The 121,896-nt window shown below is 45.6% G+C and overlaps 2 protein-coding genes across 12 annotated transcripts; both read right to left on the bottom strand.

The window, feature by feature from the left end:
* Nucleotides 1–14,823: 14,823 nt before the first annotated feature.
* On the bottom strand, nt 14,824–99,890 carry ntng1a (netrin g1a). Of its 11 annotated transcripts, none has more exons than XM_040167246.2 (8): nt 99,416–99,890; nt 91,066–91,753; nt 59,921–60,564; nt 39,809–39,981; nt 30,208–30,234; nt 26,950–26,994; nt 25,799–25,858; nt 14,824–16,602 (listed from the first exon to the last, which is right to left on the bottom strand). In XM_040167246.2, the coding sequence occupies exons 2-8, from the start codon at nt 91,312–91,314 to the stop codon at nt 16,346–16,348; spliced, it is 1,455 nt and encodes a 484-aa protein (XP_040023180.2). In that variant the 5' UTR covers nt 91,315–91,753; nt 99,416–99,890; the 3' UTR covers nt 14,824–16,345. The 11 variants fall into 11 exon arrangements, with proteins under 11 accessions (XP_040023180.2, XP_040023175.2, XP_040023177.2 ...); XM_040167241.2 differs by lacking the exons at nt 25,799–25,858; nt 26,950–26,994 and adding exons at nt 22,209–22,343; nt 24,238–24,405; XM_040167243.2 differs by lacking the exons at nt 25,799–25,858; nt 26,950–26,994; nt 99,416–99,890 and adding exons at nt 22,209–22,343; nt 24,238–24,405; nt 98,056–98,242.
* A 6,692-nt stretch (nt 99,891–106,582) lies between these two features.
* Nucleotides 106,583–110,773, bottom strand: prmt6 (protein arginine methyltransferase 6). The gene has a single exon (XM_078095644.1). It carries the CDS (start codon nt 108,530–108,532, stop codon nt 107,477–107,479), a length of 1,056 nt encoding a protein of 351 aa, XP_077951770.1. The 5' UTR covers nt 108,533–110,773; the 3' UTR covers nt 106,583–107,476.
* Nucleotides 110,774–121,896: the final 11,123 nt, after the last annotated feature.

Raw genomic sequence — 121,896 nt, 5'->3', positions numbered from 1 at the left:
AGTATTCTAACTTTTAAATGACATATTGAAATGAATTAACCTTTATATCCGTAACCGTGATGAGACTAAACAGCCATATTCACAATTGAAAGCAGCCTCTAAATAGATCTTTTGTCAAATAGGACTCTGAAAATGAACAATCCAGAGATTGTGATTCTTTTTAATGTTGATGTGAACAACGATTCCAGCCAAAAGGAGCACACTGCTTGTAGTTGCCAACTCTTGACAGTAAATCAAAGAGTGTAACTCAGTCTGTGGCCTTTTTTGTGTTCTGATCCCTGTTTGCCCGGCATGCATAAGTGGCTTCCTGGCTAAAATTAGGAGTCCTTGAAGTATAAAAGTGCTCATTAAATGGTTGCTGCGGTGTGTTTCTGCTCTGTTTTGTGACCGTTCCCTCCGCGGGACTTAAACAACCCGCAGCCAAAAGGGGGCTGTTTCTCACTGGCTTATTGGCTAACGGGTGTGAATGAAGGTGGGGATGAACGGTGGGTCTTGATGCTTTTATCTGCTGCTATCTGCCGTCAAACATGCCTCTAAATATAGTTCAAGAGTTTAAATGGATGCAAAAAACGAAAAAAGAAGGCGAATGTACTGTGGGTGTGTGAAAACATGCAGTGAGTAATTGCACAAGTGTGTGCAAGAAGGATACCATATGTCTGTGCTCACTGCTGGTTCCTACTAAAAATGATTGTGCATGCATTTGTGTACGTGTGTGTGTGTGTGTGTTTGTGTGGGTGGTGGTCTCCTCGGCCATCTGGCGCCCTGCTACCTGCCGTTGCTGTGAATCAACTGAAGCTCGGAGACCAAAAGAATGCGCGGTTGGCGGGATGTATAGCTGCGGGGCGGGGGGGCGGCACTGAACAACCACCAGGCGGGCTTCTTGCCTCGGCCGGGCCTGTCTGCATCCACCAACAGTCCACTTCCAGCTGAGGCTGAGGCCGGGGTGACATATGGCGGGTGAGAGCTGGTGACGTCAGCCCTCTTTGAAGCGCTCAGAGAGTTTTAGGACCAACTTTTCCCGCCGCGCTCCGCTCTGATATAATGATGTGAGATGGATTTTTGAAGACGGGCGAGTTCTGTGTTGTTGAGACTTTTGTTAAAATAACAGAGCAGGAGCGGCTGATGGTTAAAGTAAAGTTGGTCCACAATCAGAGAGTCCCATTCAGCAGGGGAACTTTATCACTTTAGGATCAATAAGTTCATATTTTTTTCTAAAAAGGAATTTGATGGTAAAATGACATTTAAAATTAGAATAGTCAACTATGTTTTGTCTCAAAAATATATTTTAGATTTGAGATACATACCAGTATATTAATGTTAATCCTGACATACGTTCAAAAGTCCTGTTGTCAGAAGACCTAGAGTTGAACCTAAAACTCTCAGTTGGCTCAATGAGGAGATTGTTTCATCAGTATTTCACAGTGTCATGCAAAATGTAGACACCTTTTTGTGCAAGCGAGATGTTCTTTCTACCTTGTATTTATTACAAATGAGAGGATGCCTGGCAGCATGTATGTTACGTTCATGGACAATCCTGATGTGTAAATATCCCTGGAACCATGTTGATGCCATAACACCAGCGAGGGCCATGGAAACCGAACGAGTCTGACTGAACATCTCTCTTGTTTAACTGAAGTCATTTGTCTATTTTTCCCTCCATCTCCCTTTTCCAAATCCCTGCATCTCATCTAATCCGTCAGGTTCCTGCTTCTCCGACTGCACTCCGTCTACCCGGGTCTATTTCTTGCTCTGTGTCGCTCGTGCGTTTCTCTGGGTATATTGGAGCCTTTTGCGGCCGAGAGGGAGCCATTATCATTGGCAGACGCTATGGCTTCTGTGTGTAAATATCAAGCAGCACTCGTTCCTCTAGACCATCAGCGCTGCATAAACACCGACGGAAAACACTGAGGCGGCTCATGATCATAAAACACACACACACCTCATTTCAGACACACACACGCACACATTGTTCTGTACATGTTGCAGCAACATTATTCCATCCTTTAGTTTGTTCTTTTACATAGTTATGCAGTACTGAAGTGTCATCCTCTACAGACCTGCATGCAATTTGACATACCCTGGCATCTTTCAGCAGCAAGGTGTGTGTGTGTGTGTGTGTGTGTGTGTGTGTGCAGCGTGAGAGCATTCCTTCCAACTGGCACCGGCATTAAATGAAGGCGCACACTCACACACGCTTTAGTGCAGTTTTCAGCACTGCAGCTCGCTCTGTTGAAGCCTTGTTTTCGGTATGAATCTACATATAAACACGAGCGAGCTGTACAGAATGTACAAACACACAAATATGCACACACACACACGGGCAACAGATGGTGGCACAAACATTGGCTTCAATAATAATTAGCGTCATGAACATTTAAATATGTATCCTTTAATGTGCTGAAAGGATGAATGCGAGTTTCATTTAGCCACATTTTACTTGCGATAATCTTCCTGAGAGGATGCATAAAGACAGTGGTGCCCTTCTGAATTCACACCCAAGGTCAACAGGTACCAGCAGCAAACCTGCTGCACAGCTCAAGCTGAGTGAGCTCAGGGCCATGAAGTCTGACACAATGACACACACACACACACACACACACACACACACACACACACACTGGATAGAAGTGTCTCAACACGAGTCACATGTGCGTAGGTTTTTGCAGCAGTTATATTCAGTTGGTGCTGGAAATAAATACTTTGGTGTGACGACACCTTATAAAATCCACCCCAGCTTTTTTTTTCTCTGTGCATTAATCAAGATAAAGAAGAAGAGGGAAAACAGTGTGTATCGTACTGTGACTTAGTCGTACCGGGGTTGCAATCTGGTCACAGGTAATCGTACTTACGTACTGCCGTCGTACAATTCTTTCCAACAGCAACATCAGTATAAATCATTCAAATGGACTGACATATTAGTAACCATGGTTACAGGAAGGTATAATACTCTTTTATGATGAGAGGTCATTTGTGCATTAGGTGCTTACATATAATGAATTACATTATTCTGCTGTAGCCAATAAATGTGTATATTTATTAGTTACCCCTCTATATGGTATTGACATTGGAGGGAGGGTCTGATTAGAGGGCATTAATATGTGAGAAGAGGGTCGGTCCCAAATGGTCAACTCTCTCTTTGATTTGAAACAGTAGATGCCGTTTTTGGTAGTAGTTGCCAATTTTTTTAAATATTGTAAGAAATATCAACATTACCACCACCGGTCATTAATGGACAGTTTGCAGTTTATCTTAAAGTAGTTTAAGTACAACGGACTCTAGGGTAATTAGATACAACATACTATAAAAAGTCAGGAGAAACACTGGACTGTACCTTTTATTTTTGAAATGTTATGGTCAACTGTCTTTCAAACAAGCTACGGTAAAGGTTTAGATAACTATTGGTGATATTCATTTTAAATTGGGTAATCAACTTCGGCCCATATGATTTTATCCGAGTAAATTAAACACAACCAGGATACTTCCATGAGTACCAGAGATCCATCCCTCCTGCAGTCTGGAGTTCACGCTGATCCACTCCGACCTCGCGGTGGACTTGAGGGGAACCATCTTTCTGTGTGCAAGCTACCGTCTCTGTTACACCTAATTTTCCCCTCTTTTCCAAACGCATTAGCTCATCGGGCCTTGTAATTTGAGTGTAAGTGGGAAGGATTTACACCTTCCGTGTTACACAATCGTCTCCGCTGAAGCCAGTTCCACGGACAGCAGATGTGACACAGCATTGGCCCGACACATCCATTATCTACTCCACTGTCACTGCAGTAACTTGATGTGGTAACTGTCTAGATGTCTGCTGTTGGGTCTGCAATATCTATTCCATGTGACCTGTTTTGGTCGGTTGCACAGTGGGTGGCAGCTCAACACATTTCCCCGGTGCATCTTGTCTAATCGCTAGATACGTTTATTCCAGGGGCTGCTGGCAAACTTGACATCTACTATTTATCTGGGCGGCTGTGCAATGCGTATCAATTCTAGTTTACCGTACGTTTTTGTGCATCTCTGTTTAAATCTAGAGCAACTTGACAAAAAAAAAGAAGGGTGTGAACTTGAAACTATTGGTCAAGTATCCTGAGAGGATAGAGCAGTTACTGCTAAATCGTAATATATCTTAATGCTTTGCTTTTAATGTAATTGACTGTAGGTGGTACAGTCAATGCAACAACGAGGAGGATGCGAGCATCAACAAGTGCACAAATGAGTTTCTAATCATTTGTTCTTTGTTTTCACTTCCAAAATAATGACACAATAATTAGACCAGATGACTTGTTTGATTTAAAAAGTAGCACCTGTACAGGAGCCATAAAAGACAGTGTGGGCAGCCCCGGTACATACAGGGCTTTGTGTATTATGTATGCGGAGCCCTCGTTCCTCCCCGTATCAGAGACATGATGAAGATGTGCGATGCAGGGCTTCTATTTTGGGACCTCTGAGTCGGCCTCCCTCTTTGCCTCTTTCCCTCCTAACCTCAACTGGCAATAGTGCCATTCGCAATGGGCCTTTTCCCCAGTGTCCCCCGAAGCACCTCCAGATGTATTCAGCGCCCATTTGTCATTCCTGGGAATGTGGTGGCGTCAGCAGTTACGTCCCCACCTCCGCTGATGGCACCACACCGCCACTACGAGGAGTTTCAGCCCAGCCTGAGGTCAGCCTACTCCCTTATTACAGTTTTATACCTTCAACGTGATGGATAATGATGATGTTGTTGCCCTATTTAGCCCGCTGTGGCAACCACGCTCCCGTATCAACTGCTCATTCAGTTGCATTTCATTTATGTGCTGGCTCACTTACTGTTGGCTTCACTCGTACACTCAATGCCAGAGTTGGATTTGCTGCACAATTTTACTAACGCAATTACTTGTTATATTGATTGGTGCATGCAAACATTATGAGAGTTCATGGACTGGTACAGTTGAGAGCTACTTAATTCCCAATAGGGCCTTTTTCAAAAGTCATTTTAGGAAAATCTTAGAAATGTATGACGTTGAAACAGCCAGCACGCACAAACAGCTAAATGCAACGTGTGCAAATGTTTTCTGTAAACTTTTATTTTCACAGTATTTTCAGCAACATTTGTTTGATATGAATGCTGTTATTTTTAATATTCGATAAAGCAAATGCTTTCAAAAAAATTCCACTAGCAGTCTTGAAAAGCACGAAGGCTAACCAATGAAGAAAAACAACCTGATCTAATGGGAAGGCATAATAACAGCATGATACTTCTGTCTTTTTTCGCGTTCATGGTTGTGTTTGGGCAGAAAAACTGTGTTTTGTTTTCTCCTGACTCTATGTGAATTAAGTCAAATAGATATGGAAACAACATAATCAGGAATCAGGAATCAGGAAACATTTATTTGCCAAAATATGCCAAACATACAAGGAATTTGTCTTGGCGGTTAGTGCGCGACAGTAGACAGACAAGACAACAGTGCACAAGTAATAAAATAAAGTAGAATGAAATGCTAATGCAATGGGTTAGTAGTGGAGAAAAAAATGGGAGAAAAAAACGTAAAGTAAACGTAAAGTACATCTTATTGTGCACTAAATTATTTAAATCCAGCCAAAACAGTGGCATAAGTGTGCATAAGCAACATTAGCTTATGCTAATCAGCATTTTGTGGCAAAGATGCTGGCTAAAACAATCTTCTCATGACAGAAGGTGAGCAGGCCACAGTATTGAAAAAAAAATCCAATTCTACATTGTCTTCTGTGTTCAACTGATTAAATTCTGCTCACAAAACAGGATGTGATTCGTATGAGAGGCTTTCTACTAGACGAAGAATCCCATCGGCTGCAGAGAGACGATGATGAGGCCTCCAATAATTGGTTGAGCATCTATAACGGCTGGCCTCATTTGAAACAGCTTTGGCAGCCCTGTTCCCCCCACACTCACCCCACTCACCCCCCCACCCCAGCTACAACATCCACGACAGAAACACAAAGGCCCGGTGGCAGCATACGCTGATGACGATCTAATAAATTAAATGCAATTACCACGTGTGGCATAATTCTGGAGTCTAACAAAGGTCTTTGTGGTAGATGCGTGCATCACAACAATTATTCATTTTGATGAGCGGGGATTATAAATGAGGCAATTAACGCGCTGTCACATTGGAGGGGGGCAAAGTCTCGCTGCTCCATCTTTAAATCCTTTTCTCTTTCTTTTCGCACGTAAACCTCCGAATTAGGTGCAGCGGTGGCGGCTGGTGTCGGGCTGTCAGATGGCGGAGGGCCGAGGGTCAGCTGGGTGCTGCAGCGACCCTGGACCGTTGCCCCCATCAAAAACGCTGAGCGGCTGAGTCGCGGCGTCCTTCCATCCTTTCAGGTTAACCCGATTTAACTCAACAAAAAAAACCCCACCTGCACACGTAGGATGTTAAAGCCCTCCTTTCTACACATCACATGAGCACACACACACACACATATACGCTGGCGGCGAGTTAAGTCCCTAGGCGAGAGCTGGGGCTGCATAGAGGGGGAACACATTAGCCTAATAAGGGCCATCTGGTGGCCATTCATTAACTTGACCATCCTTGAAGTCCCTGACCCAAAATGTCATTTTTCACTTTGCAGAGGAATCAGTCAGGTGACAAGATGAACTTGGGCCAAAACGAACAAAGATGGAAACACGCGTGCGGAGTGAGTGAACAGAGGGAGAGGACGGGTGTGTGAGGAGGTCCTGGTGAGGAAAAGAGCAGGGAGAAAGAGACTGACAGGGAGTCGGAGCATGCATATACACTGGGGGGGGTAGACCTGCAGCATCAGTGACAGCGAAATGGAAAAACACCTCTTCACCCCATTAGCTGATGGGGTGAAGAGGTGATTAGCTGTCATCATAAACACATATTCAACAATGGGGTCTAAACATTTGTCAAATATATTACGTTTCCCATTTGAAAAAAACCCCACAGAAGGCATTGTGGGAATTTAGGATTAATGAGAAGACACTGTGACTGATACAGTGCATCTCAGACCTTGACTGACACTCATTTACCATGATAGGGGATTCTCAAATGAGTGCACCTTTGTGCATGTGAGCTGAAAGCCCCTCATGCAACGGGGGCCTGCACAGGTTTAATCAAGCTGTCTGATTAGAGCACCTTTCTGTCCTACACCCAAACACTCCACAAGGTCATATGCAAATGGACAAACAACTTCTCACCGGCTGCGGTTCTTTCAAGGGGCCAATGTGAGATATATATGTTGTTTTTTTTAAATCCTTGGTGCTACGCGGTCATTGTTGTTTTTTACTCTGCAGTTCCAAGAGGAAAGAAATGTGTCTTTAACTTGAACATCTATTGCTGTCTCTGGTCAAGGTTAGAGATAATTAATGGAACCATTCTGGTACACGATATAGTTTAATCATCAGGATGACAATGCACACTGTGATGGTGCGCCGATGTGTTACTTCCGTACATCTGGCTCAACATTCCTCACTCGACTTTCTGTTTTATTTGTTTTGATAAACAAAACGTCAACCCGATGAGAAAACGACTCCATCCTTTCATCACTTACTGCAGCCCTTGCTGTCGACTTCTTTGAGTAATATTCCATGGATTAAAAGGACCTGTACACACTAAACAACACAATGTTATTTTTTGTCAAGGTTTTAGAGAGTAGAAAATTCTTCTTAGGGTTTGATTGCTGGAAGTTTGGGGTCAGTCTTTGTCCAAATCTATTTAAATATCTTGAGATGCGAAGAGGAGGCATTACGCTAACGTGACTAAACCAGCCATTGTTTAATGGTTCATTATGTGGACAGAACACAAGCCAACACAATGGGTTCGCTCCTTCTATATGTTTAAAAAAAACAGGAAGCGATCACATCCAAAGCGGTAAAATATATTTATATCTTCATCACTGAGTCCCAGGAAGCTGTGCAGAAGACATTAAAGCAAACATGCCATGCATAATTATTTTGCTCACACACCTGTTTGTGTCCTAAGGGATACGCAGAAGCGAAAGAAGGTATTTTTCTGCTGCTGAGAGACGGCTCCTTAATGAAGGTCTTCCTGGGCAACTATCTAGGTTACCGACTGCATTTGCTCATCAGCACAAACCAGACAGGAGGGATTCTCAGCCGGTTGGACCACAGTTTCAGGAAACAGAAATGTCTTAGTTATCCTCTCATTATCCCTTTTCACTACGGGCTTCAAAAGATGAAACTGTCACTCCGGTGTCCACGCATCCAGCAGCGCTCCTGCAAGACGGGTTTCTCTTTTTAAAAATGTTCCAACATTTTTTTAAATCTTCATGTATGAAACCACAATACGAGTTCATCTCTCGCGGCGTTATCCCCACTGACGCAAACCGGACACGGTCTACCCAAAAGCGTACTTTCTTTCCGGCATATGAGAAGCGACGAGTGGCGCTTTTCGTTTACCTTCCCCGGTTTGTTGCCGCTGGCTGAGCTGCCAACCAAACACACTGTGCGACCCAAAACCTGGAGGTGGCCCAGTTGTCCAGATGCCAGAGCGAAAGGCCTTTTAGGCACACTGTCCCTAAACAATCCAACGAACGCCTTCTGTTTGGCTCTCTGGTCCTCGCCTTCGCTGAGACATTTCCCATCAGTACGGCTGATTAGAGACGCAGGGGATGCCGGCAGTGCAACAAACTGTACTTACAGCACCCAGAGACACAGTTCTCCCAATAAAGAAAGAGAAAGGTACAAGAATGTCGGCTGACGATGGCACGGACGACCATCTCGGCACTCATTTGTGGTTAACAGGCAGCAGGAGGCGTTGGTGTTCTCTGCCTCTGAGCGTCACCCTTTGGCTCCCATCTGCCAGTGAGTGGTGCATCGGCAGCAGCATCAAAGACAGCAGGAATTAGCCGGCCTCTCTGAAGGTGAACGAACGCCACATTGCACATCAGGTGTTTTGCCGTAGGCGTGTCGCCGAAGCGGTTCTATTCCCGACGACACAGCTGTCTCTGGGTCTTGATAACAGGGCAACGGCGGACATTAAAAAGACGACGTGCGAGTGAATACAAATTACTGCCAGAACCGATCCGCCCTCGGTGACAATGTCACAAAGATGACTGTGGGTGACATCTTTGATTAAGTTGATTAGCTGGTCTACAACCGCCCTGAAATCAGAGGTTTTTGTTGGCTTTAAAGTGATTAACGTCATAAAACACTAAGAAGTCCAAAAGTTGGTACAATAACAATAATAATGGTTCAAAAGTTGAAATAATATTTTAGTATTTGTGTTTTGCGACTTTTTATTTGACCCCTCGTTTGTTCAGTCCATCAGTCCATCAGAATGTTAACACTGTGTTTGCACTCAACGTTTGTCCACAGCACACATGACATCTGTGGAAAAGGGCCAGTGTGTACTCAGGTTGTTAGTACACACATCGCAGTGACGCACAAAGCAAACAATCTGTTCCTCCAAATCTCAGCTCTGCTATTTTCAGCCTTTTTGTATTATTTTGGACTTGTGCGACGTGATGCGGGCCTGTGGGACAAACATCCTGTCACATCCCAGCTATGAACATAACACCCTCCAGAGAGTTCTGCTCTGCTGTGACACACACGTAGGTCTGCCTGAAACACCTCCTGGGCTCCGCCCACTTTTACCAGATTGGACCGCTTCCCTGTTCCCACCGAGCTTGTTGGACGTCCTCCTCGCCGCTGTTGCTCACAGAGGTTAACTGCTGTTAACATGGATTAGCATAAGTAGTAAGATGGACTTGGTGCCAATAAGGGACGAACACGGCCGAGACCTTAATGTGATCGACATCTAGCTGAAGGATACCTCAGATAGAACATAACTCCATGGAAACACATGTTCTAAAAGTCTTTCAAGTCACACTGAACTTAAGATTTTAACATCACAGTAAATGAAATGAATGATGGCTAAAATGAAGAGATTTCGTATTTTAAAGTTATTCTATAGATACTTCTATTGTGCAATTTAGATTTTACAAATCCATCAAACCTTAAAACAACAAAAGAACGCCTTCTAAAATCAAGGAATATCATTTCAAACAACTGTACCATGGCACACGTCTGCTTAAACATTTGGCAGGTTTTTATTTCAGGATTACTCTTGAAAAATAAAAAAAAATTCATGTCTTGTACCATCATGTCATGTTTGTTCTTATCATGATATGAAGTTGTGTGCAATGTTGTGTTAGTCCTCGCTGGTCTGTGTGTCTGTCTGTAGCCAGCATGGTGGTATTAAACCTGCTTATTTATCATCCCTATTTCCAATCCCAACACCTAAATAACCAGTTAAATTGGGCTGTGGTTCTCAGTTGCACGTGAAAACCCCGGAAACGGTTTTCTTCCTTGCCGGATTGTCACATCAAACCTTCTCTCCCCCTGTGACGGGGGCTGGTTTCGCTTCTGACTCTCGCTGGCATGAGAGCTCTATTTGACATCCATCAACTGCGTTGAGCCACGGTGGAGTTGCACTCACTGCACATCTTAAACATTCCCCTCTCACAGCTGGAAAATCATCACGAGTGTCGAGTATTTTAGTGGTGAGGGAAAAGCACGATTAAGCGCCAGTCCCAATTGCGGCACTCAGTTCGACAGCACAATATTTTCACTTCGGCGAGATGTCTCAGTCTCGCTTCTCAATCACTTTGTCTTCCATGTGTTGTCTCCTTCTGCCGATGTGATGGGGCACATCGTGATGATATAATGTGAATCACGGGCTGATGAGGTACACAACCATGGCCCTGCATGCAAAAAAGACACGTGCATGAAACGCTTTCTAAAGTAAGGGTCACAATATCATTTGCACACTACGACACAATGCGACGTGCACTGCAGCAAATACTGTCTTTGTGTGGCCAGAAGAGTCGTTTCTGTGAGATCATTGGATTGGTTTACATTTCAAAGTCGCTATACCTTTTGGATACATAACAACTTATTTAACATGAAGTTAATTAACATCAACATCATGCTCTGAGTTTTTCTTCTCTGTGGGAATAGAAAGGGTTCTCCTTTAATAATTACCTGTGTCTCCAGACGCTACAGGGGCCGACTATCTGACATTTCCCCCATGACAAAACGATACAACACAAATATGTTCCAGCCAGGTGAGGATCCTGGACCCGAAACAATTAATCACCAGCAGGGAGACGTATTACCATGGCGACGTCCCCGTGGAAACTCTCGGGTGTCCTGGTCTCCAAAGGAATCTGCACTTTTGAAAAATGGAGCCTCGTAAGTATTCATTACTTAGCCACGCATTGAGATTACCCGGCTAACGCTACTGTGGTTCCAAAGGAAAAGAAAACGTATGGAAAATACTTTTCTAAAAACGATTTCTAAAGGAAAGTCTATCCATTTCAGTCAAGCTGTGTGAATGCTTCTCGCTGAGTAGCAGCTTTAGTATCCTTAATGGACATACTGTACGTCTAGTTTCAGTGTGGAGAAAGCACTCAGGCCCCACGGTAGGAAAAAGAAACGCCGCTCAATAAGTTCCGTGTGGCGTTCAATAAATGCATTGATCATCACACAAACAAACCCATCACAACCGTAGCAGGAATTAGAGTGCTGGGACGAGGTCAATAACTTTCAACCCCGACCAATTTTGAGTCAGCTCGGGCTCGTTTTCACTTGCCCTCTAAAATGGGGTCGTGTGCAGCTACTGAATACACACCGACGTAGAATGAATGTTTGACATGTGCGACATTTGTGCTGTCACTATTTCTCAAATTAGGATAATTACATTCCAAGAGCATGGCGGGTTGTCACCGAACTGCCAAGAAAAGGGAGGTTATAAAAAAGGCTGCATGAAGGATTGGTATGTATCCTTTAACGTCCACTCATTTCACAATGACATCAGGAATTACTCACACGATGGATGGACTTTTTATTCAAAGTTAGTATGAATTCAACGGTATTCCTGAGTGACGTCCAGGTGAATCAGATTCACTGTATTCTGGCTTCAACAGTGGACGTATCCGTCGGAAGGAACCTTTTGCTCCGTCCCTGCTCTTTATGTCAGTATATACTTGTCTATGAAAGGTGCGGCTCATAGTGATAACGTGGCAGATCATCATTACCCGACCCCAGAGGCCCCCTCTTCTTTACACATTTTTATATCAACTCTCGCTAAATGTGCCACTGCCCGAAGATGGTTAGCTTAGCTTAGCATTTTATGTGACATATGCAGTGTATTCAGGTTTTTATTCCAATCATTTTAACTATTTAAGAAGAAGTATTTCTGTGTTTTATACTGTCCTCTGTGATGTTTTTGGGATAATATCCCAACATGATAAATATCACTAAGATCGCCTTAAAAAAAGGCCAATCAAACTACCAAACAGGAAAAACATGTTGCATTATGTTCTTCAGAGGTGTGCGCTGTCTAAGTTAAGGGGAATCCACCTAAAAGCTTTTATTTGTGTTCCTGGATTTGACACTCATTGTCCCCCTGAGCTATGGTGGCTTGTGAGGGACACACACGGTTGTTACATTTCAGGAAAATTCAAGCTAATTACAGCATACAACCCCAAAGAAAAAAAACTTCATTGCCTCCGTAAATGAAACGCCTTTGTTGAGTCTTCGATTCCTCACAGACAGATACTGTTTTGGCCACAGGGCAGGACTAAAAAAAAAAAGTCATTTCCACAAAGCACATTACAGGGGTAGATAATCCAGTGGCGGCGCAGGGTTTCGCTCCGAGGTACTTGGGTGATGCTTCATGGTGGGGTCAGCCGCCAGCTGCTGGAGGTGAGCTATCTGGGATGAAGTCCTCTCCCCAAACGACATCAACTCTATTTTAATTCTCCACGCGGCGTGGTGCATTGACACCTGAACACATGGTTAAATTAGGGCCACTGCAGGGGACCTTGACAAACATGTGACTTTGACTGAATGTATCGCGGCGTCCCTGCAGTTGAAGGAAAGGAGTTTTCTTTTAGTTTGTGTCGTCAGTCACGCTTGTCACCTGTTTTAAAATATACTCACATTGGATACAATTGTGAGGAGTAAATCTGCTTGAGAAATTTATGTCATCCTTATGATCTCAAAGACATATTGTGTTAATTAATTAAATGGTTATCTTGATATTTTCTGCTTCCAAACAAGAGCACAAAAATATCTTTAACATTATTAAGAAAAAACACAACGAAAACAATTACTTTTGAAAATAATTCCCAGCCCTTTATAGCTTAGATTAAGAGGCGTCCTCCCCAGTAAAGGTGTTTTAACAAATTCAGGGAAGCTTAAGGTGCAATTGTTCAGACCGTCTGATGATAACAATATCTTTTGGGACGTACTTGATTGTTGCAAAGGGAAAAACCCGTCGTGTAGATTTTGTATCTAACTGGTGTCCATCTGTCTTCATACTTCTCAAACGCAACACATCAAATGTTCATTCATTTTTTGGTACACTTTGAGTTTAGTTTACAGAATGATTTGAAAAACACTTGAATTCAAACCCAGGACTCCCTGCAATGCCAACCACATGTAGTCTTTAATGCTCTTAAATGCATATTAGGCTGATGACTGAACATTTACTCATAAGTTATATAGTTAGTGTTGGGGGAGGTGGATAGATAGATAGATATATCTGATTTCTAAGGAATAGCGTGGTAGGCTGTGCTGACAAGAAAGCAAACTTATGTATGTGCATACGGTTCACATATATGCTCCTATTAAAAAACAGCTTTTAACACAATAAACAGTCCTAAGTTCATTTATAGTCAAAATTCAAGGAAAAAACAAAAGTGGAGTCTGTTTAGCCAAAGTTGCGGCTTGAATATTTCAGTTTATAGATAAACTGTCGAGTGTCTGACAAGACCTACTATATAAACTTTGAACACAGGCTCTCCAGAAGATGTCGATAGCTGTAAATATTTAATGCAGTGCCTCCGACAACGCAGGACACTGAAACAAATCTTTACCAGATTGAATTCAAGATAAATAGCACGGAAATATCACCAGCGCTGGTGCAGAGATTTCCGTGCAGTTGTTTTGTCAGCGTGGTCTCGTTGGGGGTTTGTGTTCCACGGATCGCATGTAAGGTTATCCGTGGTGTCAGCACTTCTTAAACAGCACCTCAAGTGTTTGTCACATATTATATGTGCAGATATGTGAATTAGATAAAGGCTCTTTTAGTGCCTGCAGTGCTTTTTTCACAAAGGTTTCTGAACTATAATGTGGTTTGGTACAAATAACGGACGAAAGAGCTGTGCAGGTATTTTGCTGACTACTACGGCGCACTGAACGAAATAAAACCATTCTCAACTCATTTTAGTGCATTTCAATGAAATGTTAATGTAGCCTCAACATGCTGTGCAGCTGTAAGATGAAGTAAAAAGTAAAAAAGAGAAATTGTAAAATATTACAAGCTGGTTTTAAATGTTTAAAAGTGTCCATGCTGCCTTAAAAATGACATTTAGAGCAAATCCAATTCATGATAAGATTAAAGTCATGTCATATGAAAATGTACGTTGATCAGTGAACTTAATTGACTTCAACAGCTGTCCGTCAGCCTAGTTATCCATTACAATGTTAAATTGACACAAACGAATAGGAAGCTTTGAAAACATGTATTTGATTAGTTAACAGCAAACAAATAAATAATAATTCAGATGAAGTCCGGTAGGATGTTTTCTAGTCTGAAGGAAATGGCTTATTCCACAAAACTGTAACTTTTTAAGATCAATGATATAAATAATAATTGGTTGGTACCAAATTAGGAGAAAAGGTCTTGGAAATGGTTGAGGAACAAGAGCATTGGATTTGATGCTCCTAAAGCATTCTTTAAAGAATTAAAAGATCAGAATCACAATCAAATGTAAATTCTGTGCCTACCTGCCATCAAAAAATGATCAACACAGTCCCATTTTTTAACTTTTATTCACTTCAGTTCTCAAGTGTTAAAGCAAGAACAAAAACATTTATAATGTCCTTTGGTGGGATTTTATTACACTTTATTAATACTGTATATGTAAACTGATATTCTTTGATGCCAGCACGTTGCCAATACAAAGGAAAATCAACTGCACAACTAAAAGTAATAATAACAAATAAAATAAGTGAAAGAAAGAAATATAACTCAATGGGAAACCATCTGCGTTTGGATGTTTTAAATAGATACAATAAAGGTTGCCTTTTTTTCAATCACAGTTCGGCAAAGATACAAAAGGACTACATGACTCTTTTTTTTGTTTGCTCTGTCGAGAAAAGAACTTGCAAATACACCGATATTTTTCTATGCACTTCTCGTCTGCTCAGGTGAAAACTATCCTCGGACCGTAGCCGCAGGGAGCGTGGTGGCTCTAAGATAGAAAAAGAATCAGACAGCTTTATTGGAGAATCTTTTTGCAAGAGAGGAGAGGAGGGAGGAGGAATGGAGGGGGGGGGGGGGGGGGCTTCTTACACATGTGCATCACTAACATCGGACAAAAGAATCTTTCAACCAACAAGGGTTTACAGAGTAACGTTCACGAAAGCACGGGTCTGTGGCAGCATGGCGAGGGAGGCGAGGGCTTTGGGACTGGAGGCGGGAGAGGGAGGGGGGGGGGGTGAACAGGAGGGAGGATGAGACAGAGCTCAGGGGAGGCAGGACAGAAAGCTAGAGAGGGATCAACGTGGGCAAAGGGGGGTTTTTTGTGTCACAAAGGGGCGGTCGGGACGGATTTCCTTCTATCCACAATGCACTGACAGCAAAGAATGCTCTGTGTGTGTTTCCTCCTCTTTTAGTTGAAGCGTCACGCTCGTGCTTCAGGGGCCAACCGGTCAGGCATTCAGCGCGGGCAGCTTCTCTGAGAGCTCCTCAGCGTCAGTCCAGCCAACATTAACTCGCCGAAAGCATCCCGCGGGGGATCGGAGGCCGCCGCCGCCGGCTCGTTGGAGAGCTGATTGGTCGCTGCTGCTGTTGCCGTGGCAATAAGAGGGACGTAGCGAACGAGTTCGTCATCTTCTCAAGGTGGAAGGAGCTCAAGTACCTGCTATGGCTTAGAAGGGGAGGGAGGCCTCATCGTTCTTTGCACATTGCACTCTATTTAGGCAAACGCTCTTTTTTTTTCTTAATAATATCTGGCATTTTTTTTAGAAGTATATGTTTTTATTTTTATTTTGATATATTCTTTGAAATTAAATAATAAACGTTTTTGCACTCATTCGTCTGGCACATTCCCTTCATCGTCAGCGCGAGTGTCCATTGAGTCTGGGCGGGCGGGGAAGCTCAGAACAGTGCAGTCCGTGCAGCTCACGGTCGTTCCTGTTTGATGGTTGTTGATTATTCGAAGAAGGGAAAGGGGGGGGGAGGGGAGGGGATCGTGTAGGGGGGAGGGCCGGGGAGGGTAAAGGGGAGTTGGCGGGGGACTCGACCGCTCCCGCCAGGTGAGGTGGGCCCCTTCAGAGCAGCGCGGGCCAGCAGGAGGCGTCTCTCAGCAGCGCCGGGCCCAGCAGCAGCAGCAGCAGCAGCCCGGGGAGGGACGGGCGTGTCAGGGGGGCCTGGCCCGAGTCGGGACCCCCGCAGCCACCCAGCTCCGACTCGCAGCGGTGGTTCTCACACAGCAGACCCGAGTAGTCTGAGGTGCAGCTGCAGCGGACGTTGTTGACGCACACCCCGCCATTTTGGCAGCGCAGGAGCTCGTTGTCACAAACGCGGGCTAATGCAAAGACAGGAGAGACGGGTGAGGGTCAAACATTCAGCGCAGGGCCGGGTGACAGTTTACTTGAAGTTTAACCGCATCAATTCAATTTTGTAGCATTAAATAATGTACTTCCATTAAAGAGGAAAATGAACCCTGGAAATGAGGAATTCAGATTCCAACAAATCCAGAACACGCAAATGGTTCGCTTCAAGTAAAGTGTTACCGTATTTTATTCCAGATTTGATTTAGCTCAACTTTGAAAGGAAGGGTTAAACATTTTGGGAAATGGGTTTATTCAGTTTTCTTTCTGCAAGGATCAATACAACTGGTATAAATGCACATATGGAGCTAGAGACAGCAGCCAGTTAGCTTAGCTGAAAACTCTGAAGAGTAAAAGCACCATTTTGTTTTTAGCGGTTTCTTTTGTGTGCACGATGGATGCTGGGGAACTTCTAGTCAAGAAAAAGTCACATATCATTATATAAACAACATAGTAGATGTTGAAGTGTGATAAGTATTTCAATCTTACTCCCTGCGAGAAAGCAAATAAGTTGATTTCCCAAAATGTAAACTATTGCTTCAACATTATGCTAAACAATATACTGGATTTGCAGACAAACAAATTCCCTCGTATGAAATATATTCATTCTTCAAGGCAAACTCTGTACTGCATGCATCCTAATTACATTAGTCAATATTTCACAAAGTCAGGTTAGTAATGTTAGTCTAAATGGTTAAAGACTCAAACGTTTAAAATTTTTCTCTTTCTTCATAAAAAACGTTTGCAATCAAAATGTTTTTAGTGTATAGAAAGTGGGTTTAAAGGATGTTTATTAGTCAATACCTTTCAAGAACTTTAAGTTTAAGACTGCTATAAAACACAAAAAAAACAACCTCCAAATAATTTAACATCCTTATAATAATATGAATATGCAATCAAACCTTCTGGCAACTTACAGCAAAGATGAATTCTCATCTTTTCTTATGTAAACGCCTCATTCTGTCAGTGAGTACATTCCCTTTTTGTTAACATTTCTTTAATAACGAAGCTGATTAAAGCGGTGCTGCTGCACAGACGTCCTCAAAGCCTCGCAGGCTTCCCCCCCAAACGGCACTGTCTTTAGACAAACTGAACGTCAGGTGGAAATTGGTGTATATTTAGAGCTGGGACACCGAGGCCACTCTATTCCCAGCGGAGGCAAGCTGTCAGGCAAGCTGGAGGCAAACAAAGCAGCGGCGCACAAACTAATAAACCAACAGAGACAAATAAACAGTGATAAACACAGGGGCCACTTCTGCCCATTTCACTCCTTTATGGGAGTGGAAAACAATGTGGTGAGCAATCTATGAACTCTATGGGACGTAAATATCACAATAACAAATATCTCGCCTTTGCGCTGATACTCAGGATTGGACGCATGCCGTCTCCCAGGAATCTCCAAATGGCGCTCGGATAGGAGGCTTGTTAAGAAGCATTCACTCTGTGAATCCTATTTGTGCCGTGTCTGTTTTGCGGAGAAAGGGGACCCGCTGTTTGGCTGAGTACAGGTTTTGCTGCAGGCCGCGGCTCCCTCAATTACCATACACAACTAGATCCAAATGAGACATCTGAACTCTTCTGTTGTCTTTTCTCCTCTCAGACTGGCATATCAATTTCATGACTGATTCAACGACGCAGCGGGATATAAAGTAAGGTGTCAATAAAACCACAATCACAGCTTCTTTCTTTGGAGGGCCTTTGTTCTGCTGGTTTTCTTCTTCTTACGGTGAAGCAGCTAAAGTTGGTAATAAAAAGTCTCCTTCAAGATGACAGGGAAGAACAAGGTATTAATTAGAGAATCGTGTTTTTCCCCACGAGGCTTTGATATGACCAGTTGACTGGCGAGACGCCTTTAATTAGACAATGACCTTCCATCATGTCCACGGCGTCTCTCCTGGCTTTCATGAGAAAAAGCACATATGTTGTGTATTTCTAAAGATGTTCACAGTTGTTTGAATCATTACGCACATTATAATTACAATATATCATAAAAAACCCGAAATGATTTGCGAGATAACATTGTTTATGCAAACCTTTGCAAAGTAAAAACCAGCCCAGTGCACCATGAGCAGGACCAGGAGAAAGTGATCCAGCTATGCTAAATTATAGCAGGTTTTGAAACCTGCAGCCTACCTCCTGCATTTCAAAATAAAATACAATTTGACAAAAATAGCTTTGTGACGTTTGCACAATATTTGATTCCCAGTACTCAGGAAGTACTTCTTTTCAGACTATGCTGCCACCTACTTTCAGCAGAAATCTCCACTACAGCTCGCTTAATTCACCCGTCGCTAGCTTGATGTGGTAAAGCTCCTGTGTAAAACATTATGAAGTGCCTAGTATAAGTGAGTATGAGCTCAGTTGAGTTGGTTCAGGAATAAACTTTATATATAAAATATTGTTTCCCAATGGCCGTCTGCAATATCTCACCGCTAACCACTATCTTCAGAAGCAGGGACGCCTTTCTCAGGACACATGTTTCAGCCTCAATTTAGAACTGGTTCACTGTCTTCCATGAAGTAGGCGGAGCCCAAATATGGCAAAACAAGGTATTTCACCAATTACTGTGAGACCAGGTTGGAAAATGTTACTTACTTTGACTTTGAGCAGTCAGTAGAGAAGCTACCTTGGTGAGTTGCATGTTTAAACATTGATATTGAGAGGGAATCTTAATTTTTAGATGAACAGCTACTTAAATATTAACTACGCATGATACTCGACACGGTGCAGTTGACTTCAAAGTGAACTTTGGGTAATGGGCAACCCCTGCTGGCAAAGTGCTTCATTTGCAGCCAATTAAGCAACGCTAAAGTCCAAAATGGAAACAAAGACATGGTTTAAAAAAAAAAAAAAGACCTGCAAGTTTGTCAAAGACGAAGACTATAATGAGGTCCATGATAGAAGGTTTCTCTAACACTGTGAAGGCGAGAAAACAACGTGAAGGCACACACAGTACCAGCATGGGGCATTATGTTTTTGAAAACTAAGGATGGGTATTCTGAAAGATGAGCGAGGAATTAAGTTGTAAGCCTGAAAACTCATTTGAGGGACGGATGAAATCTTCGGAGAGCTCTGCACCTTCATCTCTCTTCCATCTCTCACATTAACCATTTTCTCGGCATGTAAACAGAGCCGGCGACGACGGTAAATGACAAGATTTGTAGCGTTTGCTTGTGATATGAGTGACAATATTTAGAGAAGGAAGCGATGATCTAGGTGTGCCTGTCTAGGGCTGTGATGTGTTTGACGAGAGCTTGGGGTTTTAATTGCATTCTTCAGTGTGCATGCAGATCGGGTCTTGTCCATTCCACATAAATACTGCAGGAGTCGGGAAGCAACGGGAGGTCAAGATGGAAAAGTATTTAAACTATTTCTGCTGTGAAATAGCATTGCGCAGCTTTCTTGCTGGAGTCGAAAAATAAAATAAAACGACTGACGCGAGTTGTAAACTGTGAATAAACTTTTCTTGCTTGCTTGCGTTCTTCTTTCCTCTTTCTGATAATGCTTTTATAATCACTCATGTATAGCACGGGGAACACCTTCTTTCCATGAAAGGCACTCTGGGAAATGTTGAATGTGTTGAGTGAAATCAGATTATAGTTTAAGATTCTGATTCAACCACGAAAGAATACACATACTCGAGTGTCGTTTCCTAAACCTCTTTAGTCTCACAGAGGGAGCAAAAGTTTGATGCTTAGAAGTTTTGAGAACATTCAAATACTTACACACAATTCTGTTTGTTTGATTTTCTAATCACTGCCACTTGCTAATCTGAAAAAATAAAACTACAGACCCTTTCTGTGCTTTGTGCCTTTCCATCTGTTTGACGTGTTTTCTTTTCTCTTTCATTTTTACTTTCCTTTTCTTCCCGTTTCTTGTAAACATATAAATGCTGCTGCTGTACAGCTCAAATGAATGCACTTGTTTAAAGCACAAGTCACACGACATCATAGGCTAAATACCAACAGTAATCGTAAGAGTATGTTAGTATCAAGCTGCATATAGTGTGTGTTACAGTGAATTGTGTGTGTCTGTCGTGGCTGCCGTCGTGCAGCAGAAAGCTCTGTTCTCTGAGTCTCTTTCATGATGGATTTCTCCTTTATTGTTGAACATCACTTACAAATAGCAGTTCTTAGAAAGTCACTGCTGTTATTTTGGGGTACTAACATCAATAGCTATGAAATGTCATCCACAGCTCTATTTATTATATTGATATACATAATATGATATTGTATTTTTTTTACATAAATGGACTTTCTTTGTTTTCACTAATCAATGTACTAAAAAGATATTACAGTTTAACTTTTGTCCCATTGGTCAAATGCTTCCTTAATGCTTTTATACTTTATTTTCTTTGTGCTATACTTAAAGTTTAGATGTTCTTCTACAGCTTTGTGTTTGAATAATTCATTGTTTATCTCTGCTCACAGTTTACGTTGTGTTGGGCCTGAGCGGGGTGTTTTCATACAACTGGTCCCATTCGTGTTCCTCCAACTGGACCAGAGAGTATTTCCCGCTCAGTGATTTGCTGAATACTCATCAGGAAATCCGACCAATGCTGAGTTCCGTCATGTTGATATCACCCTGGCTAAATCCTCATATCCACGGGAAGAAATAGATGCCGTCACGACAAATGACTTCCTCAGAATCACGTCAATTTACATGGTTGAGGCACCTTATTTAGGACGCCGCTGTCAGCCAAGAGAGATTAATGTCCAGCTACAGGAGTGGAGCAAATACAGTAAATGTCACCACCGGGTGTCTATGAATCTGATGCAATCTAATCACAGCTACACAGTGGCACAGGAATGGGTAATGGGTGGTCAAATACTAAGTGGCAGCAATTATTATGCCACCAAACAAGCCAAATCATTCAGTCAATTTGTCAAAAGATGTGCATTGGGTTCCTTCTTTATCTGCTAGAGTACTTCCTGAAGGTTGGTCACCCAAAGTTTGACACGAAGAAAACAAAAAAAACATAAAATTGGTGACATTTAAAAGAAATGATCCCATGGTGCATGCTTTGCGGGCAGAAATGTAAACGGTCGACAATAATAAAATGAGCTGCATTCTCCTTTGCAACATGTTAGTGTTGGATGACATTGTCCTGGTGTGAGCTGGCGAGAGGAGGGGGGGGGGGGTTGATGGCTCAACTCAAACAGATCACAGGCAGCCTGTCAAGCAGTCAACATTGACTCAGCTGTTGTTCTGTCGGCGTGCGACATGGCTGGATAACTGCGTTCCCGAGCAGCATGCACCCTGCCATGCCGTGCCATCGCCTCCCTGCCGGCCCTGCAGGGCACCTGCCGAGGTCACATTGTTAACTCGGCCGCAGCAAGTGTGCGATGCAGGTTCACTCGGTGAATGAAATCGCTCGGCGTGTTCAGTGAGATCGCATTATGGGTTAGGTCTGTATTTGACAAGGCGGCTGGGCAGTCCTGCACATGTGCAGCACACATTCTTCCGGGCAAAGCTCAGGAATCATACAAAGAGAGAGAGAGAGAGAGGGGGGGAGGAAGAGGCAGAGGTGAAGGAGAAAAACAGCGGTGAGCTGCGTGGGGAGGTTTGTGATTCTACTTACATTTGCAGCCATCGTCCCACAAATAGCCGGGTAGACACTGCTGACACTTAGGCCCTGTAGTGCCCTCCTTACATATACAAAATCCTGTGCCATTACAGCGATCACTGACTGAGCCAAAGGGATTACAATTACACTCTGGAAAAACAAGACACACACACACATACACAAACAAGCTGGAAACAGGGTGGTGCTTTGACTCGCCGGCACACGTCCAGAGAACCTCATTCCTCAAGCTCAATTATAAGGCTCAACTATTACAACAAGAAGTTTACAATTTGTTAACTGGCAAAAAATGTGAATAGATTTAAAGACATACAGGAAAAATGCTACCATTTCAACCGTAATGGAGACAGAGTGAGAAGAGGATGACGGACGCTAGATGCATGAACACTGTGTTCATTACAGTATATTTGTGAATTCTATAGGAATAATTTTTGCTATTGGACAGCTATACAACGTGCAATGAGCTAATATGCAAAGCATTATCAGTAGCTTTAATTTAAGATGACCAAAGAAAGCTAATCTTCACATGCTTTTCCAAAATCGTATTCACTCATACATCGATGGAGAGAGAAAGATGAAAGGGAGGAAATGGGAGGAGCAGGTTTCAGATGAATAATGGCGAGAAAGAGTGATAGTTTATAGAAGAATGAGAGTACAGCACATTGAAATGGGCATTGTTGTATTATGTTCTTTAATTCTCCCGAATGTTCAAGTGGATTATTTAAAAAAAACGGCTACCTGCCAAGTCTCTGGTGTCCTACGCTCAACTGACCTTCCAGCTTTCCACAGCAACCGGAGCACTCAGCAGTCAGAGCGACACCTATTTTGACAGCCCCTGACCGCCACATTGCACCTTCCACGGCTGCGCTGGCTGCACCCGAGTGACATCTGAGGGGGGGTTGGGGGGGTCAGGGTGAGGGAGGCAGGGCGACGGCGAGTTTGGCACAAGGTAACGCCTCAGTGACTCTTAATGCCTTGTGACGGGTTTCAGCTGCTACTCTTGGGGCCATTTCATGTATATGACATATGCACTTGTGTGGCACCTCTGACTGGCGGTGTGACTTCCCTGCGACATTTTTCTCGGAATTCTTGTCGCTTGTCAGGCTCCCCCCCCCCCCACCCCTCAGGACTCACGAATGCACCTGGCACAGAGCACTGTGGAAATATGGACTACATGTAGGAAAAACAGATGATTCGGTGTATGCATGTATGCATTAGGCCTTGGACAAAATAACAGAAACACCGGATGAAAATGGCCTTTTACCTTTGACATCACAAAGGTGATCCGTCTCCACAGCTCACCGGAACGAGTGATGTTTCAAGCCAAATGGTAAAATTCGATGGATCTTGCTCACCGATTATGTGGTAGTAAGGATGCCATTTTATCATAATGATGTGAAAACAGAATGATATATAATCTGGTAATTTATAAACTTAGTTTAGTTTAGTTTAACTAAAGTTTAGCTAAACTGCTGCTGGCTTCATTTCTAATATTCAGATATGAGACGGTTTGAGGTGTTTCCATTAGTTTGTGCACTAAAATGAATGCTTGGCCCCAAACCTCGTTGTAAGAAACTTTATTCAAAAGTAAAAGCTAGCAGCTAGAAACCGATTGTAACTCACTACAATAATGTCGCCTAGCAGCTATGAATCAACTGCAACACACTTCGGTAATGTAAGCCAGCAGCTGTGCACCAATTGTAAACCACTTCAAATATAAATAAAAGCTAGCAGTCTGCTAACTGTAACACTGAATCAAAAATCAGTCTACTGTACCTAAAAGGACTGACTGAGTGTGTGTTCTTCTGACTAAAGCTGAATGTTCAAAACTCTACCACTGTGCAAAGAGTAGAAGAAACAAACAGGGAGACATGGAGACCACTAAAAGACACAGAGACAAGAGGATGTACGGGTGCTGAAGCCTTGGGCTGATGGAAAGATGACGAGTCAAAGACAGGTGAGGCGAGGAGAGTGCTGCTGTAGGAAGCAGGGTGGCAGTGAAGGGGGGCCATGGTGGGAGACTGACCTATGCAAACATTTTCATCGTCCAGTTCTGCAGAGGCATTGCGGTAGTAGCCCAGCTTGCACAGCTGGCAGTGCTGGCCCCTAGTGTTGTGCTTACAGCTCACGCAAATGACGGTGTTTAGCAGCTCGATGTAGCTGCACCGGTTGGAGTGGCCGAAGCATTCGCAGTCTTGCAGAGAGAGAGTGTGAAGGGGAGCGAGGGGAGAAAGAGAGAGAGAGAGAGAGAGAGAGAGAGAGAGAGAGACGCGGTAGGGAGCGTTGTCAGTGGCTTTTTCGCTGCGAGCGCTACGGCGGCGGGGTGAGCAGGAACATGGAGCGAGGCACCGCGTGGCATGCAAGGTCAACCAATGGAGACTGCGCTGTGAAGGTGATGAGAGCGAGGGGGCAACTCGGGATTAGTCTGACATGGGCACAGCCGGAATTAGAAGACATCACACGACAAAAGCACGGCGCCGGGTCGCACTCGGGAAGAGTCACATCACTTTACAGGCACACCACAACACGAGGCTCCGCGACGATGGAACAGAGACACGGCCACGGTGGGGACACCACACAGTGCAAGGAAGGTCAAAACCATGAATGGAATGGAACTGTGTTGGGGGAATTTGTGAAATTGTCATCTTTCATTTAAAATGCATTGAATACGGGATGTGAACGTACGCTGAGGTCCAGCGGCAGAGACTGTGTCACCGGCTGGAGTGTTATATCATGCTGAATTAGATTCATGGAGTTGTAGCCGGACTCTAAAACGGTCACTGATACTCACTGGGGGTCGGGGGAGGCGAGGAGGGGAGGGTTGGGGTGAGGGGGGGGTATCCCCGGCTCATCTCCATCTGAGTGAGGATCAGTCTGCCACCGCTGAGTGACCACTGACACCACGTGTCACAGCACAGACAGATGTGACCCGTAAGCCTCGCTGGCAGTCGCTTGGACAGAAAGCCCGCGGATCCAGAGGAGAGGGAGCAGGGGGGAAAGAGGGGAAGGCGGGGTTTCGTCCAAGGGATTGTGGTTATTAAGGATCTGTATTGAGGTCAGGTCTCTCTGTCTGACCGCCGACAACCTGACAGGACTTGGAAATGAAGGAGAAGAGAGACGGAGCACAACGTCTGCTTTTGGGTGCGAGGGGGGATCTCCTACGTTAGATATGCCTCCGTCTCGCAAACATACTCTCGCAAGACAAATAATCTCTCCTCTCCGGAAATAGGCTGAGGTCATAAATCATGCACGCGTGGGGAATAGAAATTCCTGAGTCTCTGAAACACGTCCCCCAAAAATAGTCGCGGTCCCAAGCATCCGCTATACATTTGCTGCAATAAGAAATGGTTCCAAGGGACTTTCGGCGTGTTTTGAAAACAATCCAAGAGACGAATGAATCCTCGATGCGCAACGTACAGTGAACTCCATCAGTCCAGTGGATAGATAGAGATGTGGTATCACAGTGCTCTGGCATCGGGTTAGTGCTGCAAGGGTTATGGGGCTTACGGTTAGTCAAAAACATCAGTTTATCTGTGGGGAGGTGGTGGGGGGAGGGGGGGGGGCAATGTATGAATTCCAGCTCCTACCTCGCTTGCTGTTTGCAACGTGGACAGAAGGGGCAGTGGACAATGCAACCTGAGGAGCTACTAGACAAATTCAAAGAAACAAACAAAACAAAACATGATATTGCAATTAAACATAAAACATGTAATGTCATAGAATTAAGAATACCGAGCATCATGCTTGATAATAAATGTAACTGTAACAAAAAGAAGAAAAGAGATATATGAATGATGGCATTGGGAAATAAAGAGTGTGGTTGCCAAGTGAAGTTGGCTCCATTTAGCGGCATCTGCTACAAATGCCTTGGCTGCCGAACAATTCAAATATTATGGTCCTTCTTTTATGCTTCATTTGATTAACAAGCGCTTTGTATAATTCAAAAGCCTCTGTGTACGTTTCCCCAGACAGAAACCATCCCCTGACAAACTACTCTCCATCTCTGTGGAGGCCGGCCAAGAATTTTCACCCTATAAATTTGTGCGCAGGAGCGTGGGCAGGGGAACTGGCTAGTGAACACATCAATCCCTCGATTCCTTTACGGCCATAAAACAAACAGTGTGGAAAAAAAAAGAAATAATAAGGCCAGCCTCTGCCATTGTACTTGGTGACATAAGCCCCTGACACATACAATGTGTGCGCTTGGCTGCGGTCATGGAAACGCAGAGCCGAGTGGTTGTGCGCTAGTTGTTTGCGAGGTGGCTGCACATCACATGACGGATTAAGTTGAGACGGGCCTAACGTCAATCTGCATAAAAAAAACACAGTGGAACCTCTGCATGCTTTTTTTTCCTGATACGCTGATACGGGACGGAGAATCGCTGAATGCTCTCTGCCTCTAATTCAAATCCAGTGTCTGTGTACGAGTGTGCAGTGCACGCATCCGGAGGATAATGTACGCCACCGCGGCATGTTGCAACACGGGTGCCCTGTGAATGCACAGGCCTCCTTTGAATGAGCCGAGGCGCTTTATCAACCCAAGCAGGCGGGGGGGATTTTTTTTTTTATGGTTAAGGGTTTCAGAAAAATAACCAAGATTGGAAACGGGGGAAGCTCCAACCCACAAAGACGCATCGCTACCGTAAGAGTCGTTTTTTTTTTTCTTCTTCTATGCAAACAGGCTGAGATAAAAGAATCTGTGGAGAGACATAATTGTTCCATGTTCTTCGATGCCTACCTTCTTTTCGGTTAGCGACACCTAGGGATGACACATTCTGCCGAACTGCGTGCAATTGAGAGAAACCAGGAGTTATTCATGTGCATTTGTGTGATGCACTTTACAGATATTCTAGTGTGGGGGGGTGGGGTTGGGGGGGGGGGGATGTGGGGACTACGTGGTGGTGGTGGTGGAACACACACAACTGGAGACAGGGACATGTCCAGCATGACTCAAATCAGTATATTAGGAAACAGCAAATACAATGGGGCAGGGCTGACATGGACGAGCAAAGAGAATGCATCCAAAGGTCCGCCGAGGACATTGGTGAGACGTTGTATGTAATCTGTGTGACTTCCATGGGCTTGCTGTTTATGTGTATGCTTATGGGAAATGGCAATGATGAGTGACCAACTGAAGAAAAGATGATAAAAACCTTGTTAAACTTGGTATTTAAGGCAATCAGGTCTAAACTATATTCAGCAAATTAGGAGGTTAGGGGTCATTTTATTTAATTCATCGCATTGACTATGCAATCAATATCTAATTACAGTGTATTTCTGGTGGAGTAATAACAATGAATAAATAATGGCAGGTGTTGGGTCTGGGAATGACGGACTGCTGTGGGTAGCATAACCTCATAATTACATACAAGTCTGTATTTCCGTGTCAGGGAAATACATGCGGTTGGAAATGGAGAGGTCTCAAGCAGAGGGAGGAATACGGATCCGTTTCCTCTTTGTGCCCCCGTCATTTCCCAATATGATCTTTCTGTCCTTTGGCTATTGACTCCACAAATCACACAATCTTGGGTAATTAACGTCAAGTCAAGAATATTATTGACCTGTGTAAACCCAACACTCCTATCCGGGATGAATCATTGTAGAAGTTCCTTTTTCATGGTGTAATTCTTTAAAACGTTTTTTTTTTTTTTTCAAATTCTCCATTGTAATTTAATAATACATTAGCCTTCAGCTCGGCGTGTCCACACGCTGTGACTATCACTTTTGAGCCCCCCTTTCATTAGCAGTCATTGATTTCGAAAGTGCATGAACAATAGAGGACCATGGAGTTTGACCTGTGTCACCGTTTACTTTCACCGCTTTATTTCCCTAAAACGTGTCTCTCAATGGTTTGCTCGGTTGAAGTTACTCGAGAAAATGAGAAGGCCACACCACGTCACCACTGAAACTCAGTCAGGTCCTGCATCTCATTTTTCATTCAGATTGACCGTCGTTGCTTTCATCTGTATTTAAATGCTCACTTTTTAGTGGTGAAGCTGTTTTCTCGAAAACAAAACTTGACTTACGAGGAAATGAGCAATTAATCCATGACAAAAAAAGGATTGCGTAATCTGAGAAGACACACATGAGCAAACCCTAATGTACCGATCTATAACGTCTAATTGTTAAAGTAGGTTTGTTTGAAATGATTCTATGTTGAAACTAATACATATCTGGGTCCCATTCATTATTTTCTTAATGGAGAATATTAAGGTAAGGCAAGCTAAATGAGTGGTGACTGAATCTTAATCAATGCCATACCCATAATGAAATGCAATCTTGTGGAGGCAGAATTGTTTTTTAAAATATTAATTTTACTTTAATGGCACGCATTAGGCAATTCTGCCTGGCTTAATCAACTCGAAACAGAAGTCAATAAGGACTCACTTGCCTTCAAACAACAGTGTAAAAAGTGCTGTGCTTTCTTTCTTTGTCCACAGCGAGCTTTGCTTCTAGTCCATTAACAACCCCAAAGACCTCCTAACCTTTTCCCCACTCGATTCTTACTTTATTGACAACGGAGACAGCCGATCGGTGTGCACTGAAAACAGCCCCCTCTGCAGCGTGTTCACTTTTCCTTAGCGTCATGCCGGTTCTTTGGGAGGCTGCTGTGACAAGACAGCCATTCGTGAGAACTCTAAATCCCTGTGGGCCGATCTGGATGGGAAATGAAGACTTTGTTTCATCAGTCCCCCCCCCATCCAATCCGCCCTCCCATCGCCCACACCAAACACACACTCGCACGCTCTCCCTGGAAGGATTTGAGATTTGAGGAAAAAAGCCTTTGGACACGGTCTGGCCTGGCGTTTGGATGGGACGGACAGGACTGAGGTGAATATGTACGCATGTGTATACGGCGTGTATGCGGAGCATGCACACGCACACTGAGCCCTCGTCGGGACATGCATGGGGTGGAGGAGGCGTAGTTTGCCAAAGTGAGAGGAGGTGCTGAGGGAGGTAAGCGGTGGAAGATTGGGAGAAGGGAGAGGGGCTCGGTTTGCTCTTCATGGCAACATGTCCATTTCTGACTCATGTCCTAGACTTTACAACCAGTGTTCACTTCCACTCTAAAGCCTGATTAAAAACCACCTGGGAATAATCTGCTTTCCTACGGTGTCTTACACAGTACATTTTTGGAAACTCGCCCAGCTATCAGCTTTAGCCCCTTAAATGATGAAAACAAGTGTGCATATGTCGTCTAAGTGTCCCTCAGTGTGTCACACTTGAGTATTAACTAGATCTTGATTGCAAGTAAGCTATACTTGTTATATATATATATATATATATATATATATTTACTTCATCAGACTGGTACATGTTTCTTTAACCCTCGGCTAGACGATATGGGTCTGGGATCAGGCCGGGAAGGCAATTTGCAAATTAATCTGTTACCACGGGAACAGAGGACCCTTGCTACAAACAGGGCGATGAGTAAAAAGAAAGAGAGAATTGAGCCGGGCTTTGAATGCACTTTGACTTGTTCAATACAATCCCATGGTCCCTGCATCACACAGCCTTCCAGGCAGCGGAAACTTGAAACATGGCACCTCTCTTCTTCCTCCTTAGGGGCGACTGGTTGACGAAGATAATACCAGCCGAGGTGCTTGCGGCTCATATTAAAATGACTTCCTGTGACATTATACTGCCAGAGAGGTCTTGGCACTTTAATAAAGTCTGGATGCCATTTATTTATAATGCATGGGAGAGAGGGGAAAAAAACAAATGACATTCTTCATGCAGAGCCAGGCAAGTGTTATCTGGTTGAGTCTAGATAAATTAAATGAATATGCCCATATCGCGGCAATGTGGCCCCCAGATATTGATTCTCTGTCCCCACCAAAACCAGTCAACAGGTGAACAGGTGACCCGTTTGTCAAAAGATTGGAATCAGAAATGAACACTTGGCACCAAGTTCAGGGATGTAACATGAAGGGTGGCACAATAAGCAAAGCAGAGCATCAAGCATTCATATAGATATTTTGTATTTTGTACTTACTAACTGGACCAATGTTACTAGGGATACCTGCAGGAGAGGGATAGTGAGAGAGAGAGAAACAGACCTGAATTAAGGCATATAATTGGCTTAAAGGCAACAACTTTAACATTTCTCCTTGAGACTAGCGCTGCCTGGTTAGTCCTGCTATCCCCCCTCACAGTTGATTGGTTTCCCATCCCACCGCATGTGAGACATCTTGATGAGCTGAACACACGTTGAAATGACACGTGGTGTGAGATGTGAGACAGTAGCACCTGAAACAACGCCAGTCTTCACCATCATTTGACAGTGTTGTCTGCTGCGCGTTTAGCTTCACAGGTCTTTGGTTTCCTCCATTCTTCCTACTTTAAATGTCCCCGATGTTGCCAGAAAAGGTCATTGTTCCCACAGAAAAATGAGCACACTCAAAACCAATTTTTAGCAAACCACTGCAGGCTCAGAGATGGACTTAAATTTGAGTTACTCTGAAGTTAGAGGTGCTTAATTTGATATTCTGAGCGTTAACGACTACCCGAGCAGAGAATGGAGTCTCTTTCTCTCTGTGTGTGTTGTTATCCGAGTTTCTACGTTCATTTTTGGATGATTTTGAGCGTTCCCCACTGCTCATGCCCCCGCCACAGAAGCCTAACCTCCACCCTGCCGGTTCACTGTTGGCTATGTTATCAATTTTTTTCCATTAATTACACAGTTAGCACTGTTAGCAAGCTTGGCCGTTGCCGTTGTTCGGAGCCTTGAGAGGGAATCATGATATTCCCAATCTTGAACACTTTTACAAAGTTGTATACTGCTTTAAGAAACTTTGTGGCACACAAGTCTTTTAAAACATGTGTTGCCAACGACGCAAGTCATAATTCTCATGCACACGGACACAGGATGACACCCAGATTGTTATAACATGAAATGACAAACCGCCTCAGATGCCAATAGGAGGACATGCCTTATCCTGCCGCCTGCCTGTCCGTCTCCCCATAAAGCAATCCCTTGTGCCAGACGGCCACTGAGCAGATAATACAGTCAGCCTCATCCCCATGGTGACCAGATCTTTCCCACACCAGGACGTTGGCTGGCTGCAGATCGAAAGGAGATTGAAACGTTACATTTGCTTCCTGCGTTGATCATTTCTCCATCCGACTTAACCGCTGAGGCCTTGGTTATGGAATTAATTGGGACGGTGGGGGTTTGGACACCATTAAGCGCAGGTGGCGATAGAAAGCTCTTTGCCATTTTTCACTCTTTGCATCTGTGCGCTTCAAAGGGGACGTGGACACAGTGGCTCCGGGTTTTTTGTTCAGCATTCATTTTTAGAGGAATTTGCTTTCAGGACATTGAGGCCAGCTCCACGATTTCTAATCATCTGTTTGAACGGAGGGCCTCCCTCCCGTTCGCTCTACCCCCTGCCCTCAATAAGGCTGCCTGCACAAAAAAACAAACAAGCCCCTCGCCATGGGGAGGGGAAGCATGCTGGGCAATAGGAGAAATGTGCCCACGTAAAACAGAGAGGAAGAAATTAAATGAAAAGGGTGCTTTTCTTCCTCTCCTGCTCCCACCTCTCCCGTCAGCTGCTTATAACCACAACTTAGGCTGAGGAGGAATCTGTGCAGGATTTTTTTGGGTGAGGCCTTTCATCTGATAGAGCTGTCAAAATATATCTCAGGGGAAACATGAACATTTCCTGAGTGTATGTTTGCGACTGTGAACTTTGATCAAACTCCCGCCATTCAGTCACTCGTCTTCTGATCTCTGCCTGCAAGCTGTATTCAGGAGACGGATCTGTGACCTGTCTGAGAGCTGTAAAGTGCTATGCGGACATGTGGAGGAGGAGCGTAATGGATGTCAAGCCTCAAGAGCACTGGCAGATGCTAACCAGCAGACGGCCACAAGGGCAAGGGATCACAATCTAAAAAAAAAAAAACCTTATCCACAAAGTGTAGTTTGATTAGGCAGTTTCACTTTGGAAACTAAATATCGGTTTATGTTGATCACAAAAATTGGTCATTCGAACAATTTCTTCAAAGTCTTCAAAGAAAACTACCTCAAAACTAAAAGAAGAAAATTGTAAGTAGTACTATTAAGACGGATCAAAATTCAACATGCTTCAGTCCCAATTTAAATTTAAATTATTTGTTATTATAATACGGGGAGATAAAATCCAGCGTTCTGATTGGTTGAGAGTGAGTCACAAGGGTACAATATTGAGCGATAATCCGCTCCGCGTCGGGCCTAACAACACCCCCAAACTGTTAAATTATTGGACGATAAAGTACAGCCTCTTGTACCTTATTGCTTTAATATAAGTGTCTCACAAATTCTTCAATGCAATGTGTATGTAATATATTATATCAGGGATGTTTGATAAATAAGTTCCCCAAAAAGCATCATAGCAGGAAGGATCCATGCTTATGCAAAATCTTCAGAAAATCATAAACCCTAAAAACAGCAAAGGAAATGTGTTTAGATGATGTAACATGAACTGTACATGTTAGCACGCCCAGCTAACTAGCTTACTTTCCACAATGCTAACCAATCATTGCTACCAAAGCCAAAGCTTAGCATTTAACCTGAAGGCTTGTCCTATTTAAAAAAAGCAAAAACACAGTACAGAGGAAGAGGTAAACTGAGCAGCTTAGCATCGTCATGTTATAGAAAACAGTCTGATCTTAAATGTTTCTTTTACATACATAACACGGTAGCACCAGCTCTCTCCTGCAACACAAGAACATTACGGTATCTCTATTCTCATGTCTTATGGAAGCGTCAGTGGATGAGGATTCTGACCTTTTGTCTGGCACATTTTGCTTTAGTCTTCTCTAACGTGTGCATTTTCCATCGAGCTAATATTTAACACCCCTTTCAAAAGGGTCGGCATTGTTACCAAAATTAATAGCAAGTAGTTAATCCGCCCCGTTATTATTCTAAACGGCAAGGTGGTGTTCACGAACAGAGAGAGCTTGAGAGGTGTGGAAAACTGTAACTCTGGGGAGCTGGATTATGTAAATGTATATACAGCATTTCAAAAACAATGTATGCAACCAATGGAGGATGTAGTGCCAACACCCTGTATGCGTGCCGCACCGAGCCAAAAATGCATTATACAAGGCTTCTCCAGTTTCTCACCAAGTCACAAATGTGAGAAATGCAAGTGTCTGAGCTGTTTAAGTGAACTGTGAAAAAGCGGAAAATAACAGTAACGCAGTCCTCAAAAGGTCCTAGTTAAGTAGCTGACGGTGAAATATTACACAGGCGCTATCTAAATCGAGTCCGGCAGATTAGCTGGGAACCCACTGCATTAAGTGGAAAAGGAATATGAATATAAAACCAGAGAAAGAGCGCGGTGACTTCTATTAGAGTGCATTACCAAACTGTAGTTTACCGTCGGAGCGGAGAACCAAACGTAATAGATTATATTTGCACTCAGCTGGATGTCAGACATTGGATACATTACACCACACCAGTCAGAAAAAGAGATGTTACAAGGTCAAATTGACTTCTCATTTGACAAATAACCCTTTGTCTATTGGTGTAGTTTGGGGCCAAACAAACTTTTCTACCTGGTCTTGGTTTGGGATACCAGCAGCCTGACAGTGCAATTATTTGCAGCTTTCATGAACAACCTGTGGGGTTCAAGCAGATGTCTATGATCTCATGTTGGCTCATTAGATTCATTTTAAATCACAGTCATTTACAATCCCCTTCACCTGCCTGGCCCCACCATTATGGGGCACTACTGAAATCTAATTTAGTCCTATCGCACAGGAAGAGCATTAGGAGCTGCTTATGTTGACGGCGTGCTCCATTGATTTTTATGCGTCGTGCAGGGATCATGGTTGCGAGCCACTGGGTGGTGAACATGATCTCTAAAGAGTTGTGCGATACACGGAACATGATCTCTTAGGGGGGTCGGGGGGAGAGGGGGGTGTTCAGTGAACACAATCCGTCCGCACTTTGGTTCAGCACATGCAACAATACGCATGTACACAAACATGGGGATTTAAGTATAGTGGAGAGAATCACATGAAGTGACTCACAATAAGTCTCTCAGAACTGTGTGCTACAAGTCCAAGTGCTTGATGTTCATCTACAGTGGTTCAGCTCCAGCTATGTTGTCATCCATCCAAGACCACCACTATAACCTTGCAAATGGATTATCAGAAACCAATGATTAAATGTTGTCCTGTGGGTCGATGGGCTGTAAATCCTCCACGTTCATCCTATTTCCTCATTGAACAAGCAAATCTGTCATTTCACTCAGCCTAGTCAAATCTTCAAATCGTCAATTCTTCTGTCCAGAGCACACTCCCGTGTGTGTGTGTGTGTGTGTGTGTGGACATCATTACAGTTTTTTTGTCGGTATCCGTTCTGCTTTGACCTTCATGAGTCTCACCTGTTTGCCGTGGCGCTACCTGGTCTATGCTGCTTATCTGCTGAACGGCCACCGCGGGCAGAGTTGGTAATTACTTTCCTGGGCTGCCATTATTTTATAGCAATCCATCATCATCTGGCGCCGTTTGGCTGTAGAGAGCCCGGCGATGGTGACAGGCATTGCTAACTGGTTAGCAGCGGAAAGGCTGCCAAGACACAAGCACTCGGCATGCGACTTGATTGAATTCCTCAGGAGCAAAATTACGGCTTGCCTCTCCGGAGCGCGCGGCTCGCTCGCTCCCTCTCAATGTGTAGATCCGAATTGAAGGTGGCAACTCTTAAAGTGCCCAGGAGCCGAGTGGGAAGAAGAACAGTTTAAGATTTAAGGGAGGAAATGAGGTGTGCGTCAGTGGTGGTAGCTATGGGGGAAGGAATAAAAAAAAATAAAAAATCTGGAGATGGAAGAAACAAATATTTGAAAGAAAGATTACCGTCACAGCTGCACAGAGCCGAGATGTGGAAAAGACAGAGTAAACAAGCTCGGTCTCTGGGGTGGTTGGGGGGTGTTGTGGGGGAGACAAAGAGAGAAAACGCCAGCATGAAACAAAACCAAGAGATGGAGCAGGAACAGGCGGAGGCAGAAACAGAAAAAGAAAAAGGTGGTGGGGAAGAAGGAAAGAACGAGCTGGAGACTAAGGGGCCGCAAAACAACAGGCGATGAGTTTTACAGAGGAAAAAAAGTGGGTAAAATGGAATTTCAAATAGCTGTGGAGAAAGGAATGAAAGCATAAATGAGTGGGTGTTGTGAGTGTGCGTGTTTGTGAGCACGACAAGCGCAAAGACGGAGTCAAGCTATGTGCGTGAAGCAGACGTGTTTATGTGTGTGGATGCATAAACGCACGGCTCTAAATGAGTACACAGTAGAACAAAAAGCAAAAAAATGCAGATTTTAAGCAGAGCAAGCTGTCTCACAAGGCTCACTATTTAGAAAAAGGAGCAGCGACACTCAAATGATATCATATTTGAAATGAGTCTAGCAAGCAATAATACGGTAAAATAAAAAATCAACAATCAATTTGAAGATTGTAAACGGAATATATGGATTGTTAAATAGGTTGTGATTTGATGACATGAGTGCTTCATTAGTACGATGGTATGATTACATTTGTGCATTAGTTAGGAAGGTGGTAGCCAGTGCTCATCGAACCATTTTAATACCTTTGAGTATTTCCACCACTCATTTTGGAAGGCAGTTCGCTATTCTTGTGCAGCCTACGCGACTGAGATGCGGTGTTTGACAAAATCAAACACCGCATCTCAGGGACCCATATACAGTAACGGTTGTTTGTCTTCACTCACTAGAGAATGGGATGCATTCTACTCTTTCATTATCACTTCCCTTGGGATTTGGTCTTGCCATAGAAATATGCATAGAGACGTACATTTCCATCTCCAGATTTCATGTAGATTCTTTTAATTTTCATCCGTGTGGAAGAACTGTGGTTTTTCACCCAGACGGTGGCGGGCCAATGTGCAAGTCAAGCATCACAATAAAATCCACTGCATGTCCACACCATACACTGCTGTGATCCAAGGAGAGCCGTGAATGCAGAGGCTGGCTTCAGCTACATCTCAACAAGTGTTTACTAATCCTGTCCCGCCAAGGAATTCTACTGATTTGATCATGCTGCGGACAGAAAAAAATAAAACGAATTCATTTTTTATTTATATTTCACAGAATATGATATATATAAAACAAATACATTTTATTTTATAAAAAAACTGAAAATATATAGATAAATGAACACAGCTTTTTTTTTAGATGTATGTAATTTATTAAAATATATGTTTTATTAAGTTACCATTTCAAGTGTTTACATTCACAATTGAGAAACATCAGAATGAGGAAAAAACTTTTTGTTAGGATCTTTTCATATTGTTCACATCGTCTACACTTGAACATTGACAAGGCTACCACAATGCAGCAAGGTCGCACTCCTCTTATATAAGAGCTTGTGTCACAATGTGCAGACGAGTCAGAACCTTCGGCAGCTTCACTCTGTCCTTCCTCATAATCTCTTCTCGTCTTTCACTGGTTACAAATTTTCCATTTGCAAATTGATAAAAAACTTCATCCTGGGTGTCAGAATGCAACTTTAATTGGATGAAATATGAAAAAGGTAATCTGTGGAGGGATTTGAAAATTCTTTATGAATAATGTATGCTTTTCTGTATATTCACCAAATTAAATTTCTCCTTATGAATGAGCAAGTCACGTAAAACAGCACGGATTAATTATGACCCCCCCCCCCACCCACCCCCCCGCTTCTGGATTAGTCTGTTTACAAGGTCAGATGTGACCAATAATTTTCTCTTTGGATTTTGAAAAGCACATTTATTTGTTTTGTGGCGAGTCTGTGTGTGTAAGTGCATGTGTATATTGACATGTCCGTACTTGAGCTGGAGCTAAATGAAACCTTGATTTAATGTCGACTTGCTGCTGATCCCATAGACATTTACACAACATACTAAACACACACCAAATCCAGTTGCATTTGAGGATTTCTTTCCCTTCAATATGACATTCAGGATACATTGTTACTATTTTAAATCAACCTTTCAAAGGCCACCCGACACTGTACCCCCCCACCACCCCCCCTCTCACACCGCCGGGTTCTATCTTCCTCTTGTCCTCGGCCACTACAGTGAAATGAACTGCCATGGTTAATACTCCGACTGATCCCTCTCCTTCTGTCTCCACTGAGGGAGAAAGCGAGGACTGAAAGACGGGCGAGAGACATAGGTGGAGAGAGGGGGAAACGAGACACAGCCACCCCAGAAGGCTGAGTTAGCTGTGACAGAGAGTGATGCCCACTTCCCCTCCCGCCGTCTCCCCCATCCTTTTCTCTCTTCATCACTTTTTAAACCCCCCTTCCAACTCCCCCACCCCCCCGCCCCCGGTTCTCTTACTCCACAACCCCTCCGGATGATAATTCATCGATCTCCTTATCGCATCAGACGTCTTGATGGCCGTAGTAAAAAGAAATTAAATCTTAATTAAATTTTCATCTTAGACAAATTTGTCTCCGGAGAGCTGCCATATGCTCACTGGGTTTGGGGGGAAACATTGAGAGGGAAGGACACGCATTTTGCTGTCAGCCTTGTGCATTCTTTTCTATTCAGGTGGGATCGCACTGCGTTCTTATGGATTTTTCCCTGCGTTTATTACATTATGGATTTGTTCCCCTCCAAGACAAAGTATAATAATGCACTTTATACTAAGACGGTTTTTCATCACTTTTTTTTTTTGCCATCAGGGCAAAGGTAGGATGCGTTTGTGTGTCCTTGTGCAATACGTATGAATGTGTGTGTGTGTGTGTGTGTGTGTGTGTGTGTGTCGGCTTTGCGGTACGGAGGTCTGGATGAACACCTGTGTGTGTTTGGGTGTGTGTGTGTGTGTATTTCCCCTTTTTTAATAATGTGCTGTCAATCTGAGCACTGGGAACGCCATTTCACTAACCCGTCCTAAATCTCATAACGCGCCCCCTCTGGGAGGGAGAATAAGTCGTCAGCCGGAGGCCGGCGGTCCTCGAGGGCCGCAGAGAAAAGGCAGAAATCGCCGGCGATGCAATAAAATGGACTCGGCGGGATAAAACGTGGGCACACCTGAACTTCTAGCACTGCAGCTCTCTGCTGCTGCAACTCGCTCTCAGACCCGACACATACGCTGTCGCCTGGTCGGGGACCCTCGGTGTGACTGGGGGCACCTTGGCATGTCGGAGGTTGAGGTAACGGAGATACTTCTCAGGCCTATGCTTCGGTTTGAAGAAGTACCACCTGCTTACGGCCTGCTAATGATATATTCTCTTCACACAAGCCAGTGTGAACAACGCACGGATATTAAAACACAAAGAAGGAAAGCGACGTCACCGAGGGCCACTAAACTAGCGTGTGTACGGAGTGTGACACGCTGTCCTTGTTTCGTTCGTACCGCAGGACGAGCAGCTGTTGCTTTCTTCTGCTGGGGTTTGCAATAAATAATGAACAGCAATAGTTTGTTTTTTTCCCCAAATTGGCGATTATAATTCATGTCAAACGTTACGTGGCTTGTCAAAATCGTTCAAAGCAAGTTTACCTGGAAAGAAGGGCCTTATGCAAGTCTTGTATTGTTAAATGTACTTTCTTCTCATAAAGTCTGCTTATACTCAGGATTGAGTCCAATTCAGAACCCCATCGTATCAGCACAAAGTTGCCATGAATTGCATTAAAAGAAATTGGTTCAACATATTTGCACCACGATGTCCGTCACTGTTGTTCCAAGCGCAGACTTTCAGGTTTGCAATACAGATTCATTTAGAAGAATAAAAGAATATCACCAACACCATAAATTATGTACAATTATATATGGTCATTTTAATAGCATTTTGATAGCATAATACCTCCTGCTCTGATATTACAGTGGAGACAACATTTGCTTATTTCTTGATGTCTGCAAGTCACTTTACTTTAAATGCAGACAAAACAGACTGGTGATTGAAAGCTGAAGTGAACTGAAGCCATGACCTGCACACTCAGTTAGTGCATGCAAGAGGAGACAGTGGGCACGGTCTTTCAAAGCACTGACTGGGTGTTGTGGGTGTTTTGTAAAGGATAGTAAGACGATAGAATGAGTGAATTCAGAGTTATGTGCCGTTGCTGCCTCCGGGAAGCCTTTTCTAACACTTTGTATTGATGCACAGGTCAGGAAGAGGACGCAGGTGCAATACACCCACTGGACCTACTCAACACATGAACATCTGCAGTTTTTGTGCATATCTCGTTGCTGACATGTATTGGTTTTAGACTGTAATTCAGTGTATAGTCCTGATATATTTAGAGGCCGTGCATTTCTATTAAGTCTCCGGTTTATCCATCAGCATTATTTGATACAATTGTTGCAAAGGATGCAACCAAGCTAATGTTATAAACGCTTTGACGAAACACGATTTACAGGACACTATTGACTTTTGTTCTCATTAAAACACTTGAAGCCTCACAACTCGATATCTCACGTGACGTGACGTGGTGATTGCCAGAATATGAGGTTGCAGTTTTGATTTCAGGCATTTATGAGATAATCTCGACAGGTTTGAGTCCGACCAACGCTGCTGTGACACCTGCTGTGTCATGCCAACCTCTTCTTTAATTACTCAACTTGTCCTTGCTGAATTGTGTGTGTGTGTGTGTGTGTGTGTGTACTCACAGGTATTAGCTGTGCCCTTGGGGATGGGCAGGTAGGAGCCAGCACTCCACGCTCGCCCCTGGTAGCTCTTCTTACAGCGGCCACAGTCGGGCCCGGTGGTGTTGTGTTCACACTCGCAGCTCAACTTCTCTTTGTCATACACGCAGCTGTTGGCGTGAAGGTTGCACTTGCACCTGTCCAAGAGGGAGAAGGGTGGGAGGGGGGAAGTGGGGGGGGTTGAAAGAGGACAATGGCGCCAACGTGAGTACATTTTTCTGCCGCTGAATGAACATCCGGCAGCCCTTATTTAGTTTGGACACTGAAGGGCAGCGTGTCCTTGACTAGCGGTGGCACTGGAACGCAGTCAGAGCCGCTTCCTCGACTTCAAGAGGAGCCGGTTCAAAGGGAAGGCAGGCGGTTGCGCGAACAAATCTGGCATCATTATTTCCTCGCTTCTCTTCTACCCCCCCCCCCCCCCACCACCCCGACCCCTCCAATCGGGAAGGTAGTTCAGTTTTAATTGTCCCACTGGAGGATGCGTAATTGCAGTAAGGTCACAGTGGATGGGCGCGGGAGGAACGGGAGGGAGAGGGGGGACAAAGAGGTGCGAGGAGAGGCTGAGGGAAACAAGCCAAGTTAAATTGTGGAACCAGCGTGGGGAAAATGAAGTGTTCGCCCGGGCTTTTAGCTCAGTGAGGCGATGAATAGCTCGCAGTGAGCCAGAGGGCGGCATGGAGCATCAGCGCGGCTGCGTTCGCCATGACAAATTAATGTGAGATGAGATCTCAGAAGCATATTTTCTAGTATGGAAAGAAGGACTCCCTCAAGGTGCACTAAATCCCTGCTCGCCAGAACCTGAACCATTAAACGAGAAGCTCAGCAAATTCAGTTTCCGCTGTACGGGACATCTATCTGTTCAATTAATTTATGATCCTCATGCAGCACAAAGTCCTCAGAGGAATACGGAGAATTGTAACTATTTTAACACAACGTCGCAATGAACGCCAACTGCTCAAATACCGTCGTCTGGTCATCATCTCAAACTAGGACGCTGAAGGTGCTGCTCCAACTACACGTTTTGTAATTTCAAAATAAACCTCTATGTTCACAGGAAACACAGTTCAGTCTCTTTTCAAAACAAACTTCCGACATAGATTGGAAGCTGGATCTGTACATGATCGGTCAGATGAAAAGCATCTACATGTCGTGTGTTCAGTGATCATTGTCTGTCCCACTTTGCAAGTGTGCTAGTGTCCGACTACCGAGACAAGAACCTGACCGGACTCTCTAACTGATTCTAATGCTGTAACGGGATACGAGACATCAACTTACAGCGAAAACTATAAATCTGACTTTGAACACGCATAAGTCATCCTACAAATTTGGTCTATTTTAGGAGGAAATGCTGAGAGGCAGACGGTAAAAAAACACTGACTACTAATCCAATAAAATGGCATTAATACTGCTGATATTGAGACAATTGCTGTGTTGAGGACTCCGGCGGCAGGGCCGCACTGGACACGTCCGGCGGGAGTTTGACCTATGTGAGTTAGACACTGTTGATGGCGAGCCTCTGTCACAATGTGCTCATCCTCATCCAGAGGCAGAAGCATAATTAATGAAAGGACCACTCCTTGATCCTGACCCGTATCTGCTGTCTGCTGACCCAGGTTGGGGCCTGACATCTGGCTCCAGATCCTGCTGCAGGAAGACGACAAAAAAATTGCTCACGCTGCAATTTGCTCTTGAAAATTACTCACGAGTGCACTTTGTGAGCTTTTTGGAATTTTATATTATTTTCTCAACTAAGTACTTTGATTTGGGGGCATTCCTTATTTAAGGTAAGTAGCTTATGAAAGCTTTTAATGTATGCAAACGTAAGTAGGCCACACCTGCTGTATCGTGATGCCAGATACATGTTTAATCAGCACTTCATATCTCATGCTATCCCTCTCGTTTCCAGCTTGTAGCTACAGGGTGTGAGCAGCACACACTCACAACTGCACTTGTGTTCCTTTCGGATATAATAACATGAATTCTGCCAGGAAGCCTTGGTCAAGTTGGACACAAGTTGTTGTTTTTTAAATACGGGAGGACTCGTACAAACAGGGACAAAACAAATCACAAAGAGAAAACATACCGAACACAGCGGCAGACAGAAAACATGCAGGCGCAAGTGTATACTGGTATTTTCAAGGAAATAAAAGCGGAAACTATTTCAATGGAGTCACTGGAGGAATCCACTTTGAGGAGCTCCACTGTGAAATCCTTTTGTGACACGGGACGTAATCTTCAGCAGCCATCATACTAATACCCAGTCGACACTGAGGCCGAATGTAGCGGGATTGATTGAGAAAAAGTGGCTAAAGCGGAGTCCATGTCCATTAGCGGCTAAACTCAAGCCAGGATCACAATCGAGTCCCCCTTTTGAAGGAGCTTTCTTTCCTTCTCCGTGTCTGAAAAAAGGTCTGTGTGTGTGTGTGTGAGTGAGCGTGGTTGGTAGAGGATGTGGTGAGGAACCACTTCACACGGAGCCCTTTGTGGTTTAACCTTCAGCTTCTTTTAACATGGCCAACATTTTAATCAGCATCCAGAAATGATAGCGCCGGCGGCATAATGATGGAGACCGCCAGTGAGGCCCCCGAGGGTCTCATATCCACCAGTGTTGTCTTGCTGCCAATCAGCAGTGGCTGCTGAATGAACCGGGGAAGGATTCCTTCCTGCTGCACGAGCAACAACAGCTTCAGCCAACGTGTGTTTAACAGCATTTTAACTGGCTCTTTATCTACTGTCACTTTGAAAGCTCTGTGGGTCGTCTCCTCCTGACTTCCCACGAGCCTTTGTGTCGTTCTCTCCACACGCCGCTCTTCTCCATCCACCTGGTAGTCTGTCTGTTAACTGCAGTATCTCCTATTAATTCATATTCATGAAGCGAATGCATCTTTGTTTTTGTGTGGTGCTCTTAAAGTGATATTGCTTGAGGCGTTATTGAGGGGGCCCGACACCGCCTGTTAGCTAAAGGTCCTGATATGTATTCATAAAATTACCCACGGGGCTACGAGCTCAAATTGCTAGACTGGCAGAAAAAGAAGAAACAAAAAGGAGAGAAGGGGAAAAAGTTTTGATTCCTTTTTGTTTGATGGAAGGTGGCAAAAATTCTCATATCTGACAAGAGTTTAAAGTTCTCCTTGAAATGTGGGAGACAAACGATATTGTTGGGCTCAAATTTATTATTGTTCTTCATCTCAGTGGAAATACGAGGCCGCTGAGGCTTTGGCTTACCTGGAGCGGTGTGTCTGTGACCTCTGCAGTAATGGGATTCTGATTGACACCATGGGTGCACACGACATATTGCGCCTTTCCCTCTGATGATGCCGGCAACAAAAACAGAGCGACACAATGCTGTGTTTCTCAGTGAAAAATGGCCCTTTCCTCTCAATCACTCCAGCTATTATCTACAGCCGAGTTCACAGGCCGACGTTGCTCCATTTCGCTCGTTGCGGCTTCAAAGCCGAGAGTATCAGCTGCTAATTGATGGTAATTATCCATAATCCAAGCCTACAACATCCCCGGCGCACAAAGCTGCTGATCCCAACAAATTGAGCGGACTAAACTCAACATGGTCCTTAAGTGGGTTAACTAAGTGAAGCAATTAAATTCCAATCTAACGCCCAGGTGTTTTCATACGCCAGCCAAATGGGTCAAACACTTTGTTCATGAACACTTTTTTTAAGCTGTCGGAGGGGGGAGGAGGAGGGGGGGGGGGGGGTTCAGACAATGCACAGGCTGAATGATGAAAATGAAATGGAAACACAGGCTGTTAAAAAGGCTTGGCGTGTGACTGTGTGTGTGTGTGTGTGTGTGTGTGTGTGTGTGTGTGTGCGCGCCTGTAGCCGATTCGTTGTAAGTGCAATAGGTGATTACACAAAATGCACAGAATGAAAAGGAATGTACAATAATGCATCTATCCCACCTTATCTCCCTGAAAACCCGTTTGTCCCCATATGGAAGGCGAGTCCCCGCAATGTGACTTTTCTCACCGATTGTTGTCCCCTCAAGGTGGGTAAAACACACCCGCTCACACGCACACCCCTCCAGCGATGTAGCTCTTACCCAATGACACGTGGCGTTCAGCTGGCGTTTGTATTGGTTTAAAACAGATTAGCCTGTCTGCTAACGTGGTACCTGCTAATTGCCTCCCTTACCTCCCCGGCGGGTGGTGCATTGTGGGAAGTGAAAGAAGGGCGATATCTGCACCAGGTCCCATGGGATGGATCTCGGACCCCAACATCCCCCTAATTATATTCTTCTTTGCCCTCTGTCTCCTCTCACTGGAGAGTGGAAAGTTAAAGCAGAGGCTGTGAGAAAAGTTTCTCTCATCTTCGATGTTTCAAGTTCCAGAAAAACATTTACAGCTGCTGCGCGAAGAGACATTGTGTCCATCGCACACACACATGCAGTTCAACTTAAATAAGATAAATAAATGCTAAATAATTTAATTGCTGAATTTATTGAGTTTTGTCAGAGGCAGAGCAGTTCAGTAAACAGTGTCGAGCTCCGCACCATCATACACTGTGAACAACGTTGCTGCCCACTTTAAGGTGCTAGGTACAGAGTACACAACTTTTACACGGATAAAAAACGCTGGCAGGCGGACACTATTGAGTATTTAGCAAATGTACGGAAACATCACAATCATGTGTCACCCTCACAAAAAATAAAAGACAAAGCAAGAACGATCATTAAGATTAAATTCCACCAAGTATTTTAATATTATATATTTTAATGGATGTTTTGGCGAGCAGATGAGTTGATGTTTCACTTCATCTTCAAAATATTCAATTATAAATTTGAAAAATGATCTTGCAAAACGGAAATATTATGAAAATATGAACCATGAGTAAGTACCCGGGATAACAGAGCAAAGCTACTCTGTGATCTTTGCATTGCAAGTTAACTCCATCTCCGGTTTCCTGCTTTGAGGCAAATTGTCTGTCTGCCTGCATCAATCCGTCGGGGCCATCCATCTATCGAATCCTCAGCATTACTAATGAATGCAGTTGGACATGCTATCCAAGCAGGAGTCAATCAGGAGGTCTTTACTGCCTGTGACATGCCAGGCCTGTTCAATAGAATCGACATGCTGGGCCTCACTGATACCGCTCTCAGCTAAACACTATTGGCCGGTGAAAGCAAATGCACTGCAGGAGAGAGTGAGAGAGAAAGAGAGAGAGAGAGAGAGAAAGAGAGAGAGGTCCATCATCCGGTGCCCGGTGCCACACAGATTCAGGGCGAGGCCAGTTGGAGAAGCGATATCAAGGGATGCTGTCATTTCATAAGCGAAATCACTGATTGGATCCCTTAAAGGAAGTAACTCCCCACAGATCCTGCTACATTGATCCGCTTGTGTCGGTAGCTAGTCGGCAGACTGCGAGAGGTTAGGCTGCATTTGACCTGTGTGTGTAGGGGGGGTGAGCGAGAGATAAAGAGAGAAAGGTGGGTGGAGAGAAAGAGTGTGAGGTTGGGGGATAAAACTGTTGCCTCACCATCACATTTTTCGAACAAGTTAACATAAAATTACATTTGAGCTGATTGACAGGATTGGACGGCTCATCGCGGTCCTTCATCAGCCACAGATACGCAATTATAAAAGAGCATATGATTTATTAATTGGTGTTGGGATGTTATGATCAATTAAAAATGTAGCTTGCTAATGTCCCCAACCATTAAACTTTGGCAACCATCTTCCTTGTTACATAACCCCGGTGTCTGGACCAGACCTCTCCCGTGGCTGCCACCACCGGGGGCCGACACCTGAAACCAGGGTAGGGCCCCAAGAGCAGGTGTAGTTACACTAAATGTTCGCAGAACCCCAACAAGCAGAGAAGCTAACTCTTAGCAGCCCTCGGCTCTCCTGAAGCCTGGGCGAGGGTTATACTGTTGCATGTGACAGGGTTGCACTGTAAGCGACAGCCTCTGATAAACCGGAGGGAGCAATGCTTCCCACGAGTCCACGTGGTGATTGACAAGAAAGTCACGTGATGTATATAAATGCTCGAAGGAATATGTACAGGTGTGTTTTTGTGACCAGACCACCAACAGAATGCATGTTTGGCTCAACCACTGCAGTGAGGGAAATGCGTTCACAGTTGAACATCTATTTGATAGAGAGAGAGAGAGAGAGAGAGAGAGACTGCAAGAGGAGCGTAGAGAGAAAAATCCGAGGGTCCGGACGTTCAACATGTCAGCAGCAGCTCTAATTACATTGCAAACTAAGTGACGTTGCAGCAGAGTAGAAGGCCCGTGCTAAAAGAAGCACTTTATAGGAGCTGTCCGTTCAGCACCACAAACCACAACGCAGGCAAACAGACCACGAACACATTACAGCAAAAGGTTTGGTTCCCTCAAATTAGTTTTAATCATCCCACGAGATACATTCTGTCATTTTTAAAGGGCGTCCTCAGACAAAGCTGAAATTAGTTTATATATTATTCAATATGCAGTCACACCAAACGCTTTAGCTGGCAAAATCACAGAGAATCAGCACGGCTAAAAGTGGTGAGGTTGAATGAAAAAATTGACAGATTGGTGTTATATACAAATTGTCTTGTCTTGTCTTGTCACAGATGTATTTGTAATTTAACATCTGGTAAAATAATCTAGTTGTTTTATTGGGCAGAGGAGAGGAACATTTTGCCCTGCTTATCATCAACGCTTCAGTTAAAAAGTGGAATCTACGGGAGCTGTCTGCTCAGCTCCTCAAGCCACCACAACAGAAGTCGGGTTTGCTTTTTTACAGCTGAATTTTTGTCCGACCAAGGACAGAAAAAATCTCGAACACGTAGTAATCACAAAAACGAGTGTCCTTTGTTGTGGAGGCTATTGGACCTTGCAGTAGACCTTGCTTCCCAAACAGGGCAGTGATAACAGCAAGAAAACATCTGAGGAATCAACCTCTGAATGCAGAAAAGTGAGAAAGTGACCCTCCTAAACTGTTGAATTAAAATATTAAAGGCACTTACTTGAATACAGGACGTTTCATTCAGCATTTATGGGTTTTTTTAAATATTCAATTTCAGCTTCTCAGTCTTCTCCCAAACAATACAACCAGCTTTTTAAAAGTATTAATCATCAATATTGTCATCTTATCAATTGAAATCTCTTTACATGTGTCTGGCATTTATTCTGCTCAGGGACTCCCAGAAAAAGAAACATGAAAATGTGATTCAGATCATTTGTAAAGTGCTTAATAAAAAACAACCGGTTGAACTCTGCTCAGACGCTCCGATCTCCATCATCTGGAATCTTAATCTCTATCATCTCCGCCATCACACAACATCTGAGCATCCGGCGAGTTACATTACCTCGCAAAAAGAGCAAAAGGTTTGATTGTGATTCCTCCCTTCTTTTGTCAGGTGCAGCTCTATTGTATGCTCCTGTTCTGCTTGAAGGGCTAAAGCGCCGTCGGATGCCCATACATAATGAGCGCCTGCATTCATCGGCCCTCCCCAAAAGATAACTCGCTCAGAATCGCTTTTCACGAGTCAACGCTCCCATTATCAAGCAGTTTTATTCATCACTCCCAGTCGTCTTCAGATCGGAATCAAATACCTCGCTTGGGGATCTTACCACATACGCAATGTCCTGCCGTGTGTGTGTGTGTTTGTGTGCACACGCGGTGAATTAAACAAACAGGAACAGTATGATGACGCTTACAACACTTCTCCTTCTGGAGATATCGGTCTCAGCTTATGAGTGTGGAAACAGAGCCATATGGTGTTTTCCTCACTGACGAGGCTCTCTTCTAATGCAGCCCAGACCGACATGACTCGCTCAGTAGGATGTCTGACTGCTGAGGGGGTGGCCTTCTATTTTTGGGGGGGTAATTTGACTGTGTGTTACTTTCCACATCATCGCAATGTTATCTCACTAATGGGGTTAGAGAGCAGAGTGGGTGCGCTGGGAACCGCCGGCTGCTCCGTGTCCCGTATCGAAGTGTCGCTGAGCAAGACACCCAAACCCCCAACTGCTCCCCGGGCGCCTTTACAGCAGCACACTGCTCCCACTGTGCGGGATGGGTTAAATGCAGAGAACAATTTCCTGTATGTGGACAATAATAGTTGGCAATAAAAATGGCTCTTTTTTGTCGTTGTCCAGGTGAGGCCTTTGGGTGCCCTTGAATATTTGTTTTTAGGTTCATTAATTAGCACATGAGCTGCCTGGTCTAACATAGCTAAGACTGTATTTACATTGACCGTATTGCTTAAGAAGAAGAGGAAGAGGTAACCACATTCCCAAACACTGCATTCTTCTCAGTTGTTTGTTTTCCTTACTTTGTAGATTAACATTTTTTTAAATAAAAATTTTAATAACACATTTTAATTTAATTTTTTTTCCATTTTTTATTAAAATTTTATTTATAAAATTACAAAAAAAAATGTCATACATGCCGCAAAATCGTACTTGTTGATATTTTAAAAAGTACATTTTATGGGAATTGGGAAATGTTTAATTGACAATAAAGAAATCATCTTTGTGTTCCTCACAAAAAAATTGAATCCATATATTTTAAAAAATGCACCCAGTACAGTTTCAGTTTTAAAAAATGTGACTGATACAACCATTCACAGGCTTCCAATACATTCCAAGTTGAATAAAAATAGAACCGTGTACTATGTTTTCCAGATGGCGTTGACTGTGCGAGTGTTGCCAATATCTCCTCCTTGCAAACCAGTTACCAAATCATCAGTGAGGTGGTGGGGGCTGTAAGTGAAGGAGAGGTCAATGAGGGGATTAGTCATGAAACCCTGACAGGAGGGCCTATTATGAGGGCAGCTGCAGACGACAAAGACACGAGGTAGACACGTCGGGGAAAAAGGCCTCTCCATTAACGAAATGGGTCACCCCATGAATGTTGAATGTGCTCCGTCGACAGTAAGGGAGAGAAAAATACCTCTGATATGGCTGGCCCCCTTTGCGGCACAGAAGAGGGAAATTGGCTCTCCTGACTTGGGGATAAAAAGGCTTTATGAGAAATCAGATTGGAAAAAGGGCTCATTGTACCCTTTGAGATTACCATGACGTTACATTAAAATGATGACAAACAGTTTGTAATTAATCATTTGGTTTCTATCGGGTATTAACGTATGAATCATGACGAGAATCAGATATGATGCCTGTACCATCTTTATGTGTGTGTGTGTGTGTGTGTGTGTGTGTGTGTGTGTGAGTGTATGTGAGTGCATATCCTCCAGGCAATATCCATCTCTTATTTGTTCCATAAATCCAGATCTAGTTCAGCAGGAATTCAATCTAAAAACGCCACACACACACACACACACACACACACACACACACACACACACACACACACACACACACACACACACACACACACACACACACAGGCCGTAGCCGTAGAAAGACTGCCAACTTATTCTTACTGTCTCAGTGAAGCGTGAGCAGTCTTGTCACGCAGGGCACATCAGCAGGGCCTTCTTCTCGTCCCTGACTATTCCAACCGCTTGTGTGTGCAGCTACTAATGATGTTAAACCCACTGAGAGAAAAATCAATGCACAGAATATGATATCTGCATCACCAGCAATGCAGCCCTCCATAAGAACATGGAGGGCCGCATGAAGTCGAAGAGTAAACTCTGCCTTCTCAAGTGAAAAATGGATGTTGCCTCTTCCCTGAGAAAGGGAAAGCGATCTGTTGAGGCGACACTTCTCCTGTGCTCTGCTCCACTGATAAAATCTTCATGTCACTCGTAGCTGCGCTCCTCATATCTCTGGACCGGGTCGATTCCTCTAGCCTGTGATAGATAGTAAGGCGTCGGCTCGCACACCGTCCGGGGGGGTTGCTGCTAGTCACTGGACTTTATTTGTACTTGATTTTATCTCACGACCGAGTTGTTCTGTACCGTTTACACCGCGGCACGGATTTATTTTGAATGCCGGTGCTCGCTGGGTAAACACCAACAACTGTGTTTATTTTTATAGGAGAAGATAGTGAAGAAGAAGAAAAGTGAACAAGAAGAAAAAGTGTATTTTTGACATATTTACACATCCTTCTATGTGTGGATCCTTTGGCCCAGTGATTTTAATAACTCGTTTCCCATTTGGTTCATAAAGATTAGCTATTTCACGCTATTCTGCAGTGCACAGAAGCATGGCAGTGGAGAGAAACACTGCAAGATACCATTCACAGATCTAAAACAAATTTCAAATAGTAAAAAAATTGGACCTGCAAACCTCTTCAGGGAATGGTTTGCTGGTCCCTTTGGTTGATTATAAATATATCTATGTCTGCTTTCATTTTTTACCAATACCAGCTGTGTGCATAGAACAAACTGATCATTTCGATCATTTTTAATTTCAAGCTTTGAGAAGAAGTCTACTACTGGTATTATTAGAAAGAAAACAACGATCCATTATATTTATTTTACAGCTCTATCTATTTGCAAAGCCTCCAAACATCGGTACCCCCTCAGTGGTTTCAATAGGCAACCACTTTTATCAAAGGCCTTCAGACAGCAAACAGCTGAAAGCCAGCACTCCTCTGTTTGTGTTAGGAATATTAAAATAGCGTTATGAAAGCACAATACAATAGGTTTAAGCTGGATTGTCTTTGGAAAGGGTCAATTCAGCAAATAGAGGCTAAGTAGTCAAAATCCATCCTTCTTTCATGCTGCCGTTTGTATGTGAGAGTGGTAGTCGGCCCAGAGAAAGACACAGGAGGTTATGAAAGCAGTGAGAAAGCGCCGCGCTTGGAACTAGGATGAATCTATGTTGAAATATTGTGGTACACAAAAAGTGCACTTTGGCACTCGCACTCATATTCACCTTCTGAAGACAAAGGATGAATAAAATGTGCTACACAGACAGGTGGCCTTGAACAATAGGAGTTGGGTTTAGTTGGCTGTAAGAAAAACAATTTTGAAATTCAACCCAATTATATTTTTTCGGCAGCGACACCGAGGACACAAGGCTTGTTTCTCCCCCTGTTCTACCTTTGTATTCACATTGCATAGGCTCTGAATGTTTTCCATATGATAGTTATTAAATGAGAGATTTCAGCAGACAATCTTTGATCCAATCTGTGGCGCATTTATCTCTTTATTGCATTCAAAGCCCATGTGGGTTTTTCACTAACTTAATTCTGCAGAAATGACATATCACTTTTCAACTAAATTTGACAAAAGTGGCCAATTTAATTGCCCCTCTGTAAGATATTGTTCTCTCCAAGAGAAGAAAATGAAATGCCATTTGACTCGCCTGATTAATTGCATTATCTGAACTGTTTACGCCGTGGGTTACACCACATTCTATCATGAAGCTCGACTTTTTTCATGAAGCTCAAACTAAAAGTGCACTAGATAGTAAATATACAAGGTACATCTTATTAAGGAACATAATTTGTTTGGTTGCGAATGCAGATTATTGCGTTACATTTCAGACTAATTCAAACTGCTTTGGCAGGTACACACGACGTGAGATGTTGTGTTTCCCCTAAGATATGAAATAGCTGTAATACAAAAAGACCAGCTGATGTAACTCTGTGAGGGTTTAACAGCTGGAGTTCAAACCTGGTCAGTGGCTTAAAACCAAAGCTATCACTGCCTAATTAAATACACTCTTGGAAGGAAAAAGCTGGGAGACAAATGATCCTTTTCTTGTGGTCTCTTAGTTTTGTAATAGTGGCTGCAAGAGCTATACAGTAAGTCAGCCTAATGGACCTCACTAGTAACGACTTCATGAACTTCTTCAATGATAAGATTCTGACTATCAAAGAGAAAATTGATGGTCTCCTGCCCTCAACCAGTGCCGACCTGTCCTCCGATGTAGGAACCTTGGATGCAGCAGTGGGCCCTGATGCTTGTTTGGATGCCTTCTCTTCCATCAACCTTGATCAACTGACTTCTTTATTTTCAAAGTCTAAATCTTCTACTTGTCTCTTGGATCCGATTCCGACCAAACTGCTTAAGGAAGTTTTTCTTTTAATTAGCACATCCTTATTAGATATTATGAATCTGTCTTTGTTGACAGGAAGCTGACAGGTAGCTGTAAATAAACCTCTTCTTAAGAAACCTACTCTTGCTCCAGAGGTGTTGGCTAACTACAGACCTATCTCTAATCTCCCCTTCCTCTCTAAGATCCTTGAGAAATCCGTCGCAAATCAATTATGTGACTTTCTACAAAACAATGCTTTGTTCGAGGATTTCCAGTCAGGATTTCGAGTGCATCACAGTACAGAAACAGCACTGGTGAAAATTACGAATGATCTTCTACTTGCATCGGACCAAGGACTCATCTCTTTTCTTGTCTTGCTGGACCTCAGTGCCGCATTTGATACCATAGACCATTGTATCCTGTTGCAGAGACTAGAACATTTAATTGGTATCAAAGGAACTGCACTCAGCTGGTTTAAATCCTACTTATCGGACCGATCCCAGTTTGTGCTTGTAAACGGTGAATCCTCAAGGTTCTGTACTTGGACCGATTTTATTTACCCTCTATATGCTTCCTTTGGGCGATCTTATCAGGAAACACCGCATAAACTTCCATTGTTATGCAGACGATACTCAACTGTATCTGTCGATCAAGCCAGAAGAGACGGACCAGTTAGTTAGACTTCAAGAATGTCTTGGAGACATCAAAACTTGGATGACCGGCAACTTCCTGATGCTAAACTCAGAAAAAACGGAAGTTATCCTGATAGGCCCAGAGCGCCTTCGAAGCCAGCTGTCACGTGATACAGTTTTTATGGATGGAATTGCTCTGGTACCCAGCAGCACCGTCAGGAATCTGGGAGTTCTCTTCGACCAGGATATAACCTTCAACTCGCATATAAAGAAGACTTCAAGGACTGCCTATTTTCATCTAGGTAACATATCAAAAATCAGGAACTTCCTGTCTCAAAGTGATGCAGAAAAATTAGTTCATACGTTTGTCACTTCCAGACTGGACTACTGTAATTCTTTGTTATCAGGCTGCTCTTGTAAATCTCTTAAGCCTCTCCAGTTGATTCAGAATGCTGCAGCACGTGTATTAACAAGAACTAAGAAAAGGGATCATATCACTCCTGTATTAACTTCTCTGCACTGGCTCCCTGTTAAATCAAGAATAGATTTTAAGGTACTTCTCCTCACCAACAAGGCACTTGCTGGTGAGGCACCGTTGTATCTTCAAGAGCTTGTAACACCGTATTGCCCTACAAGGCAACTGCGCTCCATAGATGCTGGGTTACTTGTTGTTCCTATGGTTTTAAAAAGTAGGCTGGGGGCCAGAGCCTTCAGTTATCAAGCTCTTCTTTTGTGGAACCAGGTTCCACTTTCAGTCCGGGGGGCAGATTCGGTCAGCTCTTTTAAAGTAAAACTTAAAACGTTCCTCTTTGATTCTGCCTATAGTTAGGGCTGGCTCAGGTTAGTCGGGACCAGCCCTTAGTTAAGCTGCTATAGGCTTAGAATGCCGGGGGAATTCTTAGGACACACCGAGCTCCTCTCTCACGCTCTCGTTCTACCATAATTCAAGTTTTATTAATGCACATGACTAATTCAGCTTCTTTCCGGGAGTTTTTTTTTGTATGCTTTCTCCCCTATCAGGTCTCCGTAGATTGTGGTTCCTTCGGGACCCTGGTCCTGACACCTACCGTGGCCATGCTGACGCCTGCTGCTGCCATCATCATCATCATCATTATTTTAGATATTAATCATATTACTGTACTCATAAACCGACATTACCCTCTCCTAAAATCTCTGTGCTCTCCCTCCCCACAGGATTCTGTGGATGGTGGTTCTATCTGATGGTGGTTGCCCCTGCAGTGGTCCTGCTGTGCGCCTGGCTTACTACTCACAATTACTTGAATAATTTCTGTCATAGGAATTGCATGTATTATACATTGTTCATTCTGTACACATGGCATCCATTGTAGTCTGTCCATCCCGGGAGTGGGATCCCTCTGACGTTCTCCCTAAGGTTTCTTCCCTTTTTTCCCTCTTGTAAGGGTTTTTTCATTTTTTGGGGAGTTTTTCCTGTGCCGATGGTGGGTTTCGGGGCAGAGGATGTCGTATGTGTACAGACTGTAAAGCCCTCTGAGGCAAATTTGTAATTTGCGATTATGGGCTATACAAAATAAAATGATTTGAATTGAATTGAAATGACAGTTTTTATTACGCTATGATACAATGGTTACTTTACATCTTCCTTTCAATTGGGCTGTGCAAAGAAATAGATATGGCTGAATATTTCAATTGACTATATGTTGTTTCTCTATGTGTCTATGACCAGTATCAAGATACGCTTCATGAAATCTACATGAAAAATAAGAATGGTCAGCAAAGCACTAATAAAAAGGACAAGTGGGATCAGATTGAGTCAACGTTATTCATTTTCCATGGATATTTATACCAACCTAATGATAATCCATCCAAAAAGGTTTCTGGACATCCACACAGCGAGGCTGCTGGCCGGGACATATGACATATTAATTAATGAGCCGTGCCAAAGTTTGATTGACAGGAAAAACATCATCAGGCAGAGTATTTTTGTGCATTGCCATAAAGACCACAGACGAGGCGCCGTGGCCCGATCTTGCCAGCAGCCACACGCAGATGACTGTGCACGTGCAGCTGTGGCCTCTGCTCACGGCGCGCCACGCTCCGCCGCTGCCGCTGCCACGCAACTTTCCATTCTGCCTCCTCCCATCGCATCCTTCTAAAAAAACACGCTCTAAATCGCACGCTTTCTTTTTTACCTTCACGCTTCACATGTGTACTGCTCGGGGAGGTTTATGCAGCTGGCAATATGCAATTAATTGGACAGGGGGACCAGCTTCTATATTGATGTTGCCTCTCACACCCACCCCAGCTGCCTCTGGATTGGTGACATCGTGCAGGAAATGGTTGTGAATGGTAATGCTCAAAGCAAGTTAATCACTGGAAACTAATTCTACTTTGTTAGGCTGTACGAGGACAATACGGGGGAGCAGTCCAAACTTTGCAAAGACAAATGGAACTAATAAATCATATTGTTTTGTTGTTTCTGCAGAGGTGTTTCTCTTCACCGGCTTGTCCTCGCTGCTCTGCAGCTGAAGGGTTGGTCCCGAACACTTAAGGAGGCACTCTTGTTCAAACAGTTCTATCAAGCGGGCACTTCCAGAATATAGGATTTTTTTTTCTTTTTCTTCTGAGCTCCTCAGCCTGGCAGCAAGTGGAGAACCAATGGAGGACGACCAAAGGCAGGGCGGTGGAGAAATGGCCATGGACGGGAGGCAGGAGTGACAGGTGATAGAAGAAGTTGGAAACTCAGGCATCCAGGCCTGTTTGGTGGCATCCAATGCAGACATGGACTGCATGAGCCACAGATGTAAGGAGATAACAATAAGTCAAATAAAGGTTCAGGACCCTTCAACTGAGGTATCAAACACCTATTGCAGAAAATGGTTCCAAGTAATTCCACTCAATGCTGAATGGAATCCTTAAATGAAGACACAAGAGTATTGACAGGTTACCACGACCGTTCACTTGGAGCAGTGAGAGTAATTCAGTTTCAAACCAGAGGTCACTGGTTAATAAACCATCCTACGCTTCCTCTCCCAGCGGACTTACAGTGTAGGAAGGCAGCGCGCGGCTTCGAATCCGACCGACTCTAAACAAAGCAGGAATAAATAGAAGGCACATTCACTTGAAGAGGGTGGATGAACAAGAGCAGGGAGGGGCAGGTGTACAATGTGCACGCGTTACGTAACCACAGAGAACGAGGCTCACTGAAGTTACACCTGGCGAAACAATTCAAGAAAAATGTACCTTACTCCCCCTATATTTATGTTTTTTTATTGCTATCCAACAGTAACGGTATCTAATCAGCTAAGCAGTAAAATGATATTATTAACGTTTGTCCAGTTCTCGTTTTTGTATGGGTACTCTATCTTATCGAACAAATCTGTAAGCACCATAGATTGTGTCATCATGGTTCAATAATGGCTATGTCATCTTCGTTTCAGCCGGAACTGTGTATTGAAAAACTGTGTAAACAGCGATGACAGATTGATAGATGTGGGGAGAATTCATCGGGAGGACGATTAGAACCGCTCGACATGGCCTTTGGGTGTCAACCATGAGGCATCCACGGATGCGCCACTTCCATTCCCATCATCTTTATGAAGTAGATATGGCAAATACACTAATTTGGTCATTTGACTTACTGCCTCTTCCCCAAATACCTTCGTTAAGTCATTTTTTCCTGCGCTAACCAAAGGCTGCGGGTCGATAATACCCTCCATTAAACTCACATGCGGCGTGGATGTTAACAGATGGCCCAAGTTGTCCGGACCACTCGGCTCGTGCCATCCCACGGACGAGGCATTCTCCCACTGCAATGACTAATGCACACTGCTGAATTAGTTGTTTTTTTTAAAGCTGAAATGCAAATGCCCAGCGGAAGCTAAATAGATGCTTATTGTGGCAGACAGAGCGAGAGAGAGAGACTTAGGAGGGGAGACAAGTGGAATGACTTATTCAAGGGGGAAGTGGGCAAGGAGAAACATGAAATTAGCACAAATAGATTATCTGTCGACTACAGGCAGGAATAAGAGCAAGCCAAGCACTGTGGAGGAAGAGGGGGGGAAAAAAGCAGATTGACTTCTTGTTTGTTCCTCCCTGAGGGGAGATCCGATAGACCCATCACTCACCAAATTGCTGATCTGTAGTTGAAACAGCTGCATCCAAAGCACACATGAACTGACTACACGCAAATTAGAATGCACAAAAGTGTGACCCGTGACACTGTGGGAGATAATATATCTTCCGTCTGCTTTACTTGTGCGTGTGCCTCTGCTTCCTTGTTCTTTCGGGATATCGCCGCACACCATCGCACTAACGTGACGGAGTGGTACGGGTGCTTAATGAAATAGAGTGGCAGTTAGCTTTCTTGACGAGAGAAAGGATTAGAGGTTCAATAACACTCTTAAGTCTGCACGCAATGAATGAATCTCCAGCTCCAGATGGTTAGCTCAGACAAAAACATTCTGCTTAACACTTGTCACACTATTTGGCAGATGTGTGATTCTTTAATTAAGCGCAGCAGGAATGAGTCCTAAAAGCCAGAAATGATTTGACATTTTTGCTCCTCCAGTCGCTCTCTTCTCCATGTCATTGGGTTTGGGTTAGGCAGATGTCTGTGGTTAACACAAGCTCCGAGAGATCTGAGCGAACGATTTATCCTGCCATATAAAATATAAAAACACCAACTTTTCAAGTTTTGAAATGTCTTAAAAAGAATGTGGTTTAATGAGACCACGGAACGTCATCTGGCTGCGTGTGTCAGTGCTCCCTTTTGAAATGCTTCATGGTGCTCCAGACCCAATGCAATGAACAAAATATTCAACAACAAGGCAACACGTTGTTTCCGGTCCTTCTCTTTGTTTAACATTCAAATGATTCTTCCGAGAGTTTCACGTTGCAGAAGTTATGCTGCATGTGAGCTGAACCATAGGCGACACCGGGGAGAATTCAAGCCAAGATGGGAGTTGTCCCGTGTAACACAGCCAGCGTTGGGCTTCGCAGTCCCTGAACAGGGTTTCTCTTTCTGTAATGAGCAAAGCGTCCTTCCAAGTGAATCGCCTGACCACCCGGCAGCCAAAGCGACTGTGAACCCTTGAGGTCGTTTCTGACCTTGCCTGAAAACAACCCGCACTACGTATACGTTGGAAACGGAATCACAGCTCCCACCGGCTCAAGGGTAAATAAGTAAGTAAGTAATCATTTTTTGCTGTACGCACAAGTCTAAAATCTAGTGGTTGTATAATTTGTTTTTTATTCAGTGATAGCGGGCAACAGGTATGGAGCTAATTGCACTCAGTCTACGTGGGGGCGTAGTTGGCGTGCATCCCTCGGATAGTTTTACAGGAATAGAACGGAGTTTGTTCTTCGTATATAAATCGAGGCAGGGACCAGGAGGCCCTTCAGAGACCAGTGGACGCTGCACAGGAGACACAGAGCAAGGCGGGGAGCGGGGGGGACAGGGGCCGAAGGAGACACGCTGGGGAGCCAGCGAGAGAACCTTCTCCAACTTTAATTACGCTCTATTGATCACAGCCAGGTAGGAGGGGGGGTGCAACGGGGGGACAGTTGACCAAATTGCAGGATGCAGTTACTGTAACGCGAGGAAGAAAGAGAGAGGGGCAAGGCAATTATGCCTTACAGTAGATAATTAGAAAATCCTCCTAAAAACAGGGGGGGGGGGGGGTTTGTCCAATTCATTTAAGTCAGCGTATGCATTGTTCACATCTATCTCACAGCTCCATGCGTGGTTTGATTTGAAATTCTTCACATGGATCGGGTTTTCTCCCCGGTGTCTTAGGTCCGGTCCTCTCTTGTAATCAACCATAATCGAAGGGCCACGCATGACGCCTCCTGCCTCCCTGTAGCACCTCCAGCTACACGGGACCGACGCAACGTCTACTCCTGCAAAGTTGTGCTTCTCCTTTCGCTACCATTTCTAGGTCGACCTAGTTTAGCAGCTTAAGAGCGTCTTTGTTTCTCCCACCGTTGTGGCTCTCCAACTGTACCCTCCCCCCCCCCACCAGCCCCCTCTCTCCTGATCCAGGGGGATGTCAGCCGAGTCCAGCGCAGTGAAATATGCCGGATTCAACCTCACTGCCCCTGCAAAATCCTCCCCCCCACCCCCCCCCCCGAGTCTCACACGACTGTATTCCGGGGGTTAAGGAGCTTATGTCTCGTATACGACGCACGGAGAAAAGGGGATGAGCCATGCGGGGTGGGAGGGGGGGGCGGGGGTAGTTGTGGGAAGGGAGAGTGAAGCCTCTCTGTGTAGCGTGAACTGTGTGTTACCTTTGGCAAACAGTGCGGAACGTTTCTCAGGCGTGCAACGCTCGAAAAGCAGCGGGCTGGTAAACGACAGCGGCCCGATGGAGGCGCGCAGCCATCGCTCACGTATGCAGCCCCACAGGGACGTATGGGTTTGGTCATGATTAGTCAGATAGAATAAATAATCTGCGCCTTTGACAACCCCTCTCGGAAACGAGTGTGTTGAATGGTTCCCCCCGTCCAACCCCTGTGTGTTAGTAAATTCCCTCCAGTTATTTTTCTTTTTTTTTTGGCTGAATGACCTTTTCAATCGTGAGAAAAGTCAATTTTCTGAGCGAAGCATTCATTATCATGGTCGTTTGTGCTCAAGGTTACCTGCCCGTTTAAAGAGCATTAGAGCCGTGTGTGCTGCACTGTGGCTGTGCTCCTTTTTAAAAAGCAGATTGAGGAAATCAACAAATTACAGATTCATTAAATAGCTTAAAGGCATTTGACAATATTCATGTAAATAATGTCACAGAAGTAAACACATAATTGCAGTACGACTACAACCAGTGGAGCATGAGGATGACAGCGAGGAAGGGTTCTTCAATCGTTGCCTGATGCTAATCCTTGCACTTCGCGGTCCCCGGTTAGTTAGAGCAAACGATGCTGGGACTGAGCACGTCATCTACCCAACTTTGAATTGTTGTGACGTTCTGCTTCTCTGCTCCTCTCCGCTGTGAGCATCTCATGTGTGAAAAACCAAACAAGAGTAATTAAATCTTCATTCCTTCACCCCTTCAGCCACATTCACATCTGTTAAATTGGAGAAACCACACAGTGTAAAACAGACCCACTTAAGTCTACGCCCCGGTGCCCCTCGCAAGGGGGTGTCATGAAACATGAGCGCTTTTGTCGACCTTTCCTCCAACAGTATAATGGTACTTTGCCTTTGTGTTGTATGATCCTCCGTGGCTTCCGCAAATCAAACACTAATTACAGCGCGCAGCCCTGACGGCTGAAATGCTACCTCCAGTGTCTCCCTGCGGGCTAATAGACAGCTGAGTGAATTTTCCTGTCCAAAACGGAGTGTTTCAGCAAGCCGTTAGCGGCGTGGTAAATTAGGACACGCTGACAACCGGTGAACTCCGCACATCATTATGGATCCGCTGCCTAATTGGAAAGAATGGCAACGGTAAACGCATTCTTCTTCACTATTGGGTAACGGATTACTGCAATAAAACAGAATACCACTGAGTCCCAGCGGGGGACGCGAGAGCTAAAATATCCCTTCCCTAATCAGGGTTTGCAACTCGGGTCTTACCTGCCCTGGACTTTGATGTCAGAAATGGCGTAGAAGTATCTGGACAGGTTGTTCTCGTCCACCATCGTCGCTCCCGTGGCGGGCCGGAGCAGACGGATCCTCAGGTCTGTGATGGTGAAGAAGTCCCGCAGGTTCTTGGTGGTGTCCAGTTGGCCGTAAAGCGAAGCCATGTTGTGGAGCCGCGGCCCGGCGAACAGCGCGAAGCGGTCCTTGATCTCAAAGCGCACCGTTTTGTCGTTCTTCCACACGTAGCCTCGTGAGTAGTCCTCGGTGCAGATGATGTCCAGCAGGGTGTGCTGGGTCAGGTCCTGCACGGTCTTGGGCTCCATGGTGAAGGCGTCCAGGCAGTCAGTGGCGTAGAACTGGTAGGGCTGCCAGCTTCGTCCATAATCCAGCGACTTCTCCAGCACCATCTGCTCGGGCCGGCCTGACTCGAAGGTGAGCACGATGTCGTCGGTCAGCTCGATGGTTTTGTTCCAAGAAAGCGTGATGTTGACCAGGAGGGCCTTCGGGTACTTCTTCCAAGATGTGGACTGCCAGAAGGTTGTGGGGTTGCGGCCCTCGGTGTCAAACATGAGCTCTGGAGGATGGGCGAGTTCATCCGTAGTCGCGTCGCACTCATTGTTACACATGTAGGGGTTCTCCTGCACAGATAGAGAAAGAGAGCAGGGCGAACGCAACAGAAGGAGGGAGGAAAGGTGTTGAAAGGTTGTTAGTCTTGGCGAGAATGATTAAATGAGCTTGATTATGAAAAAAACTCAAGGTAACAATGGCATTGTGTCTCTATTGTCATCTGGGATTGGTGACGCCTGAAGACGAATCACACTGACTGTATCGTGTGGTGACACGCTCTTTGCTGGAGCGCAGTGCGTATTAATATTCAAAGCCACGTAGCTTTATGGTTGCACATCCATCAGTAAAGAGCATGCAGCACCTCTGTTGACTCCTGTCATTACAGTGCGTTTGCTGCCTCTCTGTTGCATCATTCACGTCGCGTCACAACAAATGTCACATCACTCCCGGTGCTGAAATTAAGACGTGTTTTCTTCCGACAAGTCGGAATCACAGGAGTGGCGGGCTGTTTGTGTCAAGTGGCCCGGAGGAGCACAACTTCATTCTGTGTGATTTGATCAAATGAATGGCATTGAAGAAAAAAAGAGTGTCGCTCTACAATCCTACTTTTCTTCTGTCTGCAAGTATCTCAGTTGCTCTCATACCTTTTTTTTAACTTGTTAACACTGGGCACATTCAATTTAGTGAACCGGACTTCCTTGAAACCTTTTGGACGGTTTAATCCGCTCAGCAAGAAGTTAATTTGTCTATTTTTAGCCCGCGTGTTGTGACTTGTGGTCTTTAGAGCGTCTTCGCGAGCTTCAAACTCATCACGTCTTGTGCTCAAAAGAGGTCTTTCCAAAAACATTTGTCCGATTTACCACAAATCGTTACCAGCCAATGTTCTCTCCTTGCTCCCCCCAGGGCCCCATCTTGCTCAGGGGGAGGAGGAAACACTCCTTTCAAGAGGACCTTTCAAGTGCTACAAGCTCCAATTTATCAGGACAAGATAATCCACTGCTTGATTAGGTGGGAGATGTCACCGTGTGCCTGTGTGCGTGTGTGTGTGTGTGCGTGTGTGTGTGAGAAAGTGTGTGGCGCCCAAACCGGGAGGGGAGCTGGATGTAACATGGCGAGAGATAGAGAGAGAGAAATGGCTCGATTCGGCTAACTGGTATTGCAAGTTTTCCCACGTCTTCCAAGGCAAGGTGACAATGAAACAGGGCTCTGTCAGGCCATGTGGCTGTGGGAGGGCCCCATTAATATCCTGTGCTGGCCGTCCCCTACGGGCCCCCCCCCCCCCCAGCACTGGACAGTGGTAAGGGGAGGAAGAGGAAGACGGGCAGACTGGCAGTGGAAAATTCCACCCAGTTTTTTAGTGCAGCATATCACGGTGCGAGGTTAGGTGTGCCATTAACTGCAGCATCTGGTGCAAAGACAGATGTGCGATAACTCATATGCGACAGTTACGCCCGCTGAGGGGAGTGCGGGGGCGGGGGGGGGTTGCACGGCGTCTCAAAAAACACACTTGGCATGCACGAAGGCTGTCTGTGTTGCCGTGGCTTGTCGTAAAGGTGCATTCGGAGCGCAGGTGGAGGCCGGAGGGGAGAGCGTGTTCTTTTAATTGATGATGATCATTCGGTGGTTCTGTGTCACGCCGACTGAACAACAGAAGCGCTCCTGCTCGCACGCATTTCTGTGATGAGCACTTTGACTTTCAAAGGGTGTCCTCGTGTTTCCGAAATTCTATTAAATGCTGTTAAGAGAAATTTAGATTTTAATTAAATCTCTGCCTTGCAATCAAGTTTTCAGTTTTCAATTTTCATATCGGGCAGTGATCCCCTGACACTCGGCACATTTCTAATGTAACTTTTCTTTGTTTTTACTGGAAACATCTGAGTATTCACATCCCTTAAGTAAAAGGAGTACTACTTTAATGTAGAAATACTCCACAAAGAGTAAATGATCGCCCCTGGAAATTCAGCATCTTAGAGACGTTTCATAAATCAAGTGTAAAACACACACACACACACACACACACACGCCATCATCCTCACAGCACATCGGACAAAGACGTATCCCCATCGATCCCGGTGGCCGACCAGCTGGCGATGTGCTGGTCCAGTCGTCCGGCGTCCCCCCCTCCGCCCCCACTAGCACAACATGTTAAACACCCTTCATCACCGTCTACTCTGCCTCTCGCCTGGTGACAAAATACTGCCTTTATGAAGATCAATAACCGAGCCGGTGCAAAGAGAAGCGAGATGAAAATGCTGAGTACGCTCTCGAGAAAATCAATGGCACGTCCCTGTGTTTTACTGTAGGGCGCCGAGGGTTAGCGGTGCTCCGTTAGCCGATTAATGGCTCGGCGCACATTTAAATAATTGACAGCGACTTGCATGGCAGCGCGGCATCTATGTGATTACTAAAGATGTTTCCATTCATCCCAGTCGGATGATAAGTGGCCAGGATGGGGGACAGCCATCGCAGATTAGCAAACCAGTGGCGAGGTACCCGGAGCGGATAAGTCAGGCTAAACTCGTGCTAATAGAGGTGGCGTCGTTCCACCGAAAACCCAGCGACTTAATCCGACTATTAGCATTATGCTGCCAGGAGATAAAGTAACAGGGAGAGTGTGTGTGTGTGTGCAGGTGGATGAGCAGGTTGCAAATTGTTTTTCCCAAAATATCCAGTTGGACTGATGCTTTGGATGTTGTCTCCATTATTGAGGAAGAACGAGAGAAATGCAGCAACATGGAGGATAATAGATTGAGCTGATTCTGATCAGCTGGACTCCACAGACCAGTATGGCATGTTTGTTCCAAGGCTTTTAGACATGGTGCAAATATAATAATTTGCCTTCATATCACTTGTGTGAAGCAAGTAAACCCCCACAGAAATGTGTAATGAATTGTGGACGGGTATTTGCGTTTCTCATTATGCCTCTGTAACTGCTACAGCTGAATGAATAATGTTTAATGAACAAATACATTTACATAGCCGCGCTCCTTTGCTGTACTATCATTGGAATTAAAGAAAGTACGCACCTTAACTATATCTAATGAGAAGATGTTGTTTTTTTTACTTTAATGCATTTCTATGCTTTATTACCCCACTTGGAAACAGCTACCTGACCATCCTGGAAAACACACCATGCTGCATTGATCCCCGCCATCATATAGATGACAAGAGGTCGTTTTTTGTATCATTCAACCTTTTACCATGAGTAAAAACAACAAAAACAAGACCACGAACGAACCTTTATGTAAAAAGGTTAATGCCAATCGCACCGTGTCCATGCTGGCTGGCACACCGCTGCTGGAGGATGGGACCATGGTGTGTGTGAATGTACTATCTGCCGATAGACGGGCTCCCACCAATCAAACGACCCCCGAGTGTGACAGATGTCTTGGACTTGTAACCCAGATAGAAAATTGAATGCGCCCTCCGTCCTTTCTACCTCTTCTCTTTCTCTCTGTTCTTTCACACGTACATTTCCAATCCAATCTTGTTTTGGACTTAAAGGAAGATCTCCCAAAGGTTTGCAGAGGTTTGGGTTTGGGAAGTGCTGGCTGTAGGATGTTATTTCTGTTTTATTTTTGTTGACTCGACCAAGAAGCACTGGTTGGGTGAAATAATGAAGGTAGCAGGTGCAGGTCAGGCAGAGATTTTTTTTTATACCAAAAGCAATAAACTACTGGATCTTTGCTTTTGTACCTTTTTTAGCTTTTTGCATTTAAAATCAAGCTGAATGCGAATCATGTCATCATGTGAAATTCAAGCTTGAGTACAACACAACTGAAATTGTGCATCGCGGCCTTTTGAATAACACGATATGTCACAGCGTCCTCTTTTTTTATAGTCAATACAACGCCACTGTTTTGTTTAAATAAGATGCTTCAATCTGTTCAGAATCCGATCAGTTGTTTATCTTGAATAATAGACAGCGAATGACGACGAAGGACCTTTAGTGCACACTTATTATACGAGAACTATGATCCAGATTCAGACGGTCAGAGCTTTTCTATACAATAACTTTCTTACAATTACATCAGTGAATGTGAAACCAAACTGAAAACAAATGATGCTACAATGCATGCGACTGCTGTGGAAATCTCCCCTTATGAGTAATGCGTTACTGAGGGAAGGTATTTGTGCACAATTTATGACGCCGACATTGATGTCGTCATTTATTTGTCAATACGTAGTCAGTTGTCATTCATGTCGCTGGCTATTATAAGGAGATTGTGTTGGGAGGATATTTTTCCTACCCTTTGGCACTAGACAAAATGCATAAAGAATAGCAGCTCTGGCACTAATAATGTTCCTTCTGCTTTAAGATATTTAAAGTAATGAGTGTTTTTGTTTATTCAGATGCCTTTTGGACCCACACAATTCTGGCAAACACTCATCGCACCAACACACCCATGCAGTCCTGTCTTTGCTGTTATTGTAGCACAGGAGAGGGACACAGACAGATGGAGAGTGATTGGAGGAGTTTATCTCTAAACACATATCAATACCAGAGCCCAGGAGCTCCTAATGAGAGCAACAGATTGCTTCCCCGCCACAACGCTCCAGCCTTCGCAGCTTTGGGAAGAAAAGTCTCTCCACGCGACGGTTTGATAGGTATTAATTCAAATCAATTCCAAATCCCACCCCCACTCTTATTCTTCGCTTCATCTTGGACGGCGCTCTTTAAAGCTTCAACAACCGGTTTGGAGAGGTTTTTTTTTTTTTTTTGCCAGACGTTAAAAATATGATGAGATTATGGATCATGTGCTTCACTTGGATGATCAATACATGGTTACAATCGTTTAAGGGAGACTCTGTGATAACTCTTCTTCCTTCCTGTTTACTTTTCCTCTTATCATTCCTCTCACTTATATTCTACCAGTATTGTTTGAATTAGGAGCATTACCCAAATATCGCCAGATACCAAAATAATAGTGGTTTACTATAATAAGAAAGTGCAATCCATCCATCCCTCCAGCCTATCCCAGCATGCATTGGAGAAGGTGGGCGCTCTAACCTGGACAGCTCAGCTGTCTGTTGTAGGTCTCTGCTAAATTTACCCAAAAATCAATCCACCATTATAGATCTATAGAGAGTAGAAATTGCTAAAAAAAAAAAAAAGGTGTAAAGTGTGTAAGGAGTGTAGAGGAAATTAACCATGGAGCCGCGTGAAAAAGTACTGTAATTTCTATATTTCCGTTACATATACTCCTTTTACAACCGCGTACCACGTGTGTGAGCGCGTCGTCGCGTCGGCTGAATAGATTTTCTCCCGCCGTATTCCCCCGACATGCATAATCTCGTTTCATACATCCGTTTCTCTTCCATGTCTTTACCTTTCTTTCTACAGCAAGGTGTCTGCCTGTGTGTGTGTGTGTGTGTGTGTGTGTGTGTGTGTGTGTGTGTGTGTGTGTGTGTGTGTGTGTGTGTGTGAGAGACAGAGCGACGGGGGCTGGGGGTTAAAACTATCCCTGCTGCATTAATGAGACCTTGTGTTCCACAATAGATTTCTTCACCCCGACCCAGGGGCTTGATTGAAGCAGTGCTCTCTCCATTTCAAAACCTCCCTCTCTCCCTCTCTCCCTCCAGTCATGCCAGCACCTTCCCCGGATTCCCTCGCTCGCCCTCGCTCCCGCATGGTGATGGGTGGTGCAGACAGAAAGAGGGGCTTAACCTGGACGGGGAATGAATATTGGATGCCAGTGTGACAGATTACAGTGGTAATAGACACCCAGGCCAAATCCTCACTAGGATTACAATCATATTTTCAAATGGCTGAGGGTCACCGGGAGGTCAACGGTCCTGGACCGTGGTCAACAAGGCCACGGGGGACCTGAAATCTCACACACACACACACACACACACACACACACACACACACACACACACACACACCATGGGCACAGTTTAAGCAGAGACGTTGATAGAGCTTCTTCAACAAACTAGCTATTTTACAGTAAGCTTTAGGTCAAAACAATCAAAGCACAAGAAGATGAATTAATGATTATAATAAGCTACAGATTAAACCTTGATCCAGGCTGTACAGCCTTTGAACACCAGCATTGATAATTATAATCTTTTACACCATTTGCTTTGAATTAATTAATTAGTGGATCAACATTTTGGATCGTAAATAATTAAAGTAGTTTGTAGTGTGATGGTTTGTTATCTTTCTCATTAAATAACTGATTTGAATAATTGGACTGTTGGTCTGACATTAAATAGCTAATGAGGAAGTTGGACTCGAACCTATGAAGTTAATCTTACTTTGACATTTGTTGCACACACACACACACACACAGACACACACACACACACACACACACACACACACAGACACACACAGACACACACAGACAAAGAGTATTGGTGCTCCACTGACCCTCAGCAGCTTGAAATTGACCGCAGGCCAACAGCATACTTCACGTGTGGGAGGCTTTGAGCGGTTTTGTGGCACCGGTGGGGGGGATTCTACCAGCGATCTGAGGCCACGCGCTGCTCCATTAAACCACGGTAAGCGCGGCGGCGCGGGCCGTCCGGTCCGCTGTGGGGAGGTTATGAGGCGAGGCGATGTGTAAGTGTGCTCGCGTCGCGTTGGTCGCCATCGCCGCAGCCGATTGAGAGGATTCATGAGCCTTAAAACAATGGTGGTGAAAAGCCTCCAGCGGCGAAGCCTGCGCACATTCAGACGATGTAAAAACAATTTCATATTCCATTATCTTTTATATGGTCGTGCAAACCCTCCCACGGGTGCCGCCGCGATACGGCGTGGAGGACGGAGCATCAATTGCTTAGGAGGTGGTGTGTTTGTGAGGGAAAGGCGAGCACACGGAGAGCTGCAGCCGGGAGACGTGTGGTGGCTGTGAGTGGAGCTTCGACTGGTCAGTGGTACATTCATGAAGCACGGCGTGGACGATTTACTGCATAGGCCGGATCAGAGTATTTTTTAATGGGAAAGGAATTCTTGTATGTGGAAAGCGTTAAAAAGGTGAACGACGGTTTTTTTTAACAACGCAGCTGACAATGAGAATTTCAGATATCCGATTCTGTTACTGTAGCAGAGGCTTTTTCCATATTTCTATATTCCATATTAACTATTTTTTAATTTTTTTGTATTTTTGTTGCACAGAAATGTGTTTATTTTACTAAACTAAACCAAAACGGAATGGAACGAATATTTTAATTCCTTCGCGCTATGCCGTGATTATCCCGTCCCCACGCAACTTCCAAAGCGCCGCCTTGAGTGGCACCCTGATGTGGAACCACTGATGTACACAATGTGTCCTAATACACAAGATCATAGCTAGCAATTATGAATCATTAGTGACAAACAAGTAATACATTGAAAGTGTATTTGCAGCTAAAGAGAAAAATGATAGCATTTAAAAATCAAAGCCTTATTGTTTATTAAAATCTACAAAAGAAAAAAATATTATCAACTGAAAAATACAGTAGGATAATATAATTCTGCTTCATGACTTGTTATATACAATTGTGTCTCGTACAATGATAACCGCTCACCCTGCAGCCATTAAGGACAGTGTTTTCTTTGCAGTTTAAGACAAAAAACGTATGTCTTTTACATTGCTGACCCCAGTTATTTTCTCCCATTTTCCAGACAAGTGTCAATCGCGGTTTATTGAGATGACATTCTTACAGTGAGCCAATGCACCAGAGCCTTATCGACCTGCTGGCTGCTGCAATGCTGCATCTCTCAATCAAACTGTCCGGGCCGATAACGTGTAGAATTTTTCACTCTACATTAGGACTTGAAAACAGGCCTGTAGCCACGATCAGCCTCTCGTCTTTTAGCCGCGGACCCCCTCAGGGGGGTGAAATCATGTGACACAGAGGCCCCGTCCATCGCCATTCCTCACCCTTTTAACCAGCCTTTCATTCACGGCTATTTTTGACGGCATAATAACGCCACACATCCTGTAGAGAAGCCCTCCGGAGAGACGTGGATCACTGTCACCTTGACCGAGCCAGGAGGCCGCCGCACACGTTTGGAGACAAACGCCCGACCATCCAGCAGCAATACGGCTACCACACAAATTAGCGCTGGATCGATTTCTGCCCTGATGTCAGTGGGGAAAGAGGTACGAAACAAAGGAATATTTGAGTCGTAACTAAATGAACAAACTGCAATGTTAAAAATAAACTAAATATGCAACCGTCTCTTGGATTCTGGGAATAACTATATAATAAAAGTGTAAATGTAGCGTTTTCATGATTGTGTTTTTTTTAAGTACACCTAGTTATCCATTTGAGCACAGTAGTTAAGTGTGTTAGTTTTTGCCAACTATTCATTATGTTTACCAAATTGAACAACCAGTCATTGCTCTATATTGAAGCCTTTAACCAACTGAGTTCTTATGCGATCAATACGTTTCAGCCACATTAGCAGACTAATAGGATGGCTATCGATGTGCCAGTCAGAAATATAGGCTGTATTCCATAATGACTTTGGTGAAACCAGACTTTTCTTATTGGACAGGTTGAGGAATGAGGTTGTGGATTTAATTGATTTTTGGGTACACACATTCGTGTCTTCCTCAGGATAGATTGCAACAAGTTTGGTGATCCCGTAATGTTTCCTCCAACGCCACCATCAGCTCCGGATTCTCCGAGTCTTTGGTTTATGACCAACATCTTGCAAAACAAACACCATTCCCATCAGCCCGGGCTGCTCCACCCGATCTCATGGGAGAGCACAGACACAGAATTGCTCTTCGCTGCGTCACTATTACACATTGGAGGTTGCATTTAATACCCCGTCGTTACCCGTTGGGCTCGGCGGGACAGTTTCCTGGTTATAAATCCTGTGTTGGCCTGACTAAAGACACAGTTTTGTTCCGGTTTCCTTTCCCAGACGAACACTTAGTTCACAATGTGAGGTTTGGAAGTGAGAAGAAGGGAATTCAAAGACCACTTATTATTTGTTTTATTCGCCAATCTTTGATTCTCTTGCAAATGGCTGCTCAGACCTTCAGGGTGACTGAGAAATACGCTGCAAGCATTTTGACAGATGACACAGTTTCCAGGATACTCCTTGAAACATTTTGCTGATGAATACAGCAGCGATACGGAGGATGAAAATGAATAAATAATCATCAGGCCCGCTACCACCGAAGAAGAAGCAGAGACGCGCCGTGTCCACTGCACCCGTCACATTTGTTCCGACAGCCCTCGCGGTGATATAAGCGACCCTCCCGTTCCCCTCCTATCTGTGCCTTTTCAAATCAAGCTCCCATCATGGAACTTCACCCCTCATTAGTGGCTCCTCGGATGGCCGTGAGAACATGGAGAATCTATTCCCGTTAATGAGCGCTGCTGTGACTCGGTCAGCGGCTGCCGGAGCGCGGGGTAAATATAGCGCCTTATAATTATCTCGAAGGGGTCCGCGGGATGATGTGCGGGGTGAGGGAGGGGGGGGGCAGAGGGTGTGGAGGACGTGAAAGAAATCCAATACGTCATCTTATTTCCGTATTCAGCGGATTTCTATTTTCTTTAGTCTAGCCTTTAGGGTCTTTTTCGCTCTTTCTGGGTTTTTTTTAGTCTTCGCTTTTAAGAGATGATTAAAATCAATAGTGTGGTAAACCTCAGCATTCCCGCTGTGGATATTTAACTGTTCAGAGCGTAGTTGGGATTCAGCTCCAGGCCTCTCTGTCAGATCACTGAAGGTCTATTTAGTCATTCTGCTGGGAGAGACTTTCTTCCTCTTTTTTTCTCCTCTTTACTCTTCTTTCTCTGTCCCCCCCCCTCACTCTCCCGTCCCCCCATTTCTTACCTCGGAATCCAAGGAAATGATTGGCAGATGACTCCAGGGAAAAGGAGCTCGGGCCTTCTCCTTTCTCAGAGCTCTCAGGATCACGACACTCAGACACAGTGACAGGCAAAGTGGGCCCACACAGACACACACATTCATTTCAAAGGCAAGTCACAGAGATCCCTTAAGAAAAATAAGGACAACCCCCCCGTCCCCCACACACACACACACACACACACACCAACATGGCCCTATTCTTATGATCCTTGACAGCATGGGATGTATTAAAAAATGAATGAAAGTTTTTTTTGACGATAGTTCTTTTGCAAATCTACATTAAAGAATAATTGTGTCCCCTTCTTGTTGCCGAGGTATTAAAGCTATAGAAAATACTGTGGACAATTCGAAATGTGTAGTTCTCCGTCACACTTCAGAAGTAAAACAGAGTGAGAGGACTAATCGCAGTCTCCCCCTCAAGAGGAAGCGGCCCATGAAATAAAAAGTAAAAAGGAAGACTCTGAACGGCGCACAGCCAGCAACAAGGAACCACGCGTGGATCCACTCGACTCCGCGACAAGAACGTCGAGCACCCGCCGCCGTAATCAAAAATCCTCAAAGGGAAGTCGAGGGTGCTCCGCCAGCTGAGCGCTTGATGAGCCGCCATTACAAAAAGATGAGAGCGGAGTGGGGGGGGCGGGAGCTTGTACAAAATAAATAGAATACGGAACAAGGAAATCAAAAACTTCAACAGGGCCAGAGGGAAATGCTAAACTAATCAGCTCCACTCTGCTGGAATTATAGATGAATTAAGCCCTCTGTTAGTGATTAATTAAACCAAGAGATTCTAACTAATGGGGCCACACAGAGCAGCGCGTTAGGCCTGCACGAACTTTACGCTGTACATTCTGTGATGGTGGGGGTTTGATGAGCATGTCGAGGGGAGGACCAGGCAAAGAAAAAGAGACATCGGGATTTTATTTCATTACTATTATTATTACACTATTATTGCACTTTATTTTTAATATTTTTTGACTTTTTAAATATTTAAAATTTTTAACTATTCTCTTATTTTATACTAACCCATAGCCTTATTCTACTAACCCATTGCATTAGCATTTCATTTTATTATTTTATTTTATTTTATTACTTGTGCACGGCTGTCTTGTTGTCTATTGTTACACTGTCTACTGTCACGCACCAACCGCCAAGACAAATTCCTTGTATGTTTGACATATTTTGTCAATAAATGTTTCCTGATTCCTATATTATTATTATTATTATGAGACATATTTTATGTAAATCTAAATCTACCTTTTTGCATGCAATCTGAGGGACGGATAAACGGATAAACTGTTTCCTGTCGACCATCATCAGAAGCACCGTGCCGGGGAATCATCAGGTAAAAACAAGAGCACAGCAGCAGAAGGACTTTTAATGTAATACTAACTTCTGTGTGTGCAGTGCAGAATAAAGAAGACTGAAGGATAAACCTTGTTAAATGCCTGAATATCTTACATCTGACCATCTGCACTGGGTGTTTTTGGCTCCTATTACACCACATGTTGGCAAGCCTGCCACCAGGGGTTTTTGTTGAGTGCGTTTGGTACTCGACTATTAATGAACTCCTACGGACATATGTGCAATCGCAGTGGAAATGTGTTTTCACCTTGCACTAAAAAATCCAAGGAAGCTTTGCTTATTGAGGTAGATGCTCGGAAATGTTCGCGCAAACCTTTGGATTGTAATGACACTGCAAAGAGGCGCGGTTCCTCCAGATCTGTCTCCAGACATGAGACTCCAACATGTACCAGTCATGTGTCAGCCATGACATAGTAGCTAAAAGATCAGACATGTCAGATGTTCACCCACTTTGTAGCTTGTACACACACACTTACAACTTGTCTGTACAGGCGCTTTGGTAATTAAGATCCCTCTCTAGTGGTTTACAACCTCGTTCCATTAAGGATGGTCTGCTTGGTTTATCATTCACGACTGCGTACACACGGTTTCCATCCAGAAACTCTGCTTCGCGACTGGCTTCCCCTCGTCGCTCTGACCCCGGCAGCTTCCTGTTGCTCAGCTATTCCGTATCATCTCCGCTTCCACACAGCACGAAATGAGACTTTCCTCCCCGAGTCAGACAGCAATAACAATGCATAGTGAAACTAGGCTGCGCCGCCCGTGATTCAGTCCCACACAACGTCTCAGACATCTTCTCCAGAAGCAGAAAATAACAAGGCTCCCTCCCTCCTGTGTGCGTCTCTGCTCCCTTTACTTCTCCTCTCCCCGAGTCGATTTCATCTGACGTGACAGAGTCGCGGCAGCCATGGGCGGAGGTGGTACAAATGCTCCGTCACCGCGCTGAACACGGCAGCAAGCGGGCGCCTCGACAGCTCTCGGATGCGACTCGGGGGAAGCCGGCAGCGCCGCACCGCCTCGCCGCACCGCGTTTGACTCCAGCCATTAACTTGCGTCTCAGCTACACTGGAACGCTGCGCTGGGCCCAGTGTGTCGGCCTAGTTTGGATTACCGGGGAGGGAGAACCGGCTGGCGGGACAAATAATGCACGAACAGAGTGAACACAGTTTAGTGTTTTGGTTAAACTAGGTCCTTTGTGCGTTTGGAATAAACACACTGAGGCGACATCTACTAACAAGACACATTATCACAGCGGGACGCAATTAACAGCTGTTTTTTTTAATGGATGCAGCAGTCTGGATCCACTTTCACTGACGAGGTGGTGTAAAATGAAAGTTAGGCTAATATATATATATATATATATATATATAAAATCACTGCCGAGTATCACACTCGTATCTTCCCTCTGACTCGACAGTCCCGGCAGAAATGAGTGCTGGCGGTAATTCAGCCTTCCTTAAAGAACTAATCGCTGTGGCGTTATCAGACCACTGCCTGGATCTGTAAAATATAAGTGTGTGTGTGTGTGTGTAAATCACTTGTGAATTGTGGTTTCATATGAAGTTAAAGCATCAGTTTGATGCACTGATGGTAAAACAAACACACTCAAACAAGTAAAGCATGTTTGACTTTGTGTTGAGGGGCTCCTTAATGTATTTAGGAAGTTCAGTTTTTACACATGAACATATGAATTATGTGATAAAAAAAACAAATAGTTTAACGGGCATTCATTGATATTTCCATAAAAACATGGGGTTGTAATATTACTCCACTGATCCACAAAACTGTCAGAGCCCACGAGGCTCATGCAGAGACTCACTGAAAGCAGTCTTTCCATTCACTGACTACACTGTGGAGCTGCACACACACACACACACACACACACACACACACACACACACACACACACACACACACACACACACACTGAGGCTTAAACCCCTTGGAGAGAGTCTGTTGGCAGGAAGGCAGATAAACATTGCCAAACCTCCTCCCAGTTTTAACTTCTTAATGGGGCGACGACAAAGATTTCAAAGATTCTTTTTATTTTTTGTATTGTCATTTACACACTGTTTACACCTTGTGTATTGAAATTGCCTTTCCGGAAAGCCGACCAATTTTAAAATAAAAATATGAATAAGAATACAATATTTACATAAAGGTACATGAAATAAAAGATGAGGTAAGGATAAGGTAGAAATGAGGTGACGAGGAAAAGTGCAAAACTGAGCAGGTTGTAAAAGAAAAAGAATTAAGTTAAATGAAATGAGTGCAATATAAATTAACCGTACAGTAACTTTAAATGAATCCTAACAAGCTAAACTTTAGCTTTAGCTAGCTAGCTAAAGTGTAGACCAGTTGTGGATTAGGTTATAGAGTCCTCTCAGCATTTGATGGCTCTAATGGCAGTGGGGAAAAAAGAGTTTTTCAGTCTGGTGGTCCTGCATTTGACACTTCTGTACCTCCTGTGAGGGTAGAAGCTTGATGTTGGGGGTGGGTGGGATCTTTGAGAATGGAGGCAGCTCTCCTGTGAACCCTGCGGTGGTAGATGCTCTGCAGAGAGGGCAGTGGGGTCTTGATGATCTTTTCTGCTGTCCTCACTACTCTCTGCAGGTGTTTGCGGTCCATGGTGGATGTGCTGCCGGATGTGCTCCCAAACTTCCTCAGCCTCCTCAGGAAGTACAGCCGCTGTTGAGCCTTCTTGACCAGCTGTGTTGTGTTGAGTGTCCAGGTGAGGTCCTCACTGAAGTGGACCCCGAGGTATTTGAAGCTGCTCACCCTCTTAACTTCAAGCTCCTGGATGAAAAGTGGTTGATGAGGTCTCCTCTCCTTCCTCATGTCCACTATCAGCTCCTTGGTCTTGTCAGTGTTGAGGGTGAGGTTGTTATCCTCGCACCATGACACCAAACTGGCCACCTCCCTCCTGTATGCCGCTTCGTTCCCCCCAGTGATGCGTCCTATCACTGCGGTGTCATCAGCAAACTTCAGGACGATGTTATCCTTGTGGGAGGCGACACAGTCGTGGGTGAACAGGGTGTAGAGGACGGGGCTGAGGACACAACCCTGTGGGGTGCCGATGTTGGTGAAGATGCTGGCTGAAGTCCTGTTTCCAATCCTGACAGACTGAGGCCTGCCAGTCAGAAAGTCGAGACCTCCAGCTCCAGCACAGCGACCCACCTGAATTAATAAACCTCCTAAATATCAATAATCCCCTGAAAGGAGGCCGTGGCGCAGAGTGGAACTTTAACATAATTGGAAACTGAGTAACTCGCGGTCAAGCCGCTCTACTGCTGGAAGAGGCGCGGTTCAATAGTACTACCAATGGTAACGGCGTCATATAAATTATCCATTACAAATGTTTTTAATGTTTGGATTATTCACACATCCAAACTTTCCAAGTTGGCTGCACAACATTGCATATATACGTAGAGTATTTTCTCTTACCATGAAACCATTGCACGGCAGCGTAAACAAGCTGTGGACAACAAACCATGAGGCTGAAACCAGGCGAGCTGAGATTTTCCCCCCGCAGTCTCTGGCGGGCGGGCATTTGTTGAGCCTCCCCTGCACAGCTTCTTCTGGAATAAGAATCCCAGGGCTGGAAGTGGGTTGCGTATTGACCTTGGGCCTGAGCTCTGCAGAACAACTTGAATGGCCTCAAAACGCAGCGGAGCACTTTGATGTGGGGGAGAGAAAAGGCTATCCGTGTACCGGTTGTGTATCATCCATCTTCCATTCAGTATAAAAGGCCTTGAAGTTCATGGTAAACAGCCGTGTTATGCACTTGGTATGTGACATAAGAGCACAAACACAAAAAGGTCATGGTCGTATCAAGGAGACGGAGATGGGCAGGGACACATCACACGCCGTCCTGTTCCAAATGACAAATACTTGCACTTGCTGGAGTCTGAGCTGAAGGAGTTTCTGGGCACCTGCACGGGTTCATCGGATTTCGCAAAGAATGCAACGCTGGTGCCACCGATGACAAAGATTAAGAATGACGGGCTTGTATTCAATGCTCATTTCAGGCAGTGAAAGGAGTCTATGTTGGAACATTAGAACAGAAGGAGTGGGTCTGATATGTGCTATGGTTGAAATAAATGCTAAAGCCTGCTGTGTTGGTGGAATCACAATATGTCCACTGCACACAACCGGATTGATGGATGGCTTTCTTGTTCAGGAATCAGGAATCAGGAAACATTTATTGCCAAAATATGTCAAACATACAAGGAATTTGTCTTGGCGGTTGGTGCATGTTGGCGCTGAAGCTAAAATAAAACCTTGAAATGAAAAAGAAATTGTGTAAATATTAAATGACAAAAAAAGCAGTTAAGAAAATGATGCATTGAAGTGCAAACCAAAAGCCAGTAACTGTAAGACCTGCAAGGTTTTTAATGAAGGAAAACGTATGAACATATCTGACACATGGTATGTCTCTGTAATTTGTGCACACATTTCTCTTTCAGCTGGCCTTGTAGGGCGGCAGCGGGTCGAAGAGGCGATCTCATTGGACTCCAAAGACTTAGTTCTCCGGCGAGCGGCCTTGTATCTTTCAGCTAGGTAACTAAAACGTCGGGTGCTTGTGCTCCGAAAGAATTCAGATGTGGGAGAAGACAGATAGAAAAAAAAGGTGTGAGACAGAGCAAGGGCAGACGGAGAGGGAAGATCGATGCCGAGGATACTGCCGGGGTTATATCGAAACTAAAGCGTGAGCCTGGATGTACAAGAGGGGTCGAAGCACGGCTACCGTCCTCATGCTAAAGACGAAGCCGACCTCCTCGCGCGAGGCCTGCAGCAGAGAGAGAGTTTAACAGCTCCTCCAGAAGCTCCGTGGACAACGACAAGAACGAAAGAGACTCACAGGAGGGACAGGGACGGGTGCGTCTACCTCCCGCCTCCCTCTCCTCACAGCACCACGTCTCAGCCAGAGGAGGGAGGCTGTGCTCAGCACTGAGGCCGGAACTCAATAATTCACATCGGCCCGCTCCTCGCCTGCAGCCGCCCGCCCGCTCGCTCGCTCCCTCCTGCTCGGCCCTCACGCGGTGCACACGGGCGGTCCAATACTGCAGACGCGGTTGGTGAAGGGGGGGGGGGGGTATCGAAGCAGTGAGTGATTGCGGGCTGGCAAAGCCTCCGCCCTCCAGCTCCGTCAGCCGATTAAAATATATGATTGTGCGTTGCTTTCAGAACATTAGCTGATTGCTCCGCAGGCTCCACTTACGCCGTGTTTAACAGGCCGACAGCGAGCCGGAATCATTGCCATAATGCCGGCGTAATTCAACCTAATGATTGTTTTGCAACTTTACACACAGCTGAGGTATCACACTTCCCTGTGAGGAGATGACGACGTTGACGGTGAACAGATGCCGATATGACAACTCCACTTACTTCTAAATAAAAAATAAAAAATCTCGAATGCTTGGGAATGCAAAACTACCCCCGTCTTGCAGGCCTCAATCAAAGCGAGGCTTCCAATTAGACACAGTAAAAGTTTTTGCTCAAAATGTAATTCTGCCATTAATTCAGAGGCTGACGAAACGGTTGCAAGCAGCAACCCGGAAAGTCCCCGGCTTGTGTTCTTGAGTGACAGTGGAAGCTTTTTAGCTTCTATAATGAAATTGATGAATTCAGATATAGCAGCAGGCTGTTTGCACTGCGCCCGACCAAAGTCGCCCGCACCTGACAAATCATAACTGAAACACTGAGAACCTCAATAATTGCCGGAGCAAACTGCCAAGGAAAACCACTCGTCAGTTTCTAGCAACAGGAACAAAACCCGCTCTGTGCCTGGTTGCATTTCCTTAGGGTGTATTTTTTTAAAAACAAAGACCACTGTGAGGAAATCCACTTGTTAATTTGAAAAGCAAACTTAAACAGGGAACACGGCTGACTTGAAGACAGCTGTCAGTGTGACAAGAGGTATTATCAGGTGGGATTTAAATTGTTATGCTGGAAGCAGCCAGGCGGGTGTCCAGAAGGGATTTGAAAAGACAAGTTTTGGGAGGAGGGGGGTGGGGGGGTGTTTAGTTTCTGTCACTCAAACATATATTTTATTTCTTCCAGGCCTTTATGCTAAAAAGTTTCACTTCTGCATATTCATAAAGTAGAACTTAATAACTCAGAAAAAAAAAGTGTTAAACAAGAGCTATACGGCAGAAACAAATACACAACCAAAGGTGAACACTGGTTTGGTTTAGAGTACAGGGCAGGTTGTGATCGCTTCACAAACGGGTCCACGAGTAAACGCTTTACTTCAAAGAAGGATAAAGGACTTTTTGGGACACACATTATTCTTTCCAACTGAAAAGGCACAGTACGACAGGAACGCGATGCCGGAAATATCCGTCCTCGTTAAAAACAACAACACAATACCCTTGAAATCAATTGATGGGGATTTCTGAAGAGGGAATAATGAATCTGAAACGTTGAAGCCTAAGTAAGCTTTCAGCAGGAGCAGCGAAGGGAGTCAAACCAATCCGATAATGAGCTCGCCCCAACCGACCAAAGTGTGAGAAGCCCATTTGTTTGTGGTCCCACAATGTGGCTTCTTCAACCGCAGATACTGACACACAGAGGTCAGGCCAATTAGTCAGCTCACCGTTAACATGCACGAGACAGCGGGCATAGCAGCTATGGACCAGACCTGATGTGTTTTATTTGTGTGCAAAAAGATGCAATTATGAGGAGATTAACTGTAAATCAAAATATTATATTGGTTGATTTGTTGAGGAATATCTATATCTCTACTGTTTATAGCGGCTGAATCGGGAGCCGCAGGAGGTTTAGAAGGACGGGCTGAGTTGATATCAATCGTAGAGGGGATGAATATGTGGTTACGCATTGAGTGAAGATTATTTTCTGTTTGAATGAAAGTAGGCTGTTTATTTGACGTGGTTGTATGCTTGGATGTTCTAAGGAAGGCGCTAAGGCAGCTGGTGGTGAACCAAGGAGCAAAGCGGGTGTCTTTAGTGGTGACACCCAGAGGCAAAGATGGGATTCTGGTGATAAATGAACCCCGGCCACGCACACACACACACTGACCCGTCCAACAATACAAGACGTCTAATTGCCACCAAGACATTGGATCGTCTCAGTTCAGCACACTTGAAACGAGCTAAAAAAAAGGCAGCCTAGCCAGGACGAGCGCTGGTGAGGCAAACGCCCCCGAGCGCCCGTCAGCCATATGCCAGCCTCCGCCTACACTTCCCAGCAGGCTGTGCCCTCTCGTCGTCGACCTGTTTGCTGACTGCTGCCAATATTCACTGGCAGGGTTCCTCCGCAAGACGTGCATCCAGCGAGCACAGGCGTCTAACACCTTCACGCCAGGAGGCAGTCTGCCTTTATTTAAATGTGCACTGAACACAGTGGCTCATGCGGCATCTCGCACGTAATCGTTGCTGTGCAGTGACAGTATAGTGCTTAAGATTAGAGGACTTACATAATCGAAACAATTAGAGCAGCCGATTACGTGCTCATATTCCTAATCACCATGTGAAACTACCCTCAGTGAGCGATTAGGTTTCCAGCCCTGGCAGGATTTAACTTTTTTTTTTTAATTCTCTCTCTCTCATGTGCTTTGCCATTGATAATCTATTTTCAAATAGCTTCTCACATTAAACATGTACAGCATGTGGAGTCAACGTGGCGCACGGGAAGGACTCGTCACTTTAGAAATAGAGCAGCCCTACTTCTCCCAACAAAAGACGACTCGGAGGTGAAATCCAGTGGGCTGGCGCAGCGAGCGGCTTACCCTGTGTTCTTATCTCTTGGCAGAACAAAGCCGAGTCGCTCTGTGCCACATGGCACCCGGACACGCGGCGGCACGCAGTCACACACACCAACACACACACGTAGTCACACATTGGCTCCTATGATCTTTTCCCCAAAAGCGCTTCTGTAGGCTGAAAAGAGTCAGTAGCAGTGATTCAGGGGCTGCAGCAACGGGGAAAAAGATGGAAATACGCTGTTTGTCACTTGGTTTTGTTAGCCGATCTGAATCGGTTTCCTCTTTGAAAACAATGTGGGAGGGTTTGAATGTTTGTATGATGTCATCACCCTAAAGAAATGGGAAAAATTGGATTTTGGTTGGTTGTATAATGTAATGTATTGTGCTGGATTGCTGCTAGCTGTCCCGTTAATACAGCAGCATGCCTCCCTTTTGTGTTTTTTGAGTGTATGTAGAAGAACTGGTTCAAATGTGCAGCTCGTTTGTATAAAATAGACAGAAAACCTTCAACACAGCACCAGTTTCACCCTCTATAGTGGCAAAAAGTTTGATTTTGAGAAGCAGGGTTGCTAGATGCCTGACCTCAGAGGGATCATGGGAAGCCAGTGATGTCATATGTGATCCAAAATACTGTTGTGTGAAACCTTGTCTTCAACTCGCCCGGGAACTACAACAATTTTGGGTGATTAGCGCAGCGTAGCACCCTAATCACAGACCTTTTCACGGCAGATATCTCGGCTTGTCAGAGCTGGGAAAGAAGTAATGGCAAAAAAAACAACGGCTCCATTCCATTAAGTGTTCCAATATTCCACGTAGGTCCGCGAGCTTTTGTAATACCGGCGCCTCGGAACCGGCTCCCCTCAATGGACCGCAGCCAGCGTCAGCATTAATCATTCCGTCACAGGTTCCCCTGCAGCGTTAGAAGCCAAACCCGGCGTTCTGCTTGTGACGTGTTATTGTGTCGAGATCGTCAGTCAATCAATATGGCAGGAGGCGGGATTTACTACTTTATCGTTGACTTCCTGTTTTAAATTTTGCCATTAGCTTATATGAAATTATGATGAACTTTGAATTATTCCCCAACTCCCAGAAGATCGCCTCCATCTCTCCCCGTTGATCGGTGGTGGGACTGGACCACATCGCATTCTGAAAAACATCAAAGATACAAACCCCAGCAACCAAATAAAAATACATGTAACCACAACTGATTTGTCACTGTCTGCTCATCACATGGTGGCAAGAAAGCCACCCAGCTAATACAGGATACGTGGAGAAGAGAGCCCCTTGGTGAGATCCGAGGGAAGTCAGGCGAGGGGGGGGGTAAGCAGACTCATATCAAACGCCAACGCTCCCAGCCACAGTGTCGGCAGCCTGGCGTATCTCCCTGGTGTTTATGGCGGGATCGTCTGAAGCGGCGCTCAACGTTGTTGAAAGAGAGCCTTTCAACGTGACAACGTTGTGTGTGCCGGAGAAACAGCTAATGCCTGCCACCTCCAACTAAATCATTCCATTTAGGGCCTCGGATGTGCAGACAGAGGAGGGATGTAAAATGCATCTAGACGCCCAGCCTCTCAGAACGAACAGACTCACGTGATCCGAACTGGTGCTGCTTTCGCTGCACGTCCACTCGTTCCAGGCGGGATTAAAAGAAAGAATGGCTGAAACTAGCTTTGCAGCCACAGGACATAAAACAACTTCCTAATTAAGGGAGTAATGGGCCGAGGCAGACAGTGACGCCTGAGCCGACGGCTTTGGGATATATGTAGGGGTTGAATTGCCAAGTGTCCATATCCCGGTACCCCTCGGCCAAAGTCCTGCAGGCGCGACAAGTCTACACCCAAGTTACCAATTACTCCCTGTGTCCTGTCCGGGGTTAATAAAATGCTCCACGTCCATGCCGGCGCTTTGCTAACTACTTCCCCTCTGGTTAAATCCAGCTTCTCTTCTCTCCCACACAGAAAGTTTGTTCTAATCAGGAGGAATGCTTATTACGGAGAAGCTCTCGGGTGCTTCCTAAATTGAGTAGAGGACAGTCTCGCCTGTGCGATAACCGCAGATTTATGTCAGAATTAGGTGTAAATAGCCACTCTCCCTCTTTCCCTCCCTTTAATTAAGCAAGCACTTTTTCCCAGGCACTCGCCTTCTGCGCTGACCGGTCCGATTCCCTCTGCTGAGCAGATGTTAGCTTACGAAGCAACTCAGCCACGTGTAGGACAGCGCACAGAGGAGCCATGTTAGTGCCCACCCAAAATCCAGTTGGCTTGATCCCTGTATGGGTTTAACGGGAGAGTTTTGCACAGAAACGTCACTTTATTTGACATGTTTTGTTGTCTTATTGAGGCGGTAATTCGGCCTGTTTGCAACCATCAATGAGAAGTCATCCGCAATGGCAGCAGATGTCAAATTCTCAGCGTCAGATCAAGCTGAGGGCGCAGGCACAATGGGAATGTTCTACGACAGTGTAATATCGATATGAAAGACAATTCCATTGGTCGCCTATCATCTCCAGAGTTCTACTCTTGATGCTCCATGAAGAAATTCTGCCGCTGTGCTCATATCGGTCAAGAAGAGGAGAATACCTGAGACGAGCTTTGTAAAGATGGTCTTATGCCGCTCACGAGGGGGCACTCAGCATTCACATTAAGCTTTCAATTTCCTTCACCGATAGAGTTGCTATTGATTCAGAGTTTGCCCTGCGCTTGGTGCGGGTCACACGCAACAGATCCACGGGTTTGAGAGCTGTCAGTCAAGGTAATCCAGGAGTGTTCTTCAGAGCCCGTCAGGGGGACGTGTAGAGCCTCCCATTTCTCCCAAACAAGGGGAGGAGAGGGACGCTCCTCAGGAGGCCGGCGGCCCAAACAGGGCCAGGAAAACTGCAAAAGTATTTTATTCCTATTTACTTGGTCAAATCGCCACGTGTTAATGCTTTTTTTTTTTTTTAAACAGCCATTCGTTTGCAGTTTCCTCAACAGCTTCTCTCTTCCTCTGCACCCGGTTCTGACATGAAGACAGGGAGCAGTTGTTCTGAGGCTTCATCCACATTGCTGTCGTTTAATTGGAGCCTTAGTTGCGCGACACGTTAGGTTTCCGTCTGATGCAGACCTGATGATTTTCAAAATGCCTGACAAAACGCAGGGATCGTTGACGTGGGTACGTCATGCAAAAATATCTAACACGCTGCTCCCCGGAGACAACTATCATGACATGATCATGACGGCAGGGTTGCAGGCTTGCTTAACCCAAAAAGCTTTCAAGAAAGCCAAATAGGCTAACGACGATATTCAGGCAGATTACGTTATTCTGAAAAATCGCTGGTCTTTTCCACATTACAGTAGTTAACTTGAGCGGCACATACAGTAGGTTAAACCCTAAAATAGAAGAGAACTTTCGTCTGAAGCTGCAGTTCAGAATTCACCAAAGTCAGTGGTGTGGATGTTGATACAGACCCAAATAGAAACAGGCAGAGGCACACACACACACACACACACACACGGCGCATTAATACAGGCACTGTAAAAATAAATAAAGCGGGTTTATTGTGCTGATAGAGGACAGGAGGCCCCGCTGCTTTGAAATGCTGAGCAGTGCAGGGAGAGCGTCTGCTCTCCACCCACTGTGGATTAAATGAGAGATGGGATCGCTGCATCCACAACACTCCCACTTAACTGCAGCAATTAACATTAAAAGCCCCCCCAACACAAATGAATGAAAAGTGAGCGTCTAAATATGGATGCCACCGTATGCCGGGCTTCGGGCTCCGTGAGCTCGTCTTTATATGCCCCGGTGTGTGTGTGCACGCTCGCCATTTGTTACCCGTTTCTCAAAGAGGGAAGGGGGCATTGTGAAAAACAGGGTGGTGGCAAGGGAGCGCGGAGGGGGACTCCACCCCAGAGGTTCAAAGAGCAAATAAGAGTCAACGGATCTCTCTGGCAGCAAAGCACGATTTCTCTCAGCCTGGTGCACCGGGAGGGAGACGATGGAGATGGTCCCAGACAATAACATTTTCATGAGTGATGAACTGTGAAATGCAACAAAAGCCCCCATTACGGCGAGAGGGATTTGAAGCCCAGACAGCAATTAAAGAGGAAAGGGGTAAAAAAAAAAAAAAGCAAAATGCCATGAGAGAATGAAGAAAATGTCTGTCAAGCATTGCGGCTGTGTGGGCCCATACGCGTGGTAGATATCATGCACGGCTCTTAAAATCCCACTGAGCTTTTGACAATGAGACCACGGGATATATTTCTGGGTGACTCGCAGTCAATAGCGAGAGCATTTAAGATATGCACAGGCTAAACCTGAGCTATCAAAGATCATTCCTCCCTTGACTCATATTTAATACTAGTTTTCTGGGAATTGATCACGTCAGTATCCGGAAACCGGAGCTGAAGGAAAGGGAGATATAATGTTTTGGTTTCCCAAAATGAAACGCGAGCCTCTCTCTTATTGACCTCGTTCTCACACGTGCGAGGGCGGCGTTCGCGGTACAACGGATGGCTTTTACAAATGGGAAAAAAAAGGTCATTTCTGTCCTCCAGCTTTTCCCAAGATTTCCTCTCAAAACTTTAAGGAAAGTGTTTTGCTCCAAACTTGGGAGTAAAAAAAGAGAAAAGCCTGTGGGGAGCTGGAGTGAAGGAGGCCCCCTGTTATCTTGTTATGGCGGCGTAAACGTTGAGGCGACACGGAGCGCCTTGATGGAGCCCAGATAGACGAGTCACACACTCACACGACATCACGGCCACACCTCATGTTATCTGCACACACTTCTCTTTTGCAAACTTTCCTTCCCTGAAGTGAACATTTCCTCCTACGTTTTCTTAAAACAATACTTCCCATTCCTAATCAAACATATATAAAAAATAAAACCTTCCAATAACAAGTGCATCTTTTCCCGCCAACACCTGTTTAATGGCTTCGTCCAGCCAACAAGTCAGCGCAGTAATACTGGTGAATAGAGGTTCTTCCGTGTGTGAAACCGTCACGTGATTCAGGGAGACGTCGTCTGACAGCTCTGTGCCCAGTTAGATTATAGTCGCCCTGTTTCAGCTCGATGTGTCACGCTACAAAATGAAAGCCTGTTCTTTAGCAATGTAGTTCCAACAACGTGCGATTAGAGCTGAGACCTGGAGCAGGTTCATCGTGTTTGACAAGTTGTCCACATGGAAATGTGTCTTGTTTCGGTTATTAGGGGCATCGGTGATAATTGGCCAGTCTGGTGTCGGATACCACTGTTTATTTTCATTAAAAATGTTTGCTTTTATTTCATTTGTATATTTAGTAGATCAATGCATATTTTCCTATGGACTTCAAAGAATGTCATTGGAGTGACGCAACCCCCCCCCCTTCCCTCTCACAAAATGATCTATTAAGAAAGAAGAAAACCAAACAATAAGCAAATGCTGCATAATCAATGCTGCGTGCAACACGTCGCACCAGTTACTGTGCGCAGCGTGAGCTTTCCAGATGGCTTCTAATATTATTTGGTTTAGTGCCCTGTAGTTACTTGTCTGGAGGCCCAGTGATCAGTTGCAGCAGGAAGCCTTGGACCGCTTTCAGACAGCCGCTCTAGCGTGAACAACATGCAGCAGTGAGACTGGGCTGTTTTTAACATTCACTTATACTGTCTATTAGACCAAATGGGATAAATAGGATGCTGTGATGTGGTACATTATTGACAAGCGCGTCATGGAAATAAGGAAGTGGTTTCATCGGCTGAGTTACCTTTGGTATTAAATATATGAATTAGGAAAAACCCATCAAAAAAAAACACACGGATTGTGATGCCAAAGCCTCATGCATAAATGAACCTTCTCCACAGAAAATTAATTATAAAATACATTTTAATTTAATACCACAGATTTTTACTCATTTGAACTAAATATTTGCTACATCGTATTTGGGATAGAAGTTGCCAAAGGAGCTCTATGACTGAATGAATTCTTTGTGCAGCTTTCACTGGAATGAAGGAAACACTATTTTGGATAGTTTAGTCCAGTTCTCTTGATCTATTCATAAATGTTCTCTTGAGACCAGAAGTCAAGCGTTTGAGGTTTGCGCTTTACCCATCCGCTGTGTATTCCAAATAATGGCACTTTATTATTATTGCAGTGAGATGCAAAGGCCTATCTGGGTTATGTAGTGTTGCTTAGTTTGGTGTAACCAATGAATAAAGCCCAACAAACAATAACCAGCAAAGATTTCAGTCAGTACGGTTTATTGTGCAATGGTCTAACAACTACATGCAAGCACTGTGTATTTATAGGTTTATTTGGGAGCCCCTGTTCCTGTAGCTTGACTATTAGTATTTTATGGCTCCTTGGATGATGAAAGGACTTCTACCCATAGAAGCAGAGTGTTATCCGTCAAGTACAATGAGGAAATATGGCATCCTTACGTGCTAGCTCAACTTCAAATAGTATGCTGAGGGTTGATTGGACTAATTGAATCACATAAAGGACGGCAGAATTCCCTTGAGTCCAGATGGAGATCTGAACAATTCAGTTGAGTCACGTCGACTGCCCGTTAAGTTATTCACGAATCATTACTCCAGCCTTGTTTTACACTTCAGATAGCCATCTCCAATCAAACAAAGAACAATTACTTTTACTGCCAGATGAACGGCACACACCTTTCCCTTTGTCTCATTTTGGGTTCCTCTCTGGTTCCTCTGTCGCAAGTTCCAAACTCACCTTTGGTTTGAGCTGTCAAAGATGGAAGATGACACATAAACTGCACAAAACTGACTTAATGCGTTGATACTGTACTGCTCTATTGGATGAGTGATTCCTTTTACAATGCCGCTTAATTGCTGCAACATTAAAGTCGATCAGAAGGTGTGAAAAGCCCCCATGGCGCCGCCTTCTTGGGCTTCTCCTTCCCAGTCGCCAAACAGATAACGCTGTAGCATTTTGAGTAAACCATCTCACACTCTGCTTGCTCTAACAACCCTCGCACCTACTGTTAGACATATTGCAGCCGACAGCGCTCTCGTTTCGTAAGGAAATGTCAGCGCGGAGCCTGCTGAGAGGCAACTGGGTGAAGGAGCGCGGGTTACAAGGGGCGTCCTGCTCGGCTGTCTGAAGCCTCTAATCAGGATCAGCTTCCGGAAGAAAAAAAAAAAGGTCTGATTTGTTGATCTGGTTTTTAAGCAAGAAGCCAACTTGCTTTTCATCAATTCTCCTTTCCATTAGTTAAATGCAACACTTTGAAGGAAGTAAGTTTGTGTTTTTTCTTGGGGCATTGGAAATCAACATCCACAGACGTAGACGTAATTTGCCCGCAAAATGGACCAAAAGTCATTAAAACCCGGCCGAGTTTAGCATCGATTAAGTTGACGCAAAATCAAGAAAGGAATAACAAAGTCGACCCCTTTTCGAGTCAGGCTGCAACCTCGTCTCCCACTGCAGGGAATCGAGTAGCCATGTCGGCCTCCTGCCCGGCGTTAAACCGGAACGTACCATCTGCCCAGGTAAACAAGGGGGCAGTTAAGCAGGTGGTACTCAAAAGCTGTAATATAGCAAGAAGCAAATGAAGACTTAAGATACTTAAACATATGTGACATCTCCGGTTTGCTATGATCAGCCACACACAAGAGGACACAGGTGTGCACATAACCTAAGAGAGTGTCCTCTATTATTTGGCGGTTTTACCTGCACCTCCGTCGGGTGAAGGAGGCCGTTCACAGCTGAGGGATTATAACCACGCACGCCTGGTTTAGATGGAACTAAATGAGCAGCGTGCAGGACAAAGAACACGCCTCGCATGTGATTTTCCCCACGGTGTTTTAAAACCTTTGGGACAAAAACAAAAAAAAAAGCCCTGTGTTTTGATTCGTTTTCAGTACAAATGACAAAACACGGGGCTAAAATTACTCTTGTGGCCATTTGAAAAGTACCTGTTTTTTTACCTCTGATACGTCCACTATTATATTTAGCTCACAGCGAGACCAACCAGCTATAACCATCGCATACTGAACAACCACGAAGGCTGCTTGGCACTTGTACATTAAAGTTTTGATAGCATTTAAAGTACAAATTCATGAGGCCCATTTCAATTTGAAGGCATGGAGATCCATTAGTATTCAGAGGAGGTCTTGAGTATTATATAAACAAATCAGTCTACGTAACAAAATCATGATGATAATAAATATAAAGACCATCTAATACATTACTTTTAACATAGCCAGATGTTATGCACACCTGGAAGATGATTCCAAGTGAAATACACACAGGCACTGCGTATCCGGTCCATGTGCGCATGGCGGTACTTTCTAAATCACATGAGGTTTCCTGGTAATATTCTCCTCCTGTGCGAATAGAGCTTAAGACAGTATTTGTCATGTAACTTCTCTTATCACAGCACAGATTTAATGACCTTTCATCAGGGCAGGAGACAAAAAGCCAGCCTCATGCTGCACCATCTTTTTAATAATCTCCTCTCCTAATTTAAATTTGATTGGTTATGAAATGTGCCGGCCTGCCGGGACTCAGGTTTCAGCATTCATCAGCATTTCCTAGTTGCAAATTGATGGCACAAATTGAGACATACAGTACTTCCGTGACTGTATAAGGACATCGACACAAATGATGGAATTGCATAATCCTTATGGATCTTTTATGTTTAATGCCATGTGCATTATAGAAAACAACCAGGACGTGCAAAGTAATGCTGGCTGATAAATTGCGTTTTGGGAGTGTTGGAATAATTGAGCGGTTAGTTACTGTTAGTTCAGTAACAACAGGAGGAAAAATGTACCACTCATGACACCTTTCTATATATGGAGCAGGAGCTTGAAATGAGGGAAGCTCTGAGCTGGTTTTGAGATTAAACAATAAGTTGTCAATTGGTGTTTTCACAAATCAGCTCCTGCGACCGCGCACGTTTTCTTTCTATGAAGTAGGCTTTACTTCCCCCCCTAAAATCCGCCACGGAGTGAACCATCAATTGGTTGAGGCTCCGTGACCTGTCCGAGCTTTTAAAGGCCAGCCTGAGTCAAACTGGAGGGGACAGTGAAATCTCATATGATGGCAGATTTGTGGGCCGGAGTTCAGTGAATGCCAGCTTATTGCTATCGAAAAGGTCACCGGGCTACAGGCGGAATAAAAAGCCCTCGCCGGGGAGAAGGGGTGTGGATGCGTGTGTGTGTACATGTTTGTGTGTCTTTGCGTATTTGTGTGTGTGTGTGTGTGTGTTCGGGGGACGAAGGCTGCAACCTGAGGTAACCACGCTCATAGACGCGCTGCGCCCTCCAGCTGCATCTCTCCCCCTCTCTCCCCCTCTCTGCCCCGTTCGTCAGGCTTTGGTGTCTGTTACCTTCAGCTCTCCAGGAAGCAGTGGCAGGACATCAAAACACACCCGCGCAATCAATTACCAGAGAGATGAAATTCTCCAATAACGCGGCCTAATGATAATTGCCCTGAAATCTGCGATCTTTCTGACTTACGACACAAACCACTATTGGCATTACTGCGGCGTATTGGCAGCCAGAGCAGCCGGAATATAAATGATAATTGTTCAGATGTTGATTTGGAGCCGTGTTACTTGCCTGGGCTAAACAGAAAGTGTTTGCGGGGAATTCTCTGGGCCTCTGTGGCGAGCGCCAGGGGTCGCATTTCACTGCCGCTTGTGTGATTACGGAGCAGCCGAGAGAGGGAGCGGCTACGCGGGAGCAAGCCGCCACTGTTTAATTGACAAACTCGTATCACATCGAGCGGCGGAGACGCGAGGGCGACGGCGCGGCGCGATCTCCCTAATCGCGCTAATTCAATAAGACGGTTCAAAGGCTGGCAATAATACAGCAATGACAAACTCCACAAATAGAACGTGTCCACCGATGCGGCGCCGGGCCGCTTTCCCCCGCCAGACACCTGCCGGTTTCAAAAACGAGGATCAATCGGAGGTCACGGGGTGAGCCGGAAAGGGGGAGGACCGAGGGTGACCCCGGTTTGGACATCGCGCCCCGCCTCCATCGCCTTGGACCGACCTCGTCCAACAGAGTCAGCGTTTTTTTTGGTTTTATTTCCCCAAAAGTGCCTGAGAGACGTCTGCTGAGTAATGTGTCCTATGAATAAAACACATTAGCTACAAAACACGCTGAATTATTCACATTTCAGAGCCTCCGTGCCGGCACGCGCAGGAGGTATCAGGGCTTCAGTCGCCGTGCGCTTTGCACACAGTCCTCTGGGCCTCCGTCTCCCCCGTGTTCGCTGCACGCCGCTTCTCCCTTGATCGTTCTCTCATCGTCTTTGTCATCCGTGTTTTGTTAATACCCTGTATGCTCCTCGGTTTCTCCTCTCTGCCGACGGGAACCCTCTATTTATACCGCTCAAGTCACTCCTTTGTCTTGGAACATCTTGCTATTTATCTAAAGGGCTCTTGAAGCCGTCGAGGAGCGCATTTGTTCTGAGAGAATCTTTGATGACTTTGGTAACACGCGCCGGCCCACAATGAATTCATCATTTAGCGTAAATCTGAGGCGACCAGCTGTGAGTTTCAAAGCGAGAAGCAGCCGGAATAAGGAGGCAGGCGGTTTACTAATTAAATACTTGACCTAATAAGCATCTTTTTGCTCATTTTATTTCCAGCTCCACTAGGAATTTGTGATTTTCATGATTGCAATGTAATTTACAGAATCAACAGCGCCAAATGAACTTCAAAGGGTACGGCAATCAGCCCATCCCCGCTTTTTACAGAGCTGTTTGCATGCGAAATCCCTCTCGTCCTGCAGAACATCCCTTTTCGAGTAATCCCGATTAACCTAGTGTGCACAGTGTGGAACCCTTCATCAACAAGTCGATGACAGCAGATCACAGCAACACAACGTAGCCGTAACACAACGGCCCCTTTGGGAACAGGCCCACGGGTCTACAGCCATGGTAACGGCTCCGAGAGGCTGAAAACACTCGGAGCTAAGCGCTAATGTCGCCATGCAAACATGCAGGTGCGATGATTACTAGTTCAGCACCTCCCCCGGGAGAAGCTCACGCCTCTTCATCTCGAGGTGGATCACGAGGAAATGTGACGCAGACGTTTCGCACAGGGAGAAAAATATGCAGAGAGCTGTAGTCAAAATGCGGCACTGGATTCAAACATTTAAAAGGAGAGAAAAAAACGCTGGGTCACTGTGTTTTGAGTTCAAAAAAGAAAAAACAATGAAGAAAACCCAAAGCGCTCTACTTCACTCCTCACACTAGACATGCTGTTGTGTTTTTATTCCACGTGTGCGCAACTTCACCCAGAGATACTTTGAATGTTTTGGCTCATCAACAGAGATGCAGAAGGTAACCCTGTTTGCATGTGACTCTGTGTGTGTGTGTGTGTGTGTGTGTGTGTGTGTGTGTGTGTGTGTGTGTGTGTGTGTGTGTGCGTGTGTGTGTGTGGGAAGTGAGAAGTGTGTTTCGTCCGCCGGTTGAGTCACTTTCTGCAAGTGAACCACGCATGAGACCGTGTTAGCAGAAGCGGCTTCCAACAGCCAAGCGTGACGTCAATGGGCACGAGCCTCTCTTTCTGCAGCCACGGCAGCGCGTCTGACTCACGCGGGCTTTGAGGCTGTCTGTCACGGCTATGGGGGTCCGAACGGGCCGAGATGATGATGATACACCACCAATACACGGGCAAGAGAGCTGCCACTGTGTTGTGTACAATTTTTCAACAAACGATTTTACTCACCAGGGCACAGTAGGTCTCCGGAGGGTCTCCACAGGTGATGTTGGGGGGATCCAGAGTAACCTTCAGGTACTGGGTCATGTCTGCTGCCTCCGGCTGGCAGGCCATGTAGTCCCAGGTTAAGCCTTCGTCCGAGTAAACCTGGGACTTGCACACATCGTAGTGGCCCCACGCCGCCGGGTAGTGCTGCATGGCCGACTGGCAAACACCGGCCCACAGCGCCTGCAGCGTCAGCGCCAAGTGGAAACGCATGACTGGTCCTCTCTCTCGAGGGTGAGGGTGGGGGGGGGGGGTGGCGCGATGTCTCCTTCTGAGGGGATTAATAACGAGGGATCCCTCTCTCCGCTTCCGCTTATTCCGGCTCACTCAACTGGAGTGAGGAGGCATGCCAAACTCCCCCCAAGTGGAGTGAGAGTCGGTTTAGAAGTTGTTACTATTTCTGTCCCTTTTTTTTTTAGGTAAGTGGAGTGGTGGGTGACTACGCAGGATGGCCAGGTAACCGGCCCGTTGAGGAGATAAGAGGGGAGAGAATCGAGGGAGGGAGGAGGTGGTGGTGGAGGAGGAGGAAGTGGGGGGTGGGGGGGGGGGGGAGGAGATAGCCCTCTGACACGCTGATAGGACGATGAGTGACAGGTCTCCTCAGCTCGCCCGGCTGTCAATCATGGTCCTCTTCCTGCACGGCGATCTGGCGCTGCGGAGAAACAGAGGGTGGAGGTTAATTGACCTTCTTCTTATGGGAGTATAATTCTGACAGTGAGAGAACGTTAGCTGGCGCCGCGGCGACGGCGGAAGGCGGAAGCGTGAGCGTGGAGCTGGATGGGTGCGAGGTGGGTGTGCCGCGTGGGTGTTTGTTGTCCATCAAGACGCGGCGGTGAGCGAGCGAGGCCATCGGGGGTAAAATTGGATCCTGCTGCTTCCTCAACAAACCCTCGTCTCACATGCTGCTCAGCCCCCCCTCGCACACGTCACACGTGGTATATTAATATCAAATACTATCGTTTATAACAAAGGGAGTTCACAAAATAATAGTAACACAAGATATTTTTATATTTCATGTACTGTAACATAAATGTAACTGAGCAGCTGGTGTTGCCACTCTTGATTGTTATTAGACATACATGTCTAGTGGTTAGCACCACTTTTACGTTTCTTCTCATAAGTGGAAGAGCTGTGTGTGGGGCTACATAGCACCCATTTACATCTGCTACCCCTTTTTTCTTTGGTCTGACATTTTTTCCAAGGCGAGCATTAGACTTTCCCTCGATGTCCCGCTACCGTTCCTTGCATTGGACACACCTGTGAGTATAATAATAAATATCCATGTCTTTATTTGAATTTACTATGAGGTGTCCATAACCACCTGCGTATGCCTTGATGTGTTAAAAGCAGCAGCATGACTGCAGGAGATTGTGTGTGCTGGCCGGTAGGATGTAAATCATTGATTTAAGCAACAGACGAGGATAAGGGCAAAGACTCAGTAGCGAACAAATATGTGATTTAAAAAAAATGTATTTTCGTGCAAAATGTCGATCCATAGAAATTCGGGTTTGCAACAAAAGTGGCTGGAAAGTGGAATCCAATTTTGCCCCAGATCTTTGAGACAAACTAATACAAAAAAAGAAATACAAGAGCAGGCTTACTAGTCAGAGGACGGTGCAAGGAGGACGAAGTAAAGGGAGGAGAGAAATAAAACACCTTAAATGTAAAATGGAATAATGTCAACGGGGGATGTCAGCAGGTGAGGAAGCAGCCAATTATCCAGAGGAACTCTTGGCACCGAGCTCCCTCTTCCCATTAAGAGACATAATATTACCATGTTGCGGGGGGAGACTAAAGAGATGGCTGGAAAGTGTCTGCGCCTGTGGGTCACTATGTGTGTGTGTGTGTGTGTGTGTGTGTGTGTGTGTGTGCTCCTCCTGCAGAGGTTCATCTCATGTGTAATGAGACAACAAGCGGTGGCCAGGCTTGGATAACAAGCAATAGAGATTTTACAAAAGCGGACGGTGGGAGGAGAGGGGGAGAGGGGGGGGGGGGGGTCATTATCACTGCTCCGCCTTGGACTCTGCGGCCCCTTCCTTTTTGATTACTCCCCCCCGCTCCTACCCCTCCGTCGCCCCCGAAGAGAAGGGCGGAGGAGAGGGGAAAGAAAGGAGAGCAGATGGAAGAAGTGCCGACGTGCATTTTAAGTGAGGATGGGTGGGGGGGGGGGGGGGGGGGTTATTTTAGGGCGGGTCGCTTCCTCTGGCCATCGATCAAGGTGTCGAGGACATCAGAGGAGGGGGCGCTCGCAGGAAGCTGACATTACCCGTGTGTACACGATGCCACAGAGCGATACACACCTCCAGTAACAGGGGGGGGGGGGGGGGGGGGCGACAGGTGTGACAGCCAGACAAACTATTGTTGTTATGGATACAAATACGAAACGGTTGGGATGAAGCCCGGTGAAGGCACATCTATGGAGCACAGTCATTGAAATGACATCTACACCTTCTCCCTCATCGTAATGCAGAATTAATATACAACATGTTTTTTTCTCTACACTCCAATGTTACGTACTGGACCGTGATTGGGTTACAAACCATCTGTGATGTCACCGAAACCTGCTCGTGCCCGAGCGTGTTGAACTGAGATTAAAGGACGGCTCAGAGAAACTTTCCCCCTCGAGCAGCTGAATGTCAAAAAAACGCCATCTCACACACACACACACACACACACACACACACACACACACACACACACACACACACACACACACACACACACACACAGCATCCTCCACCGGGAGGAACAATAAGCAAAACACACTTTAGAGTGCAGGAGGGCCAATGAATAAAATATGGAAAAAAAGATATGAAAAATGTGAATATAAAAAACCTGACCACAATGTGAAATGGGAGGGAAGCAAAAACTACAAAGAAAGTTAAATACAGAATGTTAACCAACCATGTATGTCCGATGACACCTTTAGTGATACAGAACAAAAATCAACGGAGGTAAACGGATTGGCAGCTTCATGTCCCGTGAAAGGCTGACTGTACACTGGGCCCCCCCCCGCCAGGGCCGCAGCACTTTGTGTTTAAAGACCAGAGTCCTGGTGGGCTGGGCCCCAGACAGCCAGACAGCCACCACTCCCCAGGAGCAGCCCCCCCCGGTGTCCACTCCTGTACCGTCCCCGGGGCCGGTGGAGCGTGGCCGAGTGTTTCCCCAAATCGCAGGGGGGAAATGTCCCCCCCCCCCCGTCTCCCAGAGCCGCTCCCCACTGCTGGTGGGTGTGACGAGTAAATCATGCATGTCATCAAATGAAGAAACAAAGGCCCGTCATATCTGCCCCCCCGTCCCCAAACTTCAGCTTTTTCTCACTTTACCCCAAATCCTCCTCACCTGCTAAGGCGACCTTCGGAACGCTTTCCGTGGCAATTCTATAAAAATCATACCACGTTCGGATTAGATGATACTTTCTTTTCCTCCTCCTTCTGGCCACAACCACTTATTCTCCCGTCTATCCACTTTTCAATCATTGCCCGTATTGATCCTTGTATTTCCCAGTGACCGGGTGCTTGTGTGGGTTCAGCGTTTTCTCTTTCTGCTTATAGTGCTGCCAACATTGTGGAGTGCTTTTTAGTCCTCCTTTGATCAAATAGGCCCATTTCTTTCCTCACTGTCAGGTCATGACCTCACACCGATCACCTACGGTGGCCCACAGGGGGCAGTCCTTACACACCTGCCTGTCTATTTAAAGAAGGTGAGCACATTATGTTATTATAAATGTCCAATCTGAAAGAAAGTTGTCCACTTTAGATGTAAATGATGTGATCAGCACAGAGTGAGCTGGAATAATCACAGGTTTGCCACTTGTTTTCCAGCAACTTTCCCTCTTTTTTATTTTGAATTTCCCGCATTTTACGTCAGCTTTTATGGGCGATTTCTGACCCCGCTTCTCTCCCGTCTCCAGCCTCTTTCATCTTTTTTTAGCCAGAGGTGTGCAGGAGAGAGAGAGAGGGGCAGACAGACAGAAACCAATGAAAGATGGATAAAGATAGAAGCTGGCCCAGCTTTAGAAAAAACAACGACACAAAAAATACAAATTCTCCTGTCTCCTCAACAGACTCCTATCCCTGCCTTTCCAGAATCCCTGATCTTGGCTGTTAACAACCTGCCAATAGTGCCGGCGTCCTCATGAATAAAAACGCGGGGAGCGGAGCGTGGCCCCGCAACCATGGCAGCCGGCCTCGGTGGGCCCGCCGGCCGCAGCGCCTCCGGGTCGGCCCGTCACTTAGCGCTCCTTCGCCACTTCTTCTTAAAAGTGTCGCAGCCTTCAATCGCCGCAGCTTATGATCTTTTAATAATGACGGCCGGCGTGGAGCACAGCGGGCGGGGGGGGCGCTGACGCTGTGTAAAGCGCTCGTACTTCGGAGATGGGTGGGGGGGCATGCTCGGGGAAGGAATCAAAGCTAAAAAGTGACACGAACAGCGAAGGCTGTTTGTGTGGAGGCTTCTTTTCCCCACCTGTTTCTCCACTTTGAGAGGCCTTTTTCTTCTCCCCCCCCCCCCCCCAGTCCCTGAGAAGGCCACGTTAGTGGCGGCCATCAAACAGCCGTGTGCTTGAACCCTGCCGAGGTGACGGGTTCCTTTTTTAACTCTACGTGGCTGCAGCCTCTCCTCAAACGCCGGCGTCTGCTGCAGCCAGACGGGTCAGGCCCCGGGGGGGGGAGGGGGGAGGAGGGGGTGGGGGTTTGGTCGGGACGAGCGGGGGCCCTGACCGCTGAAGACGTGCTCCTTTCGCCTCCACCAGCTGCATCTGCCACAATCCTCTGTCACTGCCTTGTGTCCCTTCTAACTGCATCCAGCCCCCCCCCCCCCCCCCCCCCCCCCCCGGGGCTGCAGAGGCTGCCACATGCACTCTGCGTGTGCCAGAGCAGCCCTTCTGACAGGGTGACTGTGCCCATGCTGACCCTGGTCCAGCTGAACAGCAATCCCCCCCTACCCCCCCCCTCCCTCGGGCATCAGTTACTCCAGCGCGATGCACACAGCAGTGCGCCGGCGGAGATCACGCCTGCCCCCATCATCCCTCCCCGCCCTTTCGCTTCCTCTGACTCTCCTTGCCACCAAGCGCGCTTCCCGTCGCGACACGGGAGCGGCACCAATCTGCATTATTAAAGACACTCCAATCTAAAAGGCCGCCGGCGCATCACGCCACGGACTCACAATGTCCACTCGAGTTCCAAACACAGGCGCCGGCCCACGTAGGGCTCGCGCAGGCAAAACACGCGCAGCAGGGGCCACGTGGCTTAAAGTGGCCGCTGCTAACAAACACGGGGAGAGAATCACTCGTTGTCATCTTTTCACAATGGGTGGAAGGAGGAGGAGAGGGGTGAGGGGGGGGGGGGGGGGGGGGGTCAGATCAATGCCACAGGCCATAAACATGCTGACTGGGAGTGGAAGGTGCAAATTCTGATCTAATCACGGGCACAAAGTTAAAAGAATAACTGGTCAGGTGCAGTTGAGGGTCCTGCAGATTAGTTGAATCACATCCCGGGCGAAGATGCACAGCCTCAAGACTTCAGTGTGACACTACCTGCACTGAAAAGTGCAACGAAACATTGGAATCGAGCAATTAGCATCGAAGGAGTAAAGCATGACTAAAGAGTGCAGCAATGTTGAGAGAGCATGTAGCAAATCCAATCTGCAGCAGGCCCCTTGGATCATTAAGGGCCAACTGGCGGCACCATGAAACAAATGGAATTATGCGTGATGGATAGGCAAACGATGAGGTCATGGGTTCCACAAGGGGGCGCCTTTTTAAATGACCTGAAGGCATGCTGTAAGTTGCGGATGCATTCAAGGTCTCCTCTTTACTAAATGTGTATCGGTCCTTGCGGTTCTGAGGCGCGGAGATTGCCGGTTGGAACGAGAGGAGACGCAACTCCATCCCTATCCGTGAATTTACAGGAGAGTAACGCAGCCGGAGTCACTTCCAGAACCGGCTCCTTCAACGCAGTGGAGTGGAGAGCAAAATGATCCAACACACAAAAAGTTCACACGCAGTGAGGAAAACACAAAATAAAACTTACATTTCCTGGGAGAGGTACTTCCCTTTGCCTTCGCTGTATAACGCCGCTCAACAAGTTCAGAGCAGCAGAATGAACGCGAATAGGAGAAAGAAGCTCTTTAAGACGCGCTCCTTAACAGGAATGTGATGAGTGCGCACGTCGGTGATTCTCTGTGGAATCGCCAATCTCGCTGCTGTCTGGCGACCGGAGCGGGAGAAGGAGAAGAAGAAAAAAAGAAGAAGAAAAAAAAAACGATCAAGAGGAGGATTTTCCTGCCACTCCCAAACAAATGAGTGATGGCCGTCCAGAGGGCTCGGTCAGCACCGCGCCGGGCGTAAACGGGGGGGACTTCTGAGCAGGGGCTCCGGTGCCAAAGTGTCCATCATCATTCTCTCTCTCTCTCTCTCGCTCTCTCTCTCCAAGTGTCATTCCATCACGGAGTCAATCTCAGGCACAGCGATGTCTCCAGAAAACAATGAGAAAGAGACCCACTTTGTTTCCCCCTCTAACGCAACTTTCACTCGCCGCGCGTCCCCGCTGTTCCTGTTTAGAATTCCTTCAGCTCCAAACAGTCCTGCTCGCGGATCTCTGCGCGGATCTCGCCCCCACTCTCCCCACCTCGCGTGCTATAGTCGTCGGCCACTCAACGGGGGACACGGAACACCCCAATTAGACTCGGCGGCTGAAGGTATCCGCTTGCACCTTCCTCCTTCCTGGTCGTTTTCTTTACGGCACGGCGCAGCACCGACCGCCCAGACGGGAGATGACGGCGATGATAATGCGCTGCGAGGCTCTATTAGCTCAGAAGAAGCCACACTCAGCTTGCACCCCCCCGCCTCGCTCGCTCCCCCACCCACCCGCGAACACCTATACTCCCACCCCCCTCCTTCCAGCCCGTCTCCACGTCGCGTTCAACCCCTCACACGCACGCACATCCACGCACCGTCTGTCTGTCGGGACCCGTCGGGAACTCGGGAAGGAGGAATCGCCCGGAGTTGAACCTCTTCACTCGATCGCATTAAATCATCCAAGAAATGCGCGCGTTAATAGTCATGGACGGAGGGCAGAAGCCGGAGGTTAGACGTGAGCCTTCAAACGGCGTGGTCAAAGTCACGAGGCATTTGTGCCCCCCCTCAGATGGCAAATTGGTTCGGAAATTACGTTTGCTATTAATCATTATAACTATCTTACAAATGTCATATGTGTACATCTCCGAGTTGTGCGTAATTGTTTCCAATTGTGAATATGGGGTTTATGTAGTTGAACTATCTCCGCCTCATTCAGTAAGTCAGCACTCCAAAGAGGGAGGAGGTCAGGGGACAGAGGTGGGGTGTCAGGAAATAGCAAATAACAACCTGGTAGATATTTTGGCCAATAATTAATTCATAATAAAAGAAGACGGGTCCTTCACATCAACAGGGTCTAACGCGATCACAGCCTTCTCAGCATAAAATAAAATCCACAACGAGTTCAATTCGATCAGGGCAGCGCCGTCATTTTGGAGACCACGTGGAGGGAGCCAGAGGGTGCGAGCACGAGTCTGGTCACGCAACCTTGCGCATGGGTTGCAGCCGGGCGCAAGGCTGCGTGGAGCCTCTAGGCTCGGAGGCCACGGAGGGGGGGGGGGGGGGCTCTGTAATCCCCACGAGCGCCCTCCCCACACACTTAGCCCCAAACTCAGAAACACAGAGGGAGCATAAGGAACGTGATTGGAAGTATCTTTGGGAACCTACAGATGGGTTTTCAAAGATGTAATAGAGATGAGGAATGATCCAGCGTGATGAAAAGAAAAAAATCTATTGCAAGTCTTTGTGACAAAGACTCGCGTGTTATTATCTGCACCGAGCATGAGCAATTCATTACCATTGCCTATGGGTGTGGAAACGCAGTAACCACCGCCCTGGTTCTGCGCGCTCGATGCGCGTCCATGACTCCTTAATAGCCTCACATATACATACAGGTGAGTTTTGCACAAAAAGAGCGCCGAGTGTCAGAAATAAAAAAAACTATTTTCTTTACAGTCTGACTGGAACATTTAAGCTACACCAGATTTTAGTTTATTTTTCCTTTTTTACGGCTTAGGACATTCCGGGAGAGGGAAAAGTGCCAAATGAAAGAAGACAAAGATAACCAGAAAAAAAAACATCTGTTCTCAAAATAGCCGGCCGTACTTTCCCCCCAACCCGACGCCAGATCACCCACCCTAGCGCGCGTCACGGCGAAGCTTCAAAAGTTTACGCGCTCCGGGGTTCGGCTGGAGCGGAACGGGGAAAAAAAGGAAAGCGACTGCCGGAGCGTCTCACCTTGGTCCCTCAGTGCTTCATACCGCCGAGCAGCAGCCACCCGCGTCGCCCTGTTGAGCCCAATAAATCCGCTCGGAGACGGGACATGTTAGCGCGCCGCAGGAAGAAGGACGGAGGAGGAAGAGGAGAGGGGGGGATTCGCCGTGGAAGCGACTAGCTGGTCTCCGCCGCTGCCGGGGAATGGAGGGAGGGAGAGCTCCCGGTTAACCGGCGCGCCGTCACTATACGAGCCCGGACGCACGCGTGGAGACGACAGGGAGACAATCTCCCCAGACAAGCGTGTCTTGTTTTGAAAGGTTGTTTTAAAATGAAGCGGAAAATATTCCAAGTGGCTGTTGAGAAAGAGCCCACGAGACAGCAGAGAGTGACTCACTGCTCTCAGGCAGCAATGAGGCGCTGAGTCTTTGACGACCGACTTTCACCCCCAAGTTTGCGCTTTGCCGCAGCTGAGACGCGCGGAGTCGGCTGGGATCACCGGGACACCACATGGTCCTGGTGGACGGAATCTGTGGGGGGGGGGACTATTGGCTGTGAATTTCAATTCCTGCATATAGTTGGTATAAAATAGGAAAGATACAATAATTTCCTTTTAATTAAGTCAAAGCGGACTCAAAGTTCACGTGGTTAAAATGTACATTACTGATCATTCCCTTTTGCTCTTTAGGAGTCATCACTCATAAGACTAACAATCCCTTTGATTTAATAAATTGTATTTTGTATTACCCAAAAATTACAACTTTAGTATGTAGCCTACACAGACCACATCCCCTGTGCCACAGGAAAAACTCCCCATTCCGGCATAGTACACATATCGTCTTTAAAAGTCACACGAGGGATTTTACGGGCTCCAATCAACATGTGTGGAAATGGTACTTTGGAGATCTTTGGAACAAAAAGGACACATCACCACAATGGAGGATTTATGGCAGAACATTAAAAAGATGGAACCCATGACCTTGCTTCCAAGCACTTGCCAGCCTGCAGGGCGGCAAATTGTGACCCCGGGGAGCGATTTTTGAAAAGCTGGAAATTCCTGAACAACAAGCCCAATTTAATTGATACCAAGAAAAGCGCGCAGACGTGAGGTGCAGGAGCACGGGCGTCTTGGTTTAGGGGGAAGCTTACTTTGTCGGCGAAGCGGAGGACGGGTTAAGGATACAGCCGAGCAGACAGCTCTTCACACAGCTGCCTCTCGCCCTCTGGGAGCCCAAGGGCAACCTGCCTCCTCATGGACCCCCCACCCCCCCCCCCCCCCCCCCCTCCATCCCTCCAATTCACTCAGCGACAGGAGAGGAGTGCACAGCGGAAAGCTCCCAAAGAGCGCATTTCCCTCTTATTGACTCCACACGGTGACTATTGTGTTGACGAGGGCCACGGTGCGAGATGTGCGCGTGAGAGAAGATGCAAAGGGGTCAGAGCCAACGGACGAGTCGATTGAATGTGGAGGATTAGTCACACACACACACACACAGACGTACAACAAGACAAAAGAGATGCACACGTGCACGCAACAGGACACGTGTGTCCTCAAATCAATCATCGGGTTCAATTGGTGGCTCCTTTGAGGCCAATAATTACGTGACCCCCCAGGACCCACTTTCACCCCTCCCTTGTGTGTTGTTAAGTGTGTCTTTTCTGTCCATTGATGTCATCATTCATAATGGTCATTATAAAACCGCCGGCTGAAGCTGTTTCTGCACATCTCTGTCGACGCCAGGCACAGAGGTATTGGATTTTTTTCTTCACTCCTATTCAGTGAAGGCTAATGTTGCCTTCATCCAGAGAAGTGTGTGTGTGTGTGTGTGTGTGTGTGTGTGTTAGTGGAAGGGCAGGTTATTCATAAAGGAGTATTGTGTTTGGGCCTTTGCTCCATACACTTTTATGAGGTGAGACACCGCTGTGTCACCAGGCTGAGTGGGAGGGCGGAGGGAGCAGCGGCGCACTGACGAAGGTTCAGGCAGATGTGCGGCGCAGACAGCCGTGACCTCCTGCAGTCAAAGCACCGTCCCCCCCCCCCATCAATACAACAATGCCATGTACACTGGAAAGCTCTGCATAACAAATTGTACTAGTGCAAAAGAGTTCAATTCATTTGATTGGATTAGCCAGTTAGTTTAATCTACAAATAGAGTTTACACCTTTTTGTACATCAACTCTTAATTTACAGGAGGAACTATTCATTTTATTTTGGGAGTAGAAGCGTCTTGTACTCAACGCTGGTTGGTAGAGGTAAGAATGAAGTTAAGTTTAAGTCACGGAAACATAGCACTAAGGAGTTTTAGTCTTCAGACTTTGACTCTGCGAGCTATCAAACCCCCGAGGCTGGTTTTGGAGCGTCTCTCTCCTTCTGACATGAACCGCCGGTAGAAGAAGGAGGAGCGACTCTGGGGCAGTCGTTGCGTGCGCTGGAGGCCGTGGATTGAAGGGTTGGGGCGGGTCGGTCTCAGCACCTCTGTGCACCTGCTCCGTTTGGACTCCGTGTCAGAGGTTTATCACGCTTCATTTCAGCCGCCTCCACCGCCCCACCCTCTAATCTGCTGCCTGCAGACCTCTGCCGCATTATCCAATCCTGCACCGTGTCCTAAACCACAAAACCCAACGTGCCCGCATTGAAATATCATATTAGGTTATAAAACAATACCTGAGAAGACATTACATGGAGGCATAATCCCAAAAGTGCATGATTTGAAAAAGGATTAGCGGGTAGGGGTTGCTGGGGATGTGGACCCACAGTTTGGTGGATTTGTAGGCTGAGACGCTGCCTGCGTCGGGCTGATTGCGAATCGGGAGCCATCCCGTTCCGATTTACGTGCCGCTGCGAGTGATTCGGGGCTTAACACGCGCCGTCCAGATTGGGCCTCGCCGTAACGGTGTGTGTCCGTCCGTGAAGTTGCGCCTCGGTGCTTTCGGCTGGACGCGTTTGTCATCAGGCAGCAGCTTTTTCTCAGGGCCGAGACTCGCAGCTTGGTGCCAGGATGAGATGCCGTTTGTCATTTGAATAAGAGCAATGTTTTAGAACTGTTGAGCGAATGCACTGGGATGCGCTGTGGGACAGGGTTATTTTGGGGGCTTTAGCACTGGGCTCGGCTAACGATAATGATGATGGATGCTGAGGCCTGCCGGTCCACAGGAAAAAGACTCTCAAGGGGGGGGGGGGGGGGGGGGGCGGCCACCAAATTAGCTTTAGTCAATACCCTGCTTCAGAATTGCCCTCGAGATATGCTGACAGAAGTATTGGTAACTGTAAACGAGCGTAGGAATTGAATCCCTGTGGCTTAGTCATGGCGTCATTAGCATTTGAGGATGAATGAGCGTCCATGATTAGACGCTGTGCCCCCGCCGGAGTCCAGTCAGGTTTCAGCCAGCAGTGATCGAAAATGAGCATGCAGAATCGTAAAGAGTAAAAGATGCGGATTCAAACCGTACGACCCAATGAAGAGTTTAACGAATGTTAAAAGGAAAGAAATGCAGTTGAGGAACTAGATTCCCCAATGTGGACCATCAACCCTGATTGGGCAACAGCATCAAAGAATGCAACCGACAGGAACAAATTCAAATGGCCTCCATTCACATGGAGGCAAATCCCTAACGTTGTGCTTTTGTTCCCAAAGTCGGGCAGTCAGTGTTATCGCACAAACTCCTGCGTGTTTCCGGGGGGGGCGATGCAGTACGACGAGGGGTCGAGAACATCGATGTGAAAGGTTTCACGTCGCTGCTTACGTCTTTAATGAGCCGCTTGATATCCCTCCGGAGCGCTCAGTGGTCTGCCACAGGCCTTTCAGCAATCCGCCATCGCTAGGAATGAGTGTTTGTGTGTGCTCTTCAGCCCCGCTGTGCTCTCGCTGTCAACGCCAGTCGGAAGCTGTGTACCACTGCGCACTGCCGGCTGGTCCCGGTGGTGGACGGTTATGTACGAGTCTCTCCTCGGGCCGACGTGAAGAAGGAACAGGAAACGCCGGATGGACAGATTGCGGAGAGGGGGGGAGGGGGGGGGGCTGTTTGCTGTTGGTGGATTACAGGCCGGATTTACAGGATTTAGAAGGAGCCATCATGTTCTTCTTCCTAATGTATTGTTTGACTTTTTAAAGAGTTTGACACTCATTCGTGCTTTGCAAATAGATATGGCACATGCTTTTTTGTGGAATGTAACCAGTGTTTTAGGCTGTTTGTGTTGCTGGTGTTTGGCATCAGAACAATATTGGAACGCTGCCTTTGCAGACGGACAGGTCTCTCTCCGGGTGTAACGATTCATTCACTGAATCAATTTATATTCCTGCGATCCAACTGAATCGATCTGTGCTCCGCAAATCGGCATTCCGGACGACATATATCGATTACAAATCGATTGAAATGGTACATACTCGATTGTATCGATACTTGGAAACTGCACATTGGATTTAAGTACAAAAATGGTATGGATGTGTGTTTGTTTGTTTGTTTTTTAGCACTTTAGACACGTTAAACGTTACTCTGCCTGTCTGTGACGTCATCAGTATGCAGCGGCATACAACTTTGTTACTGCCAAACATTATCCTTGGAAATGTTATTGCATGAATGTACATGAATTGCTCTCTAAATGTTTGAAAAAGTGACATGTGAATATTGTCGTGCTTTTTTGTTCATATGATAATGCTAAATGTGGAAAAACTGCGCAGGATTTTAGAACGTGCAACATTTTACAAACGGCACCCCATAATAAACAAGCAAACAACAATTAATGGCAAATGTATTAACCTTTTATTTGAATCAAGTGCCATTTTCAATGTAAACATTACACAATAATTACAACGGCGCCCCATAGTTTATAATATCCATAATTAATTTAAACCTGATTTCCTTACAAGAAACAACAGGGTTGTCAGAAACTTTGCCTGCACTGTCCAGTAAAGTTACTCAATCGATTTCAAGTCACTGAATCGAATCAAATCGTTCTAAATTAACCCAGATCATCCATGAATCGAATCGGCAACCACAATTCGAATCGAATCGTTTTTATAATGAATCGTTACACCCCTAGTTTTAACCCAACATGATTTTGACATTAGGAATCAATGTGTAAAAATAGATGATGATGTCATCTAAATTTGCAGACGGTTCTCATACAGCCTCAACTTTCAAGCAAGTATTAAAATTGTTTGATTAAACCGTACTAAACGGTTTCCAAAACAAAGGCTGCATGCATGTCACCAAATGCACAAAACACGAGTAACTTTTAGTAAGATATCATTGAAAGCATTTTTTGAGGGTACTCAAAAACGCACACAAAGCAAAGTGCTCAGCGTCCAAGTCGCAGAGGAAGAAATAAAGAAATAAATCAAGCATAACAGCCGATCTAAATGACACCGGAAACAAAAAGTTTGTATTTTAAGTGATAGTTAAAGGACGTTGACCAAATCTAAAAGCAAAAACTGGAGAAAATCCAGTAGTGTTAACGTTGACAATCTAACCAGAATATGAAACATATGACGTCTTTTTTTCCTCCAGCAGTTAGAACACAAAGACATCTGCACACATCTGCACACTGACTCCAGGTCAGTGAGTCGTGTCCCCGCCTCGTCCCTCAGTCACGCATTGAACAACCGGTCTTGAAATCAGTCAGATTAAGCACAACGTCTATCGATCGCGCTCCTGAATTGACGTGAGAGGCGGGACAAATAATCCCATTTCAAGTCGCAGCACTTGTTTCTAATGGTTTCCGAAGCGTCTGAGGCCGGAATGGATCCCAATTAGTTTAGCGGTTAGCAGCCAGAGAGCGGCCCTGCGCGCGGGAGCGTGATTCCAGGGTTGACTTTTCCATTCCTCAGACGCCTTCCCCCGAGCTGTCTGTGGGGCTTTTTAAGTGACCCGTACAAAGAGGTACTCCGACAGTGTGAGAGCACTTTGGGCCGGCTGACAGCGTACAGCTCCATTGGAATGAAAGCAGAGGACTTTTCTTGTGCTTCTCTGGGCAACACAGAGACTCAAACAGAGCAGTGACCCGTGCAGCGGGGGGGGAGGCGGAAAAAATTAAAAATCTATTTGACAACAAGGATGTGACCGTGAGAAGTCGTTGTTGCGTCCACGCCGCTATGACCGCTCGACTTTAGACGGAGGACAGCAGGTCGTCACAGACTGTTGGGACGGCGCTGGAAGCCACGTGCGTTAATGAGACGCCGTACATGAGGCCGACCAGGGAGGCCTGGTAGGAAAGGACGAGGGGGCTATTCCCGCTTCTCCCTTCATGCAGCCGACGACCCGCAAATACTCAAGCGCATGGCGCTAAACCGACAGATCATCCACGTTATGGGGAAAAAAAGGACAGTTTGGGGCGGATTTACGCTTCAGATTTGTACCAGGAGGGATTTGGGGTTGAGTAACCTGTTCACCGTCACTACTACGACTTAATCAGCTTGATTCGAGTTACCCCGGACAGACGGTTTGACGTTCATGACGTGACCTCAGACAGACTGCACGACTACCATGATTCCAGCGATGACGACGTGTGAAAGATGGATTACAGCGGAACATTTTCGGGAATCGGTTTATCATCTGCTGAATAAATAGAATGTTAAGGGTCGAATTCAACGTGCATAGAAAACGACTTAACACTTCATTAGCGCTTCGACGAGGGAGTAACACAATAATACGCTGAATATTATAATAATGCACCTATCGAAATGGAGATTGTTGTAAAACATCCCGTGTTTTAAAATGTCATTTAGGAGTGAAATCATTTTGTGTCATATTTAACGTGATAAATACACAAAGGCAGCAGTAGTTTAGCAGGTCAATGCAAATACTGACATACTTAAATAACATTAACAAAATAATTGACCTTCTTTTCGTAGACCAAGCACACTTCATCAGTTAAAATAAACAGCATGTTTTAATGTATTTGTATGTAGTTGATGCCTCTCTCGTGTCATTGAAACCCAGCATCAACATTTTTATGATCACTATCAGTAAAAACGATGCATGAGCTTTTTCATGGATGTCGATGCCGCCGCCTGCTTAATTTAAGTCATAACTCAACGCAGTTCTCCTGAACGAGGACATTCAAGTCTCTGTAACCAGGTATAATGTGACTGATTAAAAGTGCAGTTCAAAAATAACTACAGCGGTTGTGAGACATGCTCAGGATTCTTGTTGCCGCTATTAGATACTAATCGATTCAGTCAGAACTCATGACACGTTCTACAGTTTATTGGACCATTTGTTAAATAAAGAACAGTTAGTAAACTGTCTCCAACAAGGTTGAATATTAGCTGTAAAATTGTATAATTATATATAAGTGAATCAATGATCAGTCTCCAGGAAGGATGTTTGTGTTCAATGTGTGATAAACAGTCAAGGATAAATATTATCCAAGCAATGTCCATTAGGACTGAAACACTTGTGTGCATTACAGTCTTCACATTAGAATCACAACTCCGGATGAAGGTAGTTGTTTGTGTCCTGGTTGTAAATAATGAGGCAATTTAGTGCAACAAAAAATGAAAACCATCCAACAGAAGACACTTGCTGCCTGAGCGCAGCCAGTCCGAGTCAATAGGTCGGTCCGATGGTCATTTGAATGCAGATTCCACACAACGAGCATGATTAAATGGATTAAAATGACGGAAGTCTGCAGAACAGCATTGGATTTATTCAACTGGTAGAAGCTCAAATGAAACCTGCCTCACTCGGCTTTACACACACACACACACCTAGAAGTGTTCGTTACTCATGGGGGAGGACTTTGAGCTTCTTGCTGAGACAAACTGAGCATCTGATGCATTTCTCTGTTATAGGATAGTAGGACGTATTCTTATTAATAGTATTGGTAACCGTATTAGTAGCAGTAAATCTACTAATATTTGTGTGTTGGATTTAAAAAAAAAATGTCTATGGGCCATACTATTAAGAAATGGGTCAAAGGTCAACTGGGCATGGTATGTACAGGTGTCTGCTAAGGGGCCTTCCCAGCGTCTCTCCTCCAGCGGGACCCAACGTGTCCTCACACTGCTTCACCTCCACAGGTTATATGTCCTCGTGGGGACAACGAGGGGGGGCCGGTGATTGGACTGTAACACTACCCCCCCACTACGACTGGGCTTCCCCGCTCCAGTCGGGGATGGAGAAGGTCTTGGACTGTCTCTTGTGCTCGCCCACGGCGTAGTCCACGTGGATGCAGATGTGCCGCGCGCTCTCCTCCGAGGGGAACATGCTGATCTCCCCGCGGACCGCCGTGTCCTGCACCACGTCCACGGGGGCGTCCAGGTACAGCACCGCCTGCTTCCAGTGCGTCTCGGGCTTGAACGGCGACGTGGAGAGCAGCAGCGCGTGCGGCGGGTCCGGGCACGGGAAGGTCACCGTGAAGAAGACGCAGAAGGCGTTCACCGCCGCCGAGCCGAACGACTCGCACCGGAACTCGCCGCGCACCGAGCGCAGCTGCTCCGCGGTCACCGAGTACAGGTCGAGCTCGGCGAAGCGCGCCGGGTGGGAGAGCACGTCCTCCACCGTCACCGAGCTGACGGTGATGTCGGAGTTCATGAGGCACCGCCTGGCGAAGTCGGACATGCACGACATGTCCACGCCGTACTGGTCCTTGACGGTGTACCAGAAGTTCAAGCGCTCCTCCACCACCGGGTCGCCGATGGGCGCGACGTAGAGCTCGGCTTTGCTGGGCAGGATGACGCCGCCCGGCTTCAGCCACTTGTCGCGGGCGCAGAGCACCGAGTTGAGCATGGACTCGTGCAGCAGCGCGTAGCCCATCCACTCGCTCACGATCACCTCCACCTTCTCCGGCAGCTCCACCGTCTCCACCGTGCCGCGGATGACCTCGATGCGGTCCGCCATGTTGTTCTGCTGGACTATTCTCACCGCCTGCTCGGCGATGGAGCAGGCTTCCACGGCGTAGACCTTCCTCGCGCCGGCTTGGACGCAGAAGACGCTCAGCACGCCGGTGCCCGCCCCGACGTCCAGCACGACTTTGCCCCGTATGGACTCGCTGTTCCGCAGTATGGCCGTCCGGTACGTGTTGGTGCGGACGTGGTCCGCTATCATCTCCTCGTGGATGGTCACATCGGTGTAGCTGTCGAAGTACAGGCGCTCCTGGCGGGTTTTGTCCAATTTTCTTTTCTTAACGACATGAGACATCTTCTCCGGTGTAACGGGCACGCGACTTCACGGCGTTTTTGTTGCGCCACTTCCGCATTCTTGAATCTGGAACTTGTAGTTTCCCGCTGCTGACAATGCGAGGGACAGATATGTAAATAGACTACAATTCCCATGACCAAATTATAGTGACGCAGAGGTCTCCGTGCTGCATTCAAGGACCGGGGAGAGACGGAACAACGGCTACCGAACTCAGTTGAGCGGAGAATAATGACAGTTTTCCAGATCAATTTAAGATTTTGAATTAGCTTACTTAGGAAAATAAAGCAAACATTTAATGCCTCAAATGAGAATTGATTGGCATACTTTATCAATGTCAAATTAGTGTTATTTAATTCAATTCATTTTTATATTTATTTATTTTTATTATATTTATTTTCTATAGCCAAAATCGTAAATTTGCCTCAGAGGGCTTTACACGCTCACACTGGCACAGGAAAAGTCCCCCAAAAATGAAAAACCCTTCCATGGGGGAAAAACGTGAAGAAAACCTTATGGAGAACGTCAGAGGAGGGATCCCCCTCCAGGGATGGACAGACTACAATGGAGGTTTTCCAGGTCAAACTTTGCACTGTTCACCATATTCTTGATGCTCTTTTTGTCATATTGCATTTGCAAGGTTTCACATTGGAGAGTGGGAAACCATGTATGAAGGTCCGTTTTTAAATGAAAGCTAAAAAGAAAGTCCTCCCTGCATGTACTTAAGTGTGTGGACATATTCTACCACGTTTCAACCAACAGAGCCCATACATTCTTTTCACTCGCTATAATGAACCAATCATCTTCAGTCCACTGAACAGTTTGTATCTGATAACAAGCTGCACGACTCAAGCATGGCCATCACCAGTTCTGAGGCTTCCACAGAGTTATGGCAGCTTCCTGTGTCTCCGCTCTCCTCTCCTCTCCTCTAGACGGTCCTAAGGGACCCTTTGAACTTTATTTTAGAGATCTTTGGCAAAAGATACTGGACAAAGGAGCCGTATCCCCATTTCATGAAGATGGGGGGAAAAAGAGCGAAGGAGGCAGAAGTTTGAGATGAGAAGAACAGCAAGATGCTTTATTCTGTTTTCTCGACAGCTCCGTGAAATGCAGGAAATGGGGGGAAAAATGGCATTGCGGAATAACTAGAACATAATATTGCTGACAAATGTGTGTTTTTTTGCTGGGTAGGTGTTTGTGGGTGCATACACATTTACACCTCTTTTTAAAATTTGGACCCTATGCTGCATTTCAAGCACAATCTCTCCTGGGAAAATCTGTGCATTTAATAATTCAGTCTTTATAAATGATCTAGAGAATAAAGCAGTGACATCATTCAGCAGGAACTGATGTTTTCAGCTTGAGTAATAGAAACAGCAACCATCAAGTGGAAATGAGCCTTATACTTTTTTGTAGTAAATACTGACTTGATATTCAAAGCTCCAGTTTTCCCTCTTGGATATATTTGATTTATGTTAGACCAGAAGCACAATGACGCCACACAAAATCCAAAGATGCAGTTTAATCCTAAAAGTGAGGCGAAAATCAAAGCCGAACGCCGGCGCCCAATCGGAACAAGTGCAAAGGAGGAATGGAAACATACAATAGCATAGATTACTGAACCGTAAAATCCAGACAGTGGAATTCAAATTGTGAGTCACTTGGCAACAGGCGACGCAGCCAGTAGGCACGGCAGACAGAAAAGCAGTTGTTGGCCGTGGCCCCCGCTCCTCCTCTCCAGCTTCAGGTGGAACTGCTGCCAACGCCCGGCTCCCACTGAGGCGCCCGGCACGGCCCTTAAATCCTTAAAAGTAAGCAAATGACGGCGCGGCTTTCCGCGCATATACGAGGAACGCTGGCTGCCCGTCACCAAATCCAGTAGTAGCTCCCGACAGGCGGTGGCGTTTTGGAATTATGTCACCGCTAAGGGGGTTGCTCCTTTTTAGTACACATGTATTTATGGGACTGCATAATTGGTGTTTTTCCGGCCTCCTTACAACCTTTTACATTTCTTAAAAATAGCTTTGTTTGGGTTATTGGAACTGGAGTTTCCAAAGGATGCTGATCCCTGTTGTTTCTTGTAAGGAAATCCGGTTTAAATTAATTATATTTCATTAAATAAATTGTAATATATTGGATATTATAAACAACCAAACAACAATTAATGGCAAATGTATTAACCTTTTATTTGAATCAAGTGCCATTTTCAATGTAAACATTACACAATAATTAAACAATGTTTGGATCAATTCACAGAACACCGGATTTTCAACCACATTGTAGGGTCGCATGTCTTTACAGATAAACTTGGCAATTGTTGCTGTGATGTTGAGTTTGGTGCTGGCGAGGCCTGAGGTGTCTACAGAGCTGGAGTTACCTGCTGCTGCTGCAGCGGTGACGCTGCTAGAGGTCCTGACTGTCGGCGTTGTTTAATCCCACGGCGCCTTAGTAGATGGCCGGAAAGATTCGTCGTGTTTCCGTGGTTTTTTATTTGGCTTCTACATATTCTACAAACAGCGACCGACTTGTTTAGAACACGTCCGTGTTTGCAAAAGCCAAAATGTTTCCACACGCTGGATCGATAAGTTGGTTTGTAAATGTCTCGCTCTCAGTCGTCTCCTTCACGCTGTGTTTTGTTGTTGTTAAGAGTTTTGCGCGGCTGCCGCTGCGTACTGATGACGTCACAGACAGGCAGACTGAATCGAGTAACGTTTAATGTGTCTAAAGTGCTAAAAAACAAACAAACAAACACACATCCATACCGTTTTTGTGCTTAAATCCAATGTGCAGTTTCCAAGTATCGATACAAATCGATTATGTACAATTTCATCCATCCATCCATCGTCAAACTGATTATCCTACACACAGGGGTTGCGGGGGGGCTGGAGTCCATCCCAGCCAACTTCGGGCGAGAGACTGGGTACATCCTGGACCGGTCGCCAGCCAATCGCAGGGCTACACAGAGACATACAACCATTCATACTCACATTCATACACTTACGGTCAATTTAAAGTCCCCAATCAACCTGATGCCCAGAGCATGTCTTTGGACTGTGGGAGGAAGCCGGAGAACCCGGAGAGAACCCACGCAGACACGGGGAGAACATGCAGACTCCACACAGAAAGGCCACTGGGCGGAGTCGAACGCAGGGCCTTTTTGCTGTGAGGTGACAGTGCTAACCACCACGCCACCGTGCCGCCCTAGCATTTCAATCGATTTGTAATCGATATATGTCGTCCGGAATCCCGATTTGCGGAGCATAGATCTATTCAGTTGGATCGCAGGAATATAAATCGATTAATCGATTCAGTGGGTGAATCGTTACACCCCTACTTTATATAAACATGGAGACTACTTTTGTGCCCTTTGACGCTAATTTTGAATGTAAATTCTGAAAAACGGTCACGGCAACAATCATTTTTCATGAACATGGCAAGTGCGATTAGATAATCCATCTCACAAAAGATGACATGTCTGCTTGCAAAATTTTGATGAAGATGAGCCAGGTTCAACAAAGCAAATCCAGGATAAAATTCAAGACCTATTGATTTCTCAATATCGGTCTTTGATTGTATCCACAATATCTGCACATGGCAAATAAGTTATGATGACGGGAACGATTCTGGTCTACTGTTAAGTGTGTCCTCCGTTGCGTGAACAGAGACAAATATGGACACCCATGCGTCAAAACACACAAGGACCAACTTCCTCACCGTATACTACCATTAGTCCCAAAAACCTCCTCTAAAGTCTGAATACCTCCCCATTTTCAAAGGAATGGAAGATGATTCATTTTTCTCAAAGCCACATATTTCCACAGCTCCTCTACTTTAATTAAACATGGCCAGTTTATGCACATTTAAATCATAGCCCCACATATCCAACTAATGGGGGAGAGGAAGGCCAGAGAAGCGCTTATTATATGTGTCTCAGTGCTCTTTTTGCTGCTCAACACTCCTGTGTAGAGCCTGAGGTAATCCCGGTGGGGGAGGAAGCGGCGCGGGCCGGGGTGGCTCGAGCTTGGCGGAACTAGTGGAAGTCCAATCACTGTGGAAAATGAGGGGTGTCATGGCAAATCAATAACCTGCTTTCTTATTTTTTATTTTTTTCCATCTTCCTCCTCCGTCAAGCTGTAACAGGATGAGTGATGAATTCACTCCGCGTGTGTCCGTCTTGGATAGAGAGAAGAAATGTCCGGTTGCTACGTATTGTCAAGAGGGAGAGAGAGAGAGAGAGAGAGACAAAGTGGGAGGACATTCTGTACGAGTAGTGAAACAAAGGCCGCGAAATAAACGCGTTTATTAATGTCCAAATAGGAGAGAGATAAAGGGGAAGCGCAGTGTCGGCTGTTTGTACTAGAAGCCCATCAGCAGCTGCTCTTCTTCTTCGGCCAGCTGCTGTCAGCATGCACGGCCTCATGGGAAGGGCCTGCGTCCTGTCAGTATTACTGGACCTGTCAGCTGCTGCAGCGCACACAACAACACACAAACCCAACCCTGCATATTTAGATATGTATACAAGCATGCATAGCAACCGGCGCGACCAGCATGCAGGGGCCATTTCAAGCCGCTTCCACCCACAGTGGCAGGCACACGCACATAACGTACATTATCTATACTTATTCATTTGCACACATACAGCCACCGCTTTTAGTGACGTGATTGTCTGTCTCAGACGGAGGCGGATGGCGGAGAAGAAAATCCAAAAAGGTGCCATGGCTTCTTATTGGTCATTCCCGAGGATGGATAGCAGGCTACTTTGGTAGCGTCACATCTGTGAATGCCGGCGTGCCACCACATTCTTCCTATCTCTTATTAGCTCGCTTATTCACCTGCAAACATAATTCATCTCACCCAAAAGACTGTTTCACGCATGGCTCCATCCGGTTGGCTTCTCCAAGTGCGTGCTATCTGTTTTCATGCTTTGGCATCTCGCCATACGGAAACAGCGTGTGCCAGTACTTATCAGCGGAAAAGTTAGAACGACGGCCAGAGGGAAAAAAAGGGCCTGCCCCAGGCGCTTTCATTCCCCTTGTTTGTACAGTCCACGAAGCACACACATGCACACACACACAACATCCTATTGCCCCAACCAATCACTTTACAGAATGTTGGCCTGTCAATCCGGGTCCAGGTAATCAATTCATTAATTACATCCCTTTCCCTTCAGACTCACTTCCCTCGTGCCTCCCCAGTATCGGTTACATTACACTGCAATTAGATTAGATTACTAAGAACAACGTGCATGTGACAGCCGTTATGGCAGCGTGAGGGGGGGTATTACGCTGAATACGAGACAAACCCACTGCGCAATTTGTAAAATGGAAATATTGTCTGCTTGTTAATGGGCGTTATTTGATAAGTGAGGAGATGCTGTTCTGGTCCCATCAGGACCGGGCAAATAACAAGTCCACAGTCTGAGCAGTTGATATGCTGCTAGAAAATCATATTTTACAATGTCGTAGAGACATCATTTAATGTGTATTATCAACCACTATTCTCTTACACGAAAACACGTCCATAGACGATTGGTTTGACATTTGGGGAAATAAACCTATTTTCTTTTTTTTACAGGTGGACAGATGATGAATCATACTCTCACTCTCACCGAATATGAAGCTAGAGTCAGCAGGGGATTAGCTTAGCTTAGCATTGCGACCTGAAACGAGGGGAAATGGCTAAACTGGCTCCGTTCAAATATCAAAAACGATTTGCACAACGTCGGCTCTAAATTGGACAAATATGCTGTAATTAATATATGTATGCATTTTACATGTCTCTTTATGTACATCTTACAGAAGCTATATGAATTGATGTTAATGAGCAACAGAGTAAACAACGCAAGGATATCGTAGATAACAAATAATTAAAAAAAAGAAAGATGCAGTACACTGACAGTGCCTAGAAATATATAGGAAATAGGAATATAGGAAAGCTTTGTAGAAATTGTATGGCGTCTCGTTAGAGTATGGCAACTCACTTTATTGGAATTGAAGGAATCCGAGGGCAAAATACTGTGAGAGTGAATCTATACACAGGCTTGTCGTTGGTCTAAACTAAGGACAACAGCAGCTAACAACCTGCTGGCTAGTTCTCATCCAGCTATTTTAAAAACAAGGTTATGTGATCACTAGTTTCTTCATGATGGACCTTTGCCTGAATAAACGATTGTAAACTGGTTGTTAACACAATTTAATTTAAACAAAATGATAAGACAAACAACCTCTCTGGAACTTTGACCCACTGATGGTCATGGATCAGATTCAGGAGATCACCAATAGTCACTGATCTTCATCCTCTGGGAACCACGAATGTCTGGACAAAATACAACGTCCCATCCAACAACATTTTAGATCTTTCAGCCTGGACCAGCCGAGTGAGTGACATAGTCATCTCTGGAGCCACGACGAGGCCGCTTGGCTATCTGTGCACTAAGTGGAATGTGCGCGTGTAAAACCGCAATGAAGCAGGTCTTTTGAGTCACACTTTGTTCTCCACAATTCAAAAAGCAATCCTTCCTTTAGCTGAAACCTTCGCACCAACCTGCCGCATCATGAGAGTAATCACTTCTGATTCTGTTGGAGAGGATTCTTGACTTTTTCCTATTAGTTTGCGATGAATCATAATTGCACAGCAGAGCCAGCCTTCTACCATCATTTCCCGCATAATGGATGAGTAAAATCCTGTAGGGAGTAATATATGCAGGCACAGGATTGCAGTTAGGCGTCTGGGATTTTCTGGGATTTTCTGCCCAGAACAATTGTGTTCCGTACGAGGCAGGATTGCCTGATAATCTTGTTTTTTTTGCCTGAGAATTTCTCTCTCTACTACCTCTGCAATAACATGGGGACGAGGACTATGGATCAACGGCGAGCCACGCCAACCTGCAGACCACCAGGAAATCAATTCTGCCTCCACTCCTTCTTCTACGAGGAGCAGGTAATTCACTTGCGGTGCAAAGCGAGCACGCGGGGCGAGAGACGAGCCGAGAACTTCATGCAAATGCTGGCTGTGTTTGCCACGAGAGGATCAATCCGTTTGGCCAAAGAGGATGATGTTTCACGTAAAGCTTCTTGTGGCTTTTGCACAGTTTCTCATAATGAGAAAGTTAGAGAAAGAGCCTCTTCTCTGGAGCTGTGAGGAAAACCAACAAAGAGTTGCCCGTGGATTTGACAATAGACAATGTTAAATATATATTAAAGAAAATTCTAAAATGAGTCCAAAATGTTGTTGTATTGAAAAAATACAACTTGCATTTTAATAATTCATGGAATTCATCATAAGCGTGTTATTCACGTGTTACCTTTTAGCAAAAAAACATCAAGGAAGGCAAGTGGCGTTGGAACTGTGATTCGTTACAGTGAGCCACTGTGCGTGTCAGGAGAATTACCATAATACCAACAACACAATCATGTAATGAGTAAAATTCGTGTTCGGAAAATGTGCAGCGTCTTCATTGCCTCTTTGATGCAACGTTAACTCGTGTGTTCCGCTGTCAACTTGAATTCTACTCAAGTACTATAGAGCCACGTTAAAATCATTCAGTGGGAGGGATTTCATTTGGAAATGCTGTCACCCGCCATGATTAGGCCCATTACTTGTTTACAGCCTTTGAGGCACTGTGTGTTGCCTTTTGTCACCTATGAATACCAAACCTCCAAGGAAACACAAAGTCTGAGGTTAGGGTGTAAATATCCGAGTGAGAAGGAGTGGTTCAATGTTATTTTAATTCAAAACACAAAAGAGATTAGCGGTTTATTTCTTTGCTTCCCCATTATGCAAGGTCCCAATAAATCATACAGCGGCGTTCTCAACTTCATTCCTGTTTATTCTTCCCTTCAATAAATAGACTGAGCGAGGCAAGCCTGTACTCTGGGAGGTGATAAGATCCTGCCGGCGTGTTCTTCGCGCTGACCTTGGGTGCTGCGAAGTAAAAAAATCGATGCTCTTTCAGGGAGGACAGAAGGCAGTGTTCACTTTCTGTTAAGGCGCCGTGCATTGCAACCGACGTCAAGGCAGGGGAAGGGAAAACCTGCAGTGTTAGTCGGTGCGTGTCAGCGGAGGGTTTATCTGAACAGATAGTCGGAGACACGTACGCATGGGGACACCGGCACGACGGGACTGGAGGACACTTTACCAATAGTGGCATGTTGTTTAAGAGGGAGGTAGAAGGCAGTTAGCTTCATCTATATCAAATTAAACCTGCCTCAAAAGCAGCTTTATAGTCCTCAAAGGGTTATAAGGACCTTTGGTGTCCCACAATAAACCCATCTAAATATGTGTGAATATACATAGATGTATACATATGGTTATATACTGTGTGTATACATGCGTAATAGGTAACAGAAGTAGACTGTTTGTTTCCTAGAGGTATGAGGCTGTAGGGAGGCAGGGGGGGTGGGGCTTACGACTTCTCTGACTCCGCTGTCATGGAGACGCTGACGGAGGACAGGTGGCGAAAGATTTAGCGCTGCAGTATTGCCCCCCCCCCCCAACCGAATCAGAAAATCCATTCAGGCGCATTAGCACAACTGCTAATTGCAATGCTCTGTGTGTCTTATTGCACACATTGATCCGTCCACAACCTCCTCCAGTTGAATTGGAATTGTGAAATTAAAGCCCCTAAGTGGAGAAGATAGAAGATCCTGTGGAGAGCTCAGTCCCATGACTCAGATATGAATAGAGAACGGCGCTGAAAAAAAACAAAAACCTGAAGGCAAAGGCCAGCGGTGGATTTGTTCAGCTCTCTAGCCAGAGGCTTTGAATTCTGCTTGAATAGTTCATGTCCAAAAGGCAAGAATGTACTAACTCCACTAATCATACACGTGTTGCTTAAAACATCCTGTTCTCGAACGTTGGAGAAAAACAAAAAAAGTCAAATACAGCTTTCATATGCAGCCAGCAGCTCTCCGGAACCAACTCGTTAATCCAGCCTCATTGATCTCGTTTTCATTTTAGATTCTGTACAAAGGGCTTTGAAACACGCGGTCCAATAAGGCCGCACTGCTATTCTATCAACAGTGTCGCCTCTGGCACCTCGACAGACAGCGTGTCCAGTGCTTTGGTGTTTGAAGTCTGAGCGGCTTGTGCTTCTTCTCAAACTGGAACATTACGTAACACCTGAGATGAGCTGAGGTATAAAGGGTGAGAGTTTGACCGGACGGATTGAGGGAACTATCAGTGAAGGCATGCACACTTAAAACACACTTCACACGCGGTTAATTCAGCTTAAATGAAACAGAAACATTAAATACATCGGAAAAATTTAATAAAAGCGGAGCACTACAAAGTGATTCGCAGCGTGATACGATCCTCAAGAAATGTCTCCCAGAACTCTTAACGTGCATCCCCCAGCCTAATGATGTGTTATCGGCGACAGGTCCCATTAAAGCCGAGTCGAGACCTTTCCTTTTCTCTGCGGGTGCGATGTGTGCTCGTGTGTTGTTAACACCAAACACACAAAGCCGACCCAAAGTGAAATGTACAGTCTTGCCTTGGGTGGTTTGGATGTCCTCGTGTGAACCTGTCATGGTGACTCTGTCGGGGCCCCCGGGCAGGAAATAGCCAGTGTCCTCCGGCGCAGTAAACAGAGTGCTACTGTCCGCCCCCCAAAAACACTTGTTTTCGCAGAAGGCCCAAAGCAGCTGTCCACTTGGTTTAAAGTCCCATATGAAATGTAACGTTTCTTATTTCTGTGGCATGTGGATGTGACGTTCTGCGTTTCTCCTCGCCGGCGCCGCCCTAGTAACAACACTCACCCTGTGATGCAACGGTTTCAAAAAGTTAACATTTGGTAAGGCATTTGCTTTCTAAAGAGCCTCTGGGGCGATCCAGTGAGCCGCTGCTCCTAATTCTTCTCTGAGTTTGTCCCGGTAAAAAAACGGAAAAAAATGACCGGGTCCATCTAAAAGCGAGGCTCTCCTGCACAAGTACCTCTATTCTGACCTCTAATTGGCAGGACAGCGCATGCCAGAGGCCTTTCTGAATGAGGACTCTGGGCCACGGCGTGGGACACTTAGTTAAAGCCAGTCATTCTCCGTCCCTGGAGAGCGCGCTAAAGAGTCTGCCCCGTCGCCAGGAAAGAAGTGCAAAGACATAGACAATGTGGCAGGACAGCACTGCACAGAAGTAATGCCCCACTGCGTCTCGCTAATAAGCTGTAAGTAATCGCCTTCTTCCGTGTTCTTTGCAGCATAATAAGAGAACATTCGGTTCGGTTTGTGGGGGTTTACGGCTTTGGGAATGAGTCCCTCCTGGACCATACCTTGTTTTTTTTTCTGTTACCTTAACACAACGTTGTTGCAAATTACACACAACAGGACTTCCGCACACTCTCTGGGAACCTTTGCTTTTGCAATAAATCAATTTCGACTCATGCTGTTCTTTCTCCCCATTTTCCAAAATATTGTTAGAGCTGTAAACATGACCAGGGATGTTAGAATATTGACTACAAACCTGAATACCATTTCTGTGAGGAGATATATCTTTTGGTTTATGGACAGGTTTTCTGTAGAAAAATAACATTTTCTACATTGTTATTTTCCACTCACATCACAATCAGTACCGTTGCTTGGTAGGGTTTTCAAAAGCAGATATACAATCACACCTCATCTTACTGCGGCACGAATGCATTTGTACATCTTCTAAAATAACCTACTATACCAGCTGAACATGTACACCTCACAGTACAGTACACCTCACAGTACAGTACAGTACACCTCACAGTACAGTACAACTCACACTACAGTACAGTACACCTCACAGTACAATACAACTCACACTACAGTACAGTACACCTCACAGTACAGTACACCTCACAGTACAATACAACTCACACTACAGTACAGTACACCTCACAGTACAGTACAGTACACCTCACAGTACAGTACAACTCACACTACAGTACAGTACACCTCACAGTACAGTACAGTACACCTCACAGTACAGTACACACTATATACTCCCATCACCAAACGGCTAACGCGCAGGGTGTGACTGGTGTCACACAAACACAACCTCCAAATGATGCCGCAGCTTGTGCAGACATTTGTAGCTTTAGGTGTAATTTCTCGTCGCTTAATGACTGAGGTTACAGATTTTATTTAGACCATAAGAAACTTTTTTTCGCCACCCTCTTTTGACAGGAGACGATTGGAATGTGGTCCCTGTCTCTCACACACACCAAATGCTGCTCTCGCCACATTAATTTAATGTTATACTCTGGGTCGCATGAAGCGGTCTGCACCAGCATTCATAAAAACGCCATCATATCCGTAAATATATACTGATGATTTAGCACTTGAAGCTTTTGGGGGTCCTTTGTTTCCAGAAAACAGCTAATGGATTCTCTCCATAACAGCACACCCGTAGAAGAGGTGTGTGGAAGGCATCTCCAATGGGATGTCATTAGGTCGAAACTAATCCTGGGCACTGAACCAGGTTATCACATTGTCAGCGACTGGAGAAGAATGTCACATTCACTACTGTAAGCTAATTAGCTCACATGAGCAGATGGGTTTCATCTACGGAGCGTTGAACTAAATAAGCACTAAAGACGTCGCTTCCCAAACTTCAAACTTGTTGCATTTGTATTTAATTGAAGTTGTTTTGAAAGCCCCCATTTCAGAGAACCCCCAAAGTAAAGCCCATCCTGTGCACGATGGCACTCTTCAGTGCCTCATTGCCTCCCTCTCTCCTGCAGAGACCAATGTGACAGTTTCGACCTTTTCAACCTTTCCTGATGAGCGTGATCGAGACCTTTTCTGGATGATGAAGCTATTTTCTGTAAATTAAATGCAATTGCTATGAATCAACCCCCACAAGCTTTTTGTTTGCATCACCTCATATGAATTTGCTGAGGTCAGAGCACTTACTGTGAAAAAAAGGTCTAAAAGGTCTAATTCCTCCAGTGGTAAATTAGTCATGTGTGCAACTAACGTATGGATGAGCTGATTTGTCTTTTCATCTCCCTCCAAATGCAACCTCTCAACCGTATTTTATCCTTCCAATCCCTTCATTTTGTCATGTTAATTAGCAAGTGATGATGGCCCAATTACACACCTTGATTAGCAAGCAAACACACACGCAGACGCACTTGGCCCCCGAGACAAATCCGTCGCGTCACGTGGACTTTGCCGCCTCCTCTCCAGCCCTCCACATCTGTCACAGGGTCTCTGCTTTTCTTCAAGGTGGCTAATTTAATTTCCCTGATTCGAGTGACCTTTGCCAGAGTTGTTAGGATGGCAATGATTTCCTGTCCCTTTGCCTCAGCGTTGGCAGCGGACGGACGAACGCGCAGCGGCCTGGTTTGTGTTCCACCGGTTCTCTGCTGAAATGCGAAGTGAGCCGTAAGGAGATCCTGGCGTGGGACACGGGGCTCACCGCGCGGAAACCGGTCGCGAGGCCGCGCGTCGAAGCGCTTTCAAAAGGCCCGAAACCCTGAGCAGATTTTTTTACACCGTCTTAAAAGGCTCATTCAGATTTCTTCATCGTCCAGAGGTCACCTTTGAGACTTGATGCATGAGTCTTCAATAACTGACACAGACTCGGTGGTGTGTACAGTGTACAGTGTCGTACACACATGGACGCACATGGTTTGTCGGTGGTAAAGACCTCCACGGGAAAGCCAGCAGATCTTCGCATTAGACCTTTTGCTCGGTCCTTCCTGAAAGGCATGTATAACATTGTGTGTAACCTTTGGAAGGATGAAATCTCTGAGAGTTGAGCTGAGCAGTGTAGTACTTTCGGATGGCTTGTTTGCCTCGCAAATAGTTGCTCTTTGAGATGAGGTGTTGTTGAGGTATTGTTTTCAAGAGAATGTGGCTGCAGGGAGGTGACAGGGCTCAGGGTGTTTTACTGTATACTGTGGGGTTCCACATATTAGTAGACCATGGCTTCAAAGAGGGGAGCCTTATTTCTGTATTGTCACCTTAACTCCCGCAGTCAGCAAATCCTCTGCACGGATAATTCATTAGTTCCACGTCAAAACCTGAAGTCCTATTTCGTGATTAGGTGGTGTGTCGTAGATAAGTGGTCATTTATTTTCACAGTATGCAACCTATTTGGATAATTATCTGGAGACGATGTTCCTGCAGGATTTGTGCAAACAGGAGCGGTGCAGTGCGGTTTGTGTGAAATGCGTCAGCGGGGTGTTCAAATCCTTCCACTAACTAATTACAGTCATCCACAACCAGCATGGCTGAGCTGGCAAGCTATTTAATTGGGTGGGCGCCATTGTTTACCATCGGGAGTCTGACTCTAGCTAAACCCAAGAAGGGAGACACTCACGTCTAGTTTGACTCATATGATGTCTTCATTACTGTAATGGACGGTTTTCTAGGCTTTACGCTTTGCTTTACCATGGTTTT

The sequence above is a fragment of the Gasterosteus aculeatus genome, chromosome 21 (assembly GCF_964276395.1).
Source record: "Gasterosteus aculeatus chromosome 21, fGasAcu3.hap1.1, whole genome shotgun sequence".
Classification (NCBI taxonomy): Eukaryota; Metazoa; Chordata; class Actinopteri; order Perciformes; family Gasterosteidae; genus Gasterosteus; species Gasterosteus aculeatus.
Note: the sequence above shows the minus strand (reverse complement) of the source record. Positions and strands in the feature narration are given on the sequence as shown.

What these genes read in the sequence shown, in the direction of transcription:
- ntng1a (XM_040167241.2), bottom strand. Translation starts at nt 91,314, where the DNA reads ATGCGTTTCCACTTGGCGCTGACGCTGCAGGCGCTGTGGGCCGGTGTT. An exon ending in CAAGGGCACAGCTAATACCT is followed by an intron (nt 30,235 to 39,808) that starts GTGAGTACACAC and finishes CCTCTCCTGCAG; the next exon opens with GTATCCCTAGTAACATTGGT. An exon ending in TAGTAACATTGGTCCAGTTA is followed by an intron (nt 24,406 to 30,207) that starts GTAAGTACAAAA and finishes TCTCTCTGCAAG; the next exon opens with ACTGCGAATGCTTCGGCCAC.
- prmt6 (XM_078095644.1), bottom strand. Translation starts at nt 108,532, where the DNA reads ATGTCTCATGTCGTTAAGAAAAGAAAATTGGACAAAACCCGCCAGGAG.